Source organism: Phocoena phocoena, chromosome X (genome assembly GCF_963924675.1).
Source record: "Phocoena phocoena chromosome X, mPhoPho1.1, whole genome shotgun sequence".
Lineage (NCBI taxonomy): Eukaryota > Metazoa > Chordata > Mammalia > Artiodactyla > Phocoenidae > Phocoena > Phocoena phocoena.
In genome coordinates this window covers 84782413-84926591 of record NC_089240.1, presented here as the reverse complement: position 1 = coordinate 84926591, position 144179 = coordinate 84782413, and the positions used below count along the sequence as shown (strand labels likewise).

The 144179-nt window shown below is 41.1% G+C and overlaps 2 protein-coding genes across 2 annotated transcripts; one reads left to right on the top strand and one right to left on the bottom strand.

The window, feature by feature from the left end:
- The first annotated feature begins 69208 nt into the window (after nucleotides 1–69208).
- SYTL4 (synaptotagmin like 4) lies at nucleotides 69209–112282 on the top strand. Its single transcript, XM_065900604.1, has 16 exons — nucleotides 69209–69318; nucleotides 69571–69786; nucleotides 69928–70037; nucleotides 70268–70370; nucleotides 96458–96559; nucleotides 97029–97104; nucleotides 97439–97529; nucleotides 97642–97745; nucleotides 98281–98376; nucleotides 100396–100574; nucleotides 100868–100970; nucleotides 101500–101661; nucleotides 105506–105614; nucleotides 107467–107566; nucleotides 108325–108533; nucleotides 110615–112282. Exons 1-16 carry the CDS (start codon nucleotides 69209–69211, stop codon nucleotides 110761–110763), a joined length of 2019 nt encoding a protein of 672 aa, XP_065756676.1. The 3' UTR covers nucleotides 110764–112282.
- Nucleotides 112283–115193: 2911 nt separating this feature from the next.
- SRPX2 (sushi repeat containing protein X-linked 2) lies at nucleotides 115194–139601 on the bottom strand. The gene is made up of 11 exons (XM_065900555.1): nucleotides 139248–139601; nucleotides 137323–137564; nucleotides 132885–132965; nucleotides 124691–124882; nucleotides 122397–122573; nucleotides 121993–122119; nucleotides 121712–121833; nucleotides 120249–120428; nucleotides 119454–119587; nucleotides 116836–116957; nucleotides 115194–115725 (listed from the first exon to the last, which is right to left on the bottom strand). The coding sequence occupies exons 2-11, from the start codon at nucleotides 137402–137404 to the stop codon at nucleotides 115545–115547; spliced, it is 1398 nt and encodes a 465-aa protein (XP_065756627.1). The 5' UTR covers nucleotides 137405–137564; nucleotides 139248–139601; the 3' UTR covers nucleotides 115194–115544.
- Nucleotides 139602–144179: the final 4578 nt, after the last annotated feature.

Sequence of the window (144179 nt, the reverse complement as noted above, 5' to 3'; positions counted from 1 at the left end):
TATGGTTTGGTGGATCAGGTAGCACTCAGTTCATGAAGACAAGTTTGGTTTGTATAATCCCTTTGTGTCCTATAGTCAGATATTCAGTCTCTATCAGGGCCCAGTAATAAACCAGTAGTGATTTTTCAAATGAAGAATAGTTGTCAGCAGAGGAGGGCATGGCCTTCCTCATGAGCCATAGTGATCTTCATGGTGATTTCTTATTGGGGTTTTGCCAGAGGTTTCATACTACTCTGCCTGCCACAGACATATTTTGAATAGCATTGGATTTGTTGGGTCCTAAGACCCAAGTGGCAGATCAGCTTTCATTGCAACCAGCACCTGCTGCAAAGTCATTACTTTCTCTGAGATTCACTCAAGGTTGCAAGGTTCCTGATAAATGAGTCAGAGGGGCATAATCAAATATGGTAAATGTTACCTTCAAAATCCAAAGAGGCTCACCACACTTTGTGCCTCTGTCTTCATGGTAAATAGTACAAGTGCAGGAGCTTATATACTATTTTATAAGGAATATTCAGAAATGCCCCATACCACTGGACCCTTAGAAACTTCACCAATGTGGCACGCCCTTGAACTTCTCCAAGGTTCATCCACTATACTCTGGCATACATATGTCTTGCTAAGGTATTTATTTATTTGCTATTTCCTATTCACTGTGTTTGCTTAGCATAATATCATCAATATAATGGACCAGTATTATGTTCTCTGGGATATCAAGATGATCAAGCATCCTCTGGTCTATGACAGTGAGCAGAAGAGTTGACATAGCCCTAGGGCAACAGTAAAGGTATACAGCTAATCTATTGTCCTTGCCCTGTAAATGTAATCTGTTTCTGATTTTGCTTGTTGACTGAAATGAAAAAGTATACATTTTCCAGGTCAATAACTGCATACCAATAGAGATGGCTCATATGGAACCTCAGCTGCAATTGGTATCACTTGATTAAATTTGTGATAATTTACTCTAATTTTCCACAAATCATCTGACTTACAGTAGCCAAGCAGGTAAGTCAAATAGGAATTTGGTAGAAAGTGCCTTTATAGCATCTCTCAATTTTTGATATAGGTTATCTCTGCAGTTCCCCCAGGGAAACGATATTCCTTTAGGTTTAACTATCATGGTAGGGGTAAGTGTTGTTCCAGGGGCTTCCACTTGGATTTTCCTCCCATAATAGTTCTCACTCCATAGGTCAGAGGATCAATTTGGGAATTCTGTCAGTTAATATCTATTCTCATTATATATTCTGAGTCTTGGGAAATAACCATAGGATGCGTCCTTAGTTCCAATGTAAGAAATGTTCAAGCCAAGACTCCATCTATCACCTAAACTCCATAGGTTCCCTATTATCAGAGGATAATAGTAGTTATTCCAGTTGTTTAGGGATCAGCATACCTTCGGAGCCAGTATCTAATAATCCCCAGAAGGTCTGAGTATTTCCTTTCCCTGAGTGCAGTTACCCTAATAAATTGCCACAAAACCTTTGGGGGAAGATTCATGATACATATCTGTGGCTGCATTGCAGGATCCCTCCTCCGTCAGGGGGCTCTGTGCCTGTGAACTGGCTTACGACTGGAAACTGGGTAAGATGCCATGAATTTTCTTTATGATGACCAAAGGAAGTTAGGTTTCTGCCCAGAAGACCTAATAATTTTTCCTACTATGTATTTAAAGCAGCACTTTAGTAGGCTAACCATATATTTCATTTTCAGGGACTCTATGAAAAATTAGCCATTGCCACAGATCTTTGTGGGTCAAAACATGGGTCAAAACACTGAGATTACCATTCTGTCCTTGTGTCTTATTGTGGTAAATGTTCTTATTTTGTGGTTAGGCTGCCACCTGACCTTTCACTTTGGGATCCCATTAGGGCCCATCTGAGATCAGGGAACCCAATTCCATCGTGGAATCTCCCATCATCGTCTTGGGCCTTCGGAGTATGGCCATTACTTAGCTTGTTAAGGATGCAGGTGCTCCCCTTACCCAATGCATATTTTTATAATTTTTTTGGGAAACAATCACAGGTGTACAGAAAATGTATAGAAAAGTGGCAAATACAAGTAACTTTTCCTGGAACCTTTAGAGGGTTAGTTGCCAAATTATTGCCCTTCCACCTCAAAATACTAAAGTATGAATTTCTCCAGATACTTAAGTGTGTATTTCTGATAAACAAGGATGTTCTCCTATATAATCACACAACAAACATCAGTATCAGGAGATTAACACTGATACATTATTACCATCTAATCCTCAGACCCCATTCAAGTTGTGCCAATTGTCCTTCAGTGCAAAGGGATTCAGGAATTGTGCATTGCATTAAATTGTAATGTACCTTTAGTTTTCTTTAGTCTGAAATGATTCTTCAGTCTTTCCTTAACTTTTATGATCTTGAAACTTTTGAAGATTACAGTTATTTTGTAGACTGTCCCTCAATTTGGATTATTCTGACATTTCCTCATAACTAGGTTCATGTTATGTATCTCTTGTGGCTTTATAATGTGTCAACTGGTTAGGGTGAGCTGCATTTTCCAGAACCCCTTTTCTGTATGTTTCTTGCTGAGGTGCACCACGAAAGACATTCTTATGGGAAATTTGGAGGGTAGAAGTGAAACAACAGCCATTTTGTAGTTTACACACATTATTGCTTATCTGTTGGCTTAGCGCGTTGGTGTGGGGCACCAGCTGGGCCCGCAACTGCCCCGCCTTCCCCTAGATCTCCCTTCAGCTTCTCTGGGTCAGGGGTAGGTTTAGCTTCACAATGAAGGGCCCAGCTTCTGTGGGATACACATACCACTAAAGGCAGAGACAACAAGAACTGCCTGCTAATGCTTGTGGGTTCCAACTTATCTTTACTTTCCCCCTGCCTTCCATCTATCTTACCTTTCCAACTGCCTGACCTGTGGATTGCAAGCTCCAGCATCAGACACAAAGACAATAGCCTTGCATACACTTCTTAACTAGGTCCCACAATTGTATAAGGTCAGATTTCTGTGACAGATTCCTTGTGGTTCTGTTTCTCTCATTGAACCCTGACTGATAGAGCATCTTTAGTAGGAATATCACAGAAGTGATGCTGCATTCTTCTTATCATGTCCTACTGGGTGGTGAATAATTTCTGTTTGTCCCATTACTAATGATGTTCATTTTGATCACTTGATTAAGGTGGTATCTTCCAGGCTTCTCGATTGTAAAGTTACTAAGTTACTCTTTTTGTCTTTTGTAACTGGTAAGTATTTTGTGAGGAGATACTTAGAAACTACATAAATAACCCATTCTTCAAGCACTGCCTTCCTTCCTTAGTTTCTGGCACAAAAAGGGGTTCCAGGCTCATCTTATCATTTCCTGGTCTAGCCCTTGTAATAAGCTAATTCTCCAAGGAGCTCTGTTTTCTTTTAGCAGAAAATGGTATTTAGAAAACAAGATCTGGGGCTTCCCTGGTAGCACAGTGGTTAAGAATCTGCCTGCCAATGCAGGGGACACAGGTTCGAGCCCTGGTCTGGGAAGATCCCACATGCCGCAGAGCAACTAAGCCCGTGAGCCACAACTACTGAGCCTGCGCTCTAGAGCCCACGAGCCACAACTACTGAGCCCGCGTGCCACAACTACTGAAGCCCACATGCCTAGAGCCCGTGCTTTGCAACAAGAGAAGCCACCGCAATGAGAAGCCCGCACACCACAATGAAGAGTAGCCCCGCTCGCCGCAACTAGAGAAAGCCCACACGCAACAACAAAGACCCAATGCAGCCAAAAACTAATAAATAAAAAATAAATAAATTTTTTAAAAATAGAAAACAAGATCTGGGGTACAGGTCTTTTGCCTCCTTAGGTAGGTTTAATCCTAGGTATTTTATTCTTTTTGATGTAGTGGTAAATGGGATTGTTTCTTTTTTTTTTCAAAAAGAATTTTTTAATTTGAAAAATTATTTGCTATACAAACTAGATAGTGGATCAATACCTCTAAAATATAAAGCACTTATAAATTCATAAGAAAACAATATCTAAGTAGAATATTAGCAATTTATAAATGTAGAAATACAAATAGGCAAAATGCAAATGAAAGTACATTTGAAAACAAAAACTATTATTCCTTGCCTGTACATTGGTAAAGAAAGGAAGATTAATAATTCCCAATATTAGTGAAGGCTTAGAGAAAACAGCACTGAAGGGGAGTGGAAAGCAGTTTGATGGGATATATTTTTTTAATTTTAATTTTATTGGAGTATAGTTGATTTACAATGTTGTGTTAGTTTCAGATGTACAGCAAAGTGATTCAGTTATAATATGCATATATTCATTCTTTTTTAGACTCTTTTCTCATATAGGTTATCACAGAATATTGAGTAGAGTTCCCTGTGCTATACAGTACATCTTTGTTGGTTATCTATCTTATATATAGTAGTGTGTGTATGTTCATCCCTGTTTCTTTAATTTCTCTTTCTGATCTTTCGTTGCTAGTGTATAGAAATGCAACAGATTCTGTTATTTTTTTTGTATCCTGAAACTTTACTGAATTCATTGATGAGCTCTAGTAGTTTTCTGGTAGCATCTTTAAGACTTTCTATGTGTAGTATCATGTCATCTGCAAACAGTGACAGTTTTACTTCTTCTTTTCCAATTTGGATTCCTTTTGTTTCTTTTTCTTCTCTGCTGTGGCTAGGACTTCCAAAACTGTGTTGAATAAAAGTGGAGAGAGTGGGCATCCTTGTCTTGTTCCTGATCTTAGAGGAAGTGCTTTCAGCTTTTCACAGTTGAGTATGATGTTAGCTGTAGGTTTGTCATATATGGCCTTTGTTATCTTGAGGTATGTTCCCTATATGCCCACTTTCTGGAGAGTTTTGATCATAAATGGGCATTGAATTTTGTCAAAAGATTTTTCTGCATCTATTGAGATGATCATATGCGTTTTATTCTTCAATATGTTGATGTGGTGTAGCACACTGTTTGATTTGTGGATATTGAAAAATCCTTGCATCGCTGGGATAAATCCCACTTGATCATGGTGTATGATCCTTTTAATTGTTGGATTTGGTTTGCTAAAACTATAAGATACTGATGAAAGAAATCGAAGATGACACACACAGATGGAAAGATATACCACATTCCTGGACTGGAAGAATCAGTATTGTCAAAATGACTGTACTGCCCAAGGCAACCTACAGACTCAGTGCAATACCTATCAAATTACCAATGGCATTTTTCACAGAACTAGAACAAAAATCTTAAAATTTGTATGGAGACACAAAAGACTTCAAATAGCCAAAGCAACCGTGAGAAAGAAAAATGGAGCTGGAGGAATCAGGCTCTCTGACTTCAGACTATACTACAAAGCTACAGTCATTAAAACAGTATGGTACTGGCACAAAAACAGAAATGTAGATCAATGGAACAGGATAGAAAGCCCAGAAATAAACCACACACCTATGGTAAATTAATCTATGACAAAGGAGGCAAGACTATACAATGGAGGAAAGACAGTCTCCTCAATAAATGGTGCTGTGTAAACTGGATAGTTACATATAAAAAATGAAATTAGGACATTCTTTAACACCATACACAAAAATAAACTCAAAATAGATTAAAGACCTAAATGCAAGACTGGATACTATAAAACTCTTAGAGGAAAACATAGGCAGAACACTCTTTGACATAAATAGCAGCAAAAGCTTTTTCAATCCGTCTGCTAGAGTAATGGAAATAAAAACAAAACTAAACAAGTGGGACATAATTAAGCTCAAAAGCTTTTGCACAGCAAAGAAAACCATAAACAAAACAAAAAAGGCAACCCACAGAATGGGAGAAAATATTTGTAAACAATGCAGCTGACAAGTATTTAATCTCCAGAATTTACAAACAGCTCATGTGCCTCACTATCAAAAAAGCAAACAACCCAATCGAAAAATGGGCATAAGACCTAAATAGACATTTCTCTAAAGAAGACATACAGATGGTCAAGAGGCACATGAAAAGATGCTCAACATCGCTAATCATTAGAGAAAGGCAAATCGAAACTACAATGAGATATCACCTCACACCAGTCAGAATGGTCATCATCAAAAAGTCTACAAACAATAAATGCTGGAGAGGGTGTGGAAAAAAGGGAACCCTCCTACACTGTTGGTGGGAATGTAAATTGGTAGAGCCACTATGGAGAACAGTATGGATGTTCCTTAAGAATCTAAAAATAGAACTACCATATGACCCAGCAATCCCACTCCTAGTCATATATCTGGAGAAAAACATGGTTTGAAAAAGTACATGCACCCCAATGTTTATTGCAGCACTATTTACCATAGCCAAGGCATGGAAGCAACCTAAATGTCCATCGACAGGTATATGATAAAGAAGATGTGGTTCATATTTACAATGGAATATTGCTCAGCCACTAAAAAGAATGAAATAATGCCATTTGCAGCAACATGGATGGACCTGGAGAGTATCATACTAAGTGAAATAAGTCAGAGAAAGACAAATATCATATGATATTGCTTATATGCAGAATCTAAACAAAAATGATACAAATGAACTTACTTTTTTTATGTTGGGGGTAGGAGTTTATTAATTTATTATTTATTTTTGCTGTGTTGGGTCTTTGTTTCTGTGCGAGGGCTTTCTCTAGTTGTGGCAAGCAGGGGCCACTCTTCATCGTGGTGCGTGGGCCTCTCACTATCGCGGCCTCTCTTGTTGCGGAGCACAGGCTCCAGACGTGCAGGCTCAGTAGTTGTGGCTCACGGGCCCAGTTGCTCTGCAGCATGTGGGATCCTCCCAGACCAGGGCTCAAACCCGTGTTCCCTGCATTAGCAGGCAGACTCTCAACCACTGCGCCACCAGGGAAGCCCATTGAACTTATTTTTAAAACAGAAACAGACTCACAGACTTAGAGAACAAACTTATGGTTACCGGGGAAAAGGGTCGGGGGAGGGATAGACTGGGAATTTGGGATTGATATGTACACACTGCTATATTTAAAATAAATAACCAACAAGGACCTACTGTGTAGCACAGGGAGCTTTGCTCAATACTCCGTAGTAACCTAAATGGGAAAAAAATTGGAAAAGAATAGATACGTGTATATATATAACTGAGTCACTTTGCTATACACCTGAAACTAACCCAACATTGTTAATCAACTATAATATAAAATAAAAAATTTTTAAAAAGCCAAAACAGAATAGAAAACAAGATCTGGGTACTATGTATGATCATTGCTACTGATGTGTCATTGCTTCTAGGTCCTCTCAACAGACAGAGTTAGGAAATATATGTAGAAGTGCACAGGGGGACCTTGAAGATGGCGGAAGAGTAAGATGCGGAGATCGCCTTCCTCCCCACGGATACACCAGAAATACATCCACACGTGGAACAACTCCTACAGAACTCCTACTGAAGGCTGGCAGAAGACCTCAGACCTCCCAAAAGGCAAGAAACTCCCCACGTACCTGGGTAGGGCAAAAGAAAAAAAGAAAAAACAGAGACAAAAGAATAAGGACGGCACCTGCACCAGTGGGAGGGAGCTGTGAAGGAGGAAAAGTTTCCACACACTAGGAAGCCCCTCCGCGGGCGGAGACTGCGGGAGGCGGAGGGGGGAGTTTTGGGACCGCGGAGTAGTGCACAGCGACGGGTGCGGAGGGCAAAGCGGGGAGATTCCTGCACAGACGATCGGTGCCGACCAGCACTCACCAACCCGAGAGGCTTGTCTGCTCACCCGCCGGGGCGGGCGGGGCTGCGAGCTGAGGCTCGGGTTTTGGTTTTGGACGGAGCTCAGGGAGAGGACTGGGGTTGGCGGCTTGAACATAGCCTGAAGGGGTTAGTGCACCACGACTAGCCGGGAGGGAGTTCGGGGAAAAGCCTGCACCTGCCGAAGAGGCAAGAGACTTTTTCTTCCCTCTTTGTTCCCTGGTGCGCGAGGAGAGGGGTTTAAGAGCGCTGCTTAAAGGATCTCCAGAGAAGGGCTCGAGCCGCGGCTAAAAGCGCGAACCCCAGAGACGGCGCGAGTCGCGGCTAAAAGCGCGAACCCCAGAGACGGGTGCGAGCCGCGGCTGAAAGCACAAACCCCAGAGACGGGCGCGAGCCGCGGCTAAAACCGCGGACCCCAGAGACGGGCGGGAGACGCTAAGGCTGCTGCTGCCACCACCAAGGGGCCTGTGTGCGAGCACAGGTCACTCTCCACACCCCTCTTCCGCGGGGCCTGTGCAGCCCGCCACTGCCAGGTTCCCGGGATCCAGGGACAACTTCCCCGGGACAACGCACGGCGGGCCTCAGGCTGGTGCAACGTCACGCCGGCCTTTGCCGCAACGTCACGCTGCCTCTGCCGCCGCAGGCCCGCCCCGCACGCAGTGCCCCTCCTTCCCCCATCCCCCAACCCCCGGCCTGAGTGAGCCCGAGGCCCCGAATCAGCGGCTCCTTTAACCCCGTCCTGTCTGAGCGAAAAAACAAACGCCCTCCAGCGACCTACACGCAGAGGCAGGGCCAAATCCAAAGCTGAGCTCCTGTGAGCTGTGAGAACAAAGAAGAGAAAGGGAAATCTCTCCCAGCAGCCACAGAAGCAGCGGATTAAAGCTCCACAATCAACTTGATATACCCTGCATCTGTGGAATACCTGAATAGACAAGGAATGATCCCAAATTGAAGAGGTGGACTTTAGGAGCGAGATCTATGATTTTTTTCCCTTTTCCTCTTTTTGTGAATGTGTACGTGTATGCTTCTGTGTGAGATCTTGTCTGTATACTCTTGCTTCCACCATTTGTCCTAGGGCTCTATCCGTCCATGATTTTTTTTAAAAAATTCTTTTTCTTAATAAGTTTAATTGTAATAACTTTATTATACTTTACCTTCGTTCTTTCTTTCTTTCCTTCCTTCCTTCCCTCCTTTAGACAACGAATCACCCCAAATTGAGGAGGTGGTCTCAGGGAGCAGGATCTATGATTTTTCCCCCTTTACCTCTTTTTGTGAAGGTGTATGTGTATGCTTCTGTGTAAGATTTTCTCTGTATAGCTTTGCTTCCAACATTTGTCCTAAGGTTCTATCCGTCCCTTTTTTTTTTCTAAATATTTTTTAATTCAATAACTATATTATACTTTATTTTATTTTTACTGTATCATCTTTCTTTCTGTCTTTTTTCCTTCTTTCCCTCCTTCCTTCCTTCCTCCCTCCCTCCCTCCCTCCTTTCTTTCCTTCTCTGCTTCTTTCTTCCTTCCTTCCTTTCCTCCTTTCCTTCTTTCTTTACTCAGACTTCTACTAATTCTCCCTACTTTTTCTCCCTTTTATTCTGAGCTGTGTGGATGAAAGGCTCTTGGTGCTCCAGCCAGGAGTCAGGGCTCTGCCTCTGAGGTAGGAGAGCCAACTTCAGGACACTGGTCAACAAGAGACCTCCCAGCTCCACATAATATTAAACGGTGGAAATATCCCAGAGACCTCCATCTTAACACCAGCACCCAGCTTCACTCAACGACCAGCAAGCCACAGTGCTGGACAACCTATGCCAAACAACTAGCAAAACAGGAACACAACCCCACCCATTAGCAGAGAGGCTGCCTAAAATCATAATAAGGCCACAGACACCCCAAAACACACCACCAGACGTGAACCTGTCCACTAGAGAGACAAGATCCAGCCTCATCCAGCACAACACAGGCACTAGTGCCCTCCACCAGGAAGCCTACACAACCCACTGAAACAACCTTAGCCACTGGAGACAGACATCAAAAACAACGGGAACTACGAAAGTGCAGCCTGCAAAAAGGAGACCCCAAACACAGTAAGATAAGCAAAATGAGAAGACAGAAAAACACACAGCAGATGAAGGAGCAAGATAAAAACCCACCAGACCTAACAAATGAAGAGGAAATAGGCAATCTACCTGAAAAAGAATTCAGAATAATGATAGTAAGGATGATCCGAAATCTTGGAAGTAGAATGGACAAAATGCAAGAAACAGTTAACAAGGACCTACAAGAACTAAAGATGAAACAAGCAATGATGAACAATGCAATAAATGAAATTAAAACCACTCTAGATAGGATCAATAGCAGAATAACTGAGGCAGAAAAACGGATAAGTGACCTGGAAGATAAAGTAGTGGAAATAACTACTGCAGAGCAGAATAAAGAAAAAAGAATGAAAAGAACTGAGGACAGTCTCAGAGACCTCTGGGACAACATGAAACGCACCAACATTCGAATTATAGGGGTTCCAGAAGAAGAAGAAAGAAAGAAAGGGACTGAGAAAATATTTGAAGAGATTATAGTTGAAAACTTCCCTAATATGGGAAAGGAAATAGTTAATCAAGTCCAGGAAGCACAGAGAGTCCCATACAGGATAAATACAAGGAGAAACACGCCAAGACACATATTAATCAAACTGTCAAAAATTAAATACAAAGAAAGCATATTAAAAGCAGCAAGGGAAAAACAACAAATAACACACAAGGGAATCCCCATAAGGTTAACAGCTGATCTCTCAGCAGAAACCCTACAAGCCAGAAGGGAGTGGCAGGACATACTGAAAGTGATGAAGGAGAAAAGCCTGCAACCAAGACTACTCTACCCAGCAAGGATCTCATTCACATTTGATGGAGAAATTAAAACCTTTACAGACAAGCAAAAGCTGAGAGAGTTCAGCACCACCAAACCAGCTTTACAACAAATGCTAAAGGAACTTCTCTAGACACGAAACACAAGAGAAGGAAACGACCTATAGTAGCGAACCCAAAACAATATATAAAATGGGAATAGGAACATACATATCGATAATTACCTTAAATGTAAATGGACTAAATGCTCCCACCAAAAGACACAGATTGGCTGAATGGATACAAAAACAAGACCCTTATATATGCTGTCTACAAGAGACCCACTTCAGACCTAGAGACACATACAGACTGAAAGTAAGGGGATGGAAAAAGATATTCCATGCAAATGGAAACCAAAAGAAAGCTGGAGTAGCAATTCTCATATCAGACAAAATAGACTTTAAAATAAGGACTATTAAAAGGGACAAAGAAGGACACTACATAATGATCAAGGGATCGATCCAAGAAGAAGATATAACAATTGTAAATATTTATGCACCCAACATAGGAGCACCTCAATACATAAGGCAAATACTAACAACCATAAAAGGGGAGATCAACAGTAACACATTCATAGTAGGGGACTTTAACACCCCACTTTCACCCATGGACAGATCATCCAAAATGAAAATAAATAAGGAAACACAAGCTTTAAATGATACATTAAACAAGATGGACTTAATTGATATTTATAGGACACTCCATCCAAAAACAACAGAATACACATTTTTCTCAAGTGCTCATGGAACATTCTCCAGGATAGATCATATCTTGGGTCACAAATCAAGCCTTGGTAAATTTAAGAAAACTGAAATTGTATCAAGTATCTTTTCCGACCACAACGCCATGAGACTAGATATCAATTACAGGAAAAGATCTGTAAAAAATACAAACACATGGAGGCTAAACAATACACTACTTAATAATGAAGTGATCACTGAAGAAATCAAAGAGGAAATAAAAAAATACCTAGAAACAAATGACAATGGAGACATAACGACCCAAAACCTATGGGATGCAGCAAAAGCAGTTCTAAGGGGGAAGTTTATAGCAATACAAGCCCACCTTAAGAAGCAGGAAACATCTCGAATAAACAACCTAACCTTGCACCTCAAGCAATTAGAGAAAGAAGAACAAAAAAACCCCAAAGCTAGCAGAAGGAAAGAAATCATAAAAATCAGATCAGAAATAAATGAAAAAGAAATGAAGGAAACAATAGCAAAGATCAATAAAACTAAAAGCTGGTTCTTTGAGAAGATAAACAAAATAGATAAACCACTAGCCAGACTCATCAAGAAAAAAAGGGAGAAGACTCAAATCAATAGAATTAGAAATGAAAAAGGAGAAGTAACAACTGACACTGCAGAAATAAAAAAAATCATGAGAGATTACTACAAGCAACTCTATGCCAATAAAATGGACAATCTGGAAGAAATGGACAAATTCTTAGAAATGCACAACCTGCCAAGACTGAATCAGGAAGAAATAGAAAATATGAACAGACCAATCACAAGCACTGAAATTGAAACTGTGATTAAAAACCTTCCAACAAACAAAAGCCCAGGACCAGATGGCTTCACAGGTGAATTCTATCAAACGTTTAGAGAAGAGCTAACACCTATCCTTCTCAAACTCTTCCAAAATATAGCAGAGGGAGGAACACTCCCAAATTCCTTCTACGAAGCCACCATCACCTTGATACCAAAACCAGACAAGGATGTCACAAAGAAAGAAAACTACAGGCCAATATCACTGATGAACATAGATGCAAAAATCCTCAACAAAATACTAGCAAACAGAATCCAACAGCACATTAAAAGGATCATACACCATGATCAAGTGGGGTTTATTCCAGGAATGCAAGGATTCTTCAATATACACAAATCTATCAATGTGATAAACCATATTCACAAACTGAAGGAGAAAAACCATATGATCATCTCATTAGATGCAGAGAAAGCTTTCGACAAAATTCAACACCCATTTATGATAAAAACCCTCCAGAAAGTAGGCATAGAGGGAACTTTCAAGGCCATATATGAGAAGCCCACAGCAAACATCATCCTCAATGGTGAAAAACTGAAAGCATTTCCACTAAGATCAGGAACAAGACAAGGTTGCCCACTCTCACCACTCTTTTTTTTTTTTTTTTTTTTTTTTTTTTTTTTTTTTTTTTTGCGTTACGCGGGCCTCTCAATGCTGTGGCCTCTCCCGCCGCGGAGCACAGGCTCCGGATGCGCAGGCCCAGCGGCCATGGCTCACGGGCCCAGCCGCTCCGCGGCATGTGGGATCTTCCCAGACCGGGGCACGAACCCGCGTCCCCTGCATTGGCAGGCGGACTCTCAACCACTGCGCCACCAGGGAAGCCCTCACCACTCTTATTCAACATAGTTTTGGAAGTTTTAGCCACAGCAATCAGAGAAGAAAAGGAAATAAAAGGAATCCAAATCGGAAAAGAAGAAGTAAAGCTGTCACTGTTTGCAGATGACATGATACTATACATAGAGAATCCTAAAGATGCTACCAGAAAACTACTAGAGCTAATCAATGAATTTGGTAAAGTAGCAGGATACAAAATTAATGCACAGAAATCTCTGGCATTCCTATATACTAATGATGAAAAATCTGAAAGTGAAATCAAGAAAGCACTCCCATTTACCATTGCAACAAAAAGAATAAAATATCTAGGAATAAACCTACCTAAGGAGACGAAAGACCTGGATGCAGAAAATTATAAGACACTGATGAAAGAAATTAAAGATGATACAAATAGATGGAGAGATATACCATGTTCTTGGATGGGAAGAATCAACATTGTGAAAATGACTCTACTACCCAAAGCAATCTACAGATTCAATGCAATCCCTATCAAACTACCACTGGCATTTTTCACAGAACTAGAACAAAAAATTTCGCAATTTGTATGGAAACACAAAAGACCCCGAATAGCCAAAGCAATCTTGAGAACGAAAAAAGGAGCTGGAGGAATCAGGCTCCCTGACTTCACACTATATTACAAAGCAACAGTAATCAAGACAGTATGGTACTGGCACAAAAACAGAAAGATAGATCAGTGGAACAGGATAGAAAGCCCAGATATAAACCCACGCACATATGGGCACCTTATCTTTGATAAAGGAGGCAGGAATGTACAGTGGAGAAAGGACAGCCTCTTCAATAAATGGTGCTGGGAAAACTGGACAGGTACATGTAAAAGTATGAGATTAGATCACTCCCTAACACCATACACAAAAATAAGCTCAAAATGGATTAAAGACCTAAATGTAAGGCCAGAAACTATCAAACTCTTAGAGGAAAACATAGGAAGAACATTCTATGACATAAATCACAGCAAGATCCTTTCTGACCCACCTCCTAGAGTAATGGAAATAAAAACAAAAATAAACAAATGGGACCTAATGAAACTTCAAAGCTTTTGCACAGCAAAGGAAACCATAACCAAGACCAAAAGACAACCCTCAGAATGGGAGAAAACATTTGCAAATGAAGCAACTGACAAAGGATTAATCTCCAAAATTTACAAGCAGCTCATGCAGCTCAATAACAAAAAAACAAACAACCCCATCCAAAAATGGGCAGAAGACCTAAATAGACATTTCACCAAAGAAGATATACAGAATGCCAACAAACACATGGAAGAATGCTCAACATCATTAATCATTAGAGAAATGCAAATCAAAACTACAATGAGATATCATCTCACACCAGTCAGAATGGCCATCATCAAAAAATCTAGAAACAATAAATGCTGGAGAGGGTGTGGAGAAAAGGGGACACTCTTGCACTGCTGGTGGGAATGTGAATTGGTTCAGCCACTATGGAGAACAGTAGGGAGGTTCCTTAAAAAACTACAAATAGAATTACCATATGACCCAGCAATCCCACTACTGGGCATATACCCTGAGAAAACCAAAATTCAAAAAGAGTCATGTACCAAAATGTTCATTGCAGCTCTATTTACAATAGCCAGGACATGGAAGCAACCTAAGCGCCCATCATCGGATGAATGGATAAAGAAGACGTGGCACATATACACAATGGAATATTACTCAGCCTTAAAAAGAAATGAAATTGAGCTATTTGTAATGAGATGGATAGACCTAGAGTCTGTCATACAGAGTGAAGTAAGTCAGAAAGAAAAAGACAAATACCGTATGCTAACACATATATATGGAATTTAAGGGAAAAAAAAATGTCATGAAGAACCTGGGGTAAGACAGGAATAAAGACGCAGACTACTGGAGAACGGACTTGAGGATATACGCAGGGGGAAGGGTGAGTTTTGACAGGGCGAGAGAGAGTCATGGACATATACACACTAACAAACGTAGTAAGGTAGATAGCTGGGGGGAAGCAGCCGCAAGGCACAGGGATATTAGCTCGGTGCTTTGTGACAGCCTGGAGGGGTGGGATGAGGAGAGTGGGAGGGAGGGAGACGCAAGAGGGAAGACATATGGGAACATATGTATATGTATGGCTGATTCACTTTGTTATAAAGCAGAAACTAACACACAATTGTAAAGCAATTATACCCCAATAAAGATGTTTAAAAAAAAAAAAAAAAAAGAAGTGCACATATGTGTATGCATGTGTATATTTATCTCTCTAGCTGTCTATCTAAATGTGTATAAATACACTTACACACATTTATATCCATATTTATTTTGTATTGAAAACCACAACTTCTCATTGATACCTCCAATTCCAGTCCAATGCCACAAGGTTCATTATAGTTTTTTTTCCCTTATCAAATTGGTAACTCTCTTCTCTGACAATGCAAAAACCTGGCCTCAGTTATCCATAATAATTTGATTAGGCCTCTTGTATGTAATTAATCCGCATTTCCTCCACTACCACTTATCCTTTGGAGATGCCTTCCTAATCCCACTTTGGCTTCAACACCTGATATCAGGCCATCCCTCTGCATGGATGCTCTCCTCATCCTTCTTGGCTGCTGACACCCCATACCAGGCTATCTTTTTGTGGGGATACCCATTCTATCCCATTAAGTCTCTGATGTTGCACACTGCCCATCCCACTCCTATTCCACTGTGTGGATGTTCTGTTAACTCCACATGGGTTTTAACATTCCATGCAAGGCCATTCCTCTGCAGGGGTGCCTTCATCACCCTGCCTTGCTCAGGCTCTGACCGTTCAGTGCCAGGCTGCCCCTCTTCCCACATGGATGCTTTTTTTACACTGCTTGGGTTCTGACAGCCCACATCAGGCAGCCTCTTTCTGGAGACCTCATCTTCACTCTGTTTGGGCTCAAACACCCCTCTCTAGGCTGCTTCCTCACCTGTATGGAAACCATCCTACTCCAACGTGGACACTTATATCCTGCAGCGGGAAGTCTCTTCCCTTCATGGACATGCTTTTCACTCTTCTTGGATCTGACACCCCATGCCAGGCCTTACCCCTTCATGTATGCCTCCTTCGTCCTGCTCAGGCTCTGACACCTTGCTTTAGCCTGCCACTTTACTTCATGGATGCACTCTTCCCCTTGCTCAGGATCTGACGTCCTGTATGGGGCTCCCTGCCATTATGGACACCTTTCTTACTCCACTTGGGCTCTGATATTGCACGCCAAATTGCATCTCTGTGTGAATGCCTTCCTCACTGCTCAGCTCTGACTTTACATGCTGACTTGTGCTCCAGTGTGGACACCCTTCTCAGCCCACTTAGGCTGAGACATCCCATGCCAGGCCACCTCTCCCCACTGATGCCTTTCTCATTCCACTTGGGCCCTGACACCCAGTCATCAGGTCACCCTCTTTGCAAGGGGCTCTGATTCCCCATGCCACGCAGCTCTCCTCACTCCGTGTGCACGCTTTCCTCACTGTCCTTGGACTCTGATGATAGTCCATGCCAGAACACCTCTCCTTGGGGGTGTCCTTCTCACCCTGCCCTAGCTATAACTCCCTATGTTGGACTGCCCTCTAGAATGAACAGTCTTCTAACCCTATTTGGGTACCAGAACCCCATGCCAGACCACCCCTCTGCATGAACTCCCTCCTTTCTTCAATTCAGCTTTGACATTCCATGCCAGACTGCCTCCACGTGTGATGCCCTCTATACCAGCATAGGTGCCCTCCATACCCTGCTTGGGCTTCATAACCCTATGCCATGCCTTCTGTCAACTGAAAAAATGCACAACCTAAAAGTTGAGAATTATGTTTTATTTAGCGGACTTTCTGGGGACTCAAGCCTGGGACAAAGAAGTAAGGGAAGAGGCAGGATACATAGGGGTTTTGCAACAAAGACCAGGTAGTCAGAACATCAAAAGGTTACTGTTAATTAAAGAAAACCAGACATCTCTAGTTAATGAATTTAGTGCTGTTTTGTGTATAGGAAAATGCAAGAGTCTGGGCTCAGTGAAATCATTCCTTTGATATGTACCTCAGCAATCTGGGGCCAGAATCCTCTTCTTTCCCATCCTCACTCCCATCAGGGCACACCGTTGAGGGTGGCTCCAGTGGCTGAGGGCTTAATGGCCACAGCATCCTTTGTTTGCTGATATGGCAGGCAACATTTTTTATTCACATTTCTTTACCCCACTCAGGCTCTAATACCTTGCCCTCTAGATGCCTGCTTTTCTCCCCGCCCCCCCACCTAATGGCTTTTAGACTGAATTATTCAGGAATGGGAGGGAAGAGAAAGGGCATCAATACATGTTTTAATGCCTTGGTGAAGGGCGTGTCCTCTGTGTCCTCGACGAGGTGTGGTTAGGGGTAGCTAAGCAGTTTGCAAGTAAATCTATTCTGTTATATCCATTACCCAGAACCTCTGGACTCCTTCTTCTATAGGATGTCACAGAAGTTCAGGCATTTTGACTTCAATGACTGCAGGCTGTCACTGAGTCCAGGCTTTGATTGGCCAATTTAATAGACTATTACAACACAGCTCAGTGCTTCAGCCAACACTTTAAATTTTCAATTCTGGGTGAGTACATCAGTGAATTCGACCCTATCACATCTTACTCTTCTTCTCCCTTGGTCAACTCCCTTAGAACACACTTCCATACATGCTTCCTATGCTCCTGTCAGTATAGACTGCTGAGGTCTTATGAGTCTCTTGGGGAATAGGCTCTCTCTTGGATCAAGCCTTGTACTGAAGTAGGAGATAGATGGGCCCCTGGCCTGGACAGCTGGTCTTTGTCAAGTGGAGTAAAATTGAAGCTTTGTTTCCCCCCAGACACTCCAAGGACAAAGCTAGTGGCAGAAGCTGAGCTCTGCTGAAGAGATAAGATAACCACTCCTGAGGTCAAGGAAAACTTCCCTGTCTGCACATGTGCAGGAAGGCTCCTTGGGGGTCAGAAAGAGAGGGAGTGCCACTGCATAATAAGTGTGGACATGCACCCACAGGCCTCTGGGGTGGGATCCATCTTAGCAAAAATTGAGCACGCATGTTGGGGAGGGTCCTGGGACCAGTCAGGTGTGAAAAAAGAAACAAGATAATTGGCCAAATGTAAACAAAGACGGAAGGACTGTCCTAGGTAAGTGATTTAAACCACCTCTTCACTGCACTCCTCCTCATTAAGGGGGATACCCATACCCTTTCTTTCTGGGTGTGTATTTCTGCCTCATCTCTGTCTTAAATAAACAAACTGCTTCTCTGTGTGCTCTCCCATATGTTGTGCTGCATCTCTAATAATAAACTTTGTACCTGTTTTTACAGTTTTTGCCTACTTGAAACAGTTATGCTTTCAAACAGGGGAAAGAGCCAGGGCCACTTTGCTTCTAGCCTCTAGCCCCTGGTGGTCTAGTGGCTAGGATTCCTGGTTTTCATCCAGGCTACCCAGGTTCAATTCCTGTGCAGGAAACTAAGATCTCTCTTCAGAACCACTCACTGCTGTCTCTCTGAGATCAGTACTGCTCCAATTTGTGCTGTGTTGGCAATCTAACGCCTTATGGACTTGGAGCTGACGAGAATGTGGATCCAGAGGAGGTCAAACACTAGCTTGTCAGGCAACTTCCCCAAGGGCATTTGTTGAAAGGACTGTATGCAGAGGAGGCCTTGTTCCCTGGGGGGAGGGGGTGTTGGGGGGGAGATGAGGGAGTGTTGGCTTAGTTTCTCAGCAAGTGGGGACTCTAAGAACTATAGATATTTGATGTTAATCAATTATCTTTTTCTCACTTCCCTTTCCTTGCTTACTTGATGAAGGGTACGGGTGGTGACAACTCTTATAATTTAGGTTCCAGATAAGAATATAACTGAATACCACCTCATGATGATATGGTGACTTATAGATTTTGTGTCTCCTCTGTGTTGGAAATGATAGTTCTTCTTTTGCATAAAGGACAGGAGTGGCTTCTGAGTGACAAAAGGGGTAGGCCATGCTGATTATTCTTTGCCCCCTACCCCCATCCAATTTCTATTCTTCATAGTCCTGCTCTGTTTTCTAGGTTTACCCCTGCGGACTGTATATTCTTGGCTCCTTTGCCTGCTGGCTTGTAGTTGGGTTTGGTAGAGGGGTAGAAATGGTAAGAGATCAGTTAGTGGGAAGAAAGGGAGGTCAGAGTATTTCTCCCCAACTCCCTTCCTGCGCTGGCACTGCACTTCTGGCAGTAGCTTCATCCCTGCACAGCTGGAGTACCTACTGGGCTCCTCCTCCTCCGTGGGTCCAGCACTCACTGGGCTCTGGCAACGGTATTACTTCCTTTGACCCTCCCACTCATACTTCACTCTTCCTTGTTTCTTCCTGTAACCCTGACCACTCACTGTAAACAGTCTTTTCACAGTCTATTCATCTGAACCATCTGGAGTGAATTATTTTCCTTCCAAGGCCCTGCTGATAGTCTATTCATATATTCATCCTTTGCCTTATCTCCATGATTTTAAAGAATAATAATGCTGGTAGTGGAAAACTCCCCACTTGGGTGTTTTTCTGTACATTTTCTGGGCTGTTCTCCAGTGCTTGGAGATAGAGCACCAGGGAAATAAAAATGTATCATCTAGGAAGGTTACCTTTTTAAACAAGACATTTAAAAACATCTATGCAAGTAATACATGGTCATGATGGAAAATTTAGGAAACCACAAAGAGAAAAGAAAAATCTCCAGTAATCCCACTCCAGAGAAATAACCACTATTAACATTTTGATGAATATCCTTTTAAACTAAGTTGTACACTTCTTTTTAAAAAATCCACAATTCCTGAAGCAGTGCCAGCTTGAATTTTTGGGCTTTCGGAATTTTCACAACTGCCCCATCTGTAGTAGGGTGTATAAAGCAGGAGCAATTGAAGAAAAGAGAAGCACGGTGGAGGAGGAAGCAGACCTGGGGTGGTTTCATAGTTCAACCCCTTTCTGGACTGTCATATTGGACGCACTGGATGAACCCCACCCACACTAAGTCCTGCTGTGCTGGGCTGGGCTTGTGTGCTCTCTGGGAGGGGCTGCCTTCTCCAGTCACATTTAGAGGAATCTAAGCCAGAAGCATGAGTAAATAAGCCACAGTTGCACAGCTGGCTGCTCTGCACAAAGCTCCTTTGCCATACATGGAACCCTCTGGAGCCTAAGGCAGCCTAGAGAGAAGTTAAGAACCAATTAATTCTCCAGCGGCCCTGAAAAGGTTAATCCCAAACTGACTGCAGAACACAAATGTGTTCGCACAGGGCAGAATCTAATCTTATTGTGGGTAATAACTTCAGTCTTCGGAACTGGAGCTTATTTTCTAGATGCCAAGGTCATTTTGTTTTCCCTCAGAATCCGAAGAGCCAAAAATTCCTGCCATTTGATTCCTATGTCTCCTCAAAAGAAATGACACTATTATGTATGTATGGAACATCTTGTTCTCATCCCCTGTATTTGCTTTTCCACTGCCCAGTGTTATGCTGACCCCAAATAATCAACCCCTTTGTCATCAAGTTTATAAATTAGGCTGCTAAAATAGACCCCAGAGTGGCGGAATCTGCCCAGGCAGAGATATATACAGAGTTGAGGCTACTCTGAGCTAGCTGATTGGTGCTGATGCACGTTTTTTTTCTTCCCCTGGGTATGTCCCATTTGATTATTTGTCTCACTGCTTCAGAGCAACAGAAGCATCAACTTTCTACCAGTTTCCTCCTCTGACAGCAGTAGCAATGGAAGGATGGAATTTTGACATCATCCTTGCTTGTTCTTTCTTTCCTGTTCTATTCTTCAATGCCCAAGTTTCACTCTAAAAAGCTCCTGCTGTGATTTTTTTGAGACCTGAAGAAAGATACCGTGCAAAAAATTTGACACAGGCCAATCATAGGACTTAGAGCACAGAGGGAACCAATCTTCTTATTTAAAAAAGACCGCTTTTCACTTTAACTGCACTAATCATGTATCTTTCTTTTGGAAATCTTGTTGCAACTTTTCAGTTCATGTGGAGCTGAGATGTAAGTTTACTAAACTTCAAATAGAACGGTATCTGGGAAGGGTGGACTCTCAGAAAACTTGTTTGTGTACTCAAAATGGGTGCCAGGACTCAACAAATTTGCTGAAGCTTCCTAGTTACTGCCTGCACATGTAATTGCAGTTTATTTTCATCAGGTTTCATTCTCACATATCTTTGGCTACACATTAAAAACAGCCCCAAGATTATCAAGTTGGAGTGTAAGAAGAACCACAAAGAGTATTTTAAGAGAAAGAAGCAGGGATTAAACCCAGATGAAGAGTTGTGCCGTCCTTCCTTGTAAGTATGAAGAGAGAAATTTTGAATTGCACTATCAGAAAGGAATGGCAGCAGCAAGGTAGGTGGAGATGTGACCTCCAAATCCTTGAAGATGAAGCTTGTGATACTAGAGTAGATATAAGCAGAGTGGGGGAGAGGCTGGTGATGCAGGTTGTGGTGTGAAATGTTTAGACTATATGCTACCACATCACCAAAAACTGTCCTTTGCATTGAGGCATGTTGATGCTTGAGTAACTGAGACATTATAAGGCAGGCACAATCTTATTATAATGACCACCATTCCTATGAAGCATTATATATGATGCTAGAACAGTCTTCAATGGTGGTGTTATCAGCAACAGAAAAATTGTATGATCCATGCTTTCCTCTGATTCTTGCTCATGCAATAGTCACTTCCTTTGGAAGGATTAGTTTCATGATGGTATAGCAGGTTACACAAAAAGAACTCCTGTGATCGTCGTCTAGCATATTGAGATTGTTTCCCACTCTACAGAATGGTGGAGGGGGAATATTGATGAGGACCCCAAAGGTATAGAAAGGGCAGCTGTAGTTTTGCAAAGAGGGAAAAGCAGACTGAATCCTAGGGAATTTTGGCTAGGGAGTGGGTCTGGGCCTGAGAAAGGACCCTAAAGTTGCATATTAGAAAAGCCTGTATGTGGGGTATATCACATTTATCATATCCTGTTGTTATCATAATCAAACTTTATCATTTTGCAGGTGAGAAATCAAGGAATAGTGAGGTAAAATGCCAGTCAATTTTTTTGAGTACACGTGATTAATTGAATGGGTTTATATCTTTTGATTCACAGCCTAGGCCTGATCCTATTGGACTACAGTGCCCCTAATGGAAATGTACCAAAGGAAGATGGGCCCTACTCAAGTGTGAAGAATCAAACAAAGGGTTAACTGGACTTAGAGTGGATGCCAAACTACTTTTTCTTTTTTAAGTTTGACAGAAGCAAACAAAACATTGAAAGAGTTAGAATATATCTTCTGCCTTGAGAACTTGATTTTTATGTGCCTTTAGCACTGAATCATCTAGCATGGTGTAATAGAAAGGCATCGGATTTAAGTGCTTATTTCTTCATTTATCATTAATGTGTTACTTAGCTTCTCTGAGCCACAGTTTCCTCACCTGTAAAGTGGAGATAGTAACAGTGCCTAATTTATAGTGCTGTTGTGAAGATTTTAAAAGAGATAATGTATGTGAAGTACTTTGGCATATAGAAATAGCTCAGTACTTTACATAGTGTTTGGCATATGGAAATAGCTCAACAAATGTTCATTACTCTTTCCTTTTCCACTTGTACAGGAGTTTGTCTAGTGCACTTAGCTTGAGTAAAAAAATAGCTCTAAAGAGCTCTCTGAATCTAGTTAAAGCCCTTTGGGCCATTTGTAGAATGGCTCATCTCTCTGTAAGTATTTTCCCAAATATGGGTTTTAGCACACATTCAAATATGGTTTTGCTCATCCAGGAAAACCCAAGGCCACAAGAACTTTATCTTTATGACTTGTTTTTCCTCCTCATTATTATCTTAGACCTCAGAAGACAGGACTGGATTTCACAGGCAGCTAATTCAGCACAAGAGAAACAAGGCTAGAAAAGTCCACCAGAGCTGCAGGGCTTTGCTTGCCCTCGGTGTGGGGGTCGGGGTGGGGGTTTCTTAGCCTCCATACTATCGATGTTTTCGTCTGGATACTTCTTTGCTGGAGGAACGCGCTGTACTGTGTACTACAGGATGTTTAGAAGCATCCCTGGCCTCTACCCACTAGATGCCAGTAGCACACTATCCCTTCTCCGAGTTGTGCCAACCACAAGTATCCCCGGACATTGCCAAATGTCCCCTGGGGAGGGGGACAACTTTGTTCCCAGTTGAGAAACAGCCCTAGGAGGAACAATCTGTTAGCTATGTAGCACACAAACATCCAGTAGGATAAGCTAATGAATTCTTAAGGAATGATTAGAAATTTAAAGGGCAAGGATGAGTAAGGAGGAGTTCAGGTAGAGGAACAGTCTGGATTTTGAAAGAGAACCTGTGTTATATGTCAGGTCTTATTGATACAGAGATTAATAAGACATAGATCCTGCTCTTGAGGAGCTCACATTTTAATGGGAAGGGCCACCACTTGAACAGTGAGAATACCATGGAGTGACTGCTATGTCAGAAATATATAGAAGGTGCTGTGGGACAGGGGGAACACAAAGCATGGGTACCCATCTTAGTGGGGTGCAGAAAAGGCTTTCCAGAAGACATCACATGTGAGCTGAAGAATGAGTAAGGATTAGCATGGCAAAGATAAAGGAGGGTGGAAGAGATATAAGAGAATTTGGGGTTTCGAGGGAAGTGCAAATCATTTAGGTTGGCTGAGAGAGGAGCGCTCAAAAACAAGGAGTGGTGGAAGAGATGGCTTGTAAGATAGATAGGAAGCAGATCATAAAAGTCCCTCTAAGCCACATGAAAGACTCAACTCTGAGAACTATCCAGAGGTATTGAGTTTCTCTATTATCCTGTTTGGATTTAGGAAAGATTACTTTAGCTGCAGTGTGCAAGACAGATTGGAAGTAGGGTGACCAGTCAGGAGGCTATTATTGTAGTCCAGGTGAGAGATGATTATGACTTGAGTTAGGGTAGTGGCAGTGGGAGGGAATTCAAGATCTGTTTATGTGATGAGAACAATAGGATCTGGGACTGGTTAGATATGGGGACAGTTTCTGGCTTCTGCTACTTGTGCTATTCACTAGGATGGAAAACACTGGGGACAGAAGAGGTTTGGAAGAAAGGTGAAGTTTGGAGAAGTTGAATTTGAAGCAGTTGTGATCATTGAGGCAGGGATATCTGGTAGACATTAAATATATGAGTCTGAAGATCAGGAAAAAAATTAGGGTAGAGATACAAGATTGAGAGTCATCAGGGGAATTTAAGCTATGGGAATGGATGAGATAGCCCAAGGAGAATGTGTATACTGAAAAGGGCTAAGGGCTAAGGATATTCCTATGGCCTCCTATGGCCTGGTTCTTCACTTCATTTGTATCACATCTTCTGAGAAGCTCTCCTTGACTAACATATGTAAAATATCACCCCATCACTCTCTATTCATTTACCCTGCTTTTATCTGGTAACACATTACTATCCCGTACTGTGTTAGGTATATAACCCATTGGCTTTTTGGCTACTCTCAGATATTTACAATAGCTTAATCAACAGGCATTAAAAAGTTCAACCATTCAAAATTAAAAATTCTATCTCACATTGAATTTAAAGCTTCTCTTTCAGCCTTCAACTTCCAGTACAGCTTGACTAGAGATCCCACAGATCTCCAATGAAAAAAAGTGACTTGGTCTGTTCTTTCACTCTCCTGGATCCACTTCCTCCCCCACTTGCTCTGCAGCTTCTGGCTCCTCCAGTGTTGAGGTAGGTAGGAAGAGAGAGTCTTAAAGGGACAGTGAGGCTTAACTGACTGGGGCTGATGTAATCTGGCTACAATGCCTTTTGTAATGCCCCAATACTGCCTTTTCTTTTTTGTTGTTTTTAACATCTTTATTGGAGTATAATTGCTTTACAATGGTGTGTTAGTTTCTGCTTTATAACAAAGTGAATCAGTTATACATATACACATGTTCCCATATCTCTTCCCTCCTGCGTCTCCCTCCCTCCCACCCTCCCAATCCCACCCCTCTAGGCAGTCACAAACCACCTAGCTGATCTCCCTGTGCTACGCAGCTGCTTCCCACTAGCTATCCACTTTACGCTTGGTAGTGTATATATGTCCAGACCACTCTCTCACCTCGTCATAGCCTACCCCTCCCCGTCCCCATATCCTCAAGTCCATGCTCTAGTAGGTCTGTGTCTTTATTCCTGTCTTACCCCTAGGTTCTTCATGACCTTTTTTTTTTTCTTAGATTCCATATATGTGTGTTAGCATACGGTATTTATTTTTCTCTTTCTGACTTACTTCGCTCTGTATGACAGACTCTAGGTCCATCCACCTCACCACAAATAACTCAATTTCGTTTCTTTATATGGCTGAGAAATATTCCATTGTATATATGTGCCACATCTTCTTCATCCATTCATCTGTTGATGGACACTTAGGTTGCTTCCATGTCCTGGCTATTGTAAATAGAGCTGCAATGAACATTTTGGTACATGACTCTTTTTGAATTATGGTTTTCTCAGGGTATATGCTCAGTAGTGGGATTGCTGGGTCATATGGTAGTTCTATTTGTAGTTTTTTAAGGAACCTCCCTACTGTTCTCCATAGTGGCTGTATCAATTTACATTTCCACCAACAGTGCAAGAGTGTTCCCTTTTCTCCACACCCTCTCCAGCATTTATTGTTTCTAGATTTTTTGATGATGGCCATTCTGACTGGTGTGAGATGATATCTCATTGTCATTTTGATTTGCATTTCTCTAATGATTAATGATGTTGAGCATGCTTTCATGTGTTTGTTGGCAATCTGTATATCTTCTTTGGTGAAATGTCTATTTAGGTCTTCCACCCATTTTTGGATTGGATTGTTTGTTTTTTTGTTATTGAGCTGCCTGAGCTGCTTGTAAATTTTGGAGATTAATCCTTTGTCAGTTGCTTCATTTGCAAATATTTTCTCCCATTCTGAGGGTTGTCTTTGGTCTTGTTTATGATTTCCTTCGCTGTGCAAAAGCTTTTAAGTTTCATTAGGTCCAATTTGTTTATTTTTGTTTTTATTTCCATTTCTCTAGGAGGTGGGTCTAAAAGGATCTTACTGTGATTTATGTCATAGAGTGTTCTGCCTATGTTTTCCTCTAAGAGTTTTATAGTGTCTGGCCTTACACTTAGGTCTTTAATCCATTTTGAGTTTATTTTTGTGTATAGTGTTAGGGTGTGTTCTAATTTCATACTTTTACATGTACCTCTCTGGTTTTCCCATCATCACTTATTGAAGAGGCTGTCTTTTCTCCACTGTATATTCTTGCCTCCTTTATCAAAGATAAGGTGACCATATGTGCTGGGTTTATCTCTGGGCTTTCTATCCTGTTCCATTGATCTATATTTCTCTTTTTGCGACAGTACCATACTGTCTTGATTACTGTAGCTTTGTAGTATAGTCTGAAGTCAGGGAGCCTGATTCCTCCAGCTCCGTTTTTCGTTCTCAAGATGGCTTTGGCTATTCAGGGTCTTTTGTGTTTCCATACACATTGTGAAATTTTTTGTTCCAGTTCTGTGAAAAATGCCAGTGGTAGTTTGATAGGGATTGCATTGAATCTGTAGATTGCTTTGGGTAGTAGGGTCATTTTCAGAATGTTGATTCTTCCAATCCAAGAACATGGTATATCTCTCCATCTATTTGTATCATCTTTAATTTCTTTCATCAGTGTCCTATAATTTCCCGCATACAGGTCATTTGTCTCCTTAGGTGGGTTTATTCCTAAATATTTTATTCTTTTTGTTGCAATGGTAAATGGGAGTGTTTTCTTAATTTCACTTTCAGATTTTTCATCATTAGTGTATTAGAATACCAGAGATTTCTGTACATTAATTTTGTATCCTGCTACTTTACCAAATTCATTGATTAGTTCTAGTAGTTTTCTGGTAGCATCTTTAGGATTCTCTATGTATAGTATCATGTCATCTGCAAACAGTGACAGCTTTACTTCTTCTTTTCCGATTTGGATTCCTTTTACTTCTTTTTCTTCTCTGATTGCTGTGGCTAGAACTTCCAAAACTATGTTGAATAAGAGTGGTGAGAGTGGGCAACCTTGTCTTGTTCCTGATCTTAGTGGAAATGGTTTCAGTTTTTCACCATTGAGGGTGATGTTGGCTGTGGGTTTGACATGTATGGCCTTTATTATGTTGAGGAAAGTTCCCTCTATGCCTACTTTCTGCAGGGTTTTTATCATAAATGGGTGTTGAATTTCGTCGAAAGCTTTCTCTGCATCTAGTGAGATGATCATATGGTTTTTCTCCTTCAGTTTGTTAATATGGTGTATCACATTGATTGATTTGCGTATGTTGAAGAATCCTTGCATTCCTGGAATAAACCCCACTTGATCATGGTGTATGAGCCTTTTAATGTGCTGTTGGATTCTGCTGGCTAGTATTTTGTTGAGGATTTTTGCATCTATGTTCATCAGTGATATTGGCCTGTAGTTTTCTTTCTTTGTGACATCCTTGTCTGGTTTTTGTGTCAGGGTGACGGTGGCCTCGTAGAATGAGTTTGGGAGTGTTCCTCCCTCTGCTATATTTTGGAAGGGTTTGAGAAGAGTAGGTGTTAGCTCTTCTCTAAATGTTTGATAGAATTCGCCTGTGAAGCCATCTGGTCCTGGGCTTTTGTTTGTTGGAAGATTTTTAATCACAGTTTCAATTTCAGTGATTGTGATTGGTCTGTTCATATTTTCTATTTATTCTGGTTCAGTCTTGGCAGGTTGTGCATTTCTAAGAATTTGTCCATTTCTTCCAGGTTGTCCGTTTTATTGGCATAGAGTTGCTTGTAGTAATCTCTCATGATCTGTTGTATTTCTGCAGTGTCAGTTGTTACTTCTCGTTTTTCATTTCTAATTCTATTGATTTGAGTCTTCTCCCTTTTTTTCTTGATGAGTCTGGCTAATGGTTTATCAATTTTGTTTATCTTCTCAAAGAACCAGCTTTTAGTTTTATTGATCTTTGCTATTGTTTCCTTCATTTCTTTTTCATTTATTTCTGATCTGATCTTTATGATTTCTTTCCTTCTGCTGACTTTGCGGTGTTTTGGTTCTTCTTTCTCTAACTGCTTTAGGTGCAAGGTTAGGTTGTTTATTCGAGATGTTTCCTGTTTCTCAAGGTAGGATTGTATTGCTATAAACTTCCCTCTTAGAACTGCTTTTGCTGCATCCCATAGCTTTTGGGTCGTCATGTCTCCATTGTCATTTGTTTCTAGGTGTTTTTTGATTTCCTCTTTGATTTCTTCAGTGATCACTTTGTTTTTAAGTAGTGTATTGTTTAGCTTCCATGTGTTTGTATTTTTTACAGATCTTTTCCTGTAATTGATATCTAGTCTCATAGCGTTGTGGTCAGAAAAGATACTGAATACGATTTCAATTTTCTTAAATATACCAAGGCTATATTTGTGACCCAAGATATGATCTATCCTGGAGAATATTCCATGAGCACTTGAGAATACAGTGTATTCTGTTGTTTTTGGATGGAATGTCCTATAAATATCAATTAAGTCCATCTTGTTTAATGTATCATTTAAAGCTTGTGTTTCCTTATTTATTTTCATTTTGGATGATAGGTCCATTGGTGAAAGTGGGGTGTTAAAGTCCCCTACTATGATTGTGTTACTGTCGATTTCCCCTTTTTTGGCTGTTAGTACTTGCCTTATGTTTTGAGGTGCTCCTATGTTGGGTGCATAAATATTTACAATTGTTATATCTTCTTCTTGGATTGATCCCTTGATCATTATGTAGTGTCCTTCTTTGTGTTTTGTAATAGTCTTTACTTTAAAGTCTATTTTGTCTGATATGAGAATTGCTACTCCAGCTTTCCTCTGATTTCCATTTGTATGGAATATCTTTTTCCATCCCCTCACTTTCAGTCTGTATGTGTCTCTAGGTCTGAAGTGGGTCTCTTGTAGACAGCATATATACAGGTCTTGTTTTTGTATCCGTTCAGCCAGTCTGTGTGTTTTGGCGGGAGCATTTAATCCATTTACATAAGGTAATTATCGACGTGTAAGTTCCTATTCCCATTTTCTTAATTGTTTTGGGTTTGTTATTGTCAGTCTTTTCCTTATCTTGTGTTTCTTGCTTAGAGAAGTTCCTTTAGCATTTGTTGTAAACCTGGTTTGGTGGTGCTGCACTCTCTCAGCTTTTGCTTGTCTGTAAAGGTTTTAATTTCTCCATCATATCTGAATGGGATCCTTGCTGGGTAGAGTAATCTTGGTTGTATGTTTTTCTCCTTCATCACTTTAAATATATCCTGCCAGTCCCTTCTGGCTTGTAGAGTTTCTGCTGAAATATCACCTGTTAACTTTATGGGGATTCCCTTGTGTGTTATTTGTTGTTTTTCCCTTGCCACTTTTAATATGTTTTCTTTGTATTTAATTTTTGATAGTTTGATTAATAGGTGTCTTGGCATGTTGGATTTATCCTGTATGGGACTCTCTGTGCTTCCTGGACTTGATTAACTATTTCCTTTCCCATATTAGGGAAGTTTTCAACTATAGTCTCTTCAAATATTTTCTCAGTCCCTTTCTTTTTCTCTTCTTCTTCTTGGACCTCTATAATTCGAATGTTGGTGTGTTTAATATTGTCCCAGAGGTCTCTGAGACTGTCCTCAGTTCTTTTCATTCCTTTTTCTTTATTCTGCTCTGCAGTAGTTATTTCCACTATTTTATCTTCCAAGTCACTTATCCGTTCTTCTGCCTCAGTTATTCTGCTATTGATCCCTTCTAGAGTATTTTTTATTTCATTTGTTGTGTTGTTCATCGTTACTTGTTTGCTCTTTAGTTCTTCTAGGTCCTTGTTAAATGTTTCTTGCATTTTCTGTATTCTATTTCCAAGATTTTGGATATCTTTACTCTCATTATTCTGAATTCTTTTTCAGGTAGACTGCCTGTTTCCTCTTCATTTGTTAGGTCTGTTGGGTTTTTACATTGCTCCTTCATCTGCTCTATGTTTTTCTGTCTTTTCATTTTGCTTATCTTACTGTGTTTGGTTTCTCCTTTTCGCTGGCTGCAGGTTCGTAGTTCCCGTTGTTTTTGGTGTCTGTCCCCAGTGTCTAAGGTTGGTTCAGTGGGTTGTGTAGGTTTCCTGGTGGAGGGGAGTAGTGCCTGTGTTCTGGTGGATGAGGCTGGATCTTGTCTTTCTGGTGGGCAGGTCCACGTCTGGTGGTGTGTTTTGGGGTGTTTGTGGCCTTATTATGATTTTAGGTAGCCTCTCTGCTAATGGGTGGGGTTGTGTTCCTGTCTTGCTAGTTGTTTGGCATAGGGTGTGCAGCACTCTAGCTTGCTGGTTGTTGAGTGAAGCTGGGTGTTGGTGTTGAGATTGAGATCTCTGGCAGATTTTCACCGTTTCACAATACGTGGAGCTGGGAGGTGTCTTGTGGACCAGTGTCCTGTAGTTGGCTCTCCCACCTCAGGGGCACAGCCCTGACACCTTGCTGGAGTTCCAAGAGCCTTTTGGGAAGTCCGAGGTCTTCTGCCAGCGATCAGTCGGTGTTCTATAGGAGCAGTTCCACGTGTAGATGTATTTCTAGTGTATCTGTGGGGAGGAAGGTCATTTCCACGTCTAACTCTTCCATCATCTTCTCCCTCCCCCACTGCCTTTTCTTGTAATGTGCTTTTGTAGTTTCTTCAGAGACTCCTTCACTTCCCATTCCCTCAGTGGACCTCCTCCCTGCACCATTCCTGATGGGAACAATGTACACTCTGACTGTCTTCCCCCCGTGGCTCTCGCCCATACAACTTTATTCTCATAGTATCCTTATTCTTCTGCTGGAGTTGCCAGATACAGTCTGAGGAAACTACCTGGCCCATAGACAACATGGTCCCTAGGAAGTCTAGACCTTTTTCTTTGTCCTGCTGCTGTGAACAACTTTAATCAGCCTTCTGCATTCAGATTTCTTCAAGTAAAAGTCAAGGACAAGTTTCTGTCTTATTCAGACACCACAGGACACATGTGAAGTTCTCCCATGAACTCTTCCTGCTTCAGTGTCTACACAGGCAGGCCTAAAAATTTCTGTAGTGCAGCAAGCCTTCTGCCTGGGATTAAGATACCAGTCTCCCCTCTTGAAAGGTTTAACGGAGACCTTTTTGCTTGGCTTGAGCAGGGGAACGATAGTGCCTTCTACTCCCATGAATTCTCTGCAAAAAATTCTCTTTCTCTTCCTCCAATTAATTTCTAGAATTCTCCTGTATGGAATGGAGGTGACTGGTGAATAATGATAATTAAAATACCAGTTTAGCTATCTCTTAGTAAGTCTTATTTGATGTGTTTATTTATTACTGAGAAGCAATATAAAGTACTAGTTAAGAACATGGATGGTGGAGCCATACTGTCTGGCTTCAAATCCCGACTTAACCATTTGACCTCTCTGTGCCTCAGTTTCTTTATTTGTAAAATTGGAGTAGTAATGATATCTACATCATAGGATTTTTGTGAGGACTAAATGTGTGTGTGTGTGTCTTAGATTAATATCTTAGAACAGTAATTAGAATAATAGTAAGTGCTATGTGTGTTTGCTACTGTGCTACTGTTTATTTTTCTTTAACTTAGAATGTAAGCTCCATGTGTGCAAGATCTTTTTTGTTTGTTTAGCGCTGCATTTCCAGCTCCTAAAAACAGTACATTTAACAGGCACTAGTAAATGTTAGTGCCCTCAGACTTCTCCTGAATAAATTAATGTGATGATTAAGTCTTAAATGTTAAGGTTTAGGCAGAGAAAGTGGGGTATGAGAAGAGTAAGAAAGACAGTGAGAGATAGGAGAACCAGGAAGCTATGATATTCCAGAAACCATAGGAGACTTTAATAAGGAAGGAGCGGGCAATAGCATCAAACATTGCTAGAGTGGCAAAGGAAAATAGAACACATATGGTCATTACATTTTGTAACAAGGCGCCCCTATCTTTTGCTTTCATATCCTGGTAAGTAATCGTTTTCCTTCCTTCAGAGATGCTTTTATTAGAATAAATGACCACTCAGAACAGGTCTTAAAAGTTATCAACCTCCCAAGAACAAACCAGTTCTGCACTTATTTATTTTGGCCATGACCACAAACGACCCATTCTCAATACAATTCAGTACATTTTCCCCTGACCTGGACTCTCCTCTTGAATCAAACAGCAAAACCAGCTGTTAACATCTGCATACAACTCCATGCCACTTCTTCTAACAATGTTCTTCTCCCTTCTCCGTTCCCCCAACCCATTCTCTCTTTTCAAGAGTATTAAGTAGTGAATATAAAGAACACTTACAATTCAATAATAAAAGACAACCCAATTTAGAAATGGACAAAGGGTTTGAATAGGCATTTCTTCAAAGAAGATATACTAATGGCTAGTAAGTACATGAAAAGGTGGTCAACATCATTAGTTATTAGGGAAGTGCAAATCAAAACTACAGTGAGATATCATTTCGCACCCACTGGGACGTCTAATCAAAAAACCAATAATAATACTGTTACAAAGGATGTGGATAAATTGGAACCATCATACATTGCTGGTGGGGATGTAAAATGGTACAGCCACTTTGAAAAGAAATCTGGCTATTCCTTGAAAGGTTAAACATAGTTACTAGGACCCAGTAACTCCACTCCTAGGTATGTACACAAGAGGTTTGAAAACATATGTTCAAAAAAACCTCATACATGAATGTTTATATCAGCATTATTCATAATAGCCAAAATGTTGAAATAACCCAAATATCCATCAACTGATGAATGGATAAGCAAAACCTGGCTTATCCATACAGTGGAATATTATTCAGCCATAAAAAGAATGAAAAATAATTTGAGTGACGTCACCAAAAATGATAGAGAACTCCAGGCCTCCTTGAATGGCTGTGACCAGCTACTGAATAAAGTCCAAATTCCTTAACATGACTTACAAGACCTCTGAAGTTCTAATTCCTACCCATCTGTTATGGGTTGAATTATATCCCTCCCAACATTCATATGTTGAAGTCCTAAGCCCCAGTACCTTAGAATGTGTTCTAATTTAGAAACTGGGTCATTGCAGATGTAATTAGTTAAGATGAGGTCATTAGGGTAGGCCCTAATGCAATATGACTACTGTCTTTATGAAAAGAGAAATTTTGGACACAGGGACACATAAACCAAGAGAATGCCGCGTGAAGATGAAGGCAGGGATGAGGGTGATGCTTCTATAAGCCAAGAAACCCTTAAGATTGCCGACAGACCACCAGAGGCTGGGAAAGTGGAACTGCTTTTTTTTTTTTTCTCACAGTTCTCAGAAAGAACTAATCCTGCAGACACCTGATCTCAGATTTCTAGACTCTAGAACTGAGGCAATAAGTTTCTGTTGTTTAAGCCACTCACTTTGTGGTACTTTGTTATGGCAGCCCTAGAAAACTAATACGCCATCTTTCTAGCCTCATCTATGATCACTTCTCCCTTACATTTTCTGCTCCAGCCAACACCAATTTTCCTGTACTTCCTTTGCACAGACCTAGTGTTTCTCGCCTTTTTGTTTTTGCCTATGCTGTTCTTTTGCCTGAAATTCCCTTTTTGGTCTAGCTAATTCCTACTCATTTTTTTAAGTTTCAGAGAAGGTATTACTTTTTGCAGGGACCCATCACTGACCACTCCCTACCAGTCTGGTGTAAGTGGCCTTCCTAGGTGCTCCCACATATCCTGTGCATCTCCCCAGCTTTGCACTTTCCACATTGTATTATAATTTTATGTTTATGGTTTGTCTGCTTCCCTTCACCCTATGCAATAAACTGTGAACTCCTTGAGGAAAGGGTCACCAAAATCTCCATGCCTAGCACAGTATACTTTGCATGTAGTAGATGCTCAATATATATCTTTGAATAAAGGGACTTTTTCTCAATGTTTATTCCTCTTTCTTTCCATAGCACCTGCTAATGTGCTTCTCATGTAATGGGTACTCAGTACATCTTGACCTGTGGTCCTCAACTGAGGACGTTTTGCAATATATGGAGACGTTTTTGGTTATCACTACTGGCATCTAGTGGGTAGAGGCCAGAGATGCTACTAAAAATCCTACAATGCACAGGACACCTCCCAGCAACAAAGCATTAGCTCGTCCAAAGCTCGATAGTGTGGAGGTGGAGAAACCCTGATCTTGCCTGGATAAGAGACTGAGTCTACTTTTTACAACCTATACTCACTAGTGCACTAAATTTGCTTTGTCAGGAAGTCTGCTTTTTCTTTGTTGTTGTTGTTTTTTTTTTTTTTTTTTTGTTGTTTTTTACAAAAGTAAATTATTATCCAATCAGAAATAGAGGGAGTGTGCTAGAATCCTAAGAATTAAGACTTTGGCAATTTGAAAGTACCTGATCAATAGGAGAACACATGTATAAGATAGAATACTTTTATGCCTGGAATGCTCTCTAGCAGTGAAAATGAATGAATTAAAGCTAGAGGGGTAAATCTCCTAAGCATACTGTTGAGTGAGGACAGCAAATTGCAGAAGGTACATACAGAGTGATACTACTTATGTACAGTACTACATATTGTTTAGGGATAGACAAATATGCAAAAAATGTATAAAGATATACATGGAAACAATCAAGATGAAACCTGGGACAGTGAAAACCTTGGGATTGAGGTGTATACAGAGGGCTTTTATTGTATTGATAATGCCTTATTTCTTAAGCTGGGTAGTTGGCATATGCTTGTTATATTATTTTTATACATTGAAATATTTAATATGTTTTGGACATAAAATTTTTATTTATCAATTCATTTCTTTATTATAATTAAAATAAATTATAATTACATAAAATAAAATTAACCTTTTTTTGGTATAAAGTTCTATGAGATTTAGACATGGATACATTCTGATAATCACAACCAAAGACAGGATACAGAAAATCCCGATGTCACCCAAAATTTCTTCGTGCTGCCCTTTGTTTAATTTGCATTTCTCTAGTTACTAATGGCGTTGAGCTTCTTTTCCTGTCCTCATTTGCCATCATATATCTTTTTTGGTTAGGAGTCTGTTCAAATATTATATCTATTTTTTTAAAAAAATTGATTGTTTCATTATTGTTGCTTTTAATTTTTAAAAATTTTCAAAGTATGAGTTCTCTAATTTGTGGTTGGAAGATATGCTTTCTCATATGCTTTCTCTGTGACTTGTCTGTTACAGAGCAAAAGTTCTTAATGAAATGCAATTTATCAATCTTTTCATTTATAGATTGTGTTTTGTATACCATAACAAGAACACTTTGTCTGACTCAAGGTCATAAAGATTTTCTGCCATGTCTTTCTTCTCTAAAAAATTATACATTTACATTTTACATTTATAGTTTACATTTACGTTATGATTAATTTTGAGTTTAAGCTCTGTATACAGTGTGAGGTATAAGTACAGGTTCACTTTTTTAATATGAAAAAAAAAATGTTTTCTTGTTCCAGCATCATTTTTAAAAGACTTTCTCCATTGAATTGTCTTTACTATCTGATAGAATGTCTTCCCTCATCCTTAAATGTATCGTCTATTCTTTACTGTTAATTATTCCAAATGTTATTTGGAATTACTCAGTTCTCATCTTAATCGTAGAAAATTTAGAGTTGTGACTGGAATTACATAAAAGTACATAGATTAACTGAGAGAATTTATATTCTTACGATAGAAATTTTAATTTATTATTTTAATTAAAATTTTAAAAATTAATTTATTTTTTTCTTTTTTGGACACACTGCAAGGCATGCAGGATCTTGGTTCCCAGACCAGGGATTGAACCCGTGCCCCCTGCAGTGGACACTCAGAGTCCTAACCACTGGACTGCCAGGGATTTCCCTTCCTGTGATAGAAATTTTTATATAGGTTAGTCTTACATCACTCAAAATGTGATAGTTGAAATATTTAATACTTTTAAAAGAGAGTAATTGCTCAATACTGAGGCATCCTGTTATCCAAGGCTGAGGAAAATCTCCATCTTATTAGTTAGCACCAGCCAGAACTTCCTCAACATGGTAAAATGAAACAACTCATTGAATCCGTCATTCACTATGGGACAGGAGCTTACATACTCTACATAGGATAATCATAAATTCCTGTTGACATTGTTGCAGTGGGTTAGTGTCTGAGTTTGCTTGCATTGGACCCCTCACAATATTTGGCATAAAAACTAGAGCACAGTATCCTCGTGGCAAACAAGGAGAATCAAACAGAAATTGACAGCAGTTTGCAAAGCACAGAATCTGTATAAACAGGCCGCTGACTAACTTTGTTTTGGTTCATCGTTTATGTTTGTCTCTGTATTTGTAGCTGGTTCAGTGAGACTGTCTTACAGTAAAGGAGTCAGATCCTCACATTCTCCTTAACGAGGTGGACTTGGAGAGTTAGAAATTGCACATGTAGAAAGAAGTAAAAACATAAAATAATATCTGGAAGTTTTGCTGAGGAATAAGGGGATTGGACTAAATATTTTCTGAAGTCCCTTCTGGCTGAGGGTGTTTCCAGCTCCACCAAGGACAACCTGCAAAGAAGGAGCAGAGAAGTGCTTGGTCTGAGTTCCCACAGGCCAGGTTAGGGAGGTGAACACATTCAAAGCCCAGAGCTGAGCAGAGGGGCCCTGAGGGCTGAGCTGGCAAAGCTAGACCAAACAAAAGGATTTCCTTTTTGAAGTGGCTTCTTCACACTTCAGGCTGTGGGCGGGGTACTGAAGGGCTAAAGTATGGAAGAAAACTGTGGGGAGAAGCCGGGAGGCTGAATTTTACTGTTTTATCTGTTAGAATTAAAATGATTTTTTTCTGTCCCCTTTAAGATTTTTCCAAAAAATCTATATTATCAAAGCCATACTTGCTTATTATAAGAAAGTTGAAAAATACAAAAAAGTAGGAGGAAACTAAAAACTTCATTTAGTTTCACCACCTAGAGATAGTCACTGTTAATATTTTCCACATTTCTTTTTAGCCTTTTTTCCACGCATATCTACTCATATTCACTAATTGTTGTGATCATATTTTATATTAATGTATATTACTTTCAATTAATACTAGAGCATAAGCATTTTCCTGTCATTATGATCTATGTGTAAATATCATTTTATTGTCTAGATAATATTCTATGACTATACTATAATTTATTTAACCATTGAACCATTAGGGTTTTTTTCCCTAGTATTTTATTATTCTAAGTAATACTGTGATTAACATAATTGTACAAAAAGTTTGTGTACTTTTCTGTTTCCTTAGGAAACATTCATTCGTTCATTATACAAATATTAGTGAGGACTTACTATATGCCAGGCACTATGCTAGGTGCAAAATTTTTGCCTTGGGTGGCATGTTGTCACCTACTGAGATAAGAAACAATGGAGGAGGAGCAAATTTAAGAGAAAATGTTTGACTGGATGTGTTGAGTTTGAGACGTCCAAGTGGAGTTGCCAAGAAAGCAGAGCTCAGTGAAGAGGTCTGGATAGAACTATAAAATTACAGTTGTGGCCATATAGATGGTGTAATTCATGCCAAGTGAGTGAAAGATCATTTAGGGAAAGAGTATATGTAGCCTTGTCCTGAGAATGTCTGGCTTTCAGAGGTTAGATAGCAGACGTGGAATATGCAAAGGAGACTGAGGAGAGGGCAAAGGGATAGGAGGGAAAGCAAAAGAGTATGGCATCATAGATGCCACAGGAAGACTTTCAAGGAGGAGGAAATGGTTAACAGCGTTAAATGTAGGGGAGAGGTCAAGGAAGATAAAAAGGGAAAAATGCCCTATTTATTTATTTAATATAGCTTTTTTGACACGGAGGTCATTGGTTGGGTATCTTGTTGAGCACAGTTTCAGTGGAGTGTTGGGGGAAGGAAGCCAAATTGCTGAGTAAGAAGTAAGGGAATAGAAATTGCCCATAAAGAGGAGCTGGAGAGGTACCTAGTGTGTAGGGAGGATTTTTTTTTTTTTAAGATGGCAGAGACTTGAGCATGTTTAATTGCTTATGACAGATGAGAGGGACTTGAGCATGGTTAATGGCTGATGAGAAGAATGGAGAAAGAGAGAGAGGGAGGGAGGGAGAGGGGGGAGAGGAATCTGTAATTACTGGGTAAATATAAACATTTTAAAGTCTATTGATATATATTGCTCACATGCTTTCTAAAAGGGTTTTAAACCAACATACACTCCTACTAGCAATTATGAAAGAGCTTGTTTGAACACTTTGTCTTAAGTGTTATAAAAACAAACAAACAAAACCTTTGCCAAAGAGTTGCATTATGGTTCTAATTTGCTCTTTGATTACTAGTGAGTTTAACCAGTTGTGTCCATGTGTGAATTTAGTCTATGTCCTTTCCCCAAAACGTTTCTATTTTAGACAGACAGTTTTATTTGCTATAAAAAGTGGAAAGTCAAAGGAGCAGAATAGTATCATTATCTTCCCGAATTATACGGTCTAGAGCCTTCATCTTCTTAGAAGTACACAACAATTTGACAACTTTTGGCTCAGGCTGAGCGGAAGAGAATGATGATGTATCGTCTGAGAGAGTGACCACCAATGGAACCCAGGTCTAGTCTTAGACTGCTATCGACAGGCTTCAAGTACCCTTTGCTAACCGGGGCCGGCATCCCTCCAGTGCCTTAAGGCTTTGGCTCTCGGAGCTCCCCTTCGCTAGGCGCGGCCCCCTACCAAGGAGCCCGGAGCGCTGTGCGGCCCCTTTAAGAGTCCAGCTCCTCCCCCGCTCCAGGGAAAGTTGCAGCTTTTTCCGCCTCCCGGGAGGGTAAGAAGGGCCAGCCGCCAGAGTGGGGTTGCGGTCTTCCCGGACTCGGAGACCCTCCCCTGAATCCGGTACTGCGACGTCTCGCCTTCTCGCGGCACCTGTTGCAGGTGACAGGTAGGTCCGTGGCCCGCGACCGCCCCTCCGCCCTCTGTCCGGGACGCCTCCTGGGCTCCCAGTACCTTTTCGCTGCCTAAGCGCCCCCACCCCCATCTCGGGGACCTGCGCGCTTCCCTACCCCCTTCCGCTCTCCTAGTCTCTCCTTGTCCCTAGCTGATCCCCTGTACCCTCTCTCCGTCCGCCTGTGCGGACCGCACCCCCCACGCTTTGACTCGCGTCTGTTGGGGCGGTCCCTCCCCACCATTCTGCTTTCTCCCTGCCGCCCCTGACCATTTCCCCGGACCATCCGTCGCCGCCACGGGCTGTGCTCCTCGGGGCTCTGCTTCCTTCAGAGTGGCCGACTTTTCCCGCCCTTCGGAGCCCGGGGCCCCTCCCGGGAGTTGGCCCTGGGGGCGGGGGTGGGGCCGAGCTCCTAGCGGGAACTGCACCCTCCGGGGCGTCGAGTCACCTTTTCGGGGGTGTCTCTAGCAGCGCCCGGCGGTCGCGCGGGGTCTGGGCCCTGCACTCTTTCCGGACCTCTGACCTCGCGGCGTCCGCTTCCCTGCCCTCGGTGGATCCGCCGCAGCTTAAAAGGCTGGAGGCCGATTGGCCCCGAGCCCTGCCTCAGTGGGCACCTTCTGCGCTTGGGCTGGGGACCCAGCTGTGTGCTCTGGAGCTGAGCCGCTTTATCTTGCCATCCTTCCAGCAGGCAGCGGGGGTACGCCTCTGGAGGAGGGTCCCACAGCCCTCAGAAGGGACACAGAACGCCTCCGTCTTCTGTGATGGTTTGTAAAGGGGCAGAAAAGATGTTCCTCCAGCCCTTAACTTTGAATAAAATGGTTGGGTTTTTTGGTGGTGAAATCGTTTGGTGAGAATTTTGGTGACTCGAACAGGTGATGTTTCTCATCAACCAAAGTTTTCTTCCCCCAGTAGCCTGCCAGCTTCTTCAGGACCAGAGGACCTAGCATTCCAGAATACTGCTTTAGGCAGGGTTGATCCTAGGCCTTGTACATTTGTGCCAGAAATTAGTCTTCAGTACATCTTGTACCTTCTATTTTTAACTGGCTTCTTTTCTGCTTTCAGCTCCCCATCCCCACCCCTCATAAATCCATTAATATTAAGGTGTTAATGACCTTATGTGTTTACCCACTGGTCTGTGGAGAGAACAATGTTTAATGCAAAGAGTTGAGGCCCTAGTGAAGTTTTCTGCTGTAGTTGTAGCTGTTGCTGTTTTTTTTTTTTTTTTTTTTTTTAAAGCACCTGCTGGAAATCTTAGTAGAAAAAGACCATCAACTTGGCTTGTGAGACTTTTCCTAGCAGGGGATGAACATTTCTGGTAGCACAATTTCAGGTGCCTCTCACTAGGCTAGAGCAGTGAAATGAAGTTTGGAGGCCTGTTCAGGGATAATTGGTCTGTGAGTGTATGTGGCATTATGATTTTTTTTAAAAAAAAACATTGTTTATTATTATTTTTAATTAATTTTTATTGGAGTATAGTTGCTTTACAATGTGTTAGCTTCTACTGCACAGCAACGTGAATCAGCCGTACATATACATATATCCCCTTCCTTTTGGATTTCCCTCCCATTTAGGACCCCACAGTGCATTAAGTAGAGTTCCCTGTGCTATACAGTAGGTTCCCATCAGTTGTCTATTTTATACATGGTATCAATAGTGTATATATTGTAAATCCCGATGTCCCAATTCCTCCCTGTGGCATTCTGGTTGATACTCTCTGAGCTTTTCCCCTTAAAGGCTGCTACTAATCATGGTTGTTAGAATTCATTGAGCCAGGGACTATGATAAATTCTTTACATAATTATCTCACATAATCCTAATGATAAGTGTATGTGCTAGGCACTACAGTTATAAGCATGCTATGATGAAAGGGAGACTCTGAGAGTTTAAGTGCTTTGTCTCAAATCACCCAACTGATGAGGGGCAGAGCTGGGCCATCTGACTGCCGAACTGTGTTCTTATCCCCTATCACACCACCTCTGCTGTCTTGGATGTTAGGAACACTAAATAGCTCACAGGTGAGGACTAAGTGATTAAAAATTTCCCTTCCAAGCTGAAGCCTAAGTTTTGGTCCTTGACTCCACCTCAGAGGCACTGCAGAGACTTTGGACCACTTACCTCACTGATGTCTTACCCACTTCACTTCCAACGTGAGGCTGGTTGCCACGTTGCCACTATAAGTACACACCCCTGGGTGTACCTAGTTGAATGAAACCTTCAGGGATCTCAACTCAGAAGGAATTGTCTTGAACTTAGAGAGGGTGACCCTGGATTCTAGGGATGTGCGCCTGACTCAACTTTTTCTTTTCCTGCTGGCTAGGGGAGAAATGAGGGTGTGGAAAGTGATAAGGATTTCCCAACAGCCAGGCCAGAGAGCCTGAGGGTGAGTGTGTGCTTGTTTTATCATGGGATGGATGGAGTACCTTAAGGAGGGACAGCCCACAAGAAAATGTCCTTTCTGATTCCATCTCTGGGTCTTTGCTCAAGTTACTCCTTTTTTTTTCCCCCCTGAAGAGAGACTTTCCCACCCATGACCACTCTCCTGCCATTAATTAATATTCATCTCAAGATTTAGCTCTAAAGTCACCTCCTTTGGGACAGCCTTACTGAACACACAGTTCCTTCCTCTAAGCAGAATTACCAGTTATTCTGTGTCCTAAATCACTTTGTTTACACCTCAGGAAAATTCCTTAACACCTCTCTCAGTTGGTTTTCCATCTGGAAGGTACCTCTCTGAGTACAAGGTCTACATCTTAGAGCTCCCTTTGTCTTGAGCACAAGAGATTAACAAATATTTGTGCTAGGAACTGGGAATACCATGCCTTCAAGGGCCTGAGATCAGGTGATGGTGGGATTGAAGTACAGAAGACACCTTTTTGAGGCACTTGAAATCCGACAGCTTGGAGTTTGTATTTAAATGTCACCTTAGTGAGGCCGTTCTTAACCACCCTATTTAAGCTTATAACCCCTTCCCTGAACTTTCTATATGCCCCTTCCCTACCTTATTACTCTAATGTAATATATTATGTATTTTTTTCATTTTTCTTTCTTATTGTCTGTTCCTCTCCCCCCTCCATAATGGAAGTTCCATGTGGGCCGGGATTGCCATCTGTTTTATTCACCAGTGGACCCCAGCATCCATAACAGAGCCTGGCACATCCTAGGTGCTTGCTAATATTTGTTAATTGGATTAATGAATGACATTACCATGGTAGGAAATGGCACTCTTTTGTGTTCTCCTGGACCTGAAACTAAGTGTCCCCAGTCTGCCCCAGGCCCAGTTATCACACAGCTTTGCTTTGAGAGTGCATACCTGATGGCAACTTTGACCTAGTTGGAAGTACTTCCTCTCTTTTTAAGGCATGAGTCTCTGGATGGAAACTTCTAAAGTTTAAAGTGGAAATGTGAAGATGCTGTGCTTCTTGTGGGTAGGAAGGGGGGTTGCACTTAGAAGAGGGAGTATGGCTTGTCAGATGTCTTGAGGTGTTTGTTCAGTGAGCTCATAAGAAGCTGGAGAAAGTTCCTGTGTGATAGGGAAGTGAACAGCCCAAACGAATAAAAGATGCCAACCAGATTAAGCTTCTGGCCTCAAGTCACTCAGCCTTTTAGGCATGAGGTAGTTATGAGATTATGAACTTTATGGAAAAGCCATTGCTGATTACTATTGGTGTAGTACTTGACGAGTTTTATACTAGGAGAATTATACAATGTGAGGAAACCACTGTGTAACAGAAAAGAAAAAAACAGTACTGTTCTATTTAAATGCTTTGAAGTATTCAGAAAGAAAAATAAGGCTAGAATCTTTTAAAAGACAGGCTTGGAAGGAGTTGGACCCTTGATACAGTGGTAAATATGTGATTTCCCACAATTTGATGTGTGGTAACTTCTCTGAAACTGAAGTTTGTACAAAAAACTTCTACCCAGCCTCCTCTTCTACTCAGTTTATCTCCCCAACCTCTCAGCAGTGGAGTGACCCAGAGCTCAGTCCATTGACTTTTCTCTATCCAGAATCTTTCCAGATGCATTCATCCAGCCACATGGCTTTATTTTCTTTTTTAATTCTTTTAACATCTTTATTGGAGTATAATTGCTTTACAATGGTGTGTTAGTTTCTGCTTTATAACAAAGTGAATCAGCTATACATATACATATATCCCCATATCTCCACCCTCTTGCATCTCCCTCCCACCCTCCCTATCCCAACCCTCCAGGTGTTCACAAAGCACCAGCTGATCTCCCTGTGCTATGAGGCTGCTTCCCACTAGCTATTTTACATTTGGTAGTATTTATAAGTACATGTCACTCTCTCACTTCGTCCCAGCTTACCCTTTCCCCTCCCCGTGTCCTCAAGTCCATTCTCTACATCTGTGTCTTTATACCTGTCCTGCCCCTAGGTTCTTCAGAACCTTTTTTTTTTTTAAGATTCCATATATATGTGTTAGCATATGGTATTTGTTTTTCTCTTTCTGACTTACTTCACTCTGTATGACAGACTCTAGGTCCATCCACCTCACTACAAATAACTCAATTGCCTTTCTTTTTATGGCGGAGTAATATTCCATTGTATATATGTGCCACATCTTTATCTATTCATCTGTCGATGGACCCTTAGGTTGCTTTCATGTCCTGGCTATTGTAAATAGAGCTGCAATGAACATTTTGGTACATGACTCTTTTTGAATTATGGTTTTCTCAGGGTATATGCCCAGTAGTGGGATTGCTGGGTCATATGGTAGTTCTATTTGTAGTTTTTTAAGGAACCTCCATACTGTTCTCCATAGTGGTTGTATCAATTTACATTCCCACCAACAGTGAAAGAGGGTTCCCTTTTCTCCACACCCTCTCCAGCATTTATTGTTCGTAGATTTTTTGATGATGGCCATTCTGACTGGTGTGAGGTGATACCTCATTGTAGTTTTGATTTGCATTTCTCTAATGATTAGTGATGTTGAACATTCTTTCATGTGTTTGTTGGCAATCTGTATATCTTCTTTGGAGAAATGTCTATTTAGGTCTTCTGCCCATTTTTGGATTGGGTTATTTGTTTTATTGATATTGAGTTGCATAAGCTGCTTGTAAATTTTGGAGGTTAATCCTTTGTCAGTTGCTTCATTTGCAAATATTTTCTCCCATTCTGAGGGTTGTCTTTTCATCGTATTTATGGTTTCCGTTCCTGTGCAAAAGCTTTTAAGTTTCATTAGGTCCAAATTTGTTTATTTTTATTTCCATTTCTCTAGGAGGTGGGTCAAAAAGGATCTTGCTGTGATTTATGTCATAGAGTGTTCTGCCTATGTTTTCCTTTAAAGAGTTTTATAGTGTCTTAGCCCCATGGCTTTAAATGCCATCTGTCTGTACACTCATCAGTCCCAAATTTATGTCTCTGTCCCAAGCCTTTCTTCTAAGCTACAGCCTCATATATCCGATGGCCTATTCAACATTCCTACTTGGATATCAAATAGACATCTCAAACATAACTTGGCCAAAACAGGACTCTTTCTTTTTTTTTAATTGAAGTATAGTTGATTTACAATGTTGTATTTATTTCTGCTGTTTAGCAAAGTGATTCTATTATATATACATGTGTATATATGTGTGTGTGTGCATGTATATTTATATATGTATATATATTTATATATACATATACACATACATACATACACATATATATACACACACACATATTTTTTGCCACACCACGGGGCTTGCAGGATCTTAGTTCCCCGACCAGGGATTGAACCCATGCTCTCAGCAGTGAAAGCGTAGAGTCCTAACCACTGGACCACCAGGGAATTCCATATACATTCTTTTTTTTAATATTCTTTTCCATTATGATTTATCATAGGATAATTGAATATAGTTCTCTGTGCTATATAGTAGGACCTTGTTGTTTAGCCATCCTTTATTTACTACTTTGCATCTGCTAATCCCAAACTCCTAATCCATCCCTTCCCCAACTGCCTCCCCCTTGGCAACCAGTAGTCTGTTCTCTATGTCCACGATTTTGTTTCCAAAACAGGACTCTTGAGTTCTCTCAAATCCCTAGCCCCTTCCCTCAGCCTCCCCAATCTCAGTAAAATGGCACCATCATCTATTCAGTTGCTCAAACCAAGAACCTAGGGTCACCCTTGATTCCTGTCTTTCTCTCACCCCCCCCTCCCCACACCCAATTCATCAGTAAGTCCTGTTGACCTGAACTTCCAACCATGTCATTATATTCTTTATTTTAATTTTTAAAAAAAAAATTATTTTATTTATTTTTAGCTGCATTGGGTCTTCGTTGCTGCGTGCAGGCTTTCTCTAGTTGTGGCAAGAGGGGGCTACTCTGTTGTGGTGTGTGGGCTTCTCATTGTGGTGGCTTGTTGCGGAGCATGGGCTCTCGGTGTGTGGGCTTCAGTAATTGCGGCACGTGACCCCTGTAGTGGCTCATGGGCTCTAGAGCACAGGCTCAGTAGTTGTGGCGCATGGGCTCAGTTGCCCCACGGCATGTGGGATCTTCCCAAACCAGGGCTTGAACCCATGTCCCCTGCATTGGCAGGAGGATTCTTAACCACTGCGCCACAAGGGAAGCCCCATGTCATTATATTCTGTCACGTCTCCATTTCCTCTGTCACCCTAGTCCAAGCCACGACATGCTGCAATAGGCATCTTTGCACAATACTCAATGATGTATGTAGATCTAGATATACACACAGAAATATTTCTGTGGGATAGCTTTCTAGTAGAAGAATTGTTGGGTCAAAGGATATGCACATTTAAAAAATGTGAATAGGCATCACAAAAATGTCATCCAAGAGGATTTACAATCTCACCATTGAGAGTGCTTTTCCTCATGCCCTTGAATGGACAGTCTTTAATTTTTGCCAATCTGATAGGTGAAAAATAGTATCTAAGTGATTTAACTTTCATTTATCTGGTCACTAGTAAGGCTGAGTATCTTCATGTGTGTTAGCTATTTGTATTTTTCCTGAGACTTGCTCCTTAATATCCTTTGCACATTTTTCTTTTGGGTTATATATTTCATTTGTTTATAAGAACACTATTATTAGGGATATTTAACCATTGCCTATTATACAGTACAATTTTTTTTCTCTTTAGTCTGCCGTATGTCGTAACTTTGTTCGTGATGTGTACCCCTCTCATAATCAGATAAAACATACTATAAAACATTTTAAAAACATGCTCATTAGATTTGGCAGTTAGGATCTCAGTGATGACATCAGTGCAGTAGGAGGAGAGAGGCAGATTGTAGAGGTTTGGGGAGAGAGCACTTAGAGGGACTGATAAGGAATACAGTATACATTTGGAAGAGGCTTGGCTATGATAGGAAGGACAGTGTTTCCTATAGACAGTGGGGCACAAGGGAGAAGAAAATGTTAATTTCGTTCCCTTTTAAATATAGGAGAGAGATGAGCCCATTTATGTGTAGATGGCACAGAGCCTGATCCATGCAAGGTCGCTGAGGAAGCAGGAGGGTGGGGACTTCAGAGTGAAAGAGGTGAAAAGACGGGTTTAGAGAAAGGGAGGTAGCTCTTCCATTGAGACAGGAGGGAAAGAGGGCAGGATTGGTGAAGCTGTGGAGGAGGAAAGAGCTATGGAAGGACAGGATTTTGCGGGAGGTTCCAACTGATGAGAGCAGTGAGGGGTTGGAACAGCATTTGAGAGGGATGAATAGAGGAGCTCTTTAGAGGCAAACCATCCAGATTGCCACATCATAGTGAGCCTAGAAAGGCTTGGATAACTTGAGTTTGTCTCTCACCAAGTCACAGAACCCTGTATCCATTCTCTCCAACAGCACTCATCAGCCCAGGTGTAGAGACAGAGTGGAGTCAGTCTAGTTTGGGGGATTTTTCTGGGTGCTGTGACAGACATATAAGAGGATAGGAGACTGGACAGTGCTGCCAGAATAGTTGAAATGACAGACCACTGTGGCTTTCATATCTGTGTCTATCTAAACCTACCTTGAACTTGAGTAATTCGTAAGAGGTGGAAAATTTCCATGACCTCTACACTGTTTCTTGTTTGTATTTCTGTCAACTCAGGCATCAGAATAGCTTTAGTATCAGTGTCTTTAAACTATTGTTTGTAATTTCTCAGAAAGTATGGGTTGATTTACTGAGAGCCAACAATGTGCCAGTTTCTAGGCTAGGTGCTTGAGATATAGTGGAGAAGAAGGTAGACGATGGCCTTTTTTTTGGTAGAACTTATTTCAGCAGGGGAGGTATGTGTTAAAAAAAAGAACATAATATATAATCAGTGATTTAATCGCAATTGTGAGAAGTTGAAGTTCGGCTTTTTAGAAATCAAATTTAAATTTATTTATTTTAATTTTTATTGGAATATAGTTGATTTAAAATGTTGTGTTAGTTTCTACTGTACAGCAAAGTTAATCAGTTATACATATACAAATATCCGCTCTTTTTAAGGTTCTTTTCCCATATAGGTTATTACAGAATATTGAGTAGAGTTCCTTGTGCTCTACAGTAGGTCCTTATTAGTTCAAAACTGATTTGCATTTGCCAACAAAGTATGCGAGTACTTCTTACATCTTCCCTTTTAAAATTAAATATTGTCTTTAAAATTTTGCTTAATTGATAGGCAAAGATAAAAATAATCTTTATTACCAGTAAGAGTGAAACTTTTTCTTTTTTACATCTATTGGCCATTTGATCTTCCTCCTTCAAGAATTATCTGTTCATGCTCTTGGTTTATTGGACACTTACCTCTTCTTATTTTTTACCTCTTCTTTTTATTTTTCCATGTTTGAAACCATTAACCACCTTTCTCTCCTCCCTTATCTCTGGAACACTAAAATATATCTTACACAGTCTCTCTGGCCATTCCCTTTTGATCTCCTTTGAACTTCTTTCTTATCTACTTTGGAAATGTTGGTGTGCTTAGGAATCTGACTACACTTTTATTACTTGACCCAATAAAAGATAACATATAAGTCTTCCATTCTCTTTTCTGCATCCCATTCACCAGGGGTAACTATTAAATTTGTATCCCCTTTCAGACATTTTCCATGCCCATATGAAATATTTCCTTTCTTCCTTCCATCCATCTATTCATCCATCCATCCATCCTGTCTGCAATTATATGTTACAAAATACAAATGGAATTATAGTATATATGTTTTGCAGTGTATTTTTTACTTAATATTTTTGGCATGCTTTCAATGTCAATATATATGTAACTACCTCTTTATTTGTTTTTGGCTGTGCCCCCCGGCATGCAGGATCTTAGTTCCCCAACCAGGGATCAAACCTGTGCCTGCTGCAGTGCTGCAGTGTAAGCTTGGGGTCTTAACCACTGGACTGCCAGGGAAGTCTTCTACCTCTTTCTTTTTAACAGTGACATAGTATTCCATTATATGTATGTACCATAGTTTATTTAATCAGTTTCTTATTGATGCTTAAATTGTATAATTTTTTTTGCTGGTTTAAACATTGAGCATCCTTATGATATATGTTTGTGCATCTACTTGAATATCAATAGGAGGAGTTTTTCAAAATGGAATGGCTCCATTGAAAAATGGTCAGTGTTGCTAAAGATTCAGAGAGGTCTACGACAATAAAAACTGACTACTGCCCATTGGATTTAGGAGGTTCTTGTTGACCTTAGAGCAATTTCAGGGGGGTGGAGGGAGGAATTCTAGACTTTGGTGGGCTGAGAAATGTTTGGGGATATGAGGAAGTGGAGGCAGTGGATATGGGCAATTCCTTAGAGAAATTTGGCTCTGAAGAGCAAGGAAAGGGTGGTAGTAGGGGAAGGGTTGAGATCCAGAGAAATTTTTTCTTTTCTTCTTCTTTTTTTTTTAAATTTAGGAGGACTTAGATGTCTTTAAAGGCTGATGGGAAGGAAGAGGTAATTGATAGAGCAAAGTCCTTACCGAGTAAAGTCCTCATGCCAGATGGGAGAGGATCCAGAATGAAATGGAGAGATTACCCTTAAACAAGAGGAAGGACATTACAGTTGGGAAGAACAAAAAGTGAACAGATATAGATGAAAATAGGTTTATAGATTTGGTGGCAGGAACTTGTCTGAGAGTGTTTATATTTCCCTATGATGGAAGAGGAAAGGTCATCCTCTTAGAGCAGGGGTTGAAGTAGAGCAGGGTTTGGGTTGGAGTATTGAGGTGCTTGAGGAAGGTTTGAAATACTGTGGTGAGCAGGAGAGCAAGCTAGGACTAGGGAAGCATAGCTGGAGTGTCAGGCAGTGTTGAACTGAGCTTGGCAACCAAGAATTCATATTGATCATAATCTACCAGATTGTGATTATTTTCTTCAGTAGATATCAGTAGTCCCAGTGCAGGCATAACGCACAACAGTTGGGCTCTCCTAGGGTTACGTTTTTGTTAGATATTTGCAATGAAAATGGGTTATTGAGGATATTGACAAGAGTGCAGTTGAAACAATAGAATCCAAACTGTCTAGGAAAGGAAGTGAAGACAGGAAGGAGCTGACAGGGTGGGAGTGAAAGGTCTATGGAGGACTACTTCCCTGCCATGAGGTCTGAGAACTGGTGTAGGGCTGGGGGAGGTCGTTGAGTGAACAGGCCAGAAGGACAGGGGATTGTAGTTAAGAGTGGGATATTTGAATTAATGATATCAAATGTGGAGAAGTCCTGGGTGATAAGTTCTTTGGTGTGGCTGAATATGATATATAGTATTTTTTTTTTTTTTTTTGCGGTACGTGGGCCTCTCACTGCTGTGGCCTCTCCTGTTGCGGAGCACAGTCTCCGGACGCACAAGCTCAGTGGCCATGGTTCACGGGCCCAGCCGCTCCGCGGCATGTGGGATCTTCCCAGACCGGGGCACGAACCTGCGTCCCCTGCATCGGCAGGCGGACTCTCAACCACTGCGCCACCAGGGAAGCCCGATATATAGTATTTTTGATGCCAGCTCATTCATTCAACAAATATTTATTGTGTGCATATTATGTGCCAGACAGCACTCTTGGCACTGAAGGGTACAGAAGTGAACAAAACAAAGTCCCTTCTCTCAAACAATTTATTATCTAGTGGGGGAGATTATTAATTTTTATAAAATAAAAGGGCATCCTCATTGATATGCTGATTACTGAATGTGTAATACTAAGGTCACATGTTTATGCATGTGGGGCTAGGAAAGTCCATCTAGACATTTTGAATGCCTTGATTTATTGTAAGTTATATTAACTGAATTACGAAAATTCATATATCTTCCCCGCTTAGAACTTTTAAAGGTACTTTTATATGCTATGTCAGAATTGAAAACAAAACAACTATATAATAACATGCAATTTGAACATTTTAGCAGTTTTAAATTCTTTATAATACTTCAGTATTTTTTTTAATATTAGGACATTGCTTCTAGCTATAGACCAGATGTTGATAATACATGTACTAACCTTGTTCTAGGGATTTGATGTAATGTGTCAAGTAATTATGGTTAAGCAGCTTAGGAGGAAAAGAGAGCTTGTATGTTAACACTTTATTTTATATTCTCCAATTTTTACCTACTCTTTTGTGTACATATACTCATGTATACATTTATTAATGTTTTATTTGAAAGAAATTAGCATTTATTTTATGTCTTACAGGCCTTAAATAACAACTTAAAATTATCTGCCATATATATAGTTCAATTTAAGTTCAACTACAGGTTATTTCACTGTGTTTAAGGTTTCTGTGGCCATAGCTAGATCACAGCATCCCTAAAATTAAAAAAGAAACCAAATGCATGAAATCACAGTTATGTGTGAACATGGGCTGGATTAGTCATGAACCATCGTGATTTCTTATTTAAGGGGACTGTGTGAGTGATTTTTAGGTGATGTGGCCTACAAGAAAGAATTAGATGCTAGCTAGAGTTCAGTTTAGAAATCCCCACCATCTGTGACCCAGGCAGGAGAAGAGGGTCTTCCCTGGGGGGATGCTGGTTTATCAAAGCTTGTTGACTAAGGAAAGATAATGGAGTTTCACAGGGTGATGAGGCTTATTGAAAAATGACAACGTGTCGGCTATCACCAGACTTATAAATAAAGTGTTTTATGCATATAAACCTGGATTTTAAAGCATTCTGTTCTTTTCGTTGTGGATTTTTTATCTTTTTAAAAAAGCTTTTGGGCTGTTAAGGAAAGTGACTTGGGCAGAGGAGGGGATGAACAGGCCATCCTTCTCCCCATTAACCTCATGGGGTTCTAGTGAGCCTGTCTGGCTCCTGTGAGAGGAAGCTTCTAAGAAGTGTACATCTTGCAAGCTTGAAAGCCAAATGGGCTTTGTCTTAATAAATGCATTTCTCCTGTTGCTGAGGGGAGTGTTTAGACACATGGTCTTGTTTTCTACTTACTTCTATGTACCACGTTTATGGAGATCTGCCTTCTAGGATCGGTGGTAGGTTTAAGATGCCTGGAATTGCTGAGGAGCAGGAAAAGTGTGAAATCATGAAAATAAGACCACATTTCCATGTATCAAAATAACCACTCTGCAGGAGAAATATATATATTTTAAGACGTCCCACTTCCCTCTGGCACTTACTTTAGAGAAGTATTAATACATATTATTTTAAGTGGGAATTTCTTCAAACTGTTTATGAACAGAATTTGGTGGTATTGAAAGGTAACCATGTGGATTCAATCTGGAGGAAATTTTCCCCACCTGTGTTTCTAAGAGCTAACAAAAGAGATTATATTTTAGTTACTCCCCCCATATATACTCCTACCATCATTTAGAAGGGGTGTCCTGGATGAGGAGAATGGGTCCTTTCCCATGTGTAGAGTTGCTCTGAGCCTGGTGCACGTTATTGTGTGGGGAGGTCAGGGGTAAGAAGGTAAGGTAAGGTAAGCTGGACCACTGGCCTTTCAAACATTCATTTGATATTAGCTGAGGACTTTAAAAAAACTGTACCTCCAGCTTCTGTGGGAAAGATGTCCCCTTTTCCAAATATTACCATGTACAAGCAGTGTTATCAGAATATGAAGAGACCCTATAGCATAAAGAGCTCAGACTCTGGAATCAGACTGCCTGGGCTCAAAAACCAGACTGTTCCTTATAGGGCATATGACCTTGGGCAAGTTATTTGCTCGATGGGTGTCTCACTTTCCTCATTTGCAAAGAATTATAATAATAGTACCTACCTCATAATATGATTGTGAGACTAAATGACTCCATGTATGTAAAGTGCTTAGAAAAGTGCTTGATACATAGTAAACATTATAGAAGTGTTAGCTGCTTTCTTCTTCCTTTCTTCTTCTTCATCTTCATCTTCATCAGTTGGTAGATATATTAAAAGGAGGTAAAACTGCAAAATGCCTCAGTACATGCAAACTCCACATTTACAGAACCTATTTTGGAAAGGATTGTGGGGGGCAAGAGAACCTTACTGTAAACCCAAAATCAGAATCTTGTAAAATTGAGAGCTATTATACATTTCTCATTGTTAGGGGAAAATGAAAAACACCTTGGCTACCATAACGCTTTTGAGAAAGGACCCCAGTGCGGGCAGGCCTGGATATGTTGTCTGAGTTGTAGATTTGCTCCATGGGTGGGCTTGCGGGGGCCTGGACCCCAGCCGACCACTGGGAAGCCTCAGTTGCCCTTTTGTTTTGTAGCCTTGATTCTCACACCTCTATTTTGTCTCCACTCTTGCTTTTCTTCTTTTTGATCCTAGTTTTAAAATTTATGCTATTTTGTTATGTTTTATGCATCTCTGTGAGTCACTTTAAACTCTGTCTGGAACAGTGTATAAATAAATATCTTTTAAACTGATCATATCTAATTACTAATATTTGCTTAATATTTACGCTTGTCAGCTACCTCCCTGCAGAGAGGTGACTTTCCATCTGGGCAAGAATACTGATTCGATTTCTCAAATTTCATAGTAAGATGTCAAAACTGCAATTTGCTCATATATTTTCTAAAGCATATGGCTAATTATAATAAAATTAAACAGCTACCAAAATTGATTGCTTATTCTAGACCAGGCACTATGCTATGCCCTTTAATCATGACATATATTTGAATCCTCACAGCCTTAAGCAAGAGCTGTTGTTATTAATCACCGTTTTTACAGATTGGGAAACTGAGACTCAGGGAGGTTGAGTAACTGGCCCAAGGTCACACAGCTAAAAAGTAGTGAAGCTGTGCTTGGAACCTGGCTCCAGACCCAGTGCCTGTAGGTACTTTTCTATGCCATACTGCTCTTTTTTTTTTTTTTTTTAAACATCTTTATTGGGGTATAATTGCTTTACAATTGTGTGTTAGTTTCTGCTTTATAACAAAGTGAATCAGCCATACATATACATATGTTCCCATATGTCTTCCCTCTTGCGTCTCCCTCCCTCCCACTCTCCTCATCCCACCCCTCCAGGCTGTCACAAAGCACCGAGCTAATATCCCTGTGCCTTGCGGCTGCTTCCCCCCAGCTATCTACCTTACTACGTTTGTTAGTGTGTATATGTCCATGACTCTCTCTCGCCCTGTCAAAACTCACACTTCCCCCTCCGCATATCCTCAAGTCCGTTCTCCAGTAGTCTGCGTCTTTATTCCTGTCTTACCCCAGGTTCTTCATGACATTTTTTTTTCCCTTAAATTCCATATATATGTGTTAGCATACGGTATTTGTCTTTTTCTTTCTGACTTACTTCACTCTGTATGACAGACTCTAGGTCTATCCATCTCATTACAAATAGCTCAATTTCATTTCTTTTTAAGGCTGAGTAATATTCCATTGTGTATATGTGCCACGTCTTCTTTATCCATTCATCCGATGATGGGCGCTTAGGTTGCTTCCATGTCCTGGCTGTTGTAAATAGAGCTGCAATGAACATTTTGGTACATGACTCTTTTTGAATTTTGGTTTTCTCAGGGTATATGCCCAGTAGTGGGATTGCTGGGTCATATGGTAATTCTATTTGTAGTTTTTTAAGGAACCTCCCTACTGTTCTCCATAGTGGCTGAACCAATTCACATTCCCACCAGCAGTGCAAGAGTGTCCCCTTTTCTCCACACCCTCTCCAGCATTTATTGTTTCTAGATTTTTTGATGATGGCCATTCTGACTGGTGTGAGATGATATCTCATTGTAGTTTTGATTTGCATTTCTCTAATGATTAATGATGTTGAGCATTCTTCCATGTGTTTGTTGGCATTCTGTGTATCTTCTTTGGTGAAATGTCTATTTAGGTCTTCTGCCCATTTTTGGATGGGGTTGTTTGTTTTTTTGTTATTGAGCTGCATGAGCTGCTTGTAAATTTTGGAGATTAATCCTTTGTCAGTTGCTTCATTTGCAAATGTTTTCTCCCATTCTGAGGGTTGTCTTTTGGTCTTGGTTATGGTTTCCTTTGCTGTGCAAAAGCTTTGAAGTTTCATTAGGTCCCATTTGTTTATTTTTGTTTTTATTTCCATTACTCTAGGAGGTGGGTCAGAAAGGATCTTGCTGTGATTTATGTCATAGAATGTTCTTCCTATGTTTTCCTCTAAGAGTTTGATAGTTTCTGGCCTTACATTTAGGTCTTTAATCCATTTTGAGCTTATTTTTGTGTATGGTGTTAGGGAGTGATCTAATCTCATACTTTTACATGTACCTGTCCAGTTTTCCCAGCACCATTTATTGAAGAGGCTGTCCTTTCTCCACTGTACATTCCTGCCTCCTTTATCAAAGATAAGGTGCCCATATGTGCGTGGGTTTATATCTGGGCTTTCTATCCTGTTCCACTGATCTATCTTTCTGTTTTTGTGCCAGTACCATACTGTCTTGATTACTGTTGCTTTGTAATATAGTCTGAAGTCAGGGAGCCTGATTCCTCCAGCTCCTTTTTTCGTTCTCAAGATTGCTTTGGCTATTCGGGGTCTTTTGTGTTTCCATACAAATTGCGAAATTTTTTGTTCTAGTTCTGTGAAAAATGCCAGTGGTAGTTTGATAGGGATTGCATTGAATCTGTAGATTGCTTTGGGTAGTAGAGTCATTTTCACAATGTTGATTCTTCCCATCCAAGAACATGGTATATCTCTCCATCTATTTGTATCATCTTTAATTTCTTTCATCAGTGTCTTATAATTTTCTGCATCCAGGTCTTTCGTCTCCTTAGGTAGGTTTATTCCTAGATATTTTATTCTTTTTGTTGCAATGGTAAATGGGAGTGCTTTCTTGATTTCACTTTCAGATTTTTCATCATTAGTATATAGGAATGCCAGAGATTTCTGTGCATTAATTTTGTATCCTGCTACTTTACCAAATTCATTGATTAGCTCTAGTAGTTTTCTGGTAGCATCTTTAGGATTCTCTATGTATAGTATCATGTCATCTGCAAACAGTGACAGCTTTACTTCTTCTTTTCCGATTTGGATTCCTTTTATTTCCTTTTCTTCTCTGATTGCTGTGGCTAAAACTTCCAAAACTATGTTGAATAAGAGTGGTGAGAGTGGGCAACCTTGTCTTGTTCCTGATCTTAGTGGAAATGCTTTCAGTTTTTCACCATTGAGGATGATGTTTGCTGTGGGCTTCTCATATATGGCCCTTATTATGTTGAGGAAAGTTCCCTCTATGCCTACTTTCTGGAGGGTTTTTATCATAAATGGGTGTTGAATTTTGTCGAAAGCTTTCTCTGCATCTAATGAGATGATCATATGGTTTTTCTCCTTCAGTTTGTTAATATGGTTTATCACATTGATAGATTTGCGTATATTGAAGAATCCTTGCATTCCTGGAATAAACCCCACTTGATCATGGTGTATGATCCTTTTAATGTGCTGTTGGATTCTGTTTGCTAGTATTTTGTTGAGGATTTTTGCATCTATGTTCATCAGTGATATTGGCCTGTAGTTTTCTTTCTTTGTGACATCCTTGTCTGGTTTTGGTATCAAGGTGATGGTGGCCTCGTAGAAGGAATTTGGGAGTGTTCCTCCCTCTGCTATATTTTGGAAGAGTTTGAGAAGGATAGGTGTTAGCTCTTCTCTAAACGTTTGATAGAATTCACCTGTGAAGCCATCTGGTCCTGGGCTTTTGTTTGTTGGAAGGTTTTTAATCACAGTTTCAATTTCAGTGCTTGTGATTGGTCTGTTCATATTTTCTATTCATACTGCTCTTAATTAGAAATGTAGCACATCATTGGAACTTCCCTGGTGGCACAGTGGTTAAGAATCCGCCTGCCAATGCAGGGGACATGGGTTCGAGCCCCAGTCCGGGAAGATCCCACATGCTGCGGAGCAACTGAGCCCATGTGCCACAACTACTGAGCCTGAGCTATAGAGCCCGCAAGCCACAACTACTGAGCCCACGTGCCACAACTACTGAATCCCGTGTGCCTAGAGCTCATGCTGCACAACAAGAAATGTCACCGCAATGAGAAGCCTGCGCACTGCAATGAAGAGTAGCCCCCACTTATCGCAACTAGTGAAAGCCCACACGCAGCAATGAAGACCCAATGCAGCCAAAAATAAAATAATTAATTAATTAAAAAAAAAAGAAATCTAGCACATCAGAACTCCAAGTCCTAGTAGAAGAGACTGTTCTGTGTTACAGAATATTCACAGGTCCTGCAGATTTTACACCAGTGTTAATTCTTCAGTATGCCCCTTTTCATCTCTACTACCATTGCTCTCTATTTCGGGCTCTCATTATCTTCCCCCTGGATTTATACCAGAGCCTCCTCAAATCTATATTCTGAAAAACTGTCAGAGTGATCTAATGAGTCCTTGCCTTCCCTAAAAGTCCTCAGTCGTTCCCATGGTCAAAGGCTAATTATCCATGTTTCTGAGCATAGCATGTCACGCTCCTCCTTTGATCCCCACCTACCTCTTCCACATCCTTCCTTACAATTTGATATACAGTATCAGTGCACTCCTTGCCTATACCACATTGCTTTGTGCCTCCATGCTTTTGCTTTTGCTTTTGTAAATGCTGTGCCCTCTACCTGGTTAACTAACTGGTAGACATTATTTACAGCTAGTTCATGTGCCACTGTTGGTGTTTCTTTCTAGTCCCCTTTCCCCAAGCTGGAATAGGTGTCCCACCTTAGCATTCCCATAATGCCCTGTGTGTATATTTCTTTGATTACCATGTTCTTTTATGATTATCTATTTAACTATCTCCTTTGATAGACTGTGTGTTCTTTGTGGGCAGGTACTCTGCATTGTTCCGTCCTTAGCCAGCTAGCACAGCACTTAGCACATAGTTGGCCCTCTTAACTAGTGAGCATTCTGTAAACAGTGCAGAATGCAGAGCTCCAGGTCAGGGGAGGAAGTAGGATTTTGAAGGCCTGAAATCACACAGACATTCAGAGATAACTACCAGCACAGGAGAGGGAGGTCTCACAGAAGAATCTTTGGGACCAGATACATTTACATTATTTAATCTAGGATCCAGAAGGGACTTGAGGAGATGGGAGTTGAAAGGGACAATTGATAAAATAACCAACACAGTATCTCAATGTAAACATTTTGTTGACTGTAAGCAATGTTGCATGCTCACTCAGCTGGTTACCAACCAAAACGATGTTCTCAGTTGGTGCCTTTGTGCATAGGTGGCTGGATCCAAACAAGGGGATTTAGGGAAGCCCTGCATCCCTGGAAGCTTTCTTTACTACATGGAGTTCTTTTGTTTGTTTGTTTGTTTGTTTTGAGTTCTGCAGACTCACCACATAACCTGTTTTGGTTTCATTTTTCTATGCTCTAAGATCTACTCTCTTTTACCTTTAGATTTTCAAATAATTATTTTTTTTTCCCAAAGTGGGCTGGATTTTGCTAGCTATGCTTCATTCATGTTTTAGAAACCCACACACGTAATAGGTATTAATTCTGACAGTGCTAGATTGGTCTGCTTCAGACACTATAATTGCCTTGGTCACAATTAGTTAATAGAGTCCACTTTGGAATGTACCTTATGGCAGCACAAATCCTTATTCATTAAGTTGCCCTACTTGCATCAGGCCAACTATATTACAGTCATCAGAATGATTTATTCTTTCCTAATTAACATATATTATAACTATATGCAAGCAGAATCACAATAATACATGTCAATTCATAAGAATGATTTCCCTTCACCCTTCTTTAAGCAAAGCATTTCCCAACTTTTTTGATCACTCTCCCTTACTACCAAAAATTTCAATCACCCCTAATATACATATATTTATTTACAAACTATATATTTGCCACTGTCCTAATATTATCTATTATAAAGCATTTACAAAAATAGAAATAAAGAAGGATATGAGATGAAACGAACGCTTTTTAGATTATTTTAATATTTATTAATAGTGTGACAACGTTTGCTCTCATTTTGATGAGAACAGTGACATTGTGTGCTTCGTTTAAACAAAATCTTGGTTTATGATACAGCTACCTGAAGGTCTGATTCTAAGTTGTTTATTTTTATACTTCATTTTAATGACTGTTGCAGCTGAGTAAAAGATACCTCACAAAACATAAATCTAAAAATAAAAAAGTGCATTGTTGGATGCACTTACTAAATAACAATACACATATTGTAGTTTCAGGTAACAGTTATACAAACGTTTTGTTGCTGTTCCATCTTCTCAGCTCTCAGCATGCTGTCTTTTCCCATTTTTAACAAATGGTTCAAAACTCGTGGAACTTCTTCATTTGGAAGAGATAGACGATGAAGTACATCTTTTAAGAAACAAAAATAATAATAGAAACATTTTCATATCTACTCTGTATTATTTATTCTTTATAAAAAGCCCCTTTGATGTAAAACATTTTACTGTTTGAATGCATTTAAAATCTGCTACTGCCTTATAGGTATTCTAGGAGTGTAAAACTGCTGATTGCAAGGTTTAGTTACATTTAATCTTAAAACTTTAAAAAGCAACTTTACTGAGTTATAATTTGCATACAATAAACTGTGCATATTTAAAGTATACAAGTTGATAAATTTTGACATCTCTCTATACCCATGAAACCATTACCAAAATCAAGAAAGTAAACATATCTATTACCTTCAAAAGTTTCCTTATGCCATTTTGTAATCCTTCCTTCCTGTTTGTATTATATCCCTCTTTTCCCACAACCACTGATCTGTTTTCTGTCACTATAGATTAATTTGCATTTTCTAGAGTTTTATATAAATGAAATCATGTACTACTGTGTGTTCTTTTTTGTCTGATTTTTTTCAGTTAGCGTAATTATTTTGAGATTCATCCATATTGCTGTGTGTGTCAGTAGTTCATTCCTTTCTATTGCTGAACAGTATTCCATTATATGGATATACCACAATTAAAAAAAAAATCCATTCACCTCTTAATGGGCATTTGGGTTGTTTCCAGTTTTTGACTATTATAAATAATGCTATTACTATCATTCACATGCAAGTCTTTGCATGGACATATGCTCTTGCTTTTCTTGGGTTAATACCTAGAAATGGAAAGTCTAGGTCATATGGGAGATATATGTTTAACTTTTTGAGAAACTACTAAAATGTTTTCCAGTGTGGTTGTATCATTTTACATTCCCATTGCAGTGTGCGAGAGTTCCAGTTGCTTCAAATCTTGGCCAACATTTGTTACACTTTTAATTTTAGCTGTTCTGGTAAGTGCATAGTGGTATTTCATTGTGAGTTTAGTTTGCGTCTCCCTAATGATTAATGATGTTGAACATTTTTTCAGGTGCTTATTTGTTATTTATATATCTTCTTTGGTGATGCATTTGCTTAAATTTTTGGTTCATTTAAAAAATTTAGGTTTTTTTTTTAATTATAGAGTTTTGAGAGTTCTTTGTATGTTCTGGATACAAGTCTTTGTCAGATGTACTATTTGCAAATATTTTCTTCCAGTCTATATAGTTTGTCTTTTTATTTGCTTATTAACATCTTTCAAAGCACAGAGTTTTTAGTTTTAATAAAGTCTATTTTAGCAAGTTCTGGATCATGTTTTAGGTGTCATATCTAAGAAATCTTCACTTTTTTTGCATATGGATATCCAGTTTTCCCAGCACCACTTGTTGAAAAGACTATCACTTCTCCACTGAATTCCCTTGCATCTTTATCAAAAATCAAATGACTATAAACATAAGGATTTATTTCTGGATTCTGTTCTCTTCCAGTGTCTATCTGTATGCCACTACCACACTCCCTTGATTACTGTAGGTTTATAATGTCTTGAAAACAGATTGTGTAAGTCTTCTAACTTGGTTCTGCATATGTTTTGAACCTCACAATATATTGTTTTCTAATTTTTTGCTTTAAGGAGTCAATTATATTTTTAAAGGAAATTTAAATAAGAAAATAATATTTTTACCCACATATTTACTATAGCATGTGTTCTTCATTACTTTTTATAGACCCATATTTCTATTATTTGTATCTGGTATTATTTTTCTTCTGCCTGAAGGACTTCCTTTAACATTTTTTATAGTTGCAGGTCTGCTCATGATTAATTCTTTCAATTTTTGCCTGTTTGAAAAAGTCTTTATTTCACCTCTGTTTTTGAATGACACTGGGTTTAGAATTCTAGGTTGACAGGTATTTTTCTTTCAGTATTTTAGAGATGTTCCACTGTCTTCTCATTTGCATTGTTTCCAATGGTAAATTTGCTTTCATCATTATCTTTGTTCTTCTGTATCTAATGTGTTGTTTCCCTCCCGCCTCCCACCTGCTGGCTGCTTTTAAGATTTTCTCATTATCTCTGGTTTTAAAAATTTTGACTATGCTGTGCCATGTGCTGCAGTTTTCTTTCTGTTTCTTGTGCATGAAGTTCATTGAGCTTCTTGGATCTGTGGATTCATAGTGTTCATCAAATTTAGAAAAAAATTTGGGCCAGTATTTTCTCAAATATTTTTTTCAGTGCCCCCATTTCCTTTGGTGACTCCAATGACATGCATATTAGGCAGCTTAAACTTGTTCCATAGCTCATTAATGCTCTGTTCTTTTTCTTCAGTAATTTTTCTTTCTGTTTCATTTGGATAGCTTCTATTGCTGTCTTCAAGTTCAATAATGTTTTCTACTGAAATGTGTAATCTGCTGTTAATCCAATTCTGTGTATTTTTCATCTCAGACATTGTTTTTTAATCTCTAGGTTTGATTTGGGTCTTTTTAACACCTTTCATGACTTTGCTAATTCTAACATTTGTGTTAGTTCTTGGTCAGTTTTTGATTACTTTTTCTTCTCATTGTGCATGCATTTTCTTGCTTTTTTGCATGCCTGTTTATTTTTTATTGGGTACTAGATATTGTAAATTTTACCTTGTTGGGTGCTGCATATTTTTATATTACTAGAAATAAGCTTGAGCTCTGTTCTGGGATGCACTTGAATTACTTGAAAGAGATTGATCCTTTCAGGTTCTGTTTAGATTTGTTAGGCAGGACCAAAGCAGTGCACAGTCTAGGGCTCATTATTTCCCATTATGTAGGCAAGACCCTTCTGAGTACTCTGCCCAGTGCCCTGTGAATCATGAGGTTTTCCAGTTTGACTGGTGGAACAGGCACTACTCCTGGTCATGTGTGAGTGACAGGCACTGTTCTTTTGAATCCTTTCAGCTGGAGTTCTTTCTCTGGCCTAGGGTAATTTCCTCACAGGCATGCCATGTGCTGATCAGTCCTTTGCTGAATACTTGAGGGAGACCCTCTGCAGGTCTCTGAAGACCTCACTCTGTGTGGCTCTCTCAGGTACTCTGTCCTATGAACCCTAGCCAGACTTTTAGCTCTGTCACCTCCACTCGGGGAGTTCACCAAGCTCTGCCTGTATTCGTCCTCCCTGCACCATGGCCTGGAAACTCTCTCAAGACAGTGAGCCTGGAAAATCAGAGGGCTCACCCTATTTGTTTCCTATTTCCCAAGGATCACAGTCCTCCATTGCCTGATATTCAGTGTCTTGAAAATCACCATTGTTTTATGTATTTTATCCATTTTGGGGGGTGGGGGGTCCAGGCAGGGTAAAAATCCATCCATTCTTGGCCAGAAATAGGCCACTGACATTTTATAATCCCAAATTTTCATGACCAATTATAATTTGTAGCCCAATTTCAATTCTAATTTTTCAAAAATGTGCATACCATCATGTTTCTTGACATAGGTAGATCAGTTCTAAATATCTGTTCAAAAGTATACAGAATCTGACATGCAGTGATGCAGATCTTTTCATATCACTCATCAGTTTCTGTGTAAAACATACTATCATTTGCTTAATAATAGCAGTTTGATTCAGGATTTCTTGGTTAAACTAATATCCTTTGAAAGACACTGGTTTACTTTTTCATTTTCCGTGAGGTATAAACTTTACCAAAATTGTCCATTGCCCTTGGTTCAAACAGCAAAATGCTTTTGTCATATCACTTAAGTGGGACATGACTGATAATGGAATAGAATTTATGTGCAAAACCAGCACATCATTATTACTTGTGGGTTTAGAGGACTAATTAAATACCAATTCAGCCTTTGTGCCCTTGAGCATGGGTCAATTTTTCTGGAATTCACTGTCACCTCTAAAGTTGTCAGCATAGTTTCTCACTTTAAAAAAATGCCTGAAACTTTAAATGGTGTCTAGATGCAGTTTACCTCACACTTCATCTGTATTCTTTAATAGAAAATAAACGTCACTTTGTAAGACCCAGTCACATCTTAAAACACAAATGCACATATAAAAACTGACAAAAATAAAAATAGCTAAAACTTGGAGTGCACTCTCTGTGTTTACAGTACTTTAAACACTACATATTTAAAAAACTCATTGAATCTTTATAACAAGCCCAAGGTGGTAGGTATAGTTATTATCTTCCTTTTACAAATAAGGAAATTGAAGCACTGAGAGGTTTAGTCATTGCCCAAGGTCACTCAGCTAGTAATTGATGAAGCCGGGTTTCAAATTCAGGCAGTCTGAGTCCAGAGGCCATGCTTTTAACCATGACACCAGTCTGCCTCAGGAAAATAAAAATACTTTGCTCTCAGCTCTAGTACCACTCTTCAGTTTCTGTGAGTTTAAGTTTAAACATATAAATACAAATAGATTTCTGGGTGAAGACATTCAGTAAGCATTTATTGAACTCATATTGTGTATCAGACACTATGCCAAGTAAGCTCTTGGGGGTATGAAGTACAGATACAGTGCCTCCCTTCAAGAAGGCCACATCTGGTGGAAGTTGCTAGTTTGAGCATAAGTATTACCATCTTCACATTTATATGTGCATTGCATGTTTGGGAGAGGGAAGGTTACCAGTGTGCCCAGCAAATTAAACATGGAAAAATATGTTTTATTTGCTGCCCAGTGCAGGGACTTTATTTGATGTTTTTCTAATTCACACCAGTTTCCATTTTGGGGACACCACAATGATTTTAAAGTCAAGTACTGTTCTTACAAGGACTTCTATATCTTTGATAATCTTTTTTATATCTTAGGCCCTTGCCCAAGGTCATATAACTAATAAATATCGCTGCTCTGTTGAACTGGTCTTCAGAATTTAAGATAATTTGAGAGAGCTCCCCTCACCCCTTCTTGAAAACTAGCTGTGTTAGTGTTGGTGTTAATGTTCATTTATTAATTATTATTATCTCTTAATCTACAAGATTAGGGTATAAAATGGATATATCCATTTGGATAAATAATTCTACACATGTTCGTGTGTTCTACAATTATATCAAGATTATTGTGTTGTTCAAGTTGTCTGTATATATACTGTTTTTATCTGCTTGTGCTATCAGTAGACAGAGGTATATTAACCTCCCATTCTGATGGTAGATTTTTCAGTTCCCTCTTGCCTTGGTAAGTATTTGCATTAAAATATTATCCTGAGCAATAAATATATGTAATTTTCTAACTCAACAAACCATCTTTTCTAAAATATCTTCTGGGCATGAGGCCCCACAAGGATGCTATATTAAGACATTTCATTCGAGTCTTGACACCCCGTGACTAACATGGAACAAATTGTCCATCAGAGCTTGGGTTCGGACATTCATGTTATCTGAGCTGTGGTCTTCTCAGTAGATAATCCTTACCCTTTTGACTATATACCTCTGACTGAATTTCAGTGAAGGGCCTTAACGAGTTTTCTTGGGCTTTGGTTTTGCCATTAAATCCTAGTGCTGTATCCGTCAGTTGGGAGAATATGAAAAGTGACAGGTTTTCTAACCACAAATCTGTCTGGTTTTCTTATTTGTGCCCCTATTATTTTTCTGAGTTACATTTTTCAAAACGTGATGTGCCATTTACCATAAAAATATATCACTTAACTCATTGCATATAAAAGAAGTATTTCTATCCCATGTTTTCCTTTTTGAATTTCTAGAAAACATTCTACTGTATGGTATGGGCATGGTGGTGGTGGTGGTGAGGCAGGCAGCAAGTTTCTTCTTTAAGATGTTAATGATAGATTTAGTACAATTATGAAGTTATGATTTCTTCTTTGGCATATGAGTTATTAAGAAGTATCTTTAAATTTCTAAAAGTATCAGGATTAAAAATTATCTTTTGTTATTGATTTCATATTTAATTTCCTTGAGGTCAGAGACCATGGTCTGTATGAGAATGGTTTCTTTGAAATTTACTGAGACTTGCATTATAACCTAGTACATGGTCATTTGGTGGTGGGGGGTTGGTAAATGTTCCATATGTGCTTAAAAAGAATATGATTTCCAATTGGATATAGAATTCTACATATGGCCATTAAATCAAGCTTATTTTGTTCAACTTGTCTATATACTTAGTGATATTTTATCTGCTTGTACTTTTTTTTTGCTTTTACTATTAATAATTGAAAGAAGTATGTTAATCTCCCCCCCTTTTTTTTTTTTAACAAATTCTAGACTATTTTATTTGTTGACTACAATTATCGGTATAGTGCTAGATAATTTACATAGATTACATCATTTTTTTTCCTTTTTTAATTGAAGTGTAGTTAATGTACAATATTATGTAAGTTACAGGTGTACACTATAATGATTCACAATTATTAAAGGTTACATTTATAGTTATTGTGAAATATTAGCTATATTCCCTGTGTTGTATCCTTGTAGCTTATTTTATATAATCTCCCATTTTGATGGTCCATTTTTCAATTTCTTTCTCTAGTTGTACATAATCTTCCTTTAAATATTTGGAGGTGTTTTATTAGTGCCTATTAATAAAACATACTAGGTTTTTTTACTCTATGTAGTGGTCTTATCTTTTATATAATGCTTTTATTATTTTGAAGTTTTATTTTTTAGATATTAATATAACTACCTCAACTTTATTTAGGTTTACATTTATCTGGTATATTTTTTCCATCTTTTTTACTTTCAGTCCTTCCTGATCTTTATGTTATAGATGTGTCCCTCATGAAATGGCACATACCTGGATTCTTAAATTTTATATAGTCTGTTAACCTCTGTATTTAAAAGGATGAGTTTTACTCATATATTTTTTGTTTGTTGAGATGTTGGAGCTTGTTTTTACCATCTTATGTTTTGCTTTCTATTTGTTTCAGTTTTTCTATGCTTTTTCTTCTTGCCTTTAAAATTTTTTTTCTTATTCTGTTTTATTTTCCCCACTACTGACTCTGCAAGATTGCATCTCAAGTGAGCTGGCTAGTAACAGGGTTAACATTGGAAATAGCAACCTATGGTCCAAGGTGGGGTTGGGGATGGGATGTGGCTTTTCTAAAAGGAGTCACATTGGCAAGTGATGGGGGAGAAGAGGCAGGGAGCTGATGGAGGTCATGGCTGATGGATTCTAAAAACGTTTTTGTTTTTTTTTTACAAGGGTGAAACAAGGATGTCTGATGGGAACTAGGGGAAAGGGAAGTGGGGATGTGAGATGAATGAAGGCTTAAAATAGAACCTGAAAGGACTAGGTAAGGGAACTGAACTAAAGGCATGTAAAAAGACTTATGGGTGACAGTGTGGGTCCAGCTGAGATTGTAGACCAGGAATTATGTAGGACCTGGGTATAGGAGCAGAAAAAAGGCAGACTACTATAGCATTGGTACAGGTTTGGAATTTTGATGGACAGTTGCTGCAGAGAGATGAAGGTGCATGAATATGGAAGATATTGGTGAGAGTGGTTCAAATGTTGAGCCATCTGGAGTCCAGGATGGGTAGGGAAGGAAGATAGATCAACAGGAGGCAAGTAGACCAAGAGAAAATGGAGGGTGGGCTCAAGAGACTGTGGTCTTGATGAGGTTGAAGAACAGGTGTAGTGGGAGTAAGCTGTAATTGAAAAGTAGGGATTCTTGAATTTAAGATTCCAGAGGGGGGCAATTCTGGTTGGTCAAGTCCATGAGTGAAAAATAAAGGGAAGATGTACAGTATTAGCAGTTCCATTTTGTTATGGTGCTGTCTTTGTTTCCTCAATGATGCTGTTACTTCCTTGGCTTTTACTATTACTTGGTCTCATTATTGTGCCAATGTGCTTGTCTCATCACAGAACTCTGCTGCCTCTCCACAAACATCAATTTTCTAATAAATCTGGTTTTGTTCTCATTTCCAGTATGCCTGTGCCATTCTTGGTCTTTAATTGACAGGCAATTGGTGATACCTATTTTATCTAGGAGCCGCTGATTTTTTGCCAGTTCTTCAGCCATAATCACACATATGGGAATTCATTTCCACAATGCTTTTGATTGCTCTGTTCAATATTTTATAATTGCTTATTTTATAATTGCTTTGGCCGTGATCCTGCCTGGACAGAGCCAATAGAGCACTAGCTCTAGAATCTGATTTCCTGGGCTTGAATCCCAGCAACTGCAATTACTTTCTGTTTATTCTTGGGCAAGTTAACCTAACCTCTCCTGAGTCCTCATCTATAAAATGTGGATAATAATAGTACTCATTCTTGGGGTTGTTGTGAGGATTAAATTAGTTAATATATGTAAAGTACTTGTTGCCTGGCAGGTAATAAATTCTCAATAAACGGAACTGTTGGGGTGATGATGACGGTGACGATGATCAACAGTAGTGGTGGCATATGCAACACAATGTGCCAAATACAGCGTTAAGTGCTGGGCCAGATACATAGAAGAATATTGAAAAAGTCCTTGTTCTCATGGAGAGTGTATATTCTCCTCAGGGATAAGAATTAAGAATATTTCCTCAAGACTACCTAAGAAAGGGCCTATGAAAGAGGCTTAGCATCTTATAGTTCAATAAAGACCAAGAAATAGTGAAGTCAAGAAAATATTGAGATTTCTGGAACCTGTGTCACTTTGCTGTGTTGTTTATACTCTCTATTGTATTGTCAGTAATTAGTTTTAAAAAGTGACAAGTGCTTGTTGTGTAGTTTCAAGGGAGAGCAGAGAAGGTAAGTATGATCCTCATTTCATTTCTCATGCTCTGTCCATCCTGGGCTGTTTGACTCTCATGACAACCAAATCTATGTTTTCAGATGCAGTCTCTCTTCCTGAGGTACAGTTTTATGCCTCCAATTACTTCCAGAACCTAATTATCTGGATATCCAGTATGCAGCACAAACTCAATATGACTGAAATGAAACTTCTTGCCTTATTTCCACACCTGTTTCTTCTCTTACAGCCCTTATCACTGTCAGGACTGTTACTAGTCAGTTGTTTAACCTTGACATACACAGTAGGCATCTTTGCCTTCACCTTCTTCATCCTCTCCACTCAATCAGTCACTCCATTCTGTCAATTCTACTTCTCAAACCTATTCTGTGTTCTTTTGTCTTCCTGTTCTGGTTTAGGCCTGCCCTGCAGCAGATTCAGTGAGTACGTGTACTCCAAACGTGTGTTCCAAACATTGTGATGGGACCTTTAACACACATTATTTAATTTTCTTGACAAGCTTGAGAGGTAGGTCATTTCGTAGATGAGAAACCAGAGGATGACAGAAATACAGTGACTTTGCCTAATTGGTTAGAAGCATAGTTAAGTAAACCTAGATTGTCTTTTTGTCTGGATTATTATAATAATACCCTGTCTCCTTTGAACTTTTTTCTTTTTTGAAATTTAAAAGACATGTTTGTAAAAAAAAAATCAGAACTATGTAAAGTAAAAGTTGCCCCCTTGCAGTTCTGCTTCCCAAGAGAAACCAATAATAATGGGTTTTGTTCTAGACCTTTTTCTTTGCATATACAAATGTATAGATAAATACTTTACCAAAGAGATCATTCAAGTGCAGTCCTGAAATGACTTTTTTTCCCCACTCAGGAACATATTTTCATACAGATCTACCACATTTTTAAAATGGATACATAGTATGCCATCATATGGAAGTATTGTTTTGTTTAATGATTTCTCTGTTAAAGAACTTCTTTTTGCTCTTACAAATAATATTGCAGTAACTTTTTTGTACGTATACCTTGCATACACATTTATGTGAATATTTCTATTGGGTAGGTTCTTAGATGTGGTATTGCTTGCCTAAGGAGTATGCATATTTTACAGTGTGTTACTAACTGTACTTCAATTTGTCTTTTGAATCAGTCTTCCATACTATAGCTGGAGCGATCTTTGTAAAACAAATTTGAGTATGTCATTTCCCAATATCAAAAACAAAGCAACAACAAAGATGCTCAATGGATTTCTATTGTCTGTGTCATCAGTTTTAAAATTCTTAATTTTTAAGAGTATTCGTGAGCTACATAATCTGGTTCCAACCTGTATTTCCTAGCATTCTCCCCAACCAACAAACATATACTCTGTTCTATAAGGTAAAATCCACCTGCTTTGTAAAACCTTCCACATGTATAGTTCTCTCTCTTCCCTCTCTAGGCAAGATAGAACTAGTTACTCCCTTCTGTAAGTTCCCATAACAATTTATTATCCCTTTAATAGCACTTAGTACACTGTGCTATGTATCTGTCTCCCCCTACTACTCTGTGACCTTCTTAAAGACAAGAACTGTGCCTTACTCATCTTTGTATCCCCAGCATGTTGCCCAATACCTGTGATTGAGTTCTTAACAAATGTGCGTGAAATAGGTGAAGATATTCTTGGGTAGTGTTAGCAATAAGGACTTTGGGAGATAGAGTAGGTGACAGCAGTTTTGAAGTGTAGCAGAAAGCTGACTGCATCCTGGGAACATGAATGCTGGTCAGGAAAGGGGAAATGGGTTTCAACTGGCAGAGGTCCCTGTGTGGTTTTCTCCACTACAGAGACCAGCTGTCTGATTATTTGGCTTAATAGACTTGTTACTTGAGAACATTAAAAAAATTGAAAATTGGATGATTGAGGGTACACTTTGGTGGAGGGGGAATTTGACTCAGCTGTTCTGTGCTCTTTCCAGACTTATGTTGAAAGACCCAACCCTTTGGCAGAGTCATGAATAAGTGTTTCTTCTTGAAAAATCAAAGCCTCTTCATTTTCAGGATAGGATTCACCTGGGAGTAGGAATGGTAAATTGGTCACATACTTCTATGTTATCTCTAGCCTGGCTCAAGGGGGAGGTAGCCCACCGAAAGGCTCTAGGGCTGTGGGCCTCTTCTGGAGTAAATTACCTGTGCGAAATTAGTTCTTATCTTATTTCAGGCAACTCTGGGGTAGCTCTCCTGGACTGGTAGCTTTGAAGAAAGAAGAGTAGAAGGAAAAACTAGAATAAGTCATGTCGGAGATACTTGACCTCTCTTTTCTGTCTGAGGTGGAAAGGGATTTGATCCTCAGTGTTCTACAACGAGATGAGGAGCTCCGAAAAGCAGATGAGAAAAGGATTAGGTAAGAGTCCCAGAAAAATCATGGGCTCCCAGGCCTTTAACCAATGATACCTGGACTTTTCCTTATACTTCTCATCTGACTGACTTTCAGAGGAACTTGTGTATGAGGTTTACAACTCCTCTGTGGGTCAGGTTGGGTTCTGAGGTTGCTTCCACAGAACCAAATAGTCTTACTGTCTCTACCCCTCAACCCCTCTCCATCCAGCCTATGCAGATTTCAAATCACTTGTGTTTCTCTTTTGGGTCTTGGCAGACGACTGAAGAATGAGTTACTGGAGATAAAAAGGAAAGGGGCCAAAAGGGGCAGCCAACACTATAGTGATCGGACCTGTGCCCGGTGCCAGGAGAGCCTGGGCCGTTTGACTCCCAAGACCAACACTTGTCGGGGTTGTAATCACCTGGTGTGTCGGGACTGCCGTATCCAGGAAAGCAATGGTATTTGGAGATGCAAGGTGTGCGCCAAGGAAATGTGAGTGTTAACTTATGGCTGAGTAGAGAGAAGAAATGGGGCCCCAGTTGTGGTTAGAATTTTTCCCCTCATCCTTTGTTGGTTGAATGTCAAGGGCATTTTTTTAAAATCCATATGTCATTTTCTTTTATTCTTTTGCAGAGAGCTGAAGAAAGCAACTGGAGACTGGTTTTATGACCAGAAAGTGAATCGCTTTGCTTACCGCACCGGCAGTGAGATAATCAGGATGTCCCTGCGCCACAAACCTGCAGGTACCGGACCTGTCGGGAAATGGTTCCTTGAGGTGCTTGACCCTCTGCTGTGGGTGATAGACCCTCTGCTGTGGAATCTTAGTGTATTCTTATTGGTGGTGTCTTCACTTCATGAGCTCAGCCTGTTTGTAGGGAACATGAAGATAGTGTTGATCCTTTCTGCAAGCATGCTGTGTTTCCCTTGCCCCCCTCATCACCACCCCTCTGCCATGCTTTTGTTTGTCTTGAAGTGAATAAAAGAGATACAGTGGGACAGTCCCTCCTTCATCAGTCACAGATGGGCAATATCTGGCCAGGAAGAAAGATCATTCAGGAGCAACAGAAGGAACCCAGGTAAGAACCAGCAATCATTTAAAGAACTGCTACACATTCCTTTAATTCTTTTATTTTTTTTACTTCTATTTGTAAAATAATAGATGCTCATTGTAGGCAACTTTGGAAAGTACAGAAAAGAATAAAGAAGGAAGAAAAAAAAACTTCCTAATCCTGCAACCCACATATAAACATTAACATTTTGGTATATTTACTTTGTGCTTTATAAGAACAATTTGAAGACAAATACAGATAACACATACTCATTATTAAACATTTAACCAGTATAGGAAACAATAAAGAAATCAACAAATCACCCAAATTCTTACTACCCCAGTATTCATATTATGTGAAAATTATTTCAGATATCTTTTGTGCATATATGTAGATAGAGGGATGGGTGGATAGATAGACTGAAAAGCCTTTATAATATTGGGTCATAATATATTAAATTAAAAGCTTTGTTTAATTTTACTTGAACTTGACAGAATAAAACACTGAAATAAAATACAGGAATTGCTAATCTTCAGACGAATGTTTCTTTACCATAAAAGATATTAGTCATTAATATCCATTTAAGCTTAAGAAAAAATATGAAAACCATTGAGCAGTTAGTCATTTTTTTGTAGCGTCTTTTTGGTAACAGCCTTATCAAGCTATAATTCATACACCATATAATTCACCTATTAATAGTGTACAATGCAATGGTTTTTAGTATATACACAGAACGGTGCAACCATCACCTCAATTGATTTTAGAACTTTTTGTCACATTAAAAAGAAACCCTATACCCTTTAGCTATCAGTGACTCCCCAACCTCCATATCTTTCCCATCCCTAAACAGTCACTGATCTACTTTTAATTTCTATATATTTGCCTATTTTGGACATTTTATTTAAATAGAATCATACAATATGTGGTCCTTTGTGACTGTCTTGTCTCACTTAACATAATGTTTTCAGGGTTCATCCATGTTGAAGCATGTATCAGTACTTCATTTCTTTTTATTGCCAAATAATATTCCATTATATGTATATACCCCCATTTGTTTATCCATTCATCTGTTGACGGACATTTGGATTGTTTCCACTTTTTAGACTAATGCTATTATGAACATTTGTATTGAGTTTTTGTGTGGACATATGTTTTCATTTCTCTTAGAAAGATACCTAGGTGTGGAGTTGCTGGGTCAAATGATCATTTAGTCATTTTGTAAATCTACCTTTTTCAATATTAAACATTATCAGTGGACTCTACTATGAAGAAGGAGGAGGAGATTAGCTTGCTTACACTTCCTCCTAACACTTTCCCCTACTCCCACTTTTTATTAATCAAGTTATTTTTACTTTGTCAGGGCTTACAACATTTACATTCTGTTATGCAATTATAAACCATCTGCTTGTTTTATCTGTTTGTTTAGTTTTAGTTCATATTTAAAAGGATCTTATGCTTACAACCAGGCTTTGGCCCGTGGTTCATCTATATTTCTGAATCCTTTACTTTGACTTCTTTTTATTTTTATTTATTTATTTATTTTTGCCATACACGGGCCTCTCACTGTTGTGGCCTCTCCCGTTGCGGAGCACAGGCTCCGGATGCGCAGGCTCAGCAGCCATGGCTCACGGGCCTAGCCGCTCCGCGGCATGTGGGATCTTCCTGGACCGGGGCATGAACCCGTGTCCCCTGCATCGGCAGGTGGACTCTCAACCACTGCGCCACCAGGGAAGCCCTGACTTATTTCTTGATTGTCAGGATTTTATCACTGAGAAGTTCCTTCAAGAATAGCTTGTGGGTGCTATATTCATTTCACTCTTTCATGTTAAGAATGTCTGCCTAGTCCCTTTATGAATTTGAATGATATCTTGGCTGGATATTATATTCTTGGGTTACACTTTCTTTCCCTTAGAATATTGTAGACATTACTCCATTGTCTTCTGCCACTGAATGTAACTGAAGGAGTCTTAGGCCAGCTAGCCTTTTCTTTTTCTCCCTTGTAGGTAACACACTGTGTGTGTGTGTGTGTGTGTGTGTGTGTGTGTGTGTGTGTGTGTGGTGTGTGTGCGTGCACACATACATGCACGCACACTTGTGTCTGAATATGCTTGAAAATTTCCTTTTATTTTTCTTGAAGTTTAGTAACTTAACAAGGATAGATCTCAATGGTGATCATCCTGTTTCATTTTTCCCTAATACACAGTGTACCCTTGATGAATTCTTTCTTCATTGATGGAAAATTTTTCTGCATTGTATCCTGTGAACTCTTTCTATTTCACTAGTTAAGCTCTCCACTTCACGGACATTGGATTTCTTCATCTTCCATTTCTGTCCTTTTACTGTCAAATGCAAAAGAAAAATAGAAAGGTGAAAGCAATTAATCATAATAGCCCATCCCTTTCTTCTGTGCTATTACTTTGATTTTCAGCCATTTTCTTTTTTCCATTTCCTCCCTTCTTCCCTCCCCCCTTTCTTTTTGCTGTATCTAATTTACTGATTTGAATGAATGATCTTGTTTACATTTTAATTTATTCTTTGCTCTCAGTTTCCCTTTTTCTCTAATTTTGTTGTTTCATCATCTTGTATTGAGCTCTTGTGCCTTATCAAATCTATATTCTTATTAAGTTCCTGTGTAAGTCTAAAGCATTCACAAAACTACTTATTTTCCTATGATTATATTCTTCTCCACAATTCGTTCTTTGTTCATCATGCAAGTTCTTTCTATTTCTCCACACCCCATGTCATATTTATGTATCTTCTAGACCACTTCTTTTCATTCTACTCATGTTTAATATGGGAGGTTCTGTCTGTATTTTTTGTTTGCTCTGATATAGTGTGTGAATTCTTCTTGACAGGCTTTTCATCTCAACTTGACACAATTTATCTCTTCTCCACACTCAATTATACTTTAGTTTAAGGATAGAAGTTACTTTCTACAAAATACGTGTACTCCAAAAACTATAAGACGCTGATGAAAGAAATTAAAGACCACACAAACATACTATGTTCTTCAATTGGAAGAATCAATATTGTTAAAATAACCATACTACCCAAGGCAATCTACAGATTCAATGCAGTCCCTATCAAATTACCAACGGTATTTTTCATAGAACTGGAACAAGAAATTTTAAAATTTGTATGGAAACACAAAAGACCCTGAGTAGCCAAAACAATCTTGAGAAAGATGAATGGAGCTGGAGGAATCAAGTGCCCTGACTTCAGACTATACTACACAGCTACAGTAATCAAAATAGTATGATACCAGCACACAAACAGACACATAGATCAGTGGAACAGGATAGAAAGCCCAGAAATAAACCCACACGCTTATGGTCAATTAATCTATGACAAAAGAGTCAAGAATATACAATGGAGAAAAGACAGTCTCTTCAGTCAGTGGTGTGGGGAAAACTGGACAGTTACATGTAAAAGAGTGAAATTAGAACATTCTCTAACACCATATACAAAAATAAACTCAAAATGGATTAAAGACCTAACCATAAGACCAGATACTATAAAACTCCTAGAGGAAGACATAGGCAGGACACTCTTTAATGTAAATTGCAGCAGTATTTTTTTGGACCTGTCTCCTAGAGTAATGGAAACAAAAGCAAAAATAAACAGATGGGACCTACTTAAACTTGAAAGCTTTTGCACAGCAAAGGAAATCATAAACAAAATGAAAAGACAACCTACAAAATGGGAGAAAATATTTGCAAATGATGTGACTGACAAGGGATTAATTTCCGAACTAAACAAACAGCTCATACAACTCAATATCAAAAAACCAAACAACCCAAACAAAAAATGGGCAGAAGACTTTTAATAGACATTTCTCCAAAGAAGACATGCAGATGGCCAACAGGCACATGAAAAGATGCTCAGCATTGCTAATTACTAGAAAAAAACAAATCAAAATGATAATACGGTACCACCTCACACTGGTCAGAATGGCCATCATCAAAAAGTCTACAAATGATAAATGCTGGAGAGGGTGTGGACCAAAGAGAACCCTCCTACGCTGTTGGTGGGAACGTAAATTGGTGCAGCCACTATGCAAAATAGTATGGAGGTTCCTTAAAAAACTAAAAATGGAGTTGCCATATGATCCAACAATCCCACTCCTGGGCATATATATAGAAAAGACAAAAACTCTAATTCGAAAAGATACATGCACCCCGAGGTTCATAGCAGCACTATAGTCAAGACATGGAAGCAATTTAAGTGTCCATCAACAGATGAATGGACAAAGAAGATGTGGTACATATATACAATGGAATACTACTCAGCCATAAAAAGAAAGAGAATGCCATTTGGAGCAACATGGATGGACTTAAAGATTATCATACTAAGTGAAGTAAGTCAGACAGAGAAAGACAAATACCATATGATATCACTTATATGTGGAATCTAGAATATGATACAAATAAACTTATTTACAAAACAGAAATAGACTTACAGACATAGAAAACAGATTTATGGTTACCAAAGGGGAAAGGAGTAGGGAGGGATAAACTGGGAATTTGGGATTAGCAGATATACACTACTATATATAAAACAGATAAACAACAAGGACCTACTGTATAGCACAGGGAACTATATTCAATATCTTGTAATAACCCATAATGGAAAAAAATCTGAAAAAGAATATATATATATATATGCATATAACTGTGAATCACTTTGCTATACACCTGAAACATTGTAAATCAACTATACTTCAATAAAAAGTAAATAAAATAAAATACAATACTTGGGAAAAAAAGAAATTGCTTTCTATATACTTCTTTTCTGTAACCCGAGGGGAGGGGCAAAAGACAACTTGAGGATCCTGGGTTTCAGTCTCCTGAAAGTCTCTTAAATGTCTGGGCTCACTCAGTCCAGCTCTGGATGCATCCTCTAGTTCATACCAGTGACCCTGAAAGATGATGTCCCCCAGCAGGCTTGTCTGCCTCTGTTGGGGTCTCCCAGTGATACCTAGGGCTGCAAATCTTGAGGATTTTTGTTTTCCTTGTCTTACCCCAGGACTGCCTGCTCACTTAATCTGTACATCTCCACATTGGAAGTTTTGCTGAGCTAGATCTTTCTTCTGTTTTCTTAGCCATGACTTTTTCAACTTTATGACTTGAGGCTTTATTCCTTTCCTCATTTGGCTGCTGCTGGTGAATTTTTGACTTTTTATTTGTGTTTTTTTCCCCTAACTTTCTCTTGGCCAAAGAGAAATGACTTTATCATGTTTAATATGATTGATGAAAAGCAATATAGAAATATATCAAATGAGTCCCCAGTAACCTCACTTCCTCTGCCCCAGACAGTTCTTGTTACCAGTCATTAATAATTTTGATATATGGACTACCAGACTGCCTAAATGTACAAATATGGGTTGGATTTTTCAAGTTTTAATTTCTTTTTACAAAAGGATCGTACTGTATACATTTTAAGTGAAAAAATGAGACAATTTAAAAAACTCAAGAGGGCTTCCCTGGTGGCGCAGTGGTTGAGAGTCCGCCTGCCGATGCAGGGGACGCGGGTTCGTGCCCCGGTCCGGGAGGATCCCGCGTGCCGCGGAGCGGCTGGGCCCGTGAGCCATGGCTGCTGAGCCTGCGCGTCCGGAGCCTGTGCTCCGCGACGGGAGAGGCCGCAACAGTGAGAGGCCCGCGTACCGCAAAGAAAAAAAAAAAAAACAAAAAACTCAAGAATACAGATAATATGGAAAATGGGCAAAAGATTTGAACATTTTACCAAAGATGATATACAGATATCAAATAAACACATGAAAAGATGCTCAACATCATTAGTCATTAGGGAAATGCAAATTAAAATCATATGATGCTACTGTGTACCCACTAGAATGGCTAAAATTATAAAGACTGACTATAACAGTTTTTGTTAATTTAAATTTTTATTGAAGTATAGTCAATTTACAGTCTTGTGCTAATTTCTGCTGTACAGCAAAGTGACTCAGTTATGCACATATATACATTCTTTTCAAATATTTTTTCCGTTATGAATTATCCCAGGAGATTGGATATAGTTCCCTGTGCTATACAGTAGGACCTTGTTGTTATCCATTCTAAAAGTAATAGTTTGCATCTATTAACCCCAAACTCCCTGTCCATCCCTCTCCCTCCTCCTATCCCCCTTGGCAACCACAAGTCTGTTCTCTATGTCTGTGAGTCTATTTCTGTTTTGTAGCTAGGTTCATTTGTACCATAGTTTAGATTGCACATATAAGTGGTATCGTATGGTATTTGGCTTTCTCTTTCTGACTTCACTTAGTAAGATAATCTCTAGTTGCATCTATGTTGCTGCAAATGGCATTATTTCTTTCTTTTTTGTGGCTGAGTAGTATTCCATTGTATGTGTGTACCATATCTTCTTTATCCATTCATCTGTCGATGGACATTTAGGTTGTTTCTATGTCTTGGTTATTGTGAATAGTGCTGCTTTGAACACAGGGTTGCATGTATCTTTTTGAATTATAGTTTTGTCCGGGTATATGCCCAGGAGTGGGATTGCTAGATCGTATGGTAACTCTACTTGTAGTTTTCTGAGGAACATCCATACTGTTTTGCATAGTGGCTGCACCAGTTTACATTCCCACCAACAGTGTAGGAGGATTCCCTTTTCTCCACACCCTCTCCATCATTTGTTACTTGTAGACTTTTTGATGATGGCCAGTATGAGGTGGTACCTCATTATAGTTTTGATTTGCATTTCTCTAATCAGTGATGTTGAGCATCTTTTCATGTGCCTGTTGGTCATCTGCATGTCTTCTTTGGAGAAATGTCTGTTAAAGTCTTCTGCCCATTTTTCAACTGGGTGGTTTGTTTTTTTGTTGTTGAGTTGTATGAGCTGTTTGTATATTTTGGAGATTAAGCCCTTGCTGGTTGCATCATTTGCAAATATTTTCTCCCATTCTGTAGGTTGTCTTTTCGTTTTGTTTATAGTTTCATTTGCTGTGCAAAAGCTTGTAAGTTTGATTAGGTCCCATTTGTTTATTTTTGTTTTTATGTCTATTGCCTTGGGAGACTGACCTAAGAAAATATTACTACAGTTTATGTCTGAGAATGTTTTGCTTAGGTTCTCTTCTAGTTTTATGGTGTCATGTCTTATATTTAAGTCTTTAAACCATTTTGAGTTTATTTTTGTGCATGGTGTGAAGGTGTGTTCTAATGTCATTGATTTATATGCAGCTGTCCAACTTTCCCAGCACGACTTGCTAAAGAGACTGTCTTTTTACTATTTTAGATTCTTGCTTCTTTTGTCAAAGACTGACTGTAGGTGTGTAGGTTTATTTCTTGGCTGTCTATTCTGTTCCATTGATCCATATGTCTCTTTTTGTACCAATACCACACTGTTTTGATTACTGTAGCTTTGTAGTATTTTATGAAGTCTGTGAGAGTTATGTCACCTGCAGACAGGTGTTTTTTTTCCCTCAGAATTACTTTGGCAGTTCTGGGCCTTTTATGGTTCCATGTAAATTTTTGGATTATTTGTTCTAGTTCTGTGAAAAATGTCATAGGTAATTTGATAAGGATTGCATTAAATCTGTAGATTGCTTTGGGTAGTATTGCCATTTCAAGAATATTAAATCTTCCAATCCAAGAGCATGGGGTATCTTTTTTTTTTTTTTTTTTTAAACATCTTTATTGGGGTATAATTGCTTTACAATGGTGTGTTAGTTTCTGCTTTACAACAAAGTGAATCAGCTATACATATACATATGTTCCCATATGTCTTCCCTCTTGCGTCTCCCTCCCTCCCACTCTCCCCATCCCACCCTTCCAGGCTGTCACAAAGCACCGAGCTAATATCCCTGTGCCTTGCGGCTGCTTCCCCCCAGCTATCTACCTTACTACGTTTGTTAGTGTGTATATGTCCATGACTCTCTCTCGCCCTGTCAAAACTCACCCTTCCCCCTCCCCATATCCTTAAGTCCGTTCTCCAGTAGGTCTGCGTCTTTATTCCTATCTTACCCCTAGGTTCTTCATGACATTTTTTTCCCTTAAATTCCATATATATGTGTTAGCATACGGTATTTGTCTTTTTCTTTCTGACTTACTTCACTCTGTATGACAGATTCTAGGTCTATCCATCTTGTTACAAATAGCTCAATTTCATTTCTTTTTAAGGCTGAGTAATATTCCATTGTGTATATGTGCCACGTCTTCTTTATCCATTCATCCGATGATGGGCGCTTAGGTTGTTTCCATGTCCTGGCTATTGTAAATAGAGCTGCAATGAACATTTTGGTACATGACTCTCTTTGAATTTTGGTTTTCTCAGGGTATATGCCAAGTAGTGGGATTGCTGGGTCATATGGTAATTCTATTTGTAGTTTTTTAAGGAACCTCCATACTGTTCTCCACAGTGGCTGAACCAATTCACATTCCCACCAGAAGAGCATGGGGTATCTTTCTATTTCTTTGAATCCTCTTTAATTTCCTTTATTAATATTTTATAGTTCTCAGCATATAAGTCTTTCATTTCCTTGGTCAGGTTTATTCGTAGGTATTTTATTTTGGTGCAATTCTAGAAGGTATTTTTTTTTACATTCTCTTTCTGATATTTCATTGTCATTGTAAAGATGCAATTGATTCTGGGTGTCAATCTTGTATCCTGCTACTTTGCTGAACTCATTTATTAGATCTAATAGTTTTTGTGTGGAGTCCTTAGTGTTTTCTATGTATAGTATCATGTCATCTGCATATAGTGTCAATTTTTCCTCTTCCCTTCCAATATGGATACCTTTTATCTCTTTTTCTTGTCTGTGGCTAGGACTTCCAATACTATGTTGAATAGAGGAGGTGAGAGCGGGCATACTTGTCTTGTTCCAGAGTTGAGCACGAAGGCTTTCAGCTTCTCACCATTGACTATTACAATGGCTGTGGGATTGTCATAAATGGCTTTCATTATGTTGAGATATGTTCCCTCTATACCCATTTTGGTAAGAGTTTTTATCATCAATGGATGTTGAATTTTGGCTTTTTCTGCATCTACTGAGAGGATCATGTGGTTTTTGACTTTTCTTTTGTTTATGCGGTGTATTAAATTGATTGTTTTGCGTATTTTGAACCATCCTTGTGAACTTGGGATGAATCCCACTGGTCGTGGTGTATGATATTTTTTAATGTATAGTTGGATTCGGTGTGCTAATATTTTGTTGAGAAGTTTTGCATCTATACTCATCAAAGGTATTGGCCTATAATTTTCTTTTTTTCATGGTATCTTTGTCTGGTTTTGGTATCAGAGTGATGGTGGCTTCACAGAATGTCTTTGGGAGTGATCCCTCCTCTTCAGTCTTTTGGAAGAGTTTGAGAAGAATCAGTATAAGTTCTTCTTTGTGTGTTTGCTAGAATTCGCTTGTGAAGCCATCTGGCTCCAGACTTTTGTTTGTAGGGAGGTTTTTTTTTAACATCTTTATTGGAGTATAATTGCTTTACAATGGCGTGTTTGTTTCTGCTTTATAACAAAGTGAATCAGCTATACATATACATATATCCCGATATCTCCTCCCTCTTGCGTCTCCCTCCCACTCTCCCTATCCCACCCCTCTAGGTGGTCACAAAGCACGGAGCTGACCTCCCTGTGCTATGCAGCTGCTTCCCACTAGTTATTGGTTTTACATTTGGTACTGTATATATGTCCATGCCACCCTATCACTTTGTCCCAGCTTACCCTTCCCACTCCCCGTGTCCTCAAGTCCATTCTCTACATCTGTGTCTTTATTCCTGTCCTGCCCCTAGGATCTTCAGAAGCATTTTTTTTTTAGATCCCCTATATATGTGTTAGCATACGATATTTGTTTTTCTCTTTCTGACTTACTTCACTCTGTATGACAGACTCTAGGTCCATCCACCTCACTACAAATAAGTCAACTTCATTTCTTTTTATGGCTGAGTAATATTCCATTGTATATATGTGCCACATCTTCTTTATCCATTCATCTGTCGATGGACACTTATGTTGCTTCCATGTCCTGGCTATTGTAAATAGAATTGCAATGAACATTGTGATACATGACTCTTTTTGAATTATGGTTTTCTTGGGGTATATGTCAAGTAGTGGGATTGCTGGGTCATATGGTACTTCTATTTTTAGTTTTTTAAGGAACCTCCACACTGTTCTCCATAGTGGCTGTATCAATTTACATTCCTACCAGCAGTGCAAGAGAGTTCCCTTTTCTCCACACTCTCTCCAGGATTTATTGTTTATAGATTGTTTGATGATGGCCATTGTGACTGGTGTGAGGTGATACCTCATTGTAGTTTTGATTTGCATTTCTCTAATGATTAGTGATGTTGAGTATTCTTTCATGTGGTATGTTGGCAATCTGTATATCTTCTTTGGAGAAATGTCTATTTAGGTCTTCTGCCCATTTTTGGGTTGGGTTGTTTGTTTTTTTGATATTGAGTTGCATGAGCTACTTGTAAGTTTTGGAGATTAATCCTTTGTCAGTTGCTTCATTTGCAAATATTTTCTCCCATTCTGAGGGTTGCCTTTTCATCTTGTTTATGGTCTCCTTTACTGTGCAAAAGCTTTTAAGTTTCATTAGGTCCCATTTGTTTGTTTTTCTCTAGGAAGTGGGTCAAAAAGGATCTTGCTGTGATTTATGTCATAGAGTGTTCTGCCTGTGTTTTCCTCTAAGAGTTTCATAGTGTCTGGCCTTACATTAAGGCCTTTAATTGATTTTTTTTTTTTTTTGCGGTACGTGGGCCTCTCACTGTTGTGGCCTCTCCCGTTACGGAGCACAGGCTCCGGATGCACAGGCACAGTGGCCATGGCTCATGGGCCCAGCCGCTCCACAGCATGTGGGATCTTCCCGGACCTGGGCACGAACCTATGTCACCTGCATCGGCAGGCAGACTCTCAACCATTGTACCACTAGGGAAGCCCGGTCTTTAATTGATTTTGAGTTTATTTTTATGTATGGTGTTAGGGAGTGTTCTAATTTCATTCTTTTACTTGTAGCTGTCCAGTTTTCCCAGCATCACTTATTGAAGAGGCTGTCTTTTCTCCATTGTATATTCCTGCCTCCTTTATCAAAGATAAGGTGAGACCATATGTGCGTGGGTTTATCTCTGGCCTTTCTGTCCTGTTCCATTGATCTATATTTCGGTCTTTGTGCCAGTACCATACTGTCTTGATTACTGTAGCTTTGTAGTATAGTCTGAAGTCAGGGACCCTGATTCCTCCAGCTCCATTTTTCTTTATCAAGATTGCTTTGGCTATTCGCGGTCTTTTGTGTTTCTATACAAATTGTGAAAACTCTTGTTCTAGTTCTATGAAAAATGCCATTGGTAGTTTTATAGGGATTTCATTGAATCTTTAGATTAGTTTGGGTAGTATACTCATTTTCACAATGTTGATTCTTCCAGTCCAAGAACATGGTATATCACCCCATCTGTTTGTGTCATCTTTAATTTCTTTCATCAGTGTCTTAATAGTTTTCTGCATACAGATCTTTTGTCTCCTCAGGTAGGTTTATTCCTATGCATTTTATTCTTTTTGTTGCAGTGGTAAATGGGAGTGTTTCCTTAATTTCTCTATCAGATTATTTATCATTAGTGTATAGGAATGCAAGAGATTTATGTGCATTAATTTTGTATCCTGCTACTTTACCAAATTCATTGATTAGCTCTAGTAGTTTTCTGGTAGCATCTTCAGGATTCCATGTATACTATCATATCATCTGCAAACAGTGACAGCTTTACTTCTTCTTTTCTGATTTGGACTCCTTTTCATTCTTTTTCTTCTCTGATTCCTGTGGCTAAAACTTCCAAAACTATGTTGAATAATAGTGGTGAGAGTGGACAACCTTGTCTTGTTCCTGATCTTAGAGGAAATGGTTTCAGTTTTTCACCACTGAGAATGATGTTGGCTGTGGGTTTGTCATATGTAGCCTTTATGAAGTTCAGGTAAGTTCCCTCTTTGCCTAGTTTCTGGAGGGTTTTTATCATAAGTGGGTGTTGAATTTTGTTGAAAGCTTTTCCTGCATCTATTGAGATGATCATATGGCTTTTCTCCTTCAGTTTGTTAATGTGGTTTATCACATAGATTGATTTGTGTATATTGAAGAATCCTTGCATTCTTGGAATAAACCCCACTTGATCATGGTGTATGATCCTTTTAATGTGCTGTTGGATTCTGTTTGCTAGTATTTTGTTGAGGATTTTTGCATCTATGTTCATCAGTGATATTGGCCTGTAGTTTACTTTCTTTGTGACATCCTTGTCTGGCTTTGGTATCAGGGTGATGGTGGCCTCGTAGAATGAGTTTGAGAGTGTTCCTCCCTTTGCTATATTTTGGAAGAGCTTGAGGAGGATAGGTGTTAGCTCTTCTCTAAACGTTTGATAGAATTCGCCTGTGAAGCCGTCTAGTCCTGGGCTTTTGTTTATTGGAAGATTTTTAATCACTGTTTCAATTTCAGTGCCTGTGATTGTTCTGTTTATATTTTCCATTTCTTCCTGGTTCAGTCTCAGCAGGTTGTGCTTTTCTAAGAATGTGTCCATTTCTTCCAGGTTGTTCATTTTATTGGCATATAGTTGCTTGTCGTAATCTCTCATGATCCTTTGTATTTATGCAGTGTCAGTTGTTATTTCTCCTTTTTCATTTCTCATTCTATTTATTTGAGTCTTCTCCCATTTTTTATTGAAGAGCCTGGCTAATGGCCGAACTTCGGGTTTTTTTGTTCTTCTCTCTCTAATTGCTTTAGGTGTAAGGTTAGGTTGTTTATTTGAGATGTTTCTTGTTTCTTGAAGTATAATTTTATTGCTATAAACTTCTCTCTTACAACTACTTTTGCTGCATCACATAGGTTTAGGGTCGTCATGTTTTCATTGTCATTTGTTGCTAGGTATTATTTGATTTCCTCTTTGATTTCTTCAGTGATCTCTTGGTTATTTAGCAGTGTGTGGTTTAGCCTCCCTGTGTTTGTATTTTTTACAGATTTTTTTCTGTAATTTATATCTAGTCTCATAGCGTTGTGGTTGGAAAAGATACTTGATACAATTTCAATTTTCTTAAATTTACCAAGGCTTGATTTGTGACCCAAGATCTGATCTATCCAGGAGAATGTTCCATGAGCACTTGAGAAGGAAGTGTATTCTGTCATTTTTGGATGGAATGTCCTATAGATATCAATTAAGTCCATCTTGTTTAGTGCATCATTTAAAGCTTGTACTTTCTTACCTATTTTCATTCTGGATGATCTGTCCATTGGTGAAAGTAGGGCGTTAAAGTCCCCTACTATGATTGTGTTACTGTCGATTTCCCCTTTTATGGCTGTTAGCATTTGGCTTATGTATTGAGGTGATCCTATGTTGGGTGCATAAATATTTACAATTTTTATATCTTATCCTTGGATTTATCCCTTGATCACTATGTAGTATCTTTCTTTGTCTCTTGTAATAGTCTTTATTTTAAAGTCTATTTTGTCTAATATGAGAATTGCTATTCCAGCTTTAATTTGATTTCCATTTGCATGGAATATCTTTTTCTATCCCCTCACTGTCAGTCTGTATGAGTCCCTAGGACTGAAGTGGGTCTTTTGTAGACAGCATGTATATGGGTCTTGTTTTTATTTCCATTCAGCCAGTCTGTGTCCTTTGGTTGGAGCATTTAATCCATTTACATTTAAGGTAGTTATCGATATGTATGTTCCTATTACCATTTTCTTAATTATTTTGGGTTTGTTATTGTACGTCTTTACCTTCTCTTGTGTTTCCTGCCTAAAGAAGTTCCTTTAGCATTTGTTGTTAAGCCGGTTTGGTGGTGCTGAATTCTCTTAGCTTTTGCTTGTCTCTAAAGGTTTTAATTTCTACATTGAATCTGAATGAGATCCTTGCTGGGTAGAGTAATGTTGGTTGTAGGTTTTTCTCTTTCATCACTTTAAATATGTCCTGCCACTCTCTTCTGGTTTGAAGATTTTCTGGTGAAAGATTAGCTGTTAATCTTATGGGAATTCCCTTGTATGTTATTTTTTGTTTTTCCCTTGCTGCTTTTAATATTTTTTCTTTGTATTTAATTTTTGATAGTTTGATTAATGTGGCTTAGCTTGTTTCTTGGATTTTTCCTGTATGGGACTCTCTGCGCTTCCTGGACTTGATTGACTATTTCCTTTCCCGTATTAAGGACGTTTTCATCTATAATCTGTTCAGATATTTTCCCAGTCCCTTTCTTTTTCTCTTCTTCTTCTGGGACCCCTATAATTCTAATGTTGGTGCGTTTAATGTTTTCCCAGAGGTCTCTGAGACTGTCCTCAGTTCTTTTCATTCATTTTTCTTTATTCTGCTTTGCAGTAGATACTTCCACTACTTTATCTTCCAGGTCACTTATCCATTCTTCTGCCTAGTTATTCTGCTATTGATTCCTTCTAGAGAATTTTAAATTTCATTTATTGTGTTGTTCATCATTGTTTGTTTGGTTTTTAATTCTTGTAAGTCTTTGTTTGGTCTGGCGTGTTTTTTTTTGCGGTATGTGGGTCTCTCGGTGTTGTGGCCTCTCCCGTTGCAGAGCACAGGCTCTGCACACGCAGGCTCAGTGGCCATGGCTCACGGGCCCAGCCGCTCCGCGGCATGTGGTATCCTCCCAGACCGGAAACGAACCCACGTCCCCTTCATCGGCAGGCGGACTGTCAACCACTGCAGCACTAGGGAACCCCTTGTCTGGTGGGTTTTTACCTTGCTCCTTCATCTGCTGTGTGTTTCTCTGTCTTCTCATTTCGCTTAACTTACTGTGTTTGGGGTCTCCTATTCGCAGGCTGCAGGTTCGTAGTTCCTGTTGCTTTTGGTGTCTGCCCCCAGTGAGTAAGGTTGGTTCAGTGGGGTGTATAGGGTTCTGGTGGAGGGGAGTGGTGCCTGTGTTCTGGTGGATGAGACTGGATCTTGTCTTTCTGGTATGCAGGAGCGCATCTGGTGGTGTGTTTTGGGGTGTCTTTGACCTTATAATGATTTTAGTCAGCCTCTCTGCTTATGCGTGGGGTTGTGTTCCTGTCTTGCTAATTGTTTGGCATAGGTTGTCCAGCACTGTAGCTTGCTGGTCGTTGAGTGGAGCTGTGTCTTAGCATTGAGGTGGTGATCTCTGGGACAGCTTTTGCCATTTGATATTACATGGAGCTGGGAGGTCTCTGGTGGAGTAGTGTCCTGAACTCAGCTCTCCCACTTCAGAGGCATAGGCCCAACACCTGGCTGGAGCACCAAGACCCTGTCAGCCACATGGCTCCGAAGAAAAGGGAGAAAAGAAAGAAAGAAAGAAAAAAATAATAAGATAAAATAAAGTTATTAAAATAAAAAAAATTATGAAAAACTAAAAAGTAGTAAAAAAAAAAAAAGAAAGAAGAGAGCAACCAAACCAAAAAACAAATCTATCAATGATAAGACTCGCTAAAAAATATATTAAAAAAAAAAAGAAATGGACAGAACCCTGGGACAAATGGTAAAAGCAAAGCTCTACAGACAAAATCACACAAGGAAGCATACACATGCACACTCACAAAAAGATAAAAAGGAGAAAAGAATATTTATCTATATATATAAAAACAGAGGAGGAGAGCAATCAAATCAATAAACAAACCTTCCAGTGATAATAAACTCTAAATACTAAACTACGATCAACATAAAACCAGAAACAAATTAGATGCAGAAAGCAAACCCCAAGTCTACAGTTGCTCCCAAAGTCCACCACCTCAATTTTGGGATGATTCGTCTATTCAGATATTCCAGAGTTGCAGGGTGCATCAAGTTGATTGTGGAGATTTAATCTGCTGCTCCTGAGGCTGCTGGGAGAAATTTCCCTTTCTCTTCTTTGTTTGCACAGCTCCTGGGATTCACCTTTGGATTTGGCCCCACCTCTGCATGTAGGTCACCTGAGCGCGTTTGCTGTTCAGTCAGACAAGATGGGGTTAAAGGAGCAGCTGATTAGGGGGCTCTGGCTCACTCAGGCTGGGGGTATGGAGGAGTACGGAATGTGGGGCAAGCCTGTGGTAGCAGAGGCCAGCATGACGTTGCAACACCCTGAGGCACGCTGTGTGTTCTCTGTAGGGAGTTTTTTAAAATTACAGATTCTATCTCACTTCTAGTGATCAGTTTGGTGGGCTTTATGTTTCTAGAAAGTTGTCTGTTTCTTCTAGGTTGTCAAATTTGTTGTCATAAAATTGTTCATAGTTTTCTCTTATGTTTTTTTTTGTATTTCTGCAGTATTGGTTGAGATTTCTCCTTTTTCATTTGTGATTTTGTTTATTTGGGTTCTCTCTCTTTTCTTCTTGGTGAGCCTGGCCAGAGGTTTGTCAATTTTGTTTACCCTTTCAAAGAACCAGCTCTTCATTTTATTTACTTTTTCTATTGTCTTTTAAAATCTGTTTCTTGTTTATATCCTTCCTGATCTTTATTACTTCCTTCCTTCTGCTTACTTCAGGTTTTGTTTGTTCTTTTTTTCTAATTTCTTTAGGTGGTATGTTAGGTTGTTTATTTGAGATTTTCCTTGTGTTTTTAGGAAAACCTGTATTGCTATGAACTTCCCTCTAAGAACTGCTATTGCTGCATCCCATAGATTTTGTATGGTTGTGTTTTCATTTGTTGTTTTCTCAAAGTATTTTTTAATTTCCGTTTTGATTTCCTTGTTGACCCATTGGTTTTTTAGTAGCATGTTGTTTAGTCTCTGTGTAATCATTTTTCTGTCATTTCTTTTACTGTGGTTTATTTCTAGTTTCATGCCATTGTGGTCAGAGAAGATTCTTGAAATAATTTCTATACTCTTAAATTTGTTGAGGTTAGATTGACCTAGTATGTGGTCAATCCTAGACAATGTTCCATGTGCAGTTGAAAAGAATGTGTATTCTGGGTTTTTTTTAGATGTAATATCCTGAAAATATCAGTTAAGTCTAACTGTTCTGCTGTATCATTTAGGATCTCTCTTGCCTTACTGATTTTTTTGTCTAGAAGATCTGCCCATTGATGTGAGTGTGGTGTTAAAGTTTCCTACTATTATTATATTCCCGTCAATTTCTCCCTTAATGTCTGTTAGTGTTTGTTTTATGTGTTTGGGTTCTCCTGTATTAGGTGCATGTATGTTGATAAGTGTAAAATTCTCTTCTTGTATTGATCCTTTTACCATTATATAGTGTCCTTCTTTATCTTTCTTTATGGCCTTTGTTTAAAAGTCTATTTTGTCTGATATGAGTATTGCAACTCCTGCTTTCTTGTCATTTCCATTTACATGAAATAACTTTTTCCATCCCCTCACTTTCAGCCTGTGTGTGTCCTTTGCCCTAAGGTGGGTCTCTTGTAGGCAGCATATTGTAGGCTCTTGTTTTTTTGTATCCAGGCTGCCACTCTATGTCTTTTTTTTTTTTTTTTTATTAATTTATTTATTTTTGCTGTGTTGGGTCTTCGTTTCTGTGCGAGGGCTTTCTCTAGTTGTGGCAAGCGGGGGCCACTCTTCATCGCGGTGCGCGGGCCTCTCATTATCGCAGCCTCTCTTGTTGAGGAGCACAGGCTCCAGATGCGCAGGCTCAGTAGTTGTGGCTCACGGGCCTAGTCGCTCCGCGGCATGTGGGATCATCCCAAACCAGGGCTCGAACCCGTGTCCCCTGCATTAGCAGGCAGATTCTCAACCACTGCGCCACCAGGGAAGCCCCCACTCTATGTCTTTTGATTGGAGCATTCAGTCCATTGACATTTTAGGTAATTACAGATATGTATGTATTTATTGCCATTTAAAACCTTGTTTTCCAGTTGACTCTATGTTTCTTCTTTGTTCCTGTCTTTTTCTTTTTGTTTTTCTTTTTGTGGCTTGATAATTTCCTTTTATTTTATGCTTGTGTTCTCTTCTTTTTGTTTTTTGTGAATCTGTTATATATTTTTGATTTGTGGTTGCCCTGTTTTTCAAGTATGTTAACCTCTACCTATGTCTGCTTGCTTTTGACTGATAGACATATAGGCTCAAACACATTCTGAAAAAAAAGAATCTACATTTTCTTACTCTCCTTCCCCACATTTTATGATGTTGATGTCCTCTTTTACATCTTCATGTTTATCCTTTTGCTGTTCCTTGTGTTTATCATCGCTTGCACAAATAGGTTTTTTTTCTCTTTTGATCTGTATACTGGCTAATTTAAGTGATTTACTTTCCAATTGTGATTTCCTCCTTCCTATATCTTCTTGCTTCTTTTCAATTTAGTGAAGACCTTTCAATATTTCTTTTAGGATAGCTTTAGTATTGCTGTATTCTTTTAGTTTTTGCTTGTCTGAGAAATTCTTTATTTCTCCTCCCATTCTAAATGATAATCTTGCTGGGTAGAGCTTTCTAGGTTGCAGATTTTTCTCTTTCAAGACTTTGAATATATTTTGCCATTCCCTCCTGTCCTGCAGCATTTCTGTAGAGAAATCAGCTGATAGCCTTATGGGGATTCTCTTGTAATTAACTCTGTTTTTCTCTTGCTGCCTTTAGAATCCTCTCTTTAACTTTTTCCATTTTATTATAATATGTCTTAGCGTAGGTCTCTTTGGGATCATCTTGTTTGGGACCCTCTGCTTCTTGTATCTGGATATCTGTTTCGTTCTTAGGTTTGGGAAGTTTTCAGCCATAATTTCTTCAAATACATTTCCTTTCTTTTTTCTTTTAAATTTAGTTATTTATTTATTTTTGGCTGCATTGGGTCTTTGTTGCTGCACGCAGGCTTTCTCTAGTTGCGGCGAGCGGGGCTACTCTTCGTTGCGGTGCGTGGGATTCTCATTGTGGTGGCTTCTCTTGTTGTGGAGCATGGGCTCTAGGTGTGTGGGCTTCAGTAGTTGTGGCGTGCAGGCTCAGTAGTTGTGGTACACGGGCTTGGTTGCTCCACGGCACGTGGGATCTTCCCAGACCAGGGCTCGAACCCGTGTCCCCTGCATTGGCAGGCGGATTCTTAACCACTGCGCCACCAGGGAAGTCCCCTTCAAATACATTTTCAATCCCCTTTTCTCTTTCTCTTCCTTCTGGAATCCCCATTATGCATAGATTGGCATGCTTTATATTATCCCGTAGGTCTCTTATATTGCTTTCACTTTTTTTCTTTTTCATTTGGCTTTCTGCCTGCTGTTTTGATTGGGTAATTTCCATTATTCTATCTTCCAGATCAGTTATTCTTTCCTCTGCATTATTCATTCTGCTGTTCATTGCCTTTAGCTCAGCTTTTGTCTCGGCAAATGAATTTTCTAATTTTTCTTGGTTCCTCCTTATAGTTTCTCATTCCTTTTTATAGTAATCTGCATTTCTGTCAATAGCCTTCCTTAATTCCTTTAGTATTTTCATTATCTCCTATTTGAAATCCATGTCTATTAAACTGAAGTGGTCTGTTTCATTGTTTGTTCTTTCAGGACAATTTTCTTGGTCTTTTAACTGGGAATGGTTCCTCTGCTTCTTCATTTTGCTTGTATTTCTCTTACCCTGTGAGTTTAGGAGAAACTGTTATCTCTTGGAGGGCTATTTATATGCAGGAGTGTTCCTGCGTAGGTCGTTTGGGTTTAAAATTTTTTTGGCGTGAGGGCTGATTTTGGTTTGGTTGTTTGCCATCTCTTTCCTCAGCGTGTGTCGGCTGTGCATGCTCCAGGGGAGATGGCAGGGGTGGGGGGGCAGAGGTTGGTGACTGGTCACAGGACCCTTGGCAGTGGCGGGTCTTATGCACTCCCAGGGAAGTGGGGGCAGTGGCTGGTGCCTGGTCATGGGACCCTTGGTGGCAGTGGGCTGCACACCTTCCTGGGGAGGTGGGGGCAGTGGTTGGCACTCAATCTTGGGACTCTTGATGGTGGCAGTAGTCTGTGCCCATCTCTGGGGTCTGAGACGGCAGTGGTGGCTCACGCCCACCCCTGGAGCTTGTGTAGGCAGTGCCTTGCTGCTTGAGAGTGTGTGCTCGGAGAAAGAAGCTCCTATGGTGAGCTCACCCCTCTCCTAGCACACCCCCCAACAATGGTGCCTTGCCTCTCCGGTGGGCCCATGCTTATTCCTGTATTCCCATGATTGTGGCACACCACATCTTAGCCCCCTCAGGCTGTCTCCACGCAGCCAACCCCAGTCCTCTCCCTGGATATGACCTCCGAAGCCCAAGGCTCAGCACCCAGCCCCCACCTGCCCCAGCGGCTGAGCGTCTCAGGCTGGGGAGTGCCAGATGGTGGCACTGACCTTCTGTGCAGGTCTCTCTCCGCTTTGCCCTCCATAAACCAGTTCTTGCACTCTCCTCCAAGGCTCCGAAGCTCCCCATCTGTCCTGGCTTCATCTCCCCACCAGTGAGAGGACTTACCAGTGTGTGGAAACCTTTCCTCTTTTGCAGCTCCTTCCCAGGGGCACAGGTCCCATCCCTATTCCTTTCTTTCTTTTTTTTCTTTTGTCCTACCCCGGTATGTGGAGATTTTCTTGCCCTTTTCGAAGTCTGAGGTCTTCTGCCAGCGTTCAGTAGATGTTCTGTGAGAATCGTTCCACATGTAGATGTATTTTTGATGTATTTGTGGGAGGAGGTGAGCTCCACTTCCTACTCCTCCGCCATCTTGATCCGATCCCCTGACCATACCAACTTTTTTTTTTTCTGTACATGGGCCTCTCACTGTTGTGGCCTCTCCCATGTGGAGCACAGGCTCCAGAGGCGCAGGCTCAGCAGCCATGGCTCACGGGCCCAGCCGCTCCGCTGATCATACCAATTTTTGATGAGGATATAGAGCAACTGGAATTCTCATACAGTGCTGGTAGGAATGTACAATGGTGCAGCCACTTTGAAAAACAGTTTAGTAGTGTCTTAAGTTAAATGTGCACCTACCTGTGAGTCAGCCTTTAAATTTCTAGGTATTTACTCAAGAGAAGCAAAAAAATATGTCCTAGAAGATATACAGATTGCCAACAAACACATGAAAGAATGCTCAACATCATTAATCATTAGAGAAATGCAAATCAAAACTACAATGAGATATCACCTCACACCAGTCAGAATGGCCATCATCAAACAATCTAGAAACAATAAATGCTGGAGAGGGTGTGGAGGAAAGGGAACCCTCCTGCACTGTTGGTGGGAATGTAAATTGATACAGCCACTATGGAGAACAGTATAGGGGTTCCTTAAAAAACTAAAAATAGAGCTACCATACGACCCAGCCATCCCACTACTGGGCATATACCCAGAGAAAACCATAATTCTAAAAGAGTCGTGTACCACAATGTTCATTGCAGCTCTATTACAATAGCCAGGACATGGAAGCAACCTAAGTGTCCATCAACAGATGAATAGATAAAGAAGATGTGGCACATATATACAATGGAATATTTACTCAGCCATAAAAAAATGAAATTGTTATTTGTAGTGAGGTGGATGGACCTAGAGACTGTCATACAGAGTGAAGTAAGTCAGAAAGAGAAAAACAAATACCGTATGCTAACACATATATATGGAATCTAGAAAAGAAAAAAGGTTTTGAAGAACCTAGGGGCAGGACAGGAATAAAGACACAGATGTAGAGAATGGACTTGAGGACACAGGGAGGGAGAAGGGTAAGCTGGGACAAAGTGAGAGAGTGGCATGGACATATATACACTACCAAATGTAAAACCGATAGCTATTGGGAAGCAGCCACATAGCATAGGGAGGGCAGCTCGGTGCTTTGTGACCACCTAGAGGAGTGGGATAGGGAGGGTAGGAGGGAGACACAAGAGGGAGGGTATATGGGGATATATGTATATGTATAGCTGATTCACTTTTTTATAAAGCAGAAACTAAAACACCATTGTAAAGCAATTATACTCCAATAAAGGTATTAAAAATGTATTAGAAAAAAATAAAAGAATATGTCCATACAAAGACTTGTACATGAATGTTCATAGTGACTTTATTTGTGATCACCAAAACCTAGACACAACCCCAGTGTCTATCAACAGGTGAAGGGATAAACTGCTTTTTTTATACAGTGGAGTACTACTCAGCAGTGGAAAGGAATGGACCACTGATACATGCAACAACATGGATGAATCTCAAAATAATCATGCTGAGTGAAAGAAGCCAAACAAAAAGAGGACATACTGTATGATTCTGTTTATATAAAATTCTAGAAAAAGCAAGCTAAATTTCAGTGACAGCAGATCAGTACTTACTTGGAGATGGGATGAGGAAGGAGAGATGGATTATGAAGGGGCACAAGGAAACTTTGGGGAGTGATAGATATGTTCGATAGCTTAATTGTGGTGATGGTTTCACCAGTGTATACATATGTCAAAACTCATCAAACTGCACACTTAAACATGTGCAGTTTATTTATGTCAGTTATAACTCAAGGTGCAAATGGGAAAAAATGACAGAAGAATATAACATTGACATCTTTCCATGTCAGCACCAAGGGTCTGCCTCATTCTTTTTGCTCTCTGTATGGTGTTTCATTGTATGTATGTACTGTGATTTTATCCACACAGCCTTGGGTGGGTGACTCATCTGTTTTAGGTAATGAGGCCCCCCTTTTTCCTTTGCGGATAAGGATGGCTTTTATTTCCTGAACCTGATTAATACATCTGGCATCATTGGTCAGAATGTAATTTCTGAAGCCCATTGCTTCTGGCTGTCTATGACCTCTTGTCTCATTGGGCTCAGAAGACTCTTATTTATCCTAAACATGGAAACAGATTAAGTGGCCGTAAATGATCTTTTCCATAAAATTATGGAGCCTCAGAGATAATCTAATTCAACCCCCTTATTTTTACAGAAAAGAAAGCAGGATAAGTGATTTACCTGAGATCATACAGATAGTTAGAGCCCAGGACTCCTGTCTCTTAGTGTATTTTTCTACTGCACAGATGTCAAATAATTGCTTTTTTGCCTTACGGTGGTTTGTATCAGCTTTGGATCAGTACGTATTAATCTTTGGGAAAAAATACAAGCAGAAACACTCTCCATGGGCCATTATTAAACTACCTCTCTAGAGGAATGGTTCTGCTTTAGGTTCTTTATTCTTTGCAGCAAATGGGGAAAAAGAATGGTTCTAAAGTAAAAATGAAATCGAACTCCCTGCTGTGTCTTCACCTATAAAGCTAATGCATCTCTCAAGAAATGACCACTGTTTCACCTCTGGCATGCCTTAGGATTTCCACCCCAGCTATCTGTTTTCATAAAGCTATCTCAAACATCATGTTATGTTAACTTGGACAGTTTAGTCTCTACTGCCTAAGACATTATACATTTTGGTTACTTCATTCTTTGCTCATTTGTTATTAGTTCCTTCATTTATTTGATAAATGTCTATGAATGCCTACTATTTTCCAGGCACTGTTTTAGGCAGTGGGATACACTGGTGAAGACAACAAAGTCCCTTGCTTGAGGAGCCTAGATTGGGAGTGGGGGGCACAGACAATAAGGGAATAATCAAGTAAATATATTGTATATCAGATGTTGACAAGCGCTATGGAGAAAAATGAAGTAGATTAAAGGGAGGGAGTGCCAGGAAAGCATATGTGTATATAAGCTGTTTTATCTAGGCCAGCAGGGGAAAAGTCTTAATAATATGATGACATTTGAGAGAAGACAGGAAGCAAAGAGGCACAAACCCTTAGAGTATCTGGGGGAAAGAGGTACTTTCTAGGCAGAGAAAGCAGCAGGTATAAAGACCCTAAGGTGAGTTTGTGTTTGGCACGTGTGAGTCATCTGGAACTGGTGAGCAAGTGGGGAGAGTAGGGGATAAAGACAGAGGTGAGGTGAGAAGCAGATCATGTAAGATATTGTTGGCACTTGTAAGGACTCTGTCTTTTACTCCGAGTGAGAAGGAGGGCTCTGAGTGACAGGATATTATTTTTTCTTTTTTTAAATTGGGGTAAAATTTACATAACATGAGATTAATCATTTTAACAGTTTTAAAGTATACAGTTGAGTAGCTTTTAGTACTTTCAGAATGTTGTGCAACCATCACCACTGTCTAATTTCAGAACATTTTCATCACTCCAAAAAGAAACCCCGTGCCCATTAAGCAGTCACTCTCCATTTCCCTCAGCCCCTAATCTGCTTTCTGTCTCTATGGATTTGCCTATTCTGGACATTTCCTGCAAATGGAATCATACAGAATATGGCCATTTGTGTTTGGCATTTCACTTAGCATAATATTTTCAAGGTTCATCCATGTTGTAGCATGTGTCAGAACTTCATTCCTTTTTATTGTCAATAATATTTCATTATATGGCTGTACCACATTTCCTTTATCTGTTCATCTGTTGATGTACATTTGGACTGTTTCCACCTGTTAGCTATTGTGAATAATGCTGCTATGAACATTTGTGTACAAGTTTTTGTGTGGACACGTGTTTTCAGTTCTGTATTGGGGAGATATATATATATATATATATATATATATATATATATATATATATATATATATATGATTGATTGATGTTTGGCTGCATTGCGAGGCTTGCAGGATCTTAGTTCCCTGACCAGGGATTGACCCCAAGCCCCCAGCAGTGGAAGCGCAGAGTCCTAACCACTGGACCACCAGGGAATTCCCTGGATTTATATTTTAGAAACTCATTTTGGCTGCTGTGTTGAGGGTAGATTGTATGAGGACAAGGGCAGAAGTAGGGAGTTCAGTTAAGAGGCTACTGCAACCATCCAGGAGCTAGGTGATGGTGGTTTAGACCAGAGTAATGGCAGTGGAGGGGGAGAGAACTGGTCATATTCTAGATATACTTTGAAGACAGAGCCAAGAGGATTTGCTAACACATTGGATATGTATTTTGAGAGAACAAGCAGAGTCAAGGGTGATTCTTAAGATTTTTGACCTGAGAAATGAAAGGACAGAGTTGCCATTTGATGAAATTGAGGGAAGAGCAGGTTTGGGGGAGGATTAGGGCTTTGGTTTTGGACTTGCTGTGTTTGAGACATCCCAGCAGAGATGTCAAGTAGGATGTTGGAAATAGAAGTCTGGCGTTTGAGTAAGAGAGAAATTTGGGAATTGTTAGTTTATAGAGCATATTTAAAGCCATGAGACTAGATGAGATCATTTAGGGATAATTCTAGATAGTGAAGAGAAGCAGCCCAAGGAATAAGCGTGGACACAATCCAAAGATTAGAGGTCTAGGAGGTGAGGAGAGACCAGCAAAGGAGATTGATAAGGAGCAGCCAGTGAGGTCAGAGGACCAGGAGAGTGTGGGATCCTGGAGGCCAAGTGAAATTACTTGAGACACTTCAGGAAGAATGATTTTTTTTTCCTTTTCTTGTTCTCACAAATTCCTTGAGGTAAGGGGTCCAGGAATTGTGTCCTTCCCTTTAGAGATGAGGACTGCTGTTTTGAGTGCCCAGGGTCATCCTTCATTAAGCTGAAAAGGAATTCTGGTCTTCTGAATAATATCTTCAAAGCATACTGCTTATTTATGTATACACTTTATGCCCCACTGAGGGCATTTAGTCAAAAATTCAGTCAAAAAATAATTGAGTGCCCACTCTATGCTAGTCTTTCTTCTAGGCATTGGGAACGCAGCAGTGAACAAAATATGTGGTCACTGATCTCCTGGCACTTACTCTAATGGAGGAGAAAGACATTAAACAAATCATTTGTTTAAATTATTGAACAAATTAAGTAATTTATATAAAAGACATAAAAAGTTACATATATGATGACTGCTACCAAGGCAGGGTGCTTTAGGAGCATATTAGGAAGGTTACTAATCCAGACTTGGGGTGGGGGCATGGTCAGAGAGATCTCCAGGAACTGACATATAAGGAGAGACCAGAAGAAGCAATAGATTTAGCCAGAAGTTTCAAGTAAACAAGAAAAATGGCCATTGTGGCCATCCCAGGCAGAGAAAAGAGGGAAGAAGAAGAGCTTTGGCACATTCAGGGAACCAAAAGAGCTTCATCATTCTGGAATGTAAAGTATAAGGAGAGGTGGAGGGTGAAAGATGAGTCTGCAGACGTGAGCAGGGGTCAACTCATAAGGATTTTCTTGCCATGCTAAGGAGTTTGAACTCAATCCCAAGAGCAATGGGGAACCACTGAGCAGTTTTAAAAGCATACTCAGCTCTTAGAAAGATCACTTAGGCTACCATTGTGAAAGGTTGGAAGGAAGCCTGCCTCCCGGCAAGAGAGCCCACTTCCTTTATGTGTTGGCTCTTGGTTTTTATTCTAGTGTTCCATTTGAAGTCCCCAAGCTGAAAAGTGGAAAGAGTGGCCTGGAGGCTGAGAGTGAGAGTGTGGATAGCTACATGGCTGACTCGGATAGCACGTCCAGGTGAGATGCCCCCAGTCCCTGCTGCTTTGCTCAGCCGAGCTCCCATTTTGTTCTCTAGCGCCAGGGTGCGGGAATCCACTGCCTTCAGTGTTCCTGACTTCTGTCCTCAGCAAGGCGAATGAAGTATTTTCTCTGACGTTGCCACAAGTCTTCCAGTAGCACTTCTACTGTTGGCTCTGAGCACAGCCTTCTGGAACATGCTAACTTCCACAGGCTGCTGCACCTTGGAGGAGTCTTCCTGGACGCTGCTATCCCTTAGGCTTGGGGGTTTGAGTGTTTGTGTTTGTACAGAGTTGCTTATCTAATCATCTGCATTCCTTCAAAGTAAATCAGATGTGAAGTTTACCTTCTGGATTTGGTTATTGCAATGGCCTCAAGCCAGTGGCTCTCTTTCCGTAGAGCTTGGGTCCCTAGACAGAAGGGGAAGGGGAGAAGGTGATTTTATTATAGCTTCTGTATCTGCCTCCAGGAGAGACTCTCTGGATAAATCTGGCCTCTTTCCAGAATGGAAGAAGATGTCTGCCCCCAAATCTCAAGTAGAAAAGGTAAGCTTTATTTATTGGTTGGTCGATCTCTGTCTCTCTTTTGTCTGTCTTTGTCTGTGTATGTCTCTCTCTCTTTCTTTTACTTTCCTCAGGAAGAATTTAAATCAAGAGTTCAAACAAATTTTAGTTCAGATTCCCTTGGGAGCATTTTCTAAAGTTTTGGTTGAAACATGTGAGAAAATAGGTTTTGTACAATTTCCTAGGATTAAGTCCTAAGAGTAATCTTTCCTTTAAGTTTGTCATAGGTTAGTGAAAATCTGGGCCTTCTTCCTTACTCTACTCTTCCACCTACTCAACTGTCTTTTTCCATTTCCTTGCCCTTACCTCTTCCTAGGAAGCTCAGCCTGGGGGTCAAAATGTGGTATCTGTGGACGAGGGTGAAATGATATTCAAGAAGAACACCAGAAAAATCCTCAGGCCTTCAGGTAGCTGGTTTCCCTTCATGGCCTTTTGAGATTGAAGTTCTGAGTACTTGGTGGGTTATTCGTACGGAGAAGAGTAGGTTTCTTTTGATTTGGTTTTCGGCCTTCCACTCAGAGTACACTAAATCTGTGATTGATCTTCGCCCGGAAGATGTGGGGCATGAAAGTGGCTCCTTGGGAGACAGAAGCAAATCTGTCCCAGGTCTCAGTGTGGATATGGTAAGTACCCTTGTATTTCACTTGGTCACTCTATGAAATTTTATATATCTAAACTTGACTTTACTGCCTGATACTCTCAGTTCACCTGTTTCTCTAGGAAAAGGTAACATGAATCTTGATTTCCCCCTCAATTTCTTTTTTTTCAGTATCCCCCTCAATTTCTAAAGTAAATCTACTTGCTGAATTGCTTGAAGAAAAAGACTATCTTTCGCTGTCTCTTTTATTTTCTAAACATTGCTTGATATATGGTTGGGGGCTCAAATAAATACTTATCTTGAATATAATGTAAAGAGATGGCTGGGTTGGGGCAGTCAAATGAGAAAGAGATATTCTTATCTTATTATTTTGTGATTTGAGAAGGGTAGTTGGAATATAGTTCGGAAGCCTGAAATGGGGAAACATAAAGATAAGTATGTATGTGTGCATATGACACCTCAGAGCTTATCAACAATTATGGCCCCTACTAAAGGAAGGATATTCATCTTTGAACTTTTTCTTATTTTTATTAACTCTGAATCTGTATTTATTTTTCAAGGAAGAGGAAGAGGAAGAAGAAGAAGACATTGACCACCTGGTGAAGTTGCATCGTCAGAAGCTAGCCAGAAGCAGCATGCGAAGTGGCTCTTCCATGGTAAGTTCTATTAGTTCTGTGGCTATGGACATGTTGGGATACCAGGAAGGATGGAAGTGCCTCCCTAGAGCAGGATCAGGACCTGGGGAAATTCTCCTAGTCACTCTTTCTAGGTAAGTGAGATGCATTTGTTTGTTCCTTTCCTCAGTTTAGACCATAGTTGCTTAGTGCACAGTTAGGTGGCTTTCTCAGCCTCTGCCCTGGAGATTCTTACATCAGGTAGTTAGAGCTAGAGATGTTCATCATAGCCTTGTGAATAGTAACCCATAACTTCTCCCTAAAAAAGGTACCCAGGGGCTTCCCTGGTGGCGCAGTGGTTGAGAGTCCACCTGCCGATGCAGGGGACACGGGTTCGTGCCCCGGTCCGGGAGGATCCCACATGCCGCGGAGCGGCTGGGCCCGTGAGCCATGGCCGCTGGGACTGCGCGTCCGGGGCCTGTGCTCCGCAACGGGAGAGGCCACAACAGTGAGAGGCCCACATACCGCAAAAAAAAAAAAAAAAAAAAAAGGTACCCAGGCCATGAAGTGAGCAAGATCAGGTTTCTTCATCAGAGCATGTACCAAGTCTCACATTCAAGGGCACTGAGTGCCATGAGAAGGGCCTTGGCAGGGTTAATTGGCATCAGGATATGATTAAGGAACAACAGCATCAATCAGAATCATGAAGTTAAAGGGACATTTAAGAATCAGGGCCTAGTTCTGTCATAAGTGTGAAGATTGATGTTTAGGGGAAACAGAATCAGAAAGCAGGGTGATTAGATGGTCCCACTCACACATAAGAAGAGAACAGTGGGCTTGCAGAGTCAATTATTACCTGAGAGGAAGGTATCTTTTCACCTCTGTTGGGATTTTCCCCCCAATTCTGATGCAATCACTTTTCTCTGTAGGTCTTGACAGACATAAGGTGGATAAAAGAAACGCATAGATAATTAAGGCCCCTTGTTTTAATTAGTAACTGACCTCTTCTAGCCAGCATTGTAGCATATATAACATACACCAAAATTGGACTGAGCTGCGTCTTACCTCTACTCCTTGCCCACCTTCTGGGGCAGTTGAAAATTAACAATAAAATGTGTAAAAAGAGGGGAAAAGAGCAGCTCGGAGCCTAGGTGAGCCATGAGCTGATTGATGAACCTGAGCAGCTGTGCGTGTGCCCTTAGCTGTCTCTTATACTCTGGGTACAAGACGACTGGCAGTACTGGCTGGTTGGTTGCAGGGGGCTTTTGTTTTCTTCAGTGACTATGGCTTTCTCATGAGGGAAAATGTTAGCAATGTGGCGGGGGGAGTGTGCCTTCGCCAGATGTTTGTGGGTGCTTTATCTTTTTTTGTTTGGTTGGTTTTTTGTTTTGTTTTGTTTTGTTTTTTGCCACGCCACACGGCATATAGGATCTTAGTTCTCCCACCAGGGATTGAACCCGTGCCCTCTGCATTGAAAGCACAGAGTCTTAACCACTGGACCACCAGGGAAGTCCCTGTTTGTTCTTTTCTTCCAGTTTTATTGAGATATAACTGACATAAAGCACTGTGTAAATTTAAGGTATACAGCATAATGATTTGACTTACATATATCATGAAAAGTTTACTGCAATAAATTTAGTGAACATCCATCATCTTATATAGATACAAAATTAAAGAAATAGAAAAAAATTTTTTCCTTGTGATGAGGACTCTTAGTATTTACTCTCTTAACAACTTTCATATATAACACACAGCAGTGATAATTATATTTATCATGTTACGCATTATATCCCTAGTACTTATTTATCCTATAACTGGAAGTTCATACCTTTTGACCACTTTCATACAATTCCTTCTCCCCTGACCCCTTGCCTCTTATAACCACAAATCTGATCTCTTTTTCTGAGTTTTGTTTGTTTGTTTGTGTTTGAAGTATAATTGACCTACAACACTATGTTAGTTCCTGTTACACAACATAATGATTCGACATTTCTGTAAATTTCAAAACGATCACCATGGTAAGTCTAGTTACCATCTGCCATGTGGGTGCTTTATCTTCAGAGTACGATTGGCAGCATGATGAGCATTTATAGCGAAGCTGGCGATTTCGGGAACATCTTTGTGACTGGCAAGATTTCCTTTTCCCTGAAGTATGAGCAGCAAACACAGGCTCTGGTCATTCACGTGAAGGAGTGCCACCATCTGGCCTATGCTGACGAAGCCAAGAAGCGCTCGAACCCGTGAGTGCTTCTGGACCCTGCGCGGTGCTTGGAGATGATCAGACCCCAGCATCTCTCTGGGCACCCTTGAATCGAGGCTCTCACTTCCTGGGCAGACAGGGAGGTGTGATTGAGAGTGGTTAGGGGAGATGTGGGAAAAGGACCAGGATTGGGAAAATGCAAGAATGGCAGGTCTAAGAGGACTCGATGTGGCATTTTCATTTCATCATGGCATATGTATATGGAGAGGAAGAAAATAAGGAATGGGCTTCCAAAAAGACAGCAAATTACTCAGTATTCTCCTTGGTTTTTAGATATGTGAAGACTTATCTTCTGCCTGACAAATCCCGCCAAGGAAAAAGAAAAACCAGCATCAAGCGGGACACCATTAATCCGCTATATGATGAGATCCTCAAAGTAAGTATCTAGAGCCCGAGAGGGTATGAGAATTTGATCTGTCTTGTGTGCTAAGCTGTAGCTATTCCTCTGCTACGTGGGTGGTCGACATGGTTTTCAGCGGCCATGCCTGTGTTTGAGGATATACTATGGGCATCTGTTCACGTCCTGACCTCCCAGAGAAGAGAACAAAGCTGATCTGACTTTCTTGGATTATTGTGAAGTTGGAGGTCCACGTGGCCACAAATCTCATTTTAAAGAGTCATTTGCGATCAGGAGTCTCCCTGGCAGTTCTTTTTGAATATTCCAGTGTTCTCTCCCCCACTGAAGGAAAAATTCATATTCCAGGTCCTCCGATGGAATATGGTAGGTTTTTGTGAAACGGGGTAAGTGGAGGCTTTGAGGGAGGAAACTCAAAGTGCTTAGGGACTAAAGTGATTTGATATTCAAGACTATGGACTTTGAGTATGGTTGCTCAGATTTTGGAGTAATCTTTTTCTGAGGAATTACCGTGAACTAATCATCTTGGGCTTCTTCTTTCCTTTCACAGTATGAGATCCCAGAATCTCTCCTGTCCCAGAAGACTCTGCAGTTCTCGGTTTGGCATCATGGTCGTTTTGGCAGAAACACTTTCCTTGGAGAGGCAGAGGTCCAGATGGATTCCTGGAAGCTTGATAAGAAACTGGATCATTGCCTACCTTTACATGGAAAGGTAGTCTGCTTTAACAACTCCTTACAGAGTTTGGATCTGAGGTAGAATTGCCTGCAGTGACTTCTGCTGGGACAGTTTTGAATGCAGTCTGTGGAGTTCTAGCACACCCTGCTGGGGTTACTGAGTTTAACAGTAATTTCAGATGCCATGGTTTTCCTTTGAAGTCTTTCATATGTGTGCCAAGCTTTGCCTCCTGATCTTCCAGAGTCTGGGCGTATCCTAACGTCCTAACTTGTGCCTCTTCTCCAAGCTAACTTTTTGGGTGTATCCTAATCTGCACTGGTTTTCCGAACTACCCTTTTCACTAAAGAAGTGGGAAGTAAAGCAATTCACGGAGTTCCAATTGCTGTGCTCTTGGTCACACAAGCCAGGGACAGTTTTACTTTGGAGATGGCATCTCGGGTGAGAGTGTGGCAGTGTGCGTAATAGTACCTGGGATCTGAGTGCAGACCTGGATTTGAATCCAGGCCCTGTGATTTACCAGCTAGGTAAATCACCTAAATTAAGGGTAACTTATAGGACTTCCCTGGTGGTCCAGTGGTAAGACTCCACGCTCCCAATTCATGGGGCCTGGGTTCGATCCTGGTCAGGGAACTAGATCCCACATGCATGCCGCAACTAAGAGGTTACCTGCTGCAACTAAGAGTCCGCATGCCGCAACTATGAGCCTGCATGTCACAACTAAAAGATCCCACATGCCGCAACTAAAAGATCCAACATGCCTCAGTGAAGATCCCGAGTGCCACAACTAAGACCCAGCATAGCCTAAATAAATAAATCAATATTTAAGAAATAAAAGAAAAAGATAACTTAGGTAAGTCACCTAACTTCTGTGGGCCTTAGTTCCTTCACCTTTAAAGTGGAAATGATAATAATATTGCTCTTCTGCAGGGTCATATACAGAATACCAATCAGTGCCTGGCACATAAAAGACATTCAGTAGGTTACTGTCACTCTGGTTAAGATGAAATGCTAAAACAGAGTTAGGACTTCTTGATTATCAGAACTGTTCAATGGCAAGGTTCTTCTGTAAAACTTTTTTTACACTAGCATTTTCAATGCTAAAAATAGTACATGTTACATAGAATGCCTTTGGAAAGATGGACATGAAACTAGTAGTAGTGGCTGCCTCTAGGAAGAGAGACTGAGGTGGGAAGGTTTAGTTTTCTCTATATGCCCTTTTATAACGTTTGAACTTTTTTATCAGGTCTACGTATATTGCTTATCAAGAACATTAAGAATAAAAGGATTTATGTGCACGATTCAAAATTAAAACAACATGGAAGTGTATAAAAAGAAAAATAGGTTATTTCCATTCCATAGAAATACTACTGTTATCAACTACTTGGATATCTTTATAGAAATTTTGTATTAAGCAGCACAGTTATATATATACATATGGATTTACATTTTTCCTTTTTACACGAATGGGCTCTTATCATTGTGTATATATATCTTGACTTTTCATTTAACAATGTGTCATTTACCATGGACATTTTTCTATGCCATCACTTACAGATTTATCTCATTTTAACTGCTGGATAGTATTCTTCATGTACCTATATTATAATTTATTTACAATCCCCCCACCAATGGGTATTTAAATTGTTTGCCTCTTTTTTTGCTATTAAAACTATGCTATAATATATCTTGATCCTCTTTTGTGAGTGTAACTGTAGGAGAAGTTTCTGGTGGTGAAATTGCTGAGTCAAAGGAAATGTACATCCAGTATTTTGATAGCTACTTCCCTCCAAAAAATAGTAGCAATATTAAAAATGTCCCTAGGAAAGCAGTTATCACCAAACTATAGCATATTATTAGAAATTTAGAATTTCTGAAGCATTTGGCATATAAGATATTCTCTCTGGGCCTACAGTTGATATAATTATATTGGAAATGTCACTGTAAGCCATCATGAACTACTGCCAATAAAAAAAATGTCTTATATAAAAAGAAAAACCTGCACTATAATGGAGCTGTTTGCTCTTTGCAATTATTTTGAGCCAGAATGAAAATATGCTACTGAAACAAATACGCCAATTTCCAGCTAAGGCTAAACTCCAACTTTTAAGAGTCCACTAAAGTTCACAATCTAGAGACTAATAAATTGTGTAGACATTTTATAAACAACAAAAAGACCACTCCAGTATTACATATCTATTTTAACTGAAAACATTCTACATTTATTGTCTCTGATTTTTCTTTTTTTGCCCTAGTGATCCGTTTGCTCCCATTCAGTTTTCTCTTCCTGGCATCCACCTCCCTGTTCTTCTGTGTCTCTCCCATACACTACACTTCTGTGCATTCTGGGTATGTGGTGCATTTTTCCAAACCAGTGGGGATTATACCTTCCTTGCATTGCCATGCTCAGAGTTGAGGCCTTAGGTTAGAGGAGCCCCAGTGAACACGGGCAGTGAAAGAGCACCTCTGATCTGCACCAGCTCATGCTCTGGGTACCAAGGCATAAGGGACAGAGCCATGCTGAGAGAGCCAGTAGAGTGAAGCAGTCCTGCTGCCCACGGCCACTTGCTGCTCATCCCACATATCCACTCATTCACTCTTGCATTCATTCAGGAAATATTTGTGGAGCATCTACTATGTGCCAGGTACATTGCTAAGTGTTGGGCATACTAGGATGAACAACAACAAAAAGGCTTGATTCCTGTCCTCCTGGCATTTAGATTCTAGTGGTAGATGCAGTCATTAATCAAAAGTAACCTAAACAAATGTAACATTAAAAATTGTGGCATATTCAAGTCCTTGTAACAGAGTTTCACCTAGCCCTCAAATCTTTGCAAGCTCTCTTTTAAAAAAGACTTTTTATCTTTGAAAATCATACAAGTGATACATGCCATTCTCATTAAAAAGACACTATCAATATAGACAGAGTAAAAAGTGAAAGCCCTCTTTCCTTTCCCCATTCTACTCCCCTCCTTAGAAGATACAGGTGTTATGTCTGTATGCTTCTGGGTTTTTCTATGCAGTGTAGTATAGTGCTTAAAACCATGGATTCTGGGACCAGTCTGTCTGAATTTGAATCCTGGCTCTGCCAATTACTGGGTGACCTTGGGCAAGTTACTTAACTTCTCTGTTCCTCTGTTTCATAATCTGTAAAATGGGGATAATTGTACTCATGTCATAGGGACTATCTTGAGGGTTAAACAAAATGATATAATTAAAATACTGTAACAGTACCTGGCACATAGTAAGTACTATATGAGTGATAATGATAATAATCATTATTTACATACATATATATTTACATATACAAATATGAATATATTTTAATATAAGTGGGATGCTTTTTCTGTATCTTGCCCTGTTGACTTAACAGTACATCTTGGATATCTTTCTATATGTCAGTGTGTAGAGTTTCACTGCATCCTTTTTGATGATTGCACACCATATGCCATACAATGGCATTAAAATCACTCATTTAACCTTTCCTGTATTGATTGACATTTAGGTTGTTTCCACTTTGGGGCTATCACTAACAATGTTGGTAGCAAGATTCTTTGTCATGGTGTCAGTCCCCTGTCAGTTTGGCAACTTTGCTGGCAGACCTTTGAGGGTATTTGGAATCTAGTAATGGTATCCCCAAAGTAGCAAAATAGTAGGCATTGCGGAAGACTCTTTGTTAGTTCTTCCTCAGCTCCTTCGGAAGAAACTGCCTTAGAATCCTGTGGCTGCCATGGCCTAGGGATCGTGGATGGTATTCATAAGGAGAAGGATCCTTTTATGCTGTGAAACTGTTCTTGGGGGTAATTTTAGAATCTCCTCAGCGAGAGGTCTCAACAACTCCTGAACAGCCCAGCTTGACCTATTGGGTTTCCCTGTGTTTCAGATCAGTGCTGAGTCCTCGACTGGCTTGCCGTCACACAAAGGCGAGTTGGTGGTATCATTGAAATACATCCCAGCCTCCAAACTCCCTGTTGGAGGTGACCGGAAGAAGAGTGAGTTTTCTTTGGGGCCCTGGATTTAGCTCTTAGTTTTCTGCACAAGATCTGTGCGAGGTGGTGCTGGCTAGTGGCTAGCACTATTGGAGAGGCCAGAGTACGATGCACACTGGATCATTTTCTAGGGAAGATTCCTTTACTAAGTAAGCCATTTCTGTTTTTCAACCAGAAGGGAATGCCTTAAGAGTTGGATTCCCTTTTTTGTTTTTATGTTGTTGTTTTGTTTTGTTTTTGATGCCATTAAACTAACTTGGTCTTGGTCCAGTTCTGACAGGCTACTAAGAGGTCAGAACAGAACAGAAACTTCAGGACTGAGAGAGGGTGGTTGGAAAGGGTGGTGTATAAGTATAAGGGACAGGAAGTTGAAGGCTGAGGAAGAGTAAATCAACACACCAGGCATAGTGACTGTGGATATGTAGGTGAATAAGACACTATATTTGCCCTCCCTTGCACAGTTTATTTTAGAAAGTAATATAGTCATCTGCTAAAGGAACACAGATAAGGCAGTGATGAATTCTGTCTGGTTATATTTGGGAGAATTTTAAAGAGGAAGTAATGATGATACTGGACTTAAGACTTTACCAGGAAGAAAAAGAAGAGGATGGGGTGAGAAGAGCATTTCCAGAAGAGGAGATAGCATGAGCAAAGGTTTGAAAAAGGCATGGTAAATGGGGGGTTGTATGTAAGTGTGAGGCAGTGAACTCCTTAGTTGAGTGGGGCTACAATTATGGTATATAGATGTGGAAGTAGGGCTGGAATTGTTGATGAGGCTGCAGCCTAGCTGAAAAGGGCCATGAATGTAATGGTAAGGAGTTGAACTTGACACTTTGGCAACGGGAAGCCAAGTTCTTAAAAAGTTACCTGCAGCAAAGTCTAATCTATAGGATTTGGGGAAGTCAGTGAGATTCCCAAGGAGGGTGTGCAGGATAACTAGAGAAGAGAGGCAAGGATAGAACCAGAAGGGAACACTTTAGAGAATGAAGATGGGAAGAGAAGCCAGTGAGGTGGAGGCTTATCAGGGGAGAGCAATGCCGGGAGAGAGCTTGAAGAAGGGAGTGGGTGTTGTCAACAGTATTGAAATACCACTGGCATGTCGGGCCCAATGAGAAGACACAGCTTATCGGCATTAGATTACATTTTCAGTGGATCAGTGGAAGCAGATGCCAGATTTCACTAGAAACTAGGTTGAGTGAATGAGGCAAAGAAGTAGAGGCAGTGAGTGTGGACTCTTTTTTTCCAGGATAATTGATGGTGAAAGAAAGGAGAGCCAGGGAGGACAGCTTGAATAGGAGATAAGGTTGAAGGGAAATTTACTTTTAAAAGGATTTTTTAAAGCCAGAGGTGAGATTAGCATATATTTAGACTGAGAGGATGGGACCAGTAGAGAATGAGATATTAAAAATGGGAGGTGGGGATTGAAATTGATGATGCCTGATGAGTCTTGTTGATGTGGGGATGGGATCCAGAACACAAGTGGTGGAGTTCCCTTTTTTCAATCATTCAGCAAACATCAGGAAACTTTATTTCTCTATGCCTCAATTTTCTCATCTGTAAAATGAGGAGAATGATGGTATATATCTCATATGGTTGTTTTGAGGAATAAATGCTTAATGTTGAATCAGGCACATAGCCAGTTTTCAATAAGCCTTTGTTGCTATTGTTATGACTTGAGCACCTATTTCTCGCTGTTAGGTGCTGTGCTAGGTACTGAGAATACAAGACAGGTGTGGTCCACTTATCATGGCAGTTGCTGTCTTCAGGAACAAGGAGAGGAAGTGCTATGTAGATAAAGCTTGAGAGAAATGTGGAGGTGTCAGAACTCACTTGCTATGTCTGACATCCCTTCCAGGTACAGGTGGGGAAGGGGGAGAGCTCCAGGTGTGGATCAAGGAAGCCAAGAATCTGACAGCTGCCAAATCAGGAGGGACTTCAGACAGCTTTGTGAAGGGGTGAGTCCCTGGACCAGCACCAAACTAACCAGTTTCAGGACATGAGAGTTAAGAGAGGAACCCAATTTAACCTTTCTCTGTAGATATTATCCCTGTGTGTCCTGCCACCTCCAGCAACCAACTTGTTCCTGAAATTAGGTAATGGCACAACCTCCGCTACCACGTTTCCACTGGTCTGAGCTCAGTTTGGGCTGGGCTGTAGTGTTGATTTCCAAAAAGGAGGGTGGTAGACAGTTAGGTCTGACTTTTCCTTTGTTATAGATTTATGCTCTTAATTAATCCTGAATAAAAATCTGTGTTCCCTGACTGTCAAGACCTGGGGACTCAGGACTTTGTTCCCCACAATATTTAAGCAATGGCAGCTTTCCCCAAGTTACAGCTCAACCTACTGACTTAAGTTCTCTAGCAAATCATGTCTGGCTATGCCTATGCTTATTACTGTTGTTTTTATTAAACAGGACTTTTCCCAATAGAAGTGGAACCAAATATTCAAAACCTATTTTTGATGGCATATAGACAATAGCTCCCTAATAATATTGTATTAATTTTCTCTCCAGGTAAAAGGAATTGAATCGGGTGAATGATCTAGTGGAGGTGGTAGGAACTATGCTTCAGCAGATTCAGAGGAGGGAGAGTGTGTCCTCGGATCTGAGTGTTGACTCAACTTCCTGGGCTAGGCCTGTGGGAGGGGAAAGGGAAATTTAGATAGATATTGCCAGCTTTGAGTAGGTTGTTGATTCCTCCGCACCCTCTGCCAGATACCTCCTTCCCATGAGGAACAAGGCCAGTAAGCGTAAAACTCCTGTGATGAAGAAGACCCTGAATCCCCACTACAACCATACATTTGTCTACAATGGTGTGAGGCTGGAAGATCTCCAACACATGTGCCTGGAACTGACTGTGTGGGACCGGGAGCCCCTGGCCAGCAACGACTTCCTGGGCGGAGTCAGGCTGGGTGTTGGCACTGGTGAGAACCTCTCCCCCACCCTCACTGTCTTCAAGGCCTCTTAGATATTTCACTCTGAATAGACCCATCACCCTCCCTACACAGCTCCACTATGTCAGGAGTTGTCTTCTTTCAGTTAACATTCAGCCAGTTTTTACTGAGGGCCTATTATGTGCAGAGCTGGGGGGAGGCTGAGCTCCTGCACTTTCATGTGTACAGGTAAATGGGACCCTGATTTCCAGGAATGCCATCATCTTCCCACCGAAAACATATAAAAACCTACATATATCTGTACCTCTGATTTCCACCTTCCATCCTGTTACATGAAAGAAGGGTCCTTCCTAGCAAGGGCCAAGCTCTTTCCAAGTGTTCTAGATCACACCCTCTCCTTCTCAGTGACCTTACTTCTGGAATCTCCTATCTATCCTATCTGACCAGTTTTATTCTCTCTACCTCCCTATTGGAGGAGAAAGTACATATACTCTGGTATTTCCAGTCTTAATAAACAGAAACAAACCTTCCCTTGACCCCACGTCTCCCCTCTGATTTCTTAAAGAGTGGTTTCCATGGCCTCAGCTCTCCTTTAGTCTTCAATCCACTGTGATCTGACTTCTGTCCCACCATTCCACTGAGTAACTGCTTATGCCAAAATTTTGTTTTCATCATCCTAGAATTTTCATGCTATTTAGCATAGCTGATCACTCACTCCCTTTTTCTTGAAATACTTTGCTTCTCTTGACACCACACTTTTCTTTGGGACATCCTCATTCTCTACCCAAACTCTAAATATTGGTGCTCTCAAGGCTTAGTCTTGAATTCTCCTTTCTTTCTCTACAGTCTCTGCATTCCTGTGGCTGTAAATATTACTTGCATATTAATAATTCATACAAAGCATTTAACACAAAGCATCTAGAATGATGTTCTTACACATGTAAGCCAGTTCATGTCAGTCCCCTACTTCAAACACTTCAGGGGCTCCTACTGCACTTAGAAAGCAATCCAAAGTTCTCACCATGCCAATAGGCCCCTGTGTCTAGACCCTCTGTTCCTTTATGATCCATCATATAGTACTACTTGCTCACTATGCTCCAAACACAATGACTTGCTTTCTTTTCTCCAAGTATACCAAACTTCTCCCCACTTTATAACCTCTGCAATTAGTGCTCCCTCTGTCTGGGAAGGCTGGTTCCTTCCAGCCCTTCAGCTCCTGACTATATGTCTCCTTCTCAGAGGGGCCCTCAGATCACTTAATCTAAGCGAGGCCTTGATCTAGGTACTACAAGTCACCCTGTTTATTTGCTTCATGACACTTACCTCACTATCTGGAATACTCTTGTTGATTTACTTGTGTATTTTCTGTCTTCTATATTCAAATGTAAGCTGCCTGTGGGCAGGACTCTTTCTGCTTTGTTTACTACTGTATCTCCAGAGCCTAGAATAGTACTTGGTACACAGTAGGCACTTGATAAATGTTTGTCGAATGAATGAATATACAAGAGAATAGAAATGAGGCCCCATATGATCTGAACTTCAAGCCTGGAGTCTACAGCCAGAAAATAAAGGTGTTCAGCTTCCTTCCTTCCTTCCTTCCTTCCTTCCTTCCTTCCTTCCTTCCTTCCTTCCTTCCTCCCTCCCTCCCTCCCTCCCTCCCTCCCTCCCTCCCTCCCCCCCTCCCCCCCTCCCTCCTTTCCTCCCTCCCTCCCTCCCTCCCTCCTTTCTTCCCTCTTTCCTTCCTCCCTCTCCCCCTCTCTTCCTCCCTCCCTCCCCTCCCCTCCCTTCCCCTCCCCTCCCTTCCCTTCCGTTGTCAAGTTGGCAATAACAGAAGGGCTATAGCTGTAACAGCCTTAGAATAAGAAGTCTCGAGCTACCGTGTGCTGTTTCGAGTCTCATTTCATCAACTTTAAGTCTCTTGACGGAGTCTCAAGAGCACAGAAATAGCTGTGCAAAATCAACAGGGAGCCATTCTCAGACCGCTGTCCCCATCAGCCCATCTTCATAGCGCACTGTCTTTTATGGGGTGCTATCCTTAATGCATAACCCATATTTCTCAGTAGGCTGAGGAATGGGGTCCCTGTTCAGCCTCCTCTGGTGTTTCTCCTTAGGGATCAGTAATGGGGAAGTGGTGGACTGGATGGACTCGACTGGGGAAGAAGTAAGCCTATGGCAGAAGATGCGACAGTACCCAGGGTCTTGGGCGGAAGGGACTCTGCAGCTCCGTTCCTCGATGGCCAAGCAGAAGCTGGGCTTGTGAGCCCCTATCCTCTGCAGGTCCAACCTTGTCTAGGGCAAGTCAGAGGAAGCAAAGAAACCAAGGGTGAAGATTTATAATTTAGTGTGTGTGTGTGTGTGTGTGTGTGTGTGTGTGTGTGTAAACGTGTATTTCTACAAATCTCATTATGCTAGAGTGATGTAGACTATCCCTTTTTAAAGCAGGCTCGAAAATAAGCGTCTCTTCAAAATGTTTTTATTTGTGCATAAACTACTATATATTTTCAGAGTCCATGTTTCTTATATCTTTATGAGATTTAATTAACTTATCTTTTAAAACAACTTTTTATCACCTGTCTTGCTATCCTGGTTCTTCCTTCCCCAGGAAGCCCCGGCTGCCTTTGGCACTCATACTGGTCTGTGTTTCAAGGTGTGCCTGGTCTGAGGCCAAGGCTCCGGGAAGCAGGGGTGGGTTACAGAAGATGGGGTGGAAGACAGAAGATGGGAGAGAGGTGAGTAGGTCCATCCCTCCTTCTCCAATTTATGCTTTTAACTCCATTTCTACCTTGACACATTTCTGGAACTTGGCTTTTAACTCTTCTTGTTTGTAGCAGTTTCCACCTTGCTTGGGTCGAATGCTTTTCTTGGAAATGCTAAGAAAATGTCTAAGTTGCTTCCAGTTCTGAAAACCTTCCCTAGACCTTTGGAGAACCCTTATAACAGAGCTGCTTTAGAAGAGCACTTTAATTAGATAATGGCCTTTGGACTGGGTCATGGGCATGCCCAGTAAGGGCTTCTCAGTTGTCCCTGAGGACAAGTGACTGAGTATCTCCCAGCCCATGCTGAATTCTTTGCATTTTAAACTGATACAACAGTTGTTAAAGAGCTCCTAATTTCTCTAATGAAAGACAAGACATCTTCACTCTCACGTACCACACTTTTCTTAGCGTTTGTGTTCGCCATATGTTACCACCCAGAATAGGGTCTACATACTGTTTTGTCAGCCAGAATGGCCACGTATGGTCTAAACCAGTCCAGTGTTTCTCCAGGCTGGGCACTGTTAGTGTCCAAGAGAGTGTGTTCAGAGAATCTCCCAGGTTTTCTGACTTCCTTCTTGAAGTGGTTTCAGTTCCTATTTTTTCTCTTGTTTCCTAAAGTTGACCTAGATGTAACCTGGGTGTGGTGGGTTGAGACCTTTCTAAGAAGGGTCTAGTGATCTAAGGTTCATTTTCTGAAACTCACTCTCCCAAACTGACCTTCTTATTCTCACAGTTTTATCTTCACAAAGTCATTTGTAAAAGGAGTCTGTACCGGAGAAGAAATCCCTTTCAGTAGAGTTGACTGCTAGCGGACTGTCCTATAAGGCTACTGGATTGAAGGTGGCCACTGCAGTTTCTGTTGTATGTGTGAAGTGAACGGAAGAGTGTTTTAAAAAGGTTTATTCGGTGTGGATTGATATTGTAATGGAAGGCATAACTTGGGATCCTGGACTGTCACTTGCTCCTTTGTTCTCCACCCCCTGAAATGTGTGTGTGCTTCAATAAAGCTTTCTTCCTTGTCAAGCGTTTGCATTTGGTAGTCTTATAGATGCTTTCGTCTCTGATGTCCTGACTTACTGTTGTTGCTTTTCATGTGGCTTGAAGGATAAGAACCAAAGTGACAAATGCCCTTCCCTAACCATACTGTGCTCACTTGAAGAAAATTTCCCTGTCCCCACATTGGTGCCTGATAGCTCTGCCGAGCTCTGATCCATTGACCTCTGTGTTTGGTATTGAGGGAGAGAATGAGAACCCATCTTAAAAGTGCTAACACTTTTCTTTCTCTCTCTAAAGTACCAAGGGAAACTCCTCTTTTACCTTTGTAGCCACCCGCATCCCACCTCTGCAACTGCAGGAAGGAGAGAAAAGTGCACAGGGAAGGGAAGACATCCCCTGCTGTTTCTTTCTGGATCCTTCACCTTCTCTAGGAGGTAGGGCCTTTTCCTTCGCTCCTACTACCACTATTCAGTTTTGAGAGATAAATAACCCAGATACCAAGTAACCCATCTCAGAAATAAGGCTCTGGGTTTCTAGGTAGAGCCCAGGTGATTTTTGACCTCTTGTATAAAAGGGTATTAAAATATATTGAATGCCTTTTGTGTACAAAGCTTTCTGCTAGGCATATATTATTTCCTTCATTTCTCCAAGCACCTTATGAACTAGGAAACCTTGCCTTTTTACAGGTGAGGAAAGTCAAGCCCACTATCATGCATAAAGCTGGGAAGTGAATCAAGGTCTGACGCTACAGGACCATGCTGTCTCCTGTGAGGCATGGGCCAAGATTCAAAGAAAGGGGTGACTCCTCTCTTCTAAAATATCTCAAAGAAATAAGTTTCATTTACGGGGTAGGACAATCAGAATGCTTTGGATGTTACCTAGTCAGCTGACTGACGGAATAGCTTGTATGGGGGGAGGGGGCAGGGGAAGGGAAGGAGGGGGGAAAGGAGGAGCGTTCGGGGCAAAGAAGGAGCAGAGAGAAACACAGAAACAAGTAGTACAGGGTCTGGCTGTCAGACTGATCAAATGCCCTTCCCTAACCCCTTTGGGTCTGGCTGTCAGACTGATCCCACTGCTGTCTCCTTCCCCTGTTTTAGGAGTTGGGATTTCCTGACTCATAATGCTGACTTTACTCATAGCCGTAAAACTTGACCGAAAGAAAGCAAGATTGATTTGTACTCAATAAAATGAAACAAAACAAAAGCTTCTCATTTTTTTTTAAGCTAGAGGAGCATTTATATGCAAGAGTCAGGCCCAGGTGGGAACTCTGCTTGAGAGGCAGTGAGCCTCCTCGTGTTATCACTTGGGCCTTTGACCCTCTGGCGTGCCCTGGCTTGCCACATGAAGTGTTAGTAATAAAGACAAGGAAGGGCATTCATTTTGCCTGATGTGCAATCTTTGCCCCTGGAACCACAGACCCTGTCTGATTGGAGCTCTCCCACATTAACTCATTGTATTTTGCCTTCTGCCCATAACTTGCTTCCTGCCTTTCAGAGCTCCTGTATTTCTCTGGAGGGAAGTGGGAGAAGGGACCTTTGTGCTCCAAGTTTGATCATTTCCTCCATGTCCCATTCCACCCAGAAACTGCCTTTTAATTTTGCATTTTACAAATGAGATTTCCACTAACCGCCCAGTATAACAGCTTCTCTGTGACTCACTACTACCCCATCGGTCCTGGGCTCTCAATTTCCATCCCATCACTCTGCTTGGGAGAGTGTTTTCTTGGGTTGAGAGCTTTTCTTTTCCCTCTTTCCTCCTGGGCACACTCTGAGTGTTCTGTCTGAGTGGGATTACAGAAGATAAAACCTTTCTCCTTACTTAGAGCTGTCAGCTGTCTTTAAATGAAAAGTAGAAAAAGAAGTAGAGGCAGTATAACATTGTGTTTAGGAACACTGACTCTGGAGCCAGGCTGCTGGGGTTTAAATCCCGACTCTGCCACTTCTGAGCTGTGTGATCTTAGGCAAGTTGCCTAACCTCCCTGTGCTTCCATCCCTGCATCTGTGAAATGGACCTCATAACAGGACCTACCTTACAGGGTTCTTGTGAAGATTTCAGGCAATTGAGAGTGTTTAGAACAGCACCTGGCACATAGTGAGTGCTCGAGCATTTTAGCTCTGCCTCTCCACCTAGCCTGCTTCCTTCTCCCCTCTAATTTCCCGCCAGTGAACCCCTGGGGAAAGTGGAAGGTGAATGGCTGCTGAGTCTTAACCATGACACTGGGTTCCAAGAGAGTAGAAAAGAAGGTTCCCAGCAGCCTGGGGAAGAGCGCTTTTCTTTCAAACACTGATGCACGCTTGAGTGCGGCCAAAGCCAGAGCAGGGAGTCTGAGTGTGGCTCTGCTTCCCAAGAGCTCAAATAGCCCACATTTCCTTGCAGGCCTGACCCTTAAGGCTAGCCTTTGTGCTGCTGTAGCTCTCACCTGCTCTGTGGCCATCTCTTCAAAGTGGGTGTCTGAGTAAGTTAATACATGAGGCTGAGGCTGTCTTTTTTCCTTCTCCCTGATTTAGTTTATAGTTGGTGGTTCTGAGGTTTCCTAGATCACGAACTGGGGGTTTCTCTGAGGAAGGGGCAGCATTGGCTCCCTTTTTGCTATGAGAACTGGAGGCTCAGTAAGGAGAGAGACTGTTGCCCATGAGCTAGTTGGAGGGGCAGGAGAAAGCCTGCTCTGGCCTGATTTTACTTCCCAAGCTCCCTCCCCCTGCAGCAGTTTGCTAACTCTTAGGTGAAGTGATGGCTGACAGAACATTTGTGGCCCAATACCCTAAAAAGGGAAAGGACAAACAAGCTCAAGAACGTTTTGGTGCTCCCCCCACCTCCAATCACACAGTTAACCTGTAAGGAAGATCAGCCACACTTGCTAGTGTCCTGGTTGTCTGTTGTGATGGTGCTGCCCTCTGCTGTCACTTCAGGGTAGAGAAACCATTTAAAACACAGCCGGTTAGTGAATGAATTTAGAATTTACTTATCTGGAAGACTTTGGAGAGCTGGGCAGAAGCCCAGGTTAGGAAAGCAAGACCTTCTGTCCACAACCTGCTGCCCAGGGCCTGTCCTCAGTCCCTCCCTAGCTTCTTATGCTCCTCCAGTGCTACCTAAAGCAGAGACTTGCTTAAGGAAACTATTCCACAGCCCTAAAAAGGTGCCTGGAAATGTCCCAGGATCCGGGAACCTCACCCACTTCAGAGTCCTGTCCCTAGAGCTGTGGAAAAAGCATTTTCTCCTTTTATTAGGCCCCAGTTTCGGCTGACTGTGGGACCTTTGCCCTTGACCTCAACCATACCCTGGCTCAAGTTCACTCGCATATGTCCCTTTGCATCCGGCGCTGGGTCAGCTCCTGGTTGCTCAGTAGATAGTCATCAATGAACGTGAAGATTTCTTCGGGAGTGACAGGTTCCATGTAGCGTTCCCGGTCAATTCCCTGCTTGTCAATCAACACCATGTTGAAGTAGGAGCGAGTGAGGTGCTGAAATTGCCTAGAGAGAAGAGACCAGGGAGGTCTGAGACCTCGTATTGGCGTCATCCCACCAGGCTCTACTACCCTCTGACCTTTCACAGCTCCACTGATGGACTATTTTTTTCCCCACCCAATCCCTTTGCCCCATCCCCTCCACTACCTGTCTCAAGTCCCTTTGTTTTTCTCTGCTCAGACCCGAGTCTTGCTGCCCCTACGTGTCTAGCTCTGTTAAGCTGTCCCTTCCTCACTCCAGATGGAACAGCTTTGTTATTACCAAGCTGTGTTTGCCTCACAGGCCCCCTTAAGCAGGGCTATCACATACAGCAATGCGGGCTGCATGGAATAACTCCAGGGAGTACTGGTCACATGCACTATGCTGCGACTAGTGTTTCCTAGAGTTGGGCTGGGCACAGCCTGCACAACCAAACGTGGCAGCCCTGAGGTTGATGAATGTCACCTAGTCAACCTTGAAGTTGAGCAATATCACCAAGTCTGCAGTCTCCTTCCTCTGAGTGTTTCCCAGTCTCTCTTCTATCTGGGACTGAATCTTTCTGTCCCTACTGAGACTGAGCTTTAGGGGCAGGTATTGTTTATAGAACAGAGATCAGTGATGGCTTTATTGGCTCTGAGTATATGTGGAGACATTGGAAGGGTGATAATAGATAGATAATGAGAAAAGTCAACTTCTACCACCTGTTGCCTATGGTCTTCTCTCCCCCCAGGGGCAGATGGGTATGATTCAGATTTCAATGCCTAAAATGTGTCTTGCTCCTTTGGAGACTGAGGGCAAAGGGATAAGGCCATAAGGCAACAGGATCAGAGGCTTATCTGAGTCATGTCTGGGTCTGTGTCTCAGCCCTGGCTGTGCTTCAGAGTCACCTCAGGTGCCTCCTAAAAGCACAGTCCTGAGGTGGTTTGGGGCGGTCATCTGTATTTTAAGCACCGCCCAACCCCCAATTTAATTGTGACACCCTGCCACTCTCTGACCTTACCTAATACATCCAAAGAGTTCAAACACAAGGAATTCCCTAAGAGAACAGTGTCTGCTGATTGTCCCACAACCCTCCTGTGGCCAATGACCTGCCTAGAGTTTCCGCCCAGCCCTTCCCTGTGGCCTCGCAGCCTGGACCTGAGCTCCTCGATGATGCTGGCTGACAGCTGTTGCTCCCGAATGCGCCCCACTTCCTGAGGTGGCTGCCCCACCAGCTCAATGATGGTCACGTGCCGCAGGTCCAGTCCGCAGATGGATTGCTGGGAGGGGAGAGCAGAAGGTTTTCTGTAATAGGCTATCAGACTCAAACCTAAGGCTACTTAGCTGATTCCTCCTGGGACCACGTGGAGGCAGTGTGGGAAAGGAGGGGCTTCTTCCCCAACCATCACACCAGGGGGTCTACGACCTCTTCCCTCTGTCATTCCTGAAGCTCTTGCCCTAACAGTGTTTCCTTTATTCTAATGAAGTGTGGAACACTGGTTATACCATGTGGGGTAGAAAAGAGAAATGTAATTGATTAAATTGCAGGAACATCATCTCTCCTTGCTTAGTTTTGCATAGGTTTTTTTTTTTTTTTTTTTTTTTTTTTTACGGTACGCGGGCCTCTCACTGTTGTGGCCTCTCCCGTTGCGGAGCACAGGCTCCGGACGCGCAGGCTCAGCGGCCATGGCTCACGGGCCTAGCCGCTCCGCGGCATGTGGGATCTTCCCGGACCAGGGCACGTATCCGTGTCCCCTGCATCGGCAGGCGGACTCTCAACCACTGCGCCACCAGGGAAGCCCCTGCATAGGTTTTTAAATACATAGGTTCATTTTTAAATTGAGATATTATTTGACATATAACATTATATTAGTTTCAGGTGTACAATATAATGATTTGATATTTGTCTATATTGCAAAATGATCACCACAATAAGTCCAGTTAACATTCATCACCACACATAGTCCCATTTTTTTCTTGCAATGAGAACTGTTAAGATCTACTTTCTTAGCAATTTTCAAACATACGATATAACTATAGTCACCGTGCTGTACATCACATCCCCAGGACTTATTTATTTTATAACTGGAAGCTACATAGGTTCTTAATGGATAGCTATTGTGATAGGATAACAGTGACTATTGTTCATCGAACACACATACCTAATGCTTCGCGGGAATAATTGAATTTAATCCTCACAACACCCCTAACAGGGTAGGTGGTATCATTCTTATTCTGTAAAGGAGAAAGTAACTTGCCCACATTTTCATGACAATAAGATGCTGAGCCAAAATTCAAAATGAGGGCCGAGGCTGCCTGCCCCAAGTGTGTGCTCCTTACCACTAGGCTACATGGCCATGGCCTTCTCTCAGTCTCCAGAATTTCTCCAAAATGGTGCCAGTGCTCTTTCCATTACCCCTTCTCGCGTTCCTCTGCACTGGGCTGGACAACATGTAACCCTACCCCGGCTCTTTGTCCTGCCTCATCCAGCAGGGGCGCCTCTTAGCCAGTTACCTGGGGGGAGGTTTAAAGTAGCAGTGAGCACTGCCTGGTGCCCACCCCGTGTTTAATCTTTGGGCTACTCCTCTAGACCTGGCCCTCAAAGTCACAGTCCTCCCTGGCTGGTTTCTGTTCTTGTTCTTGCTTTCTGCTCAGGCTGAGGTATTGCCTTTGTCTGCCTTTTTGGGATCCCTGGAGGAACTAGGTCCTTTTTGGTCTAGATACCCAGGGTCATTCTCTTGATACAGCTGCTTTCATCCTGGGCCTCTGAATATTGACTTGGCAACTTGTAAGATTCAACTTTTAGAACCCCCCTAACTAACTTCTTCTTTTACCTGGGTATCCAGCCCCTTTCAGCTTATCAGAGCTGGTTCTCCAAGTCTTGTCAGCATAACTTGAATTCTCTTCAAGAGCCTAGTCTATTCTTTATTTTTAACATTATATTATTTTTTACTGAGGTATAGTTGATTTACAATATTATTTAAGTTTCAGGTGTACAACATAGTGATAGAATCTGGTCTATTCCTTTCACAAGTCCCAATGGTCAGATCTATTCTGTCCTTTCCACTTCTCCTTCCCCCACAAGTGGCTTTAACTAGATATCTGGTAGAATGTTAAAAATCCTCACGCAATTCCCACATATTACTTTGCAATATCACAACACTTTTCCTTCTCGTCTGCTATTAGTCGTGGTTAAGAGCACAGATCCTGGAATCAGACTGTCTGGGTTCGGTCCTGGCTCGGCCACTTACTAGCTAGTGATTTTGGGCAAATCATTAACCACTCTATGCCTCAGTTTCCTTACCTAAAAAATGGAGATAGTAATGGTACCTATTTCATAAGGGTTGCTGTGAGAATTAAGTGAATATGTGTAAAGCACATACTTGTATACCTGGTCCTTATATAGCACTTACTGTCTGTCTGTTAGTGCTATTATACCTTGAAAACATAAACATAATTAATTCCCCGCATTTACATTTGATCATCCATCTTACAAGTCTCTCCAGAGTGTTTTGCCACACAGCCTTCTCATGCTTCACCAAGCCTCCTGTAACCCACCATTCCAGTAACCTCACTGTCTTTTCAGTAAAAACAGCGGTTTTTAAAATGTGCTAAATTTGTCTACAGTAAAACTGATCAAATGTTGTCCATGGAGTCTGAGGAAGTAGCATTTGTGCTGCAGAAAGAGCAAGTCTTTGAGAAGAGGTAGGAGAGTAACGGAGTGGGGTAGGTGGAATGCAAAGAAGCTAAGCCCTGGTTAGAGGAGTGACTCTCACCTGTAGCATAGAGATCTGCATTTTATAATATCGGTTGGAGGGATCAGGAGCCGAGATGATGAGGAGTCGCCGTTTCTCATAGAACTGATCCAGAAGGCCAGCAGCCGAGTTGACATTGACATTAATCTTCATAGCTAGGGCAGAAGCACATGGCCAGTCAGAGTATGGCCTGCTCCTTCATCCCAGCATGGATAACAACATCCTGAGGTGTTCCAGCCTTTCGGGTTAACCTTTTTTGGTGTTTCTCCCTTTCTTTCTTTTTTTCTTTTAACATCTTTATTGGAGTATAATTGCTTTACAATGGTGTGTTAGTTTCTGCTGTATAACAAAGTGAATCAGCTATACATATACATATGTCCCCATATCTCTTCCCTCTTGTGCCTCCCTCCCTCCCACCCTCCCTATCCCACCCCTCTAGGTGGTCACCAGGCACCGAGCTGATCTCCCTGTGATATGCGGCTGTTTCCCACTAGCTATCTATTTTACATTTGGTAGTGTATATATGTCCATGCCGCTCTCTCACTTTGTCACAGCTTACCCTTCCCCCTCCCCATGTTCTCAAGTCCATTCTCCATTTTCCTTGGGGGAAATCCTGAAAGAACACTTGGAGATTTTAAATCCTTTTTCTTGGAGGTGGAGTATGCTAAGGGGGAACACTGGCCCTGAAACATCTCAGAATCCCCCATTCCCACATCAGACACATTGCTCTTGGCCCCTGAGTCATAGACATTGGGAGATCCCCCAAAGTAGCCCTGATCAATATGTCCACTCTCCCCATTTCCTAGTTTCACTCACGAGCACAGATAGGTGGTGATCCTGACCACTGGCGGCTGGACTGGCACACCCGGGAGGGGGTCCCTTGGCGCTCATACCCTCCATCACAGTGGTATTCACAGGTGGCACCATAGTTGTCCCCCACTGAGGTGCAGGTGAGGTAGCCATGCTGCGGTGGTTTCAGAGTTGGACAGCGTCTCACTATCAGGGAGGAGTTCAAGTTAGGGGCTATGTTATTTCTTTTAGAAAAAAAAAAAGGCTAAGAGGATGCCTATCCTGGGTTTTCTAGATCAGCAGACCCAGAAAGATCAGAATGAATGACTTGTCTGTGTTTCCAATGGCCAGAGCTAGAGCCAGAATTTTCCTTCCTTACGGAATTAAATCTAAAATGTAGGCAAAGGTGTTCATAAAATGTGGAAGCACAGGTGAGTATATATATTGTCATCAAAAGAGTATCAATCTGTAAAAAGAAATTGCCATTTTTGTTTTCAGACTTTGGGGACACCCCGCATAAAGATGACTACCATACAAATTACTTTTAATAGCAAAAAGAAATTGGAGGAGACTTAAATATCCATCAGTGGGAGAAGTGTTAAGCAAAGTATGATATATTCTTAGAAGCAGATTATTATACTGTCATTACAATACTTCTGAAGGGGGCTTCCCTGGTGGCGCAGTGGTTGAGAGTCCGCCTGCCGATGCAGGGGACACGGGTTCGTGCCCCGGTCCGGGAAGATCCCATGTGCCGCGGAGCGGCTGGACCCGTGAGCCATGGCTGCTGAGCCTGTGCGTCCAGAGCCTGTGCTCCACAACGGGAGAGGCCACAACAGTGAGAGGCCCGCATACCGCAAAAAAAAAAAACAAAAACAAAGTACCTGTGTTGTAATGAAAAGTAAAAAAGGGTGACATAAGATTGGATATGCAGTATGATCTCAATTATATACTTTTTAAAGTATGTGTGAATAAAAGACTAGAAGGAAAATACCAAAAGATTAACAACAATTGCCTCTGGATGATAGAGTAATAGGTTTTTTTCCCCTTTATATATCTCTTTATTTCCCATATGTTCAACAGTGAGCATGAATTAATTTTATGATGAAAACAAAACAAAACAAAAAGCAAGAATCAGGCAGCCAACACCACCAATTTCAGCAGAGGAGGAAGATGGAGAATGAAGGCTGATTAGCTTTAATCATTAATTTGAAGGCCAAGAAAAGAAATGGATAAGAGTACCTTTGTGGATTTTATGTAGATTTAGGAGAGTGAGAAAGTCTTGTTGGGAAACAGAGTTTCTGAAACATGTGTATGCACATGTCATGCAGGCTTCCTGAATGACCTGTTTAGTGAACTTATTTTCCCCATCTCCCAATATATATGCAGTGTCTGTTTTAGGTATAGAGAGGAGAGGGTTGTGATGGGCATCTGGAGGGTAAGGGAAGAGCAGGAATAATAAGCAATGTAGAAATGGAAGACTTCTTTCTAACCTTGTACTTTTACAATGAACTTGCAGCTGGCCCGGTTGTAGGCTTGGTCGTAGGCAGTATAACGAATCACGTGCTCTCCTTCGGGAAAGTGAGAGCCAGGCTCAGGGCCCCGAAGTGTCACCCTGCATGGGACAAAGTGAGAGAGCCACTGAGGAAAGTGACTCTTAGGACTGGGGTCTGGGGCACATTATCACTGTACCCTCAGTCTGTGCGGTTCAGTGTGGGCAGCCTGAGTGCCTGGGAGAAGCTGGTGGGAAGCATAGGAGGCATCCATTACTCACCTGGTGATGGTGCCATCAGCCGAATCTTTCACCAGGGGTGGGTCCCAGTATACTCGAGCAGTCAGTTTCTCTGGCTCTGCCATCTTCTCACGGGAGTGGGGACAACGGATCTTGGGGGGATCTATGTCTGGCAAGGTCAGAAATCAAGTGCTGACTCATGGGTCCCCTGCCTTCCTTGGAGGGAACCCATAGAAACAATGCCACACCACTGGGTAGGTAAAAGATGCACTTTCAGTTCTAGATGCTCAACAAAACTGGGGAGGCCCAGCTCCACGGGAAGTGATCACTTTGTTAAGCCCATGCCCAGGGTACCACCCTTGCAGCGAGCAGGAATGCCTTCTGTGGTGGACATAATGCCAGGCTGGCTCTTTGCAGCAGGACAGCTGGGAGCAACCAGCATTTACCTACACATACAGGCTCGCCTCCACTCCATCGCCCATCTTCCATGCAGATTCGACTGCGGTCACCTTCTAGGTGGTAGCCACTGGAACAGCTGTAGTCACAGCGAGAGTCAAGAAGTACCCCATTTGTGCATGTGTAGGTGCCACTCGTGATGAATGGCAATGCGTGGCATCTCATCTCTAAGAGAGAATGAAGTGGCAAGTTCAGTGGCCTGTGGGGTTTATGTGGAGGTGATGCCTGGGCATCTAGCACAGGGAGAACCGTATCGGAAACAGCAGAAAATACAGAAAACCCTACACCAAACTGCCCTGACATTTTTGTGCCTGATTGCCTCTTTTTCCTAATTGCCTTCTTATTTTGATATTATGAAGTATGGTACTGCTCTTGGTGGGTGGGGGTGGGGTGGTGGTCTCAAAGAAGTAAATTACTCATCCAAGTGCATGGATTTGAGAAACACACCTGAGTTTGGATCCCAGCTCCACAACTTACTAGCTCTGTGACCTGAGCAAGTTACCTCATCTCTCCAAGCCTCAGTGTTTTCGTCACTAAAATGTGTATACCATGAAGTGGGATTGTTGTGCCGATTAAAGAGACAATGCATATAAACCTCTGGGCTTATTCAAAGCCTCAGCAGCTGATAGTTTTCCTCTCTTGTTCCTCAAATGCTAGACGCCCTTGAACAAATTTAAGGCTCCTTTTTTGAGTATAATGTTGGTACTACCACAAGCACTCCTCAGCTGAGGCTCACTTACAGGCAGGCTAGCCCTCTGTGCCAGTGAGAATACAAGTCAGGCCAGTGCCTGGAGGGCCAGCTTTGGTGGCATTTGCTTAAAGACGAGTCCATGTGCTTTAGACATCACGTGTGCCAGAAGCGGAAACAGCTTCCATGAATTGATTGTGAGCCTGTGCTTGCCAAAGTCTAGTTTGAAATACCTGATACCTGAAAGAAGTAGGCCAGCCATATCTTCCTTTAGGTTGTCTAAGTTCTAACCCTCCTTAACTTCAATTATTGGAGCTTTGAATAAAGATTCTATGAGCTATGTTTGTTTTGCTTCTTGGTCAAACCAGACTTGAGGATGATTGCCTTTTATTTTTTCCAGTCTCCTTTATATAAAGACCTAGGCAAAAAATGACCTCCTTGAAATCAGGTCCAAAAAAAAGGTTTGTCTTTTCAGCTGAATTTGTTTTCTTAGTATTACATGACAGTGAAAATGATAGATCCAAAGTGTTTGCCCTTGTGTCTCTTATGAGGAAGGACACAGCCAGATTCAGTGTTTAAATATAGTAATTAACTCATTCTAGGCACCTGGAAATATGTACATCTCCAATTTTTAACTGGTTTTATGTTCATTTGTAGACTTATTTTAAGTTTTATGTTCATTGTAGACTTATTTGTAAGGCCAATTCAAATTCATTTTGGAAATGATGGTGTCTAAGTCCTAAAACAAATGCATTACAGTCACCTAGAGGGACGTGGTAGCTTCCCTCTTTCTGGCTATCAAGCTTCTCTTGTCCTCCACAGCATCTTCTCTGACCAACCCCATTTCTCTCTGAATGCTCAGCATTCTGCATCCCCTTACACTCCATTCACGTGCACACATTTGTGTTTCCATCCCATTAGTCTATAAGCAGCCTGGTAACTGAGGGATTGGCTTCTGAAGTGACCAATACAAGGCCCCGCACACATGGGTGTTCTACAAATGGTATTCAGTGATGGACATAGGGACAGACAAAGCTCAGCTGCCAAAATGGGGTAGGCTGTAGGGCTTGAATAAGAGGCAGGGATTTGGGAGCTAAGGGGGACATGACGTGAAACGTGCATGTTAGCACACCCACATTCCAGCCTTAGGGATTCTTCTTGACTTTCAGAAGAAAATGAAGACTAGTGGATGTCTTACAGTTTCATTGCCAAGGCCTTCTAAGGCCTTAGGTCAGGAAGTACAGCAGTTTACCACAAGTGGGAATGAGTCTGAGACCACATATGCTCAGAGCTCCAGAGGAAGGCCCAAGTCTACATCAGGCCCCAGGCGTAAGCCTTCCATGCACTCCTCGACCTCCTGTGCCAGAAGGGCTGGTTGCTACTTAATGCCCCTATTGCTTGACCAATAACCACAGGGAGAGAAAATGAGCTGGAATGTTAGGATGGGGAAAGACCCTGTTGGGAGCCTGTGGATGATTCTCAATTTGCACTTGACAGAGGTCAGAGTAACACCTCCAGGCATATACCCTGGGTGGCTGGCCAGCCAGCCTCTCTCACACGCTCATGTCAACATATGCACGCACAGATACCACTTACGCCTGCAGTAGGCAGTTCCAGACCAACGGCGGCTTGGCAGGCATTGCACCGACCTCCGTCCAATCAGTCGAAAGCCCCGGTCACAGGAGAGCTCACAGCGAGTGCCCAGGCTGCTGTGATAATTTCCTCCTCTTGGTGAGTAGCATGTGGCTTCTCCATCCTGGATGTTTAATGTATAACACCATCGGGGGACTGTAGCAATAGAAGAAAAGTAAGCTAGAAGTACAGTAATCAAGACAGCGTGGTATTGGTGAAAGGACAGACACATAGATCAATGGAACAGAACAGAGAGCCCAGAAACAGACTCACACAAATATACTGAAATGATTTTTGACAAAGGTACAAAAACAATTTAATAGAGGAAAGATAACCTTTTGAACAAACGATGCTGGAGCAATTGAACTTCCATAGGCCAAAAAAAAAAAAAAAAAAGGAAAAGCAAAGCAAAGAACCTTGACCTAAGTGTCTCATACCTTAAACAAAAATTAACTCAAAATGGCTCGTGGACTTCAGAGAAAAAAGTAAAATTCTAAAACTTTTAGAAAAAAAATAGGAGAAAAATCTTTAGGATTTAGGGCTAGGCAAAGAGATCTTAGACATGATGCGAAAAGCACAATTCATAGAAGAAAAAAAATCAAGAAACTGAACCGTGTCAAAGTTAAAATCTTTTGTTCTGTGGAAAGCACTGTTGATAGGTGAAAGACAAACCACAAACTGGGGGAAAATATTTGCAAACCATATATGGGACAAATGACTAGTATCTAGACTATATAAAGAACTTGGAAAACTCAACAGTAAAAAAGCAAACAAGCCAGTTAGAATATAAGCTTTAGATATGAACAGATATGCCACTGAAGAGGATATAGTGATGGCAAATAAGCACATGAAAAGATGTTCAGCATCATTAGTCATTAGAGAAATGCTAAATCAAAACTACAAAAAGATACCCTTATACACCCATTGGGATGACTAAACTTAAAAAAACTGGCAATTCTAAGTGCTGGTGAAGATGGAGAGAAACTAGAACTCTCATACATCACTGGGGGAAATACAAAATGATGCAGCTACTTTGGGAAATTATTTGGTAGTTTTTTAGAAAGGTAAATGTACACTTGCCAGGTGACTCCACAGTCCCACTTTAGGTATTTACCCAAGTGAAATAAAAACCCGTGTTCATACAAAATCCTGTACACAAATGTTTAAAGTATTCTATTCATAATTGTCAAGCACTGGAAACAGCTCAAATGTCCTTCTGAGGGTGAATGTTTAAACTAACTGTGGTTTAGCCATACAAAAGAAGGAAGTGCTGATACATACAACAACTTGGAGGAATCTCCAATTCAGTTTGTGAAATGAAAGAAGCCAGAATCGAAAGGCTGCAGGCTGTAGGATTCCATGTATGTGACATTCTGGATAAGGCAGAAATATTGAGATAGATCAGTGATTGCCAGAGATCAGGGGTAGAGGGGTGGATAACCTCAAAGGGGCAGCCCTGGGCAAATTTTTGGTACTGTGGTACTGGTGACCTGACTCTTTGCATTGTCAAAACACCAGAAAGAGTGAATTTTTACAGTGTGTACATTTACAATAACTGTTAAAAATAACACAAAGATGTAAGCTAGAGAAAGGAGGGGAATGCCATGTCAAAGTAGGCTGCTTAGGAATGAAAGTCCAATCCCAGTTCAATACTGAGCACAAAAGGTAATAGGGCTGTTAAATCATAAAGATGCCTCATCTGCTACACAAAATAAGTGACTCTTCAGTGGGTTCAGATTTTAAAGGGGAACATATAAACAAGCAGAGGGCCACCTGCCCAAGAACACATACATAGGCTAACACAGATTTCTTAGCCTGGGGCTGGGAAGGCTAAAGCCCCGTATGAGCTAATTTGGTTCCCAAATCCTAAGAGACAAAAAAAGGGGGGCTTTGAAAAAAAAGCTCAACAGGAGCTAAAGGAACAAAGAAAGGCTAGAGCCTCTGTTTGAGGGCAGCTGGAGAATGAAGACAGATGACAGTGAGAAAACTAGCCTTTAAGCCACAACAGCCTTATGGCTTCTAGCGTTAGCTTTGAGCCTGTGGCTGTGACACACAGCTGCCATCTGGAGACACCATCTCCAAATGACAGAAAGTCTCTTAAGCACTACAGTGGCAGAGCTGTTGATTATATGGTCACAACACATATCATCAAGACTTTACATTCGAGGCCGGGACCTCAACAATCACTCTCATCCTATTTTTCACCCATATTCTGTCAAGGAAAATACACATAAAAGTGGAATGGATAGAACAAGCAAGCAATAGTAAAGGGAAATATATACCTCAGGATAAATGCTGAGACAGTAATAGAGGTTCTAGCTATTGTAAATAAGTCCAAATTGGCTGGCCTCGAGGAATACTGGCATAAAGAGAACATGTCAGATTTGTGATTACCAGAGGCAGGGGGTGGGGGGAGTGGGAATTGGATGAAGGTGGTCAAAAGGTACAAACTTCCAGTTGTTAGATAAATAAGTGCTAGGGATGTAATGTACAACGTGATAAATACAATGAACAGTGCCATGTGTTATATGTGAAAGTTGTTAAGAGAGTAAATCCTGAGTTCTCATCACAAGGAAAAATATTTTTTTCTATTTCCTTAATGCTGTATCTATATGAGATGATGGATGTTCACTAAACTTATTGTGATAATCATTTCATGATGTATGTAAGTTAAATCATTATGCTGTACACCTTAAACTTGTACAGTGCTGTATGTCACTTATAGCTCAATAAAACTGGAAGAAAAGAAAATAAAGACTTGAACCACGAGGCACAGCAGTTTACCAAAAGAAAAAAAAAGGAACATGTTGGAAGGCTGGAAAGAGCAAAAACACTATCCCAATTTTCTATTTTTCCAGATTTATTGAGGTATAATCAACACATAAAATTGCATATATTGAAGGTGAACAATGTGATATTTTAATATATGTATACATTGTGAAATGATTACTGCAATCAAGTTCATTAACACATCTATCACCTCACATAGTTACCATTTTTTTTTGTAGTGAGAACACTTAAGATGTACTCTCAGTAAATTTCAACTATGAAACATAGAATTATTAACTATAGTCACCATGCTGTACATTAGAGCCCCAGAAGGAAGAAGAAGGCAGCCTCTGGGAACTATAGCCTGGTGAGACTGACAGCACTGATAGCAAAGTGTTCTAGAATATTTAAACATAGGCTTATGAGCAGTTAGGAGAAGAAGTGGTGATCTCCAAGTGACCCCAAAAACAAGTAATTGAAGACTGACCTTGTTTCCTTTTTGGGTATGGTCACCAGACTAGTAGAGCAGGGGAAATGGTAGGTGCATTATGTGGAAGTCAGTGAGGCATGTGACAATGCCTTTCATGCCATTGGTGTGGATGAGATGAAGAAATACTTCCACATGGGAGAGGTGACAGTACAGTTATGGAGATTCGTAACTGGCTGAACAAAAGAGTACTGATGGGAAATTGAAACTAAGAACGTGGTAGGAAAATTGTTAGTCATTATGGAGTAGCTATGGTGTGCTAGTCACCATGCTTTATATTTTCATTTTCCCATCATCTCATATAGTTCTCCCAATAGCTCTGTAAGGCACAATATGTAGGTATTTATCCCTATTTTGCAGATGAGGAAGTAACTTGCCCAGGATCCCTCAGCAAGTAAGGGACAGAGCTGGGATTTGAACCCCAGGTTTGTCTGGCTCTAAAAGCCATTTTTTTTCTAACTACAATATCTGTCATTGCAGCATGTTAGGCTGCTGTTTTGAAGTATACATTTACATTTTTGATTAGGTACTATAGCCATATGTTTCAAAACCCCAAAAGTATAAAAGTTATGCAGTAAAATTCTCCCTCCCACCCCTGCTCCCACACCTACCCCCACTAAGTCCCCCCATCAGGAAACACTGTTAATAGTTTCTTTACACATATACAGCGAATCTTATTTTCCCCTCCACTTTATCACATAGAGTAGCATATTACGTCCACTGTTCCCACCAATGTTTTTTAAAATAAACTTAACAATGTGTTTTAGAGGTCTTCCCCTATCACTCCAGAGCAAGCACGAAATGTATTTAAATGAAATAACATTTGTAAAATACATAGCACAGTGACTAGCACATAATACGTGTTTGTCCAGGGTCAAAACTGCTGGAAGGTGGAGGAGCTGGGATTTGAATTCAGGCCTGTGGCCTCTGCGATCCACATATCTCTTTCTAGAGATTATAAAGAAAACAGTGTGCTGACAACAGGATTGAAAGCACCTTCTTCGTGATTACCTTCAGATAACTCAGGCAGAGTTACCAGCTTGCCCAGAGCTGCAGAAATCTGGGAGCAAGTGGTGGCCCAGAGGATTGGGACGTACCTCAGAGAACGGTTTCTGACTCCAAGCTAGGAGTCAGTTTAAGGGAATGAAAGAAAGTTCAAGATTAGTGAAAATGGTACCAAAGTACATGCACACTTTGCTCTAAAATATTGATCTGCTTTTTACTGGTTAACTCTTGTTTTTTTTTTTTTTAAACCTTCTTTGCAAAAAAAAAAAAAAGGTTACCTTTTTTATGAAAGAAATAGAATAAGCATGGCTTTGAAGTCAGACAGAACTGGGCTTAAATTCCTGCTCTGCCACCCCTGAGCTCTATGATTCTCTAAACTGAAATTCCCTGAGCTTAGTTTCCTGATCTGTAAAGTGGGGATAATAAACCAGTTTCATAGGACTGTTTTGAGAATCAAATGAAAATGCGTGTGTAAAATATATCTACTCCTGGGAATGGGAATGATATTCCCTGAATCAGTGTCTGGGTTTGAGCCACTGGCTCATCCCATCTCAAGCAACAAAACGCTGCAGCCATAAGGAGAGGCCATCCCCAAATTACAGAAAGTCTCTTAAACACTACAGTTGTAGAGCTGTGGATTATGAGGTCACAAGACCTTACAAGGAATGCTGGAACCTCAGGTTGTACTTTCCTGGCCACCCCTCCCCCCTCAACATAGATAACCGTACTGAATTAGTTTTATGCCTTGAGACTAAGTCCCAAAGATAGCCATGAGACACTTGACCCCAAGGCCAAAGGCCACCATGTGGCTTATTTTTTTAATGGCTTTATACACATTTAAAAATAACCAATGAGGCAGATTAATTTTAATCATAGGGCTGTTGGACCCTCCCCCCCAAAAGTACCTTCTGCACCTGTTGCTTTTTCCTATCTACTTCTCCCATCTACAGTCTCCTACAATCTGGCTTCTGCTCCCAGAATGCCAACCAGCCAGTAAACATTTCTTGAGCATCTACTTTTGACATAGCTCTATGGGGTGTCATACGTGGCTCCTTCTGTTAAACAGGTAACTATTTTGTTGAGGGTAATAAAAAGTAAACCAAAGAGGCAGTATATAATGAATGCCGAACGAGTGGTCCAGACAATAAACATTTATTTCAGAATAGGTATACAGTAGGTACTCAACAAATAGCCATTGAATAAATGAATGAAAGAATGAATGGATGAGGGAGAGTTCAGCATGGGCCAAAGCAGTTAGGGAACAGAGTAGAGCTCCACTAATCTGGCTACTCATCGATTTCATGTGGGGAGAAGGGGTAATAAGTTGTTAGGCCAGACAGCTAGACTGAGACCAAATTCTGTTAGAAATGATCACAGTGGGTCACTAGGTTTGGGGAAAGGAGAAACATGAGTCAGAGAATCCAGTTAGGAGGCAATTGTCATTATCAATGTGTGAGGTAATAAAGGTTTTAATCCCATGGATTAATAAACAAATGACAATTCTTGGTGAATGACTGGTGAGAGGTGATGAGGAAAAGGGGCTATTAAAGGTGCCATTAAGGTATTTTTAAGAGAATGATGGTATCATTATCAAAAGTTTGAAGGCCAGATGTCAAACCTTTTTCAGGGAAGCAGAAAGAATTTAGTTTTCGATATCTCCAAATTTAAGTGTCCAGCAGCAATTGGAGATGTAGTCCAGAAGCTCAGGGGACAGGTCAGGGTCACTCAAAGTTCAGATCCATGCCTCAGGCTCCCTCTTGTCACCACTAGAGAACGCATCTCCGTTCTTGGCTTCAGCTATGGCCAGAATAGTGAAATGTCCTGGAGCCCAAGGAAGGGGGCGGGGTGAGAAGAGAGGGATGGTGTCCACTGTTACTGAGAGATGGGGGAGGTTGAGCTCAAGAAGGGGCCATATGATTTGGGCTTGAGGAGAGAATTGTGATTGATCTTCAAGGGCTGTCATTCCAGCATGGAAATCTGTGGGTGAGTGGGAAAGAGACCATAGGGAGTTGGGGAGTTAGCAAGTGCTGGGACAGAGAGGCAGTGGGTCTGGACAATTTAGCAGTGAGAAGACAGGTAGAAGGTAGCTAGAAAGGAGCAGAGAGGAACCCCAAACTCCGATCATTTGTCTATTGAAACTGTTTTCTCAAAGGTCACCATTTACCTTCTTCTTGCCAAATATATTGTTTATACCCTCAATTTGTTTCTTTCCAATATTTGACACAGTAGATCTGTTATCTCTTCCCCTTCCTTAAAATTCTCTTCCCTCATGGCTTCTGTAATTTGATAGGTGCTACCCCAATCTCCTCCTACATGGCGGACCACTAATGATCTCTCTTCTTCTTGTTGGTTCCTCTTCTCCTGATCACATTCGTAGATGTCTTCTAAGGCTCTGACCTTGGCCCTCTGATCCCTCAGACAGCTCATCCATCTAAGCTAACGACCTGACTCACGAAGCTCCATCTTTCTACTCCCCACTGTCTATAGGGTACAAACCACTTTTTTTTGTGGTACGCGGGCCTCTCACTGTTGTGGCCTCTCCTGTTGCGGAGCACAGGCTCCGGACGTGCAGGCTCAGCGGCCATGGCTCACGGGCCCAGCCGCTCTGTGGCACGTGGGATCTTCCCGGACCAGGGCACGAACCCGTGTCCCCTGCATCAGCAGACGGACTCTCAACCACTGCGCCACCAGGGAAGCCCCAAACCACTTTTCTTTTCTAACCTTGTCTCTGTGAGAGGGGGGGTCTTACAGTTCTCCCAGGTGTTCAGACTGGATGCTTTCAGAGGGTTGTTTGTTTCTTACCCTCTTGGTGCGTCAAATCTGTACTAGGTCTTGTCATCTCTTTGTTTGAGACATCTCTGGGGTTCATCCTTGCTCTCCATTTCTTTTCCACTAGCCTCAATCATCTCTTACCAACATCACTGTTACTGATTCCTGGAGGATCTCCCTGACCTGGGCTCTACCCCTCCCAAACTCCTACTTTCTGTCCACAGTAATGAGGTTGATATTCTGAAATTACTATTTACAATCTCACTCCCCTCTGCAAAAACATACGATGACTCCTTATAACTTCTAGCACAACAGCTAAACTCTTCAGCATGGCTTGCAAAGCACAGAAACAAAGAATCTTAGAAGTGGAAGGGATATCAGACATTGCGTGATCTAAATTTCCTTCTAATGCAGGAATTGCTATTCAGCATTTTTCACAGATAGTCCTCGTGCCTCTCCTTAGAAGGGTCCCTAGATCATGGAGCCTTTCCAAATTTGGTCTCACTCTTTATATTTACCTCCTACTACTCCCTCCACATCCCATCTCCTCTAGTGAGGCTGGATTCTTCCTAGCTCCTTCCTCTTACACGTTTGTTCTTACCTCTATATCTGTGGCCATCTGCTATGCTGAAGGCCCTCCCATCCCCTTTCCAGTTCTCAGATCCACACATCATTCAAAGCCTAGTCTAAATGTCATCTTTCATGACCCCTCCCATGACTTCTTTTTCTTAACTCCTATCGCATTTACTGCTAGCACAGAGTTTCACGCTTACTTGCCCTATGCCTGCTAATTTTATTGCGCCCTCACCCATATCCCCCAGCAGAATGTAAGCTTCTTGAGGGGGACAAAACCCTACCTTAGATTTTATATCACCCAAGGCTTTCGTTACAGAGGATTAGGCATACAGTAGGTACTCAGTCAATACTTAAATATAGATGGGCAACTCTAGACAGGTGAGATCACACAGCAAGTCAGTAACCAAATTCATGACTGGAAACCACAGCCCCTGCTTCCCTGAGCTGCAGCTTTGGCACAAATGAGCCAAGCTGGGTGAGGATGCTTCAGGCAGGGCCTAGGCCTTAGGCCAGATAAGGCCCTTCCTGAGCCTGAGAAGCAGAGAGGATTACCTCGGTAGTCTAGGGCAGGGGCCTGTGGGACCTCTTCAGCATATACTTCATTGTAGCTTTCATCTGGGTAGTAGCCTGAACCTAGAATGAAGAATATATCAAGATGACATATTGGTTTCTTATGCAAGTCCTTCCCAACCTTTTCCCCTTTCCAACTTGGTCCCTTTCTGAGGACATGACACTCCATGGGTGGGGAACTAGGTGGCTATTTAGTGGGGAAAATCCTGTCTTGTGAAGCAGCAGAATTATTGTGGGCAAACGTCCACACCTCAGGTGCACAGAGGGTGAACTCATGTTGTGGGAGAGGTGGGCGGCTTACTGGTAGCACTGGAAACCTCCATTCAAAAGAAAAAAATCAAAATTCTTGACCAGCCATGAATCCTGCCCATCTGGACTAGAAATGACCCATTTCCTTGATGTAGCACATGAGTTTTGGTGAGACACTGATGATCAAGCTCTGAGGATGGACAGTTGTTGTCCCAGGTAGGAGGAAAACATAGAGCCTGAGCAAGGGTCTTTCCACTAGTGATGGGCCTTCTCACAATCCTCAGAGGGAAATAATTCCTCAAGCTCCCACCAGCCCACAGGGCACCAGCCTTTTGCCACCTGGTTGCCAGGGCTAGGGGTGGCATGCGAAGGCAAAGAGGGAGGGCTCAAAAGGCGAGGGGGCATGAGAAGGGTTTCACTTCCTGAGCAGTTTGTCCTGCTTTGGAGAGATACCTAGTTCCTCTAATCAGCAGGAGCCTTAGTAGGGGGCTGCTGAGCTAGAGAACATTCCACAACCACCCTCATCCCGTTAAGTGGGCCACTCCCCGGTGGAGGCCAGTCTATGGCTGTCCGGGAGACTAAACAGTGCGTTCCACCAGACGGCAGGAAATGGGTCATGAATACGAACTAATTGGAATACAACTTGGTCCTTTCCGGAGGGAAGTTGCCGGAAGCTCTCTTTCCAGCCTCCCAGAGCCCTAAAGCACACACAGGAATAGAGCAGCCAGCCCTGCTGGAGTCAGAAGACAATTCTGCATTCCCAGGAGAGAGTGTGCTTCCAGGACAGGGCTGGGTTTTAGTGCTGAAGCCCTTTGGCCTGTGTCAACACTCCGACCACAAGCTCGCCTGCCTCCTCTCTGCACAGAGGCACAAGGCCCCCTGCACTAAAGGGTGGAGCAGAGCGCAGATGATGAGGCTCTTCCAGTCCCCACAGGCATAGGCTGCGGGTGGGGGGGCGTGTTGGGAAACCAGTCCAGCTTGATGAACAAGGGAATGAATCAAACTGAAAGTTTGCCTTATGAAATCATGTCCTCGTTGGTTTGCCCTCATTCCAGAGGAAAGAGTTCATTTTTTCTCCTTCCCTTTATTTTTTCCTGGTTTCCCATTTTGCTTCTTCTCCTGGATTTCCTTTATTCCTTCTTAGGCCTCCTCTCCCTTGCTCCCTCTTTCCCCACCTGGGAAGTTTCTTTGTAGGGAGGTGGGAAACAGAATTCTTGTCAGCTGTTTCAGTTTAGTATCAAACCCTTACAGCGCCTGTAAACAGGAGGACAGATGTGTACGATTCTCTAAACGCTTTGGTCCCCCTACCCTTGTTCCAGAGCTTGCTTGTGAAGAAATGCCCAGCAGGGAGCAAGCCTCTGTTTACCAGAAGAGCAGACAGGAGTGTCCAAGGCCTGTGGCTGGATAACAACAACCACAATAACAACGACTGCTAACATCACTCAACACCTACTCTGGGTTCAGCGCGTTACATACGTCATCTCATTAGATCACCCTGACATCTCAGTGAGGTAGACACCCATATTGCTTTCATATACACTTGAGGTAACAGGCTCAGAGGAATTCAGGGAGTAGCCCAAGGTCTCCCAGCTAGTAAGGAGCAGAATGGGTATTCCAGCCCAGGGTGGTTTGGTCCCCTCGAGACCAAACTCAGACACTCCACTAAAGATGGCGGTAGGGGAGAGCTTTGGACAACGCCCAACAGGAATAAAAATCCAAAATCGTTCTCGCAATTCAGCCTTTTTTCACTCTATGTGTGCGGGATCGAAGGCCACCAAGCATTTCACATCATTCCAGAATTACAGGGGATGTGGGAAAGCTGAGGGGAAGACTCAGTCAGATAATTACAGTCTTTGCCAGGGTACAGAGGTGGCTGGCCCAGTGCCAAGTCTGCTTTGTGACAGGAATAAGTTGGGGCCACCTTACCACTTTAAGTCTTTCCATTTCTCCTCTTTGCCTGTCTTTGGGTATTTTTTTGGCAAATATTAAGATACTGAGATGAGATATGGGAAACCAGAGGGTCCCCCCTTCCCACCTTGTTCTGTCTGCGTGTCCCTCTTCAGCCCTGGTTGGGAGAGCTTTGGGCAGCATTCCTTGGTTCCTTTATGCTGATCAGTGGTTACTCTGTGGTCTGTTACTGGGTTCCTCCAACTTCCATAGTACAGTCAGACCCTCTAAGCACTACCCTTCACAAAGGTGTGGTTGGAAATGTAACTGATAGTTGATGACAATTTTAAGATCCTCCCTAATGCTTGGATTATGATAAGAAATACTGTCTGACTTCCTGAACTGCCCAGATATGCCAATATGCACTTTTAACCCACTGTTGGCTTGATTTATATTCTTAACGCTTCCCACCCGCTGCTGATTATTCTTGGATCCTTTTTCTGATTAGCCAGGAATCCACACTTGGCTGCTTTCCTTGTACCATTCCCATTGGAGGACAAAGCTATAGTCATGAACAAAACAGTGCTGAATGCATAGAGAGTGGTCATTAAATATCTATTGAATGAAGAAATGAACAGGTGGGATGGAGCAAGCTCCGACAACTGAGCTAGTGATGTAGGGGAGGATTATTGGGAAATTTCCAAATTTCTCTCATCACGTAGCTTCCTAAGAAAAGAGAAAGGCAGAATGAGTGGGCTTGCAGGGCTGCCAGAGACCTCACCAGCCTGGGCTCCTGAGAAGGAGTGATGACCATAGTGATTCTTGTGAGAAGTGGGGAGTAGCCACCTTTGCAAACAGCCCTTTGAGAGTTTCAAATGAATCCAAGTCTTTAAAAAAACTGCACTGTCCTTAAGACTCCAACAGCTCAGGCTTCCACCCTGGGAAAGGTCAAGGCCTTTGTGTGCCATGAGGTTTCTTATGGTTATTCAAAATGGGGCTTGAGCCATCTAACCTCCACTCCATAGTCTCATGGTCTTTGGCCGGATTTTGGGCTCATGTACTTGAACTGAAGCTGGGGGGAGGTTGGGGAGGACGGCTGCACATGGTATCTCCTGGGGACTTGGGGCTCCTATAACCCCAAGCAGTGTGCACTCTTCCAAGGGCTTGACTTGAATTTCTTCATCTCAGCGTCAGCCCTTATGCTTCACCCCCTACAGAGCCAGGTTAAGCCAAGAAGGGGAAGAAGTGCGCATATTTGTTTGAAAGCTCGATGCAGCTGTTCCAAACAGAGCTACTGCCAGAAGCCTCCACCAGGAGCTAAGGGCATGTGGAAAATTTTAGCTACAATGACTGCAGCTGTGATGGAAGCAGTTTCTTATTTACTCATCTCTGGATGTTTTTCTAACTCCATTAGTTGGGCCTGTCTCCTGCCCCTACTCCCCCCAGCCCCCATGAAGGCAGATGCTGCAGGCCACAGAATATTCTTAGCACTTGGAATGCCAGCTGGGCCCCATCAAAAACCCCTGTCTGGCACCTCATCATCCTTCCTTCATTCCTCCCCTTCCCCTCTCCCATCTCCTCGCTGGGTCTGTTCTCTTGAGCTCCCTATGTCTCCCCAGGGGCAAAGGATGAAACATTCAGGGATCTAGAAATGCCCATCCCTTCCAAAATAAGAAACAAGCCAGAAGAAACTGAGGGATTCCTGTTTAACAGAATGTGGTCTGAATTGTCATTAACAATCTTCAGCAGAAATGGGCTATAAAAATCTCATCCTATAAACAAGGTCTGGGAGGGGCGAGAGAAAGAGAGAGAAAGTAAGTGGAGAAGCAGGTAAGATAGTGGCCTCAAAAGCCATGTTGACCAACCTTATTTTTTAATATTTATTTATATTTATTATATTTATGAAGTATAGTTTATGTATAATATTATATAAATTACAGGTGTACAATATAGTGATTCACAATTTTTAAAGATTATACTCCATTTGTAGTTATGATAAAATATTTGCCATATTCCCTGTGTAGTACAAATAAGCTACAAAGATATATTGACCAACATCGTTTTTATGCTGGTGCAGCCTGTTTTCAAAAATCTCTTATCTGTTTGCCTCAAAAACCTCCCTCGGTAGCCTTTTGCAATGTTTAACCATCTTTGTTGTTGAGGATAGTTCTTCTCTGTATCTAATTTAAGTGTCTCCTATTGCGGTCTAACCCTTCCCTTCTCTAACACTTGCTCTAAGCCCTGCCCTTCCTGGAAATAATGGGCAACAGCTCCTAGAGCTTACCTGCGTACCAGGTTGGCGTCACTGCTGGAGTGAGGAAGAGCAGCAGAGAGAGAGCTCCTCTTCGAGTTAGTTGAATGGCCATCCTTGAAAGGGGGAGAAGGGGGAGTGGGAGGGTGGTTTAGGGAGACAAGAATAAAGGTATGTGGCCAGGAGCGCCAGGAGCACCAGGGCAAAGGAGGATGACTTTCAGAAATCAGCCATCAATGAACTTCCAAAAGTGAGAGAAAGCAGAAATGCAGGATCTGCAAGGAAGAAGAGAGATTTTTAAAATAATGAATGCCTGTTATATGGTCCCCCTTGTAAGGATCTTCCACTTTATAGAATAACAACACTCTGTTTGTTAATTTTGGTCTTTCCCTCCCAGGAGGAAGAGGGCATAAAACAACCAGTTCTCAATTGACCCTGGTGATAGCTGATGCCAATGTTCTATGTTCCAAGTTACAGAGAGGGACAGTGAGGTACAAAGACCAGGAAAGGGCCAACATTAAGTCATATAGAACCAAATGGGAATCCTGCAATCTAAAGGCACCAGTTGATGGTTTCATCCACTTAACTAGTACTTCCTAACCACAAATCTGGGAAAGTGTTAGCATATATGGACTGAGAACTTGAACTCTAGAGTTACACAGATCTGCATGTGTATCCAATTCTATCCCTATTAGCTATGGGGCTTTGGACAAATTCCTTACCTTCTCTGAGCCTCAGTTTCCTCATCTATAAAATGGGAATAATAATAGTATCTACCTTATAGAATAGACTGTTGCCTGGCACATAGGGAAGCAATCCATGTGTATTAGATATTATTATTACCAACTCCATCTTGAACAGGACTGGATGTCTCCTTTCTGCAGTCTCTCAGGTGGTGACTATACCCTGGCTCTGTTCTTAGCTTTGGGCTTTGAGGCTTAGTGGCTTAGTAGTGGCTTCTGGCTTTCAAGTCCAGCCTAACCTTCTAGTTTTACCCTGCTGAGCCAGCAGGAAGTCAGTGGGGTTGGAAAGAACCTACTGAGGTACGTGAGGAGAGGGTAAGCAAGCTCCCACTGCCCTCTTACTTCCCGTCCTGTCATCACTCTAATGGGATGAGAGTTGTGTGGTTCCCAGTAGGCAAATGCTTCATAAATGACAGTGTTAAAACTTGCTGCCCATTGGTATAAACTGGCTGCTGGACTTCTCAGCAAGCACCCACAGGCTTTCAATGAAATGCCATGCTCGGGGGAGGTGTCGGTCCCAGAAATGGAGGAACAAAAGGATGGCAGATTCTGGCCAGCCTCCCTAAGGGGCGTGAGAAGTCCAAGAATGGCAAAAATTCACTTTCCAGTTCATTACTCCATGGCTTCAGATTTTGTCTAGAGAGTGGCAAGGAAGCAGGATAGAGAAGTAAGAGCAAGCAGGGGAGGCAAGGAAAGTGGAAAGATGTGGAAAGGAAGCTTAGCAAGAAAAGACAATCTGCCAGAACTGAAGGCAAGAGATAAAAGCAGAAAGAGGGAGCGAAAGGATGAGAGAGAGGAGATTAAAGAGAGATTCAGGAAAATGAACAGCTAGATGCCCTGATCATCAACCCCTCTCCCACATGCAGCTTCCATCCAGTTCCTTGGTTTGGGAGCAGGGGCTTTCCTTTGCAGACCCAGTGCTCTGAGACTGTGACCCCTTCCCTGCCCACCTTCTCCCCAATCTCAGACTGAAAACTTGACTCATCACTGGGGTCAGCCATCCCTCTGCTGTGGGCCGGGAAGGTAGTGGGAACTTGTGTCTGCAGCCAGGTCACGGCTCAAATGGAAAGCAGCATGTGGTCCAGTTTCATAAAAGAACTTCTTCCTCCCCCCACCCTCCGTCCAAGCCATTTTTCCCAAGTCCTGGCTCTCGTTACCCTCTCGGGTTGTGAAATGGGGTAGTGTGGTGTGGACGGATGAAGCGGCAGATCTTACCTGTTGTATGGTTTTTTTGTGTTCTCTCTCTCTCCTCTTTCTCTTTCTCCTTCCTCTCTGCTCCTCTCATCAGTCGGAAAAACTTCTACTTTTTTACATTCCTAGAACGAGTGGCTCCTGGTCTGTCCGGGCCTCCGGGATTCTGTTAACACTGCCCAGATGTTAGGACATCAGCATCTGCCAAAAGTTTCCTTAAAGCTATATTATCCCCAAAGTTATAGCTGTTCCTCCCTCAGAAAAGAGTTTTAGAGAGGTGGGGGAGAAGGAACTCAAGGATGAGAGGAGCTCAATCCGTCTGCTGCAGAGCAGAGGAAAGTGTGAATGGTGCTGGCCCCAAGCCTGTGAGTATAGTAATGACTAACAGGCTGGCTAAAGGGCTTCCAGAGATGTGGTGTACTGAAGAACACTTTTTTTTTAAAATGACTCAGCATGACCTCAGGATTGAATGAAAAGGAATTCCACAAACTCCTAGGAGAGGGGAAGAGTGGAGCTGATTTTGACATTCCCTGCAGATTTCCCCTGTAATTCCTTAGTACTCTCCATCCCCAAGTTGCCCTGCCATCCCTATGTACAGGGTCAGATCCACTTTGAAACCCTCTCTGATGACCTAACTCCTATGGACTTCAGTTTCTGATAAGATTATGTTGCTGACAAAAAATACCATGCACTTCTAGCCTGCAGAATCAAAACTGATTTCCTGTAATAAGCGTGGAGACAAAGCATACTTAGAGAAGCTTTAGGGGGAGGTTGTTTAAGCCAATTGAGATGATCTATCTCTGCATGGCAAGGTTATAGCCATTGCTAAGCTGTTTCCCAATGATCTCTTATGGAGGGCTGTGTTTCTTCTCACTAAGCAAGCTTTGTTCATTTTAGTATCTGATAATGAGACTGTTCTACCACAGTGCAGAACAGCTCCTGATACTTTCCCTCCCCTTAGAGTTTAATTTCCATCCTTTTAAATGCATTGTCCTGGAAGAATTTTTTTTTTAGCTGCTGTAGAAATGATTTCTTCCTTGTGTGTATAAGCAAACTGGTAACCCCTTCTCAGTCATGAAGGGAAGAATTATGTTTACAGTAATAAAAAGTTCAGTAGCAAGCCCATTTCATTTCCCATCCACCGATCAAAAATATGTAATGAGTGTTAATCATGTGTTCAACAGTGTGATCATTGTATAAAGAAGGCAAAGACATGGTCTTGGCCTCATTCATTTAATAAGTTTATCAAACGTCTACTGTGTTAAGGATGGTGGACAAAATCCCTGACATTCTAATCCATAATTAATTAAACAAATATTTGTTGAGCATCTATTATGTGCCACAAACTCTCCGAGGCATCAATACCTGATAGACATCAATGTGTAAAATGGAGATAATCCTTGCCCTCATGGATTGGAGGAGACACACATTCAACAAAAATGTTCTTTTTTTTAAACAACTTTATTAGAGTATAGTTGCTTTACATTGTTGTGTTAGTTTCTGCTGTATAGCAAAGTGAATCAGCTATATGTATACTTATATCCCCATATCCCCTCCCTCTTGTGTCTCCCTCCCACTCTTCCTAGCCCACCCCTCTAGGTGGTCACAAAGCACCGAGCTGCCCTCCCTGTGCTATGTGGCTGCTTCCCACTAGCTATCTATTTTACATTTGGTAGTGTAAAATACCAAATGTAAAAATAGAGAGTCAACGCCACTCTCTCACTTCATGCCAGCTTGCCCTTCCCCTTTCCCATGTCCTCAAGTCTATTCTCTACATCTGCATCTTTATTCCTGTCCTACCTCTAGGTTCTTCAGAGCCATATTTTTTTTTTAGATTTCATATATATGTGTTAGCATATGGTACTTTTCTCTTTCTGACTTACTTCACTCTGTATGACAGATTCTAGATCCATCCACCTCACTACAAGTAACTCAATTTCATTTCCTTTTATGGATGAATAATACTCCATTGTATATATGTGCCACATCTTCTTTATCCATTCATCTGTCGATGGACACTTAGGTTGCTTCCATATCCTGGCTATTGTAAATAGAGCTGCAATGAGCACTGTGGTACATGACTCTTTTTGAATTATGCTTTTCTCAGGGTATATGCCCAGTAGTGGGATTGCTGGGTCGTATGGTAGTTCTACTTGTAGTTTTTTAAGGAACCTCCATACTGTTTTCCACAGTGGCTGTAACAAAAATGTTCTTAACTGCAATTGTGTGTGTTTAGTGGACCAACCTTCATTGGACATCTATTATAAGCTAAGAACCAGAGGACAGTGATGAGTAAAAACTGTGTGATTCTTGATCTTATGGAGTTTACTCTCCAGCTCCCAGAGGGTTTATGTTTACTGCGGGAGAGAAGGGGGACACAAACAATTAGAAAATTGTACAAGACCATATAAATTTCCAAAAGCTATGGAATACACTGTGAGGTCTCTGTGGGAAGACATGGGCTGTGGTCTGCTCTCAGGCAAGGGAAATGACATGTTCAAGGGCTCATTGTTAGCTCAGAGGGGAGATGGGTTCAGGGGAGCAGTAGGAAACAAAGTTGAATAAATACAGTAGGGCCAGATTGTGAGGCCCTTGAAATCAGATATAGGAGTTTACATTAAACTTATGTGTTAGGAAATAGTGAATCTATTAAATGAGTGATTGTGTGTGTGTGTGTGTGTGTGTGTGTGTGTGTGTGTGTGAGTGACAGAGAGAGAGAGAGAAAGAGAGAGAGAGAAAGAGAGACAGAGAGATGGAGAGAGAGGAGAGAGAGCTAGTGAATGAGCAGAGGAATAAATTCTACCAGGGTTGTTTTCTTTCTAAAAAATCCCTTCTCTGGCTCCCTCTTGGCAAAGAGTATAGTCCCAGGTCTTAGCAGGGCACAGGGCACACCGTACCCCGCACAAGCAAACCTCACTTATGTCCTCAGCCTAGTTTTAAACATTCACCCCATGACTCCTCATTCTGGACACACTGAACCTCTTGCTCTTCCTTTCACACTGTGGTAGCTTGGAGCAGATATATTTACTCTGCCCTGTAACACTTTCCCTTCTTTCCTGGGCTGTTGAGACCATATCCATCACTGCTGCTGAGAAGCTTCCCTCAGCCCACCCCAGCCAGAACTGGTTTACTTCACCTTCCTTTCTATCATATCACTTTGTACATGTCTCAATTACAGGATTTATCACACTTATTGTCACTGTTGATATATGACAATCTCTGTCCCCTATTCTACTAGTCTGTTCATCTCAGTCTCATCTCTGTCCCCTACTAGCCTGTGAGTGGGACCACGGCTTAGTCTTCTTCATTCCCCCAGCACCAAACACAGAGGCCAGCATGTGCTAAGGTGAGGATGCTACATAAGGCCTCATGTCCCACTTAGGGCTGGAAGGAGCAGGGCAGAGGGTTGGCAGAGAGAGATTAAAGAAGAAAATGAAGGAGAGATTATGGAAATCATAGGGAGATCAAAGTAAGGGGATAAATGAGACAAGAGGGGCAGCATTTGTATGAAGCACTGGGATGGGTAATATGAAGACTTTGCTCAAGACAAGTGGGGTCAATTAAAAAAACCAACATTTCTTCAGCACCTACTATGTGTGGGTAACACTATGTTAGACACTGTGGGGATATAAAATTAAACAAAACACCTTTCCCTATAATTTGGTTGGGAAGATAAGACAAAGACTGGCAACATTCATGCATACAAATACAACGTTTTAAGATTCTTAAAGTTCAGTATCATTTTCAACTTCAAGACTTTTAATATGAAGCCCCTCAGCAGTCAATAAGATATTGTTTTAAGAAATATTAGATATGGAAACTGACTTGCCTAGTTGAGATCTCAGCAAAGCTCAACAAGCCTAGACTTGAAACAATTTTCTTAGAAAGTGGACTAAGACAAATTGACATGGAAATGTAAATTTTAATACCATTTAGGAGTATTTCTCATTTCTCTGTGTCTCAAACAGTATATTATGAGCCTTTTGGAAAGAGGCAAGATCAAGGCTGGAAAGGGAAGAAAGGATTCATAGAGAATCCGAAAAGACAAGAGGAATAAAAAGATATTCCTATTCAGGAAACTAATTTTTAAAACTATACCTATGAATTATCTGTTTAAATGATGATGTTTAAATTATGTGTTTAAATGATGTTTATCTGATGGCTGTAATGTAAAATATGACACTTTAAGAAAATAAGTAGGGCTTCCCTGGTGGCACAGTGGTTAAGAATCTGCCTGCCAATGCAGGGGACACGGGTTCGAGCCCTGGTCTGGGAAGATCCCACATGCTGCAGAGCAACTAGCCCTGTGAGCCACAATTACTGAGCCTGTGTGTCTGGAGCCTGTGCTCCACAACAAGAGAGGCCGCAATAGTGAGAGGCCCGCGCACCGCGATGAAGAGTGGACCCCGCTCGCCACAACTAGAGAAATCCCTCGCACAGAAACGAAGAGCCAACACAGCCATAAATAAATAAATAAATAAATAAAAGGCAAAATTCCTTTAAAAAAAAAAAGAAAATAAGTAGAAGGTGCTTTAAGATTTTACGATAGGCACTTAGCCAAAGGTAATTGGAGGGATTCTAGAAAAGGTATTAGAAAATGAAAATGGTAAGATCATTATGTGAATAAGAGATAAGATGCATTCTGTGCAAAATGCCTAATGTCTTTTTACTGGTGCCTAAGACAAGCAGTAGTAATGTGCCAAGACATTATCAACTTAATTTTTCTGGTTTATGTCAGTGCGACACTGGGATGGCTTAGACATTTAGTTTTTAATTTCATTTAACTTAATCAAACCTTGAGTGACTGCTAAGTGGTTAGCCTCAGAGACCAGCTATGACCAATGAGCTGAACAGGGGTTGGCTGAGCACCAAAGGAGCTCATCAACTGAGCATTGCGTCCTAGGGTTCTGGAGAGTATAAAAGGGGGCGCAGTAGTTTCTGAACAACAGGATGTAA

Excerpts from the sequence above, each read along its gene's own strand:
- SYTL4 (XM_065900604.1), top strand. The coding sequence starts at position 69,209 with ATGTCGGAGATACTTGACCTCTCTTTTCTGTCTGAGGTGGAAAGGGAT. Across the intron at positions 97,105-97,438 it reads CCAAATCTCAAGTAGAAAAG|GAAGCTCAGCCTGGGGGTCA; the intron begins GTAAGCTTTATT and ends ACCTCTTCCTAG. Across the intron at positions 100,575-100,867 it reads GCCAAGAAGCGCTCGAACCC|ATATGTGAAGACTTATCTTC; the intron begins GTGAGTGCTTCT and ends CTTGGTTTTTAG.
- SRPX2 (XM_065900555.1), bottom strand. The coding sequence starts at position 137,404 with ATGGCCATTCAACTAACTCGAAGAGGAGCTCTCTCTCTGCTGCTCTTC. Across the intron at positions 124,883-132,884 it reads CCCTGCCCTAGACTACCGAG|TCCCCCGATGGTGTTATACA; the intron begins GTAATCCTCTCT and ends CTATTGCTACAG. Across the intron at positions 122,120-122,396 it reads AGGCGAGCCTGTATGTGTAG|ACATAGATCCCCCCAAGATC; the intron begins GTAAATGCTGGT and ends TGACCTTGCCAG.